The 123,312-nt window shown below is 45.1% G+C and overlaps 2 protein-coding genes across 2 annotated transcripts; both read left to right on the top strand.

Moving 5' to 3' along the window:
• The first annotated feature begins 17,161 nt into the window (after positions 1 to 17,161).
• Positions 17,162 to 51,359, top strand: LOC141109924 (uromodulin-like). Its single transcript, XM_073601178.1, has 8 exons — positions 17,162 to 17,207; positions 20,939 to 21,046; positions 30,348 to 30,562; positions 39,941 to 40,083; positions 43,985 to 44,224; positions 48,432 to 48,588; positions 50,077 to 50,149; positions 51,298 to 51,359. Exons 1-8 carry the CDS (start codon positions 17,162 to 17,164, stop codon positions 51,357 to 51,359), a joined length of 1,044 nt encoding a protein of 347 aa, XP_073457279.1.
• A 55-nt stretch (positions 51,360 to 51,414) lies between these two features.
• Positions 51,415 to 121,652, top strand: LOC141109923 (uncharacterized). Its single transcript, XM_073601176.1, has 18 exons — positions 51,415 to 51,571; positions 52,614 to 52,828; positions 70,010 to 70,164; positions 72,188 to 72,427; positions 75,483 to 75,639; positions 81,051 to 81,096; positions 81,585 to 81,689; positions 84,392 to 84,600; positions 90,559 to 90,713; positions 98,126 to 98,365; positions 99,416 to 99,572; positions 103,895 to 103,964; positions 106,010 to 106,042; positions 107,741 to 107,842; positions 109,921 to 110,135; positions 112,584 to 112,738; positions 116,674 to 116,913; positions 120,883 to 121,652. The coding sequence occupies exons 1-18, from the start codon at positions 51,415 to 51,417 to the stop codon at positions 121,073 to 121,075; spliced, it is 2,844 nt and encodes a 947-aa protein (XP_073457277.1). The 3' UTR covers positions 121,076 to 121,652.
• The last annotated feature ends 1,660 nt before the right edge of the window (positions 121,653 to 123,312 follow it).

Below are 123,312 nucleotides of genomic sequence, written 5' to 3'. Positions count from 1 at the left end.
AGGACTGGGACCATTCTTTTCCCCTACTTATACCTTTTTGACATTGTAGTTACTATTATATTGATATTTATATTTTTCTACAGACTTTTGAACGCATCTGCTCCTGATGAAATGGCCTTATCCACGAAACGCGCTGAGCACTAGGATGCTGCCATGCCTTAGTATGCATACCTGTAGTTCCATCTAGATTATATGGCCAATTATTTTATTATTTTTACCAATTTTACTATATGGAGCACTCTTACCTTGTCCACTGGTTATTGCAATGTGCTGTGCATCCACCTATTTATGTGTATAAACACCAAATACTGCTATGTACCAAGAAGAGAAAAAAAGATTGATCGCACACTTGAATCCAAAAGATGCTGTAGAAATTTCTTTATTGTCATGAGCCAGACAAAATTGCAATGATGATCAGTTGATGCATTTCACACGAAAAGAACTGTGTTTGCTATGTACCGCTTATCCATCTACCCTGTTTCCCTGAAAATAAGCCCTACCCTGAAAATAAGACCTACAAGGACTATAACTAGGGCTTATTTGGGGGGGGTTGGGCTTATATTGCAGCCATCACCGACAATCACGCTCGGTCTTATTTTCAGGGACACAGGGTATGTATATCTATGAATACTCATTACTACCATGTGCTGCTTAATTACCTATGTATATATATATATATGAATTGCTACTTTTGATGACTTGTACATACTGTATATGAAATAGTTTCACATATGCATTTTTACTGCAATGTGATATGATATATGTTTATGCTAATAAAAGTGTTACTATAATTCCTACCTAGTTTCCATCTTATGTCTCATATAAAGTCCCAAACTTTCTTCCTTTATTATAGATTACGGGATGGAGATACATGATGCATGTGTCTCATATAAAGTCGCACATTTCTCCCATTCCCCTTTCCTTTCATCAGTAATGCACAGACAGTGCTCTGGATGCCGTTGGTAAGAGGAGGCCTGTAATGCACAGTGCTCTGGATGCCGTTGGTAAGAGGAGGCCTGTAATGCACAGTGCTCTGGATGCCGGTGGTAGGAGGAGGATTGTAATGCACAGTGCTCTGGATGCCGGTGGTGGGAGGAGGCTTGTAATGCACAGTGCTCTGGATGCTGGTGGTAAGAGGAGGCCTGTAATGCACAGTGCTCTGGGTGCCGGTGGTAAGAGGAGGTCAGTAATGCACACAGTGCTCTGGATGCCGGTGGTAAGAGGAGGTCTGTAATGCACAGTGCTCTGGATGCTGGTGGTAAGAGGAGGTCTGTAATGCACAGTGCTCTGGATGCTGGTGGTAAGAAGAGGCCTGTAATGCACAGTGCTCTGGATGCTGGTGGTAAGAGGAGGTCTGTAATGCACAGTGCTCTGGATGCTGGTGGTAAGAGGAGGCCTGTAATGCACAGTGCTCTGGATGCTGGTGGTAAGAGGAGGTCTGTAATGCACAGTGCTCTGGATGCTGGTGGTAAGAGGAGGCCTGTAATGCACAGTGCTCTGGATGCCAGTGGTAAGAGGAGGTCTGAAATGCACACAGTGATCTGAATGCTGGTTCTAAGAGGATGTCTGTAATGCACACAGTGATCTGGATGCCAGTGGTAGAAGGAGGCCTGTAATGCACAGTGCTCTGGATGCTGGTGGTAAGAGGAGGTCTGTAATGCACACAGTGCTCTGGATGCCCATGGTAGGTGGAGGCCTGTAATGCACAGTGCTCTGGATGCCGGTGGTAGGAGGAGGCCTGTCATGCACAGTGCTCTGGATGCTGATGGTAAGAGGAGGTCTGTAATGCACACAGTGCTCTGGATGCCCATGGTAGGTGGAGGCCTGTAATGCACAGTGCTCTGGATGCCAGTGGTAGGAGGAGGCCTGTCATGCACAGTGCTCTGGATGCTGATGGTAAGAGGAGGTCTTTAATGCACACAGTACTCTGGATGATGGTCTGAGGGCAGGCCAGTAATGCACAGTTCTCTGCATGCTGGTGGTAAGAGGAGGCCTGTAATGCACACAGTGCTCTGGATGGTGGTCTGGGGGGAGGCCTGTAGTGTACACACTCACAGTGCTCTGCTCTGGATGCTAAAACTTGGAGCTCCGTGGAAGCCAGAAGTTTGTCATAGTTTTCGTCAGTGGATGAAAATGTGGTGTACTTTTAGTTTTAGTTTTTGTCACCGTAAAAAGGCCGCTGACGGAAATTTTGATGAAAATGTTTCAGTTGAGGAAATGAACACTGTGCTACGACTATGTCATCTAAAAATGCAGCTTTATGTAGGGCCATGGTTCTCAACCTCAGTCCTCAAGGACCCCCAACTGGCCATGTTTTGGGAACTTCTCTTAAATAAAATAGCTCTTATCAATACCATGTCATTGATATGGATTTAAAGCAGCTGTGCAAAGTAAAGGAAAACCTGAAGACTTGGCCCATTGGGGGTACTTGAGGACTGAGAACCACTGATATAGAGGACCTGTGCACCTCTATACCATGGTATACACAAATGGGGTGCACAGGCATCTAGAGCCAATGGTGGTGCTTAACATAAACACTATGTAACTATCAACTAATTTGCGACAAATGATAGGAAGCCAAGGTTAAATGCTGTGTATGAGTAGACGGACGGATATAACCAGGAGGATGTGTATAGATATCCGGGTGATGTGTAAGGCTGACTTATCTAGAGAGACTTTCAACATAAGTATATAGAAATAAAATGTTACATTTTATCTTCCTGCATTGCAGTCAGTGTTTCAAAAAGGGTGTCTGTAAGACTTTATGATTAAACATTGTCCACTCCAGCAATACAGTATATATTGTATATACTGTAGCTCCAGAGGGAGAGGGTGACCCCTAGTGGAAGAACTCAATATTTACCGTTAATGCAAGTAATTGGCCATACAAAGGGTGTAGGGGTCCAGGAACTGCACTGAGGGACATCTATTAATGTTAATTTTTTTTTTTTTTTTTAAAAGATCGCTTTTACAGGAGCAGTGATTTGAACTACTTAAGGACCGGGCCTATTTTTCAGACTTGGTGTTTACAAGTTAAAATAGTTTTTTTTTGCTAGAAAATTACTTTGAACCCCCAAACATTATATATATTTTTTCCAGACATCCTAGAGAATAAAATGGAGGTCGTTGCAATACTTTTTGTCACACCGTATTTGCGCAGCGGTCTTACAAGCGCACTTTTTCTGGAAAAAATACACTTTTTTTGGACAAAACACACATTTTTGATTTAAAAAATAAGACAACAGTAAAGTTAGCCAAATATTTTTTTTTATATTGAGAAAGATGATGTTACACCGAGTAAATTGATACCTAACATGTCATACTTAAAAATTGCACCCGCTCGTGGAATGGCGACAAACTTTGACCCTTAAAAATCTCCAGAGGCGAGGTTTAAAAATTTCTACAGGTTGCATGTTTTGAGTTACAGAAGAGGTCTAGGGCTAGAATTATTGCTCTCGCTCTAACAATGGCGGTGACACCTCACATGTGTGGTTTGAACTCCGTTTTCATATGCGAGCACGACTTACATATGCGTTTGCTTCTGCGCCCAAGCTCAGCGGGACGGGGAACTTAAAAAAAAAAATTCTTATTTATTTTACTTTTTATTTTTTATTTTTACACTGTCCTTTTAAAGAAATATGTTTGGGTCACTTTTATTCCTATTACAAGGAATGTAAACACCCCTTGTAATAGAAAAAAAGCATGACAGGTCCTCTTTAATGTGAGATCTGGGGGTCAAAAAGAGCTCAGATCTCATATTTACACTAAAATACAATAAAAAAAAAAAAAAATAAAAATAAAATAAATGTCTTTTTATTTAAAAAAAAAAAAATCCCCTTTAAGACCATTGGGTGGAAGTGATGTTTGATGTCGCTTTCGCCGTCCAATGGTATGGAGCCGAGTGGGGGCCATCTTTCCCATCTTTCCCATCTTTCCGCATCCTTCTCAGGGAGAATCCGGTAAGCGACGGAGACAACCGGAGCGCAGCGGGGGGGGGGCTCTCCTGCCCTTGATAAAACTGATCATGCGGCGAATCCGCCGCAGAGACCACTTTTATCTGAAAGTGGACCTCCCCTTCTTGAAGAGGATACCGGGGTTATGCTAGCTATCTGCTGCCATATTAATGGTATCCCACTTCAAACAGCCGACGTACAACAACGGTCCGCAAGTGGTTAAAGCGATTGTAAACCGCTGGACATTTTTTTTTTTACCCTGCAAGGTAATGTCATAATGTGCTAGTGTGCATCGCATACTAGCACGTTATGGTAAACTTATCCTTAAAGCGAAGCATTCCAGTGCCGAGATGTCAGAACTGCAGGCGCTCCCATCTTCGCCCGCCTTGCTTCTGGGGTCACGGCTGTGACTGGCTGGAGCCACGATTATGTCACTCCTGCGCATGCGCGTGGGAGCCGCCGTTTACGGCACAGGGCTCTGAAGGGACGCCACGTTTACGAAATGTGTACACCACCTATAGGTAAGTCTTATTATAGGCTTACCTATAGGTAAAAGCCAGAGATGGAAGTTTAGTTAAGTGCAACAATAAAAATGAAAAATTCCTTTAAATATAGTGCCTGGGGGGTCCCCTTAGTGTTCCTGTAAAGTGGCGCGTCTGTAGCATATATAGAACATGCTGGAGCAAATATCTAAAGAAAAAAAAAATGAATGAAAGGACATTTAAATTGCTGGAAATACAATACCATTGCCAGCAATAGAAAAATGTTTAAAAAAAACAGCATGCCCCCCCCCCCCCCCCCAGTTCATACCAGCCCCTTTGGGTCTGGTATTGCTTTTACCGGGAACCCCATGCCGAAAAAAAAGAAGAAAAATCCACACCAGACCCTTATCCAAGCACGCAGCCTGGCAGGCAAGGAAGGGGGGGGGGATAAGCAAGCGCCCCCCCCCCTCCTGAACCCTCAACAAGGGGGGTGGGTGTTTTAGGGCAGGGGGCCATGCGGATGGGGACAAGGGCCTCCTCCTGAAAACCCTGGGCTGTGGTTGTGGGGGTCTGCGGGTGGGGGGCTTATCGGAATCTGGAAGCCCCCTTTTAATAAGGGGGCCCCCCAGATCCTGGCCTTCCCACATGTGAATGAGTATGGGGTACATACTGTAGTACCCCTACCCATTCACCAAAAACATCAAAAAGTAATAAAAACACAGAGACGGTTTTTGACATTTCCTTTATTAAAATTTAAAAAATAAAAAAGTTTTCCCTGATGAAGATCCATCCTCAATCATGACGCCCGCCGCACCACCGAACCCCAAAAAAGAAGAAAAAAAACGTTCCACTGTGAACTAAGGCAAACTGCTGAATGCCTGGCTTGCCGTTTGCCAGTTTTTATATAGGTAAAGGCGGGGCCAACTGGCAATGTCACCTGGTGGTACGACCCCCTTGTGACATCACCGACCCAGCATGCACCGGTCAGTGACATCACAAGGGGTTAATTAGATTCTGTCTAAAAAAAAAAAAAAAAAAAAAAAATTGGCCCTAGTATATTAATTGTGAGTTATGGACCTTAGATTGTAAGCTCCTTGAGGGTAGGGACTGATGTGAATGTACAATGTATATGTAAAGCGCTGTGTAAATTGACGGCACTATATAAGTACCTAAAATAAATAAAAAATAAAATAAATAATATAAGAACTGTCTAACGGCAAGCCAGGCATTCAGCGATTTATCTTAGTTGACAGCGGAGCAATTTTTTTCGGGGCCGGCGGTGGCATTGATGATGGATCTACATTGGGGGAAACTGCTTTTTTTTTTTTTTTTAAAGGAATTGTCAAAATTGTCTGTGTTTTTTTTACGTTTTTACATTTTTTTTGTGATTTGGTAGGGGTACTACTCATTCACATGGGGGGGGGGCAGGATCTGAGCGCCCCCCAGATTCCAATAAGCCCTCTGCCCACAGACCTTCACAACCACAGCACAGGGTTGTGGGGATGAGGCCCTTGTCCCCATTAATATACTCAGAGAAGCAGTAGGTATACTTGGGGGGGGGGGGGGGGGGTGTCCCTTCCTATGATCTGTAGAGATATTTCCCCCGATTTCCCTTTTTTGGAGTTTGTAAGCAGTAGGGCAACTAAGTATCATTTTCTGTCAAAACCTCCGTGCATAAACCTTTACAAAAATATATGCATTGGTCAAAAAAGCCATTGATTGGGAGGGGGGGGGGGTGTAGAGCCAGTCCTCCTGTACCGGGCCCAGCCCCATCATTTAAGCAGAGGGGCCATGGGCAAAAAGGAGACTTTATAATTCTTTTTGGGGGGCAAGCAGAATAATCCCTAAAACCCTGCCCGTATCATTTTCTGTCAAATATTCGGAACTATCTGCCTTGGTCATTACAACATGGCGATGGGAAAACCAACCTGTACAAGACCGGCTACAACCCGCTACAGCTGAGGGTGGGTACAGGAGCTCAGAGCAGCAGAAGATAAAAAATAAATATAAAAATAACACAGAGCTTTAGGAATGGGCTGAAAGCAAAGTATGTTAAGAATGAGGTCTGACCAGAAGTCCTGATCTGGGGTTTCTCAGCCCCATTATGACACCTTCTAGATCTATATAGCTCAGCAGAAATAGAAACAGAATGCCATGGATGGGTGTGACCAATCATTTGACAAATGCACAAAATGAAATATTACCTACATTGGTGCTTCGAGCGCTACCGATACTTTTTTTCAAGTACTCGCCGATGCCGATTACTGATGCTTTTTTTTAATGTCATATGCAGCACTGATGATGTGTGCACTGTGTCAGTAGTTTTTATTTTTATTTCATTTTTTTTTTTACAATTTTATTTTTAACAATTTTTTTTAAAATTATTTTTACTTTTTTTTTTAACAATGCTTTACTTTATTTTGGAGGGGGAGGGGGGTGGATGGTGTCAGTGTGTTTTTTATTTTATTTTTTTATTATTTTTACAATTTAAAGTTTTCATTATTTATTCATTACAATTATTTTTTTTATATTATTATATATTTTTTTAATAATTTTTTTTTATTAGCCCTGTTGGGGGTTGGCTTTGGTGAGATATCAGGGGTGTTAACACACCCCTGATATCTCCCTTTTGAGACAGGGAAAGGGATTGAGGACGGAGATTCCCCAGTCCCTTTCTCTGCAGCCTCAGCTGCACTGAAATGAATGGACAGGAGAATTAAAGCGGGATTCCGTCCAAAAAAAAAAAAAATTTAAGTCAGCAGCTACTAACACTGTAGCTGCTGACTTTAAATAAGTACTTACCTGTCCTGGGTGCCCATGATGTCGGCCGCCCGAGGCAGACCCGTCCCTCGGCTCTCGGGTCCCGGCACCGCCATCCTAAGTAAGGGAAACAGGCAGTGGAGCCTGAGGCAGACCCGTCCCTCGGCTCTCGGGTCCCGGCACCGCCATCCTAAGTAAGGGAAACAGGCAGTGGAGCCTTGCGGCTTCACTGCCAGTTTCCAACTGCGCACGTGCGAGCGGCACGGCGCTCCGTTCTGTGAATGGCCCCGTGGTTTTCTGGGAACACACACAGTTCCCAGAAGACAACGGGGCCGCTCACTGAGGAGCAGAACACGCCGCGGAAGAGGAAGAGGCAGATTAGGAAGACTGCCTAGCAACAAGGGTTTAGGTAAGTTTAAAAAAAAATTTTTTTCAAATGTTTTTTTTTTATTTTTTTTTAGGATTTTTGGTGATTTTTTTTTTTCCAGGGTGGCCCTCCACTTTAAAAGAAAATCCCAAATTTTGGGTTGTCCCCAGAAAAGTAATGGGGACAGTAGTTCTGGTGACCTGGGGGGGGTCCCCAAGGAATTCCCTTAATTTGCATGGATCTCCTCTCACTTCCTGTTTGGCTATGGGACAGCAAGTGAAGGTAAATCTACACAATGGGGCAAAAAATGTTTAAAAAAAAAACCTGACAGGGGTCATAACCCTCCCTTACTCTATCCAAAATTAAAAATTAATTTTTGCCTATAGTTCTACTTTAAACATTAAAAATCATGCAGGTAAACAAAAAAACAAAAAAAAAAAACCTGAAAATGAACTAATGCAACCACCACATCTCTATATTAGTAAGCTGCAATATATTACATTGTTTCTTTTTTTTTTTTCTTTTTTTTTGAGGGGTGTTAAATACACTTTAACCTGTTGTGGATACTGGGCATGCTATACCCCCCCCCCAAAAAAAAAAATTTATTGAAATACACAAGGCATGCGTAGTTCACCCCATTCTTCTGCCCCTCTGCTGCCCTCTCCTTGTACTTGTTGGCAATTTCCTACCATCAAAATGACAGCCGGTGTTCTATCGATTTGTGCCCTCCGTTGAAAAGTGCCCGCGCATGTGCAGAACGGAAGGGCACTTAATCTGGAGTGACGTCACCATAGCGCATGCGCATATCGTAGGAGGATTTTTTTTTTTTTTATGTTCATGGCTCTGCCTCCCCCCTGACTGCACGTCCCCGGTGTAAACGCGGCCTAAACGGAAAAGCGTAAGAGAGACACTTGCAAAAAGATTCCAGCATGTTGATGTTCGGTTAATGGTTTCCAAGATTGGAGGGCAATATTAGAAATTGGCATTGTTAATAGATTCTGGGCGCTAAAAAAATCTCCAAAATCAAAAAAAAAAAAGTTTTAAACAAGGATGTAAAAAAGCTGAAAAAATGTACTTGTTGACATTTTCATACCAGTTATACCTTTGAGATGCCTCCAAGGAAAATACATCAAAATGTTGTCACGTTGATCTGTGACGGCTCGGGGCTGCCAGGGTGAGGCCCATTTCTTCACAAGATAGACGCATGGCATTCCATCAGGACCAATGAGCATATGCGTAGCTGAGTGATCGGTAATTGTACACAGAACCTCCACCACCTCACTCCATACGATAGAAACACTCAACCGACAACTAACCTTACACATGTGGAAGAACATCAGATTGTTGGAAGCCTCTTGCAGACCCGGGACATTTCCACACCACCATTTGTCGGTGAGTATAAAACTTTTATTCCAAATTCTAAGTCATTTACAACTCATGTTAGACAATAAGATTGAATTTGTTATCTTGTGAAGCAGACCATATGCCTTACGATCTGATTGTACAAATCTCCTTAATGGGAGGAAGTTTCATGAGAGGATAATGGAGGCTGCCATTGGTGACTCCATAACCGGCTGATCAAGCTGCCAAATTCCAACATGGTGGTTGTCAGTGACGGCCCAGTCCATACGGGGAGCAGGGGCGCCGCCCCCCTAATCCATGTGCCCGCCCCCTAATCTACATTCAGATCATCGGACGCATGGATTCCAATGTTTTTTATGTTTGCTTTTTTCCGAAGCACGCGATTAGAGCTGGAGGCTCTACTAGACTTCAAAAAGTGGCTTCAAAAAGCTTCAAAAAGGGGCCCACCCACCCGTCTTCCTGCATTCCGCTGCCCCACATCTCCCTGGATACAGCCTTGTCCTTCACTTCAGGGGTAAGTGCGGGGCTGGTGGGCGGACAAACCAGCGAGTGATGGGGGGGAGTTGTTGAGGGGAGTGACTGACCAACCAGGGGAAAAGGGGGGGGTGGTGGGTGGTTTGTCCCCCCCCCAAATGGAGCACCAGCCGCCACTGGTGGTTGTAAAGAAATTGATCAGCAGTTGGACTTCTTTACAACCACCTCGCCCTTCATTGGATCAGAATTTGGCCGGTCCCTGCTGAAAGGGCAGAATTTCGATCCATGTATGGCCAGCCTAAGTCTTTGGCTTTAATGTCACGGACTTTGGAACAAGTATAGTTGTAATAGAACTGTCAGGAGCCAGGGAGCGTCTCCGCTCGCCGGGCTCCGGTGCGCATGCGCACGGGACGAGCGCTTCGCCGCACACCCGTCCGCGGCCTGATGGTGCGGCGCGCGCGGGTGCACGGCGGTCCCCGTGTGCGCGCCGTAGCCCGTGCGGGTGCCCGGTAGCGCGTCACGCTGACGCGCTCGCCGGGCACGGGGGCTATATCTGACGGCTCCAGCACCCAGTCGGGTTGCTGGTTTGTCGTCAGCTCTCCCCTGCTTCCTTGTGCCTGTGTTCCCTAAAGCCTTATAGTCTGATCTGTGTACCGAATCTCTGCCTGATTAACCACTACTCTCCTGGATTGTCCCTAGTGCTTGCCTGATCTGTGTACCGAACCTCTGCCTGATTAACCACTACTCTCCTGGATTGTCCCTAGTGCTTGCCTGATCTGTGTACCGAACCTCTGCCTGATTAACCACTACTCTCCTGGATTGTCCCTAGTGCTTGCCTGCTCTGTGTACCGAACCTCTGCCTGATTAACCACTACTCTCTGCTGGACTACCCTGATCATACCTGCCTATTCCCTAACCTCTGCTTGTGTTTGCAGCCTTGCTCCCCCCTGGATCTCGGGGCACCCGCTTCCAGCCTCTGAACCTGCTATTCACCCGGAAGCCCGTGCCTCCGCGTGCCCCCAGCCTCCTGTACCCATTTCGGGGGTCTGGGTGCGCGTGGTCGTAAGGGCGAGCCGCTCTCGGCATCTCGGCCTCGGTAAGTACGTGTTTGTGACAGTACAAACCAGCCAGATGTCTGAGGCCGACAGAGCGCGCTCTCCTTTGGAGATCTTATGTCAGCAAGTATCTACCCTGGCGGACTCCGTACAAAAGCTGCAAGAAGGCTACACACAAGTTGATAACCGCCTGCAGCAGATCTCCGGGTTACTACCCTCCGCAGCCGCAGCTCCTGCACCCAGCAGTGGGGGTCCGCTTCCTCAAGCTCCGGCCAACCCCACTGTGGTTATGGCCCTTCCTGAGCCCAGGGTCCCTACACCTGAACGGTTCTCGGGAGATCGCAAGAAGTTTAGGGCTTTCAAAAACGCATGTTCCCTATACTTCGCTCTACAGCCAAGAACCTTCTCTTCAGAGATCGTCAAGGTGGGGTTTGCCATTTCCCTGCTTTCCGAGGAACCCCAGGCTTGGGCCCACAGCCTGATGGAACAGCGCAGCCCTGCCCTGAACACTATCGAAGCGTTCTTTGAGAGCATGACCCAGCTCTACGATGATCCGCAACGCATGGCCACCGCCGAAGCTATCTTGCACCATTTGTCCCAAGGAAGAAGACCTATTGAGGACTATACAGTAGAATTCCGTAAGTGGGCGGCCGACACCAACTGGAATGAGCCGGCCTTACGTTACCAGTACCGCCAAGGCCTATCTGAATTACTCAAAGACGAGTTAGCCAGGATGGAGACCCCTGCTTCCTTAGAGGAACTTATTCAAGCAGCTACAAAACTTGATCGGCGCCTTAGGGAGCGGCGCTCAGAACGGTTTCAGCAGCCTCGCCCTGCCTGGGCATCACCGCGACCTCACTCCACAGTATCCCAAACTTCACCTTCAGTTACTACCGCATCGGTCCCTGAGGTCGAACCAATGCAGCTCGGTTTGGTCCGAGGTCCCTTGACCTCCGAGGAGAAACAGCGCAGACGGCAGTCTAACCTTTGCCTCTACTGCGGAGGAACCGGGCACTTCCTGCGCAGCTGTCCGATCAGGCCCAGTAAGTTCCCTCAGTCAAACATATTGAACTTTCCTAACCATAACATCCCCAAGGCTTATGTGATGTTGTTTGTTTCTCTGCAGCTTCCGGAAAAGGAGACTCGCCTGCAGGCCATCGTTGATTCCGGGGCCTGCAGCTGTTTTATAGATTCCGCCTTGGCACACAGATTGAAGATCCCTCTACAGACCAAAGAGCAGGATCTACAAATACACCTGGCCGACGGATCCCTTCCTTGCTCAGGCCCCATTACCCAGGAGACCCAACCTATTTCAGTCGTCACGGACTCCGGCCACCGGGAGTTCTTACGGCTTGACCTAATTCGCTCACCAATCTTCCCCATCATACTCGGCCTACCATGGTTGCAAGCCCACGATCCGCTAATCAAATGGAGCACCAAGTCAGTATCATTCCCTTCTCAGTATTGCTCCCAACACTGCCTGCTTCCGGATTCCAAAGTTTGTGCCACAATGGCGGTACCGCCAAACAACCTCCAACACGTCCCCTCTGAATATCTCGAGTTTCAGGAGGTCTTCAGTAAACAAATGGCTGACCGCCTACCACCTCACAGGGCCTACGACTGTCCAATTGATCTTCTTCCTGGCTCTGAGATTCCATTTGGCCGGATATTCCCCCTTTCTGAAACCGAGCTGGAGGCTCTAAAGCAGTACATAGATGAAAATCTTGAGAAAGGTTTCATCCGCCCTTCATCTTCACCCGCTGGAGCAGGTATCTTTTTCGTGGGAAAAAAAGACGGTATTCTTAGACCCTGCGTAGACTATCGACAACTCAACAACATCACAATCAAGAATCGGTACCCGCTGCCACTCATTCCTGAGCTATTCCAAAGGTTTCGATCGGCCAAGGTGTTCTCCAAACTTGACCTCCGGGGGGCCTACAACCTCGTCAGGATCAGGGCTGGAGACGAATGGAAAACGGCCTTTAGATCCAGATTCGGTCACTTTGAATATTTGGTGATGCCATTCGGCCTCTGCAATGCTCCAGCCACCTTCCAACATCTGGTGAATGACATCTTCCGACAATATCTAGATGACTTCCTGGTGGTGTATCTGGACGACATCCTCATCTTCTCCCCTACGCTAGAGATGCACAGGAGACACGTTAAAACAGTTCTCGCTATTCTCTTGCAACACAAGCTATACCTAAAAGCCGAAAAGTGTGAGTTTGAGAGATCAACCATACAATTCTTGGGATTCATACTCTCCACCAATGGGGTTGCAATGGACCCTCAGAAGATTCAGGCAATTCAGGAGTGGCCAGCTCCATCAAATAAGAAAGCAGTACAGAGGTTTATCGGATTTGCTAATTTCTATCGGAAATTCATCGTGGGATTCTCTGCCATTGTGGCACCTATTACTCAACTAACTCGGCAGCATCATTCGTTCCAGTGGTCCGCAGCCGCTCAAGAGGCTTTTCTTAAGTTAAAAGAACTATTCAGTTCTGCTCCAATCCTTTGCCATCCTGACCCGACTCAACCCTTCGTACTGGAGGTCGATGCATCAGAAATCGCAACCGGAGCAATCCTTTCCCAGAGACAGGGACCAAAGGCCATCCTGCATCCAGTAGCTTTCGCTTCCCGGAAACTCAGTCCACCGGAACTTAATTACGACGTGGGTGACAGAGAGCTGCTGGCTATAAAGTTTGCTTTGGAGGAATGGAGGTATCTGCTGGAGGGGGCAGTCCATCCGGTGATGATCTTTACGGATCACAAAAACCTTGAGTACCTCAGAACAGCAAGACGATTAAAACCCCGCCAAGCCCGATGGGCCCTGTTCTTCTCTCGTTTTAATTTCCATATTGCATACAGACCTGGGGCAAAGAACGGGAAGGCTGATGCCCTTTCACGAATGTTTTCCGCAGACTCCCAAGTACCAACACCATGCACGATCCTCTCTCCTCAAAATTTTCTTGGATTAACCCAAGCAGACTTAATATCCTCCATCAAATCTTCATCAGACACATGTACGGAACCAGCTGTGCATTCCCTGAAAAAATATGAAGACCTTTTCTGGATCAAAGGAAAGATATTTGTACCACAGGTGACTCGGCCCCTAGCCCTTCAAATGTGTCATGATCACAAGATGGCAGGACACTTCGGGAACAAGAAGACGGCTGAGCTCCTTTCTCGTTCCTTTTGGTGGCCAGGATGGAGAAGGGACTGTAGGGAATATGTGGCGTCCTGTCTCCTATGCCAGAGAAGCAAGGGCCAGAACATCAAACCCTGGGGTTTGCTCAGACCTTTGCCCATTCCGGAACGACCTTGGGCTGACGTCTCCATGGACTTCATCGTTGACCTACCCAGCTCAGAGAATTTCTCCACCATCCTAGTTGTGGTCGACCGCCTTTCCAAAATGGCCCACTTTCTGCCCATGAGGGGTACTCCCTCTGCCGTGGAGACGGCCAACATTTTTCTAAAGGAGATCGTTAGGCTCCATGGGATACCAAGGAGCATCGTGTCAGACAGAGGCGTTCAGTTCACGTCCAAATTCTGGAGAGAACTGTGCAAGGCTTTGGGGATCAACATTTGCCTTTCTTCAGCTTATCACCCTCAGAGCAATGGTCAGACAGAGAGGACCAACCAGACGCTGGAGCAGTACCTCCGATGCTTTTGTTCGGGTTCTCAGGATGATTGGGCGAGCCTTCTCTCTTACGCGGAATTTGCGTACAATAATTCCATCCATGCCTCCACCAACCAGACTCCGTTCTGGACCAATTGTGGGTTCCATCCCACATCCTTTGCTAACAACATTCCAGAAACGGCAGTTCCTGCAGTCCAGGATAGGATAATCTCACTACAGTCCAATTTTCAAAGGATTCAAGATACATTACACAAGACCCAGGGGGACTATAAGAAACAGTACGACCGGGGCAGAAAGGCAAGTCCAAAATTTGACGTAGGAGACGAGGTCTGGCTGTCCACCATCAATCTGAAATTACCTCTGCCTTCTCGAAAGCTCGGGCCTAAGTTCATTGGGCCTTTTCAAATCAAGAGGATTATCAACCCTGTGGCGGTGGAATTGACACTTCCCAAAACATACCGGATTCACCCCGTTTTTCATGTGTCACTATTGAAGCCTGTGGTGCCCAGCCCTTTTCCAGGAAGAAAAGAACCTCCTCCTCCGCCAGTCAGAATTGATGGCGAGAATGAATTTGAAGTGGAATCCATTCTTGGTTGCAGGAAGAGGGGCAGGCAGTTACAGTACCTGATTCAATGGAAGGGGTACCCTCCCGAAGATAATTCTTGGGAACCCGCCAGGAACCTACACGCTCCACAGTTAATTCGAGCATTCCATCAAGATCATCCAGAACTAATGGCCAGCCTTGGCGTCCAGTGTCCGCCCTTAGAAGGGGGGCACTGTCAGGAGCCAGGGAGCGTCTCCGCTCGCCGGGCTCCGGTGCGCATGCGCACGGGACGAGCGCTTCGCCGCACACCCGTCCGCGGCCTGATGGTGCGGCGCGCGCGGGTGCACGGCGGTCCCCGTGTGCGCGCCGTAGCCCGTGCGGGTGCCCGGTAGCGCGTCACGCTGACGCGCTCGCCGGGCACGGGGGCTATATCTGACGGCTCCAGCACCCAGTCGGGTTGCTGGTTTGTCGTCAGCTCTCCCCTGCTTCCTTGTGCCTGTGTTCCCTAAAGCCTTATAGTCTGATCTGTGTACCGAATCTCTGCCTGATTAACCACTACTCTCCTGGATTGTCCCTAGTGCTTGCCTGCTCTGTGTACCGAACCTCTGCCTGATTAACCACTACCCTCCTGGATTGTCCCTAGTGCTTGCCTGCTCTGTGTACCGAACCTCTGCCTGATTAACCACTACCCTCCTGGATTGTCCCTAGTGCTTGCCTGCTCTGTGTACCGAACCTCTGCCTGATTAACCACTACTCTCCTGGATTGTCCCTAGTGCTTGCCTGATCTGTGTACCGAACCTCTGCCTGATTAACCACTACTCTCCTGGATTGTCCCTAGTGCTTGCCTGATCTGTGTACCGAACCTCTGCCTGATTAACCACTACTCTCCTGGATTGTCCCTAGTGCTTGCCTGCTCTGTGTACCGAACCTCTGCCTGATTAACCACTACTCTCTGCTGGACTACCCTGATCATACCTGCCTATTCCCTAACCTCTGCTTGTGTTTGCAGCCTTGCTCCCCCCTGGATCTCGGGGCACCCGCTTCCAGCCTCTGAACCTGCTATTCACCCGGAAGCCCGTGCCTCCGCGTGCCCCCAGCCTCCTGTACCCATTTCGGGGGTCTGGGTGCGCGTGGTCGTAAGGGCGAGCCGCTCTCGGCATCTCGGCCTCGGTAAGTACGTGTTTGTGACAAGAACAACCTACATAACTATGCAGTCTTTGAGTATCTAATCAGGAAATTGTTGGTAGATCTCATGGAGATTGAACAATCTGGTTGAAATGCGTGTGGTGAACTTGAAATTTACCAATGCCGTGTAATATAGATGGGACAGATTTTTTCGATCAACTCACTGACTCGATTCCCCCATCCACACACTTTTATACTCTGTGAGTGAGACTTCCCCTCCATCAGAATACATTGATCAGCATTGCAGGCTATAGCCTGGAGCACAGGGGAAAAATCCGACAGGGAGGTTCTACAGAAGTCAATCGGCATATCGACTTTTGTACAACCGACCTGTCCACACATGGATTGAAAGTCCATGCTGATCTAAGACAGATCCTTGTACTAGATATATACTGTGTATATATATATATATATATATATATATATATATATATATATATATATATATACATATATATAAATATATAGACGGTATCTCACAAAAGTGAGTACACCCCTCACATTTCTGTAAATCTTTTCTTCTATCTTTTCATGTGACAACACTGAAGAAATGACACTTGTCTACAATGTAAAGTAGTGAGTGTACAGCTTGTATAACAGTGTAAATTTGCTTTCCCCTCAAAATAACTCAACACACAGCCATTAATGTCTAAACCGCTGGCAACAAAAGTCAGTACACCCCTAAGTGAAAATCTCCAAATTGGGCCCAATTAGTCATTTTCCCTCCCGATGTCATGTGACTCGTTAGTGTTACAAGGTCTCAGGTGTGAATGGGGAGCCGGTGTGTTAAATTTGGTGTTATCGCTCTCACTCTCTCATACTGGTCACTGGAAGTACAACATGGCACCTCATGGCAAAGAACTCTCTGAGGATCTGAAAAAAAGAATTGTTGCTCTACATAAAGATGGCCTAGGCTATAAGAAGATTGCCAAGACCCTGAAACTGAGCTGCAGCACGGTGGCCAAGACCATACAGCGGTATAACAGGACAGGTTCCACTCAGAACAGGCCTCGCCATGGTCCACCAAAGAAGTTGAGGTCACGTGCTCAGCGTCATATCCAGAGGTTGTCTTTGGGAAATAGACGTATGAGTGCTGCCAGGTGGCCAAGACCATACAGCGTATATAGAAATAATGAGTATTGGAAAATATATAGATTGTTTCTAATGTATTTTATTTTTTATTTTTTTTATTTTGGCTTTACTGTATAACATGAATCAATATGAATGAATATATATATATAAAACAATAATTTAAATATCATGCAGATTTTTTTTTGTTACATTACATACAGAAATGAGTTGCTCATATAGGATGTATTTTCTAGGGTCCCTGATCACCATGAAGACAACACTACTGCTATCTGTACTGTGCGCTGTCATGGCGGGTGAGTGAAGTTTGTCTCCTTTTATCTTAAAATTTCACATGTGGAACAAAAATGTTATACTGTATTAGTTTTTTTATTTGGAGGCTTTTTTCTCTCATTTTAACCTGGCGATCCTGCCAGTAACACCCTTCCTGTGACAACATTCACTAAATAAATGAGCAGAGTTATCAACCTAGGACAACAAGTGTGTTAGGACCATGGCTGGGACAAAGGGGGGGGGGGGACAGAAGGGGCGCATGCCCCTGGCGCCAGCTCTACATCCAGGAGGGGGCACACTCGGACCATCAGCAGCCTCATTCTCCCAGCTTCTCACTGAGGTGAGTGACTGCAGTGTCACCCCTGTCACCAGGGCTTTTTTTTTTCTCCACAGTGTGAAGATACTCAGTACTGCCCCCCGCTGGCGCTAGTCCTGTGCTCCCCGATGGCTTCTGTCACTTGTAGTAAAGCGCCTTCAAGTGTCATATTCTGTATCACAAATGACAGCGCATGCTCAGTGAAGGAGGATCAGCTGCCAGGAAGCTGGGCTATCATCTGACAGAGCTGGGAGCGCTCTACAGGACGGGGTAAAAGCTGGGGGTGGGTGGTAGAGCTGTGTACTGAAGGGGGGGGGAGTCTGTGTACTGAAGGGGGGGTGGGTGGGAGGAGGGGGGAAGTCTGTGTACTGGAGGGGAGGAAGGAAGGGAGCTCTGTACTAAAGGGGGGTGAGCTTTGTGGTGAGGAAGGAGAGGTCAGGGTTGAGTGAGTAGCTCTGTATTGGGGTGGGAGAGGGGCTATGTAGTGGTGTTTTTCCAGTGACACCACTGACACAGGGGTAGGTCTTCCTTCCGGTGACACCACTGACACAGGGGTAGGTCTTCCTTCCAGTGACACCAGTGACTCTGGGACAAGTTTTCATTTCAGTGACACCACTGATGCAGGAACATTTTTTTCTTTTCGGTGATATCATCGACTTAGGGAAATTTGCTCCTTCCAGTGACACCACCAACTCAGGGACATCTTTTTCTCTCAGTGACACCACCGATACAGACTTTTTTTCTTCCAGTGACACCAATGACTCAGGGACATTTTTGTTCTCTTTTTGGTGACACCACCAACACAGGGACATTTTTTCCTTTCAGTGACACAACAGTTAAGGACATTTTTTTCATTTGAGTTACAACACCAAATCAGGGACATATTTCCTTCCAGTGACACCATCGACTCAAGGCCATTTAGTTCTTCCAGTGACACTGCCGACACATTTTTCCTTCCAGTAACACCACCGATGCAGAGACACCACCACTGACTCAGGGACATCTTTTTTCTGTCAGTGATACCACCACCACATATTTTCCTTCCAGTGACACCATCGACTCAGGGACATATTTTTCTTTTTGGTGACACCACCAACGCAAGGATATTTTTCATTTCAGTTACAACACCAAATCAGGGACATATTTCCTTCCAGTGACACCACTGACACAGAGACATTTTTCCTTTCAGTGACACCACTGACTCAAGGCCATTTTGTCGTTTCAGTGACACTGCCGACTTAGGGACATTTTTTCTTCCAGTAACACCACCGATGCAGAGATACCACCACTGACACAGGGACATGTTTTCCTTTCAGTGACACCACCGACTCAAGGCCATTTTGTCCTCCCAGTGACATTTTTCCTTCCAGTAACACCACCAATGCAGAGACACCACCACCAACTCAGGGACATCTTTTTTCTGTCAGTGATGCCACCAACACATAGACATATTTTCCCCTCAGTGACACCACCAACTCAGGGACATTTTTTCTTTTTGGTGACACCACCAACACAAGGACATTTTTCATTTCAGTTACAACACCAAATCAGGGACATATTTCCTTCCAGTGACACCATCGACTCAAGGCCATTTTGTCCTTCCAGTGACACTGCCGACTTAGGGACATTTTTTCTTCCAGTGACACCACCGATGCAGAGACACCACCAATGACTCAGGGACATTTTTTCTTTGAGTGACACAAGAGCTGTAGGGACAATTTTTAATAAAGGGACACCACCGAATCAGGGCCATTTTTCCTTCCAGTGACACCACCGACACAGGGAGATTTTTCCTGTCAAAGAAACCACCAACTCAGGGACATTTTTTTACTTCCAGTGACACCACTGACTCAAAACCATTTTGTCCTCCCAGTGACATTTTTCCTTCCAGTAACACCACCGATGCAGAGACACCACCACCAACTCAGGGACATCTTTTTCTGTCAGTGATACCACCAACACAGACATATTTTTCTCCCAGTGACACCACCAACTCAGGGACATTTTTTTATTTTTGGTGACACCACCAACGCAAGGACATTTTTCATTTCAGTTACAACACCAAATCAGGGACATATTTCCTTCTACTGACTGAAGGCTATTTTGTCCTTCCGGTGACACTGCCGACTTAGGGACATCTTTTTTCTTCCAGTGACACCACCGAACGAAAGACACCACCACTGACTCAGGGACATTTTCTTTTGAGTGATACAACAGCTGTAGGGACATTTTTCCTGTCACTGAAACCAACAACTCAGGGACATTTTTTTCCTTCCAGTGACACCACTGATGTAGAGATATTTATTTTTTCCAGTGACACCACCGACTTGAGGCCATTTAGTCCTTCTAGTGACACTGCCGACTGGAACATTTTTCTTTCCAGTGACACTACCGATGCAGAGACACCACCACCAACTCAGGAACATCTTTTTCTCTCAGTGACACAACCAACACATAGACGTTTTTTCCTCCCAGTGACACCACCGACTCCACTGGCCTTTTTCTTTTCTTCTTTGGTGACACCACCAACACAAGAACCTTTTTCATTTCAGTTACAACACCAAATCACCTGCCAGAGAAGTCCACCTATTGCAGCTTTTCTGTGATGGGGTGGGGACAACGCTGCATGAATTTTTTTTTTGGTGACACCACCAACACAAGGACATTTTTTACCACCGACTTAGGGTCATTTTTCCTTACAGTGACACCACTGATGTAGAGATATTTTTTTTGTCCAGTGACACCACCGACTCAAGGCCATTTAGTCCTTCTAGTGACACTTCCGACTGGAACATGTTTCCTTCCAGTGACACCACCGATGCAGAGACACCACCACCAATTCAGGGACATCTTTCTCTCGGTGACACTGCCAACACATAGACGTTTTTTCCTTCCAGTGACACCACCGACTCCACTGGCCTTTTTCTTTTCTTTTTGGTGACACCACCAACACAAGAACATTTTTCATTTCAGTTACAACACCAAATCACCTGCTAGAGAAGTCCACCTATTGCAGCTTCCTGTGATGGGGTGGGGACAACGCTGCATGAATTCAGAGCAGGGTTGTCACTCTCATGTAGGCCGTGTCTGCTTGCACCATAGTGGGAGGGGAAGATGTTGCAGGGGGTGTGGCTATTAGCCATATCTTTGCTGATTCATAAGCCTGTAGATTGTCAATCAGCAGTTGGTGACGGCCAGTGATGCTCAATGGTCTCTGGATTGGCAGCACTGGCTCTGTTGGTGAACCTCTCCTAAATGTGAGCTGCAGTGCCTGGGAGGGGGCACGTGTGAGACACAAATGACCGAGGATTTCAGGGAAGGTGAAGGAAGTTTTCTTTATATCGATGAGGCTCTGGTATTACATAATATCTGGATGTGAGATCTGTTTATACACAGGAGCCTTTATCTGTACTTTCATGTTTTTTTCTGTCTCTCCAGTGGCTGCGTCTCTGACCTGTGGAATGGAAACCTGTGCTACTGATGAGATTTGTAACAGTGCTGGTACTGCCTGCGAGTGCAATACAACTCTTTATTCATTCGTTGAAGGTATGGTATTTGTATCATTTTGTTCACACAAATAGAGCTTTATTTTGGTGGTATTTATTCACTACATGTCTTTGGTAAAAAAAAATCCTGTTAAGTGTATAATAATTGGTTTGTGTGATCACGGACATATGTGTGCAGATGATCATTGGGACATGTGATTTTACTGTTACATACACTATGTGGGGGCAGGTGTTTTTACTGTGTGGAGACGTGTGTGGGGATGTGTGTGTGTGGGGACATGTGTGGGGACGTGTGTGGGGACGTGTGTGGGGACATGTGTGTGTGTGGGGACGTGTGTGGGGACATGTGTGTGTGGGGACGTGTGTGTGTGGGGACGTGTGTGTGTGGGGACGTGTGTGTGTGGGGACGTGTGTGGGGACATGTGTGGGGACATGTGTGGGGACATGTGTGGGGACATGTGTGTGGGGACATGTGTGTGGGGACATGTGTGTGGGGACGTGTGTGGGGACGTGTGTGGGGACATGTGTGTGTGGGGACATGTGTGTGTGGGGACATGTGTGGGGACATGTGTGTGTGTGGGGACATGTGTGGGGACATGTGTGTGGGGACATGTGTGTGGGGACATGTGTGGGGACGTGTGTGGGGACGTGTGTGGGGACATGTGTGGGGACGTGTGTGGGGACGTGTGTGGGGACATGTGTGTGGGGACATGTGTGGGGAAATTTGTGGGGACGTGTGTGGGGATGTGTGTGTGGGGACATGTGTGTGGGGACGTGTGTGGGGACGTGTGTGGGGACATGTGTGTGGGGACATGTGTGTGGGGACGTGTGTGGGGACATGTGTGTGGGGACGTGTGTGGGGACGTGTGTGGGGACGTGTGTGTGTGGGGACATGTGTGGGGACGTGTGTGTGTGGGGACATGTGTGGGGACATGTGTGTGGGGACGTGTGTGGGGACGTGTGTGGGGACGTGTGTGGGGATGTGTGTGGGGATGTGTGTGGGGACGTGTGTGGGGACATGTGTGTGGGGACGTGTGTGGGGACGTGTGTGTGGGGACATGTGTGGGGACGTGTGTGTGGGGACGTGTGTGTGGGGACATGTGTGTGGGGACGTGTGTGGGGACATGTGTGTGGGGACGTGTGTGGCGATGTGTGTGGGGACATGTGTGGGGAAGTGTGTGGGCATGTGTGTAGGGACGTGTGTAGGGACGTGTGTGGGGACGTGTGTGGGGACGTGTGTGGGGACATGTGTGTGGGGACATGTGTGGGGACGTGTGTAGGGACGTGTGTGGGGACATGTGTGTGGGGACGTGTGTGGGGACATGTGTGTGGGGACGTGTGTGGGGACGTGTGTGTGGGGACGTGTGTGGGGACATGTGTGTGGGGACATGTGTGTGGGGACATGTGTGGGGACGTGTGTGGGGACATGTGTGTGGGGACATGTGTGTGGGGACGTGTGTGTGGGAACATGTGTGTGGGGACATGTGTGTGGGGACGTGTGTGTGGGGACGTGTGTGTGGGAACATGTGTGTGGGGACACGTGTGTGGGGACACGTGTGTGGGGACATGTGTGTGGGGACGTGTGTGTGGGGACGTGTGTGTGTGGACATGTGTGTGGGGACGTGTGTGTGGGAACATGTGTGTGGGGACGTGTGTGGAGACATGTGTGTGGGGACGTGTGTGTGGGGACGTGTGTGTGTGGACATGTGTGTGGGGACGTGTGTGTGGGAACATGTGTGTGGGGACGTGTGTGGAGACATGTGTGTGGACATGTGTGTGGGGACGTGTGTGTGGGAACATGTGTGTGGGGACGTGTGTGGGGACATGTGTGTGGGGACGTGTGTGGAGACATGTGTGGAGACATGTGTGGGGACATGTGTGTGGGGACGTGTGTGGGGACATGTGTGTGGGGACGTGTGTGGAGACATGTGTGTGGGGACGTGTGTGGGGACATGTGTGTGGGGACGTGTGTGGAGACATGTGTGGAGACATGTGTGGGGACATGTGTGTGGAGACATGTGTGTGGGGACGTGTGTGGGGACATGTGTGTGGGGACATGTGTGTGGGGACGTGTGTGGAGACATGTGTGTGGGGACGTGTGTGGGGACATGTGTGTGGGGACGTGTGTGGAGACATGTGTGGAGACATGTGTGGGGACATGTGTGTGGAGACATGTGTGTGGGGACGTGTGTGGGGACATGTGTGTGGGGACGTGTGTGGAGACATGTGTGGAGACATGTGTGGAGACATGTGTGTGGGGACGTGTGTGTGGGGACGTGTGTGTGGGAACATGTGTGTGGGGACGTGTGTGGGGACGTGTGTGGAGACATGTGTGGAGACATGTGTGGGGACATGTGTGTGGGGACGTGTGTGTGGGGACGTGTGTGTGGGAACATGTGTGTGGGGACGTGTGTGGGGACGTGTGTGGAGACATGTGTGGGGACATGTGTGTGGGGACGTGTGTGTGGGGACGTGTGTGTGGGAACATGTGTGTGGGGACATGTGTAGGGACGTGTGTGGGGACATGTGTGTGGAGACACTATTTTGGGGACATTGTGATTTTACATTGTGTGGGGACATGTGTGTGGGGACAGTGTTTTGGGGACATTGTGATTTTACATTGTGTGGGGACATTGGGCCAGTGATCAGTGTGTAAAAAGCTGTAAAAAACAGCTCATAATCACTGATCACCGGCCGGCCTCAGCGATCCGCTCTCCTCTCTTCACTGACAACTTCCGTGTGAGGAGAGGAGAGCCGATCGCCTAGCAACCGGCTCTCTATTTACATCACATGACAGCTAAGATTGGACACAGCCGTCATGTGATCAGGCGGGCCAATCACAGAGCCCTCCTGCCGATTGGAGATGTGCCGTGTCCGGGTGACACGGGCGCATTGGGATCGCCCCGCTGCACTGGCGCACGCGCGATCCCCCTCCTTCTGAGGGACGTTCCTGAATGTCCAATCAGAAGGAGGAAGCGCCCACCCAGCCGTAAATGTGCAGTGGCCGGATGGGAGGTGATTAAGGTGAAAAACATTGAGGGTTTACAACCCCTTTAAATGCACCACAATGAAGCGCCCCGCCGGTATGAATGAGCCCCCCCAGGGCTTGCCCCACATTTGAGCGGTGGATAGTACAGGTATAATCTAACTGTCTGCAGGCTGACTGTCGCATAAACATCCTCTAAGGCAGTGGTCATCAACCCCTGTCCTCAGGGCCCACTAACAGGCCAGGTTTGCAAGATAACTGAAATACATGACAGGTGATATCATTTGCTGCTCAGTGATTGCAGTATTCTAGTCTGTATCTCCCCCAAGGTAATACATAAAACCTGGCCTGTTAGTGGGTCCTGAGGACAGGGTTGATGACCACTGCTCTAAAGGACCTCTGTGTGCTTCCTATACCAGCCTTTCTCAACCGGGGTTCTGTAGAATGCCAGGGTTCCTCCAGAGGTTGCTTGAGGTTCCTGGAGCACAATCTGCCTCTCAGATAAGTTGCCACTAACTCCAATGATCTTTCCAGCAATCTTTAAGGGGAGTGTTTGGTTGACTGACCATCAATGTAAGGGACTCTTTTCTCCTGACCACCAATGTACTCTACCAAAGTAAGGGGGCATTGCACTGACCACCAATGTAAAGAAACATAACCATGATCATCAATGTAAGGGGGCACCACACTGGCTATTAACCACTTTCACCCCCTTAATGTCTAGGCCAATTTTCAGCGCTGTTGCTCTTTGAATGATAGTGTACTCATATGAAGTTTTTATCATTTTATTGGGACAGGTAGAGCTTTCTTTTGGTGTTATTTAATCACCACTGGGGTTTTATTTTTTGCTAAAAAAAACAAAAATTTAGAAAAAACAAAGCAAAACCCGCTTTTCTTAGTTAATGTTATAACATTTAGCAAATAAGTAATTTTTCCCAACAATGTATTGGTATTGGAACTTGGAGATTTTGATATATGCACCACCTCCTTTAAATATAACAAAAAATACCCAAAGAGCAATAAATAGAGTTTTGAGGTGCAAAGAAAGTTTCAATCGACATTGAATTAAATTAAATAGAAAATGTTTTTATTACATATGTAGCACCCTGCTCCTGACGGTTCAGCTGGGTTGTGTTAGTTTCCACTTGACCATGGGTGTCGCTGTGGCGACCCTTAAGAGTTGGAAATGCAACAGGCTGGATGCATTGGGTACCCTTTTACTCAGAAACATCCTGGTGGGAGTGGTTCACTCGCTGTGCATTCTGGGAAAGGGTATTTAAGGTACAGGCACCATTTTTTGGGGTCCTTCCTTCCTTTTTTTTATCGTGGTCCCTGACCTGAAGGCCCTCCTGGCCAAAAGGGGCCGGGGCAGTTCTGCTGCCTTGGGGCCGGCTGGCCTGAGGCGTTGCTACTACAGAAGTAGGCCCAGGAGCTCTGGGGCCTGCTGATCCAAAGGGTGGTCCTGTGCTGTCTTGCCTGTGGGGAGAAGCCTATCGGTTTGAGGAGACCAAGGGAGGACTTCTCTGGAGGTGACCGAGCAAAGTATGCTGGTATCTCGGGAGGAGCCTGCAAACTCAATCTAAGGATGCAACCTAGATCATCTACCTGAAAGTATCACCGGATCGGCTGAAAGAAACTGGTACTGTGCAGTTAAGCTTTAAACCTAGCAAAAGTTTGGTTACACCGTCCGGTGGCAGAGGACTTGTGTAACGATCGCAACGATTATTCTTTTTTTTTTTCCGTCAAGTCTGTGGCAGAGACTGTGTCCAAGCATTGCACCGGCTGCTAGGTCAGTGAGAGGGACCTATCCGGAGAATGCTATATCCAGTTGAGGGAACCGTTTGTCCTCTGGATAGAAGAAATACCCTGATCCGCAATACAAGGTACCTGAATCCCCCCTAACCCTCCATCCCTCTACCTAACGTTGAAGAATAAAAGAATGTCAAACATAAAGAAACGTAATGTTTAGTGCAGACATTATTGAATCTTTTCTTTTCTTTTCTTTTATGGGACTCCCCTGTGACAGACACAACAGTAAGCCCAATCTAAACCAGCAGCTCCTTCGAGGGTATGTGCTACACATAAATGCTATAATACTACTGAAAACACTAGGGCAAAGTCAGCCCTGTGGTCACAATACAAAAAGAACGGTTGCCTCTACATGTTTCACCACAAAGGTGGCTTCTTCTGGAGGTTTTGTAGGACCATTTTAATACAATTTCACCTTTAATAGTGATCACGGTTGCCAGATAATCCCCAAAACCCTCCAAAAAAGGCCCAATGGGGGATCTCTGTTATCCACCTATCCTGCTACCAGTGAGGCTTTAATACCTGTTCAAAAGGGTTAATCCCTTGGGATGGTTCAATTATTGTGTTGATCTCCCCGGCTTAACAGGTGTCTTACTGACACAGAACTAAGGGACAGGGGCAAGTTGAAGGAAGGGAAGTTCTCAGATCGCACAAGTTCTTCTGAAATTTGCCGTCGCTGTGTGAAGCTTGCATTAGAAAAAAGGATGTGAATATTGATCCATCAAATTTGTCAAGTCTTTACAGAGATAACAGGTTTAACTGTGGGGCAATTGTTTTCCCCTCACATTTTAGGGCACAGACATCCCCCATTGGGCCTTTTTGGAGGGTTTTGGGGATTATCTGGAACCGTGATCACTATTAAAGGTGAAATTGTATTAAAAAGGTCCTACAAAAGCTCCAGAAGAAGCCACCTTTGTGGTGAAACATGTAGAGGCAACCATTGTTTTGTATTGTGACCACAGGGCTGTCCTAGTGTTTTAAGTAGTATTATAGCATCTATGTAATAAATACATTTTCTATTTTTGGTTAATTCAATGTCGATTGAAACTTTCTTTGCACCTCAAAACTCCATTTATTGCTCTTTGGGTATTTCAAGTAATTTTTACCCTTCACTGATGTGTGCTGATGAGGCTGCACTGAGGGGCACTGATAGGCTGCACTGATGGGCACTGATAGGCTGCACTGATGAGGCTGCACTGATGGGCACTGATAGGCTGCACTGATGAGGCTGCACTGATGGGCACTGATAGGCTGCACTGATGAGGCTGCACTGATGGGCACTGATAGGCTGCACTGATGAGGCTGCACTGATGGGCACTGATAGGCTGCACTGATGGGCACTGATAGGCTGCACTGATGAGGCTGCACTGATGGGCACTGATAGGCTGCACTGATGGGCACTGATGAGGCTGCACTGATGAGGCTGCACTGATGGGCACTGATAGGCTGCACTGATGGGCACTGATAGGCTGCACTGATGAGGCTGCACTGATGGGCACTGATAGGCTGCACTGATGAGGCTGCACTGATGGGCACTGATAGGCTGCACTGATGAGGCTGCACTGATGGGCACTGATAGGCTGCACTGATGAGGCTGCACTGATGGGCACTGATAGGCTGCATTGATGAGGCTGAACTGATGGGCACTGATGAGGCTGCACTGATGGGCACTGATGAGGCTGCACTGATGAGGCTGAACTGATGGGCACTGATGAGGCTGCACTGATGGGCACTGATAGGCTGCACTGATGAGGCGGCACTGATGGGCACTGATGAGTAGACATGCGCACACTGAAATATTTTGTTTCGGAATTTCGGTTTTGTCCGAAAAATAAGTGCTGGTAAAGCTTTGTTTGTTTAAAAAAAATAAAATAAATAACAAACATGTCATACTTACCTCCACTGTGCAGTTAGTTTTGCACAGAGTGGCCCCAAACATCCTCTTCTGGGGTCCCTCGGTGGCTCTTGGGGCTCCTCCCCACATCAGATAACTCCCCAGGAGATGCGCTCTCTCGAGGGGGTTACCTTGCAGGTGCGCTCCCGAGTCCAACATTTGCGTCCATAGCCGCCGAATGTATGATTTGGCCCCGCCCCCTCGGCGCCCGCGTCACTGGATTTGATTGACAGCAGCATGGAGCCAATGGCTGCGCTACTATCAATCTATCCAATCAAGAGCGGAGAACCCCGGACAGAGGAAGAGCTCATACCCGCCAGATGAAGTTCCAGGGCTCAGGTAAGTAAGACGGCGGAGGGGGGGGGGGGGGCGGTCACTGCCAGGTGTTTTTTCACCTTAATGCATAGGATGCATTAAGGTGAAAAAACACAAAGGTTTACAACCCCTTTAAGGTCAAATCTGTCAATTGAAGGCTTATGGTTTCTGTCGGATGTTCTAAGAAGATTCGACGAAGCAGCTAAACTGTACGACGCCGCGATCGTACGGACCAGCTAAGATTGACTGTCTGAAATGATTCAGTGTGTCTCTCTCTGCTAGCAATCGGAAGTGAAAGTAAGTTGGCTGTACTTAAGTTCTAGTTATTTTACTGCTCCTCCTCTTTGGTTACAATCAGCCAATAACATTCTCATCATCATTTTACTTCCCCCCACCCATTCCAGGAGTGACCACTAACAGCTCTTTTACTATTGTCTCTGTAATGTCAAATCTTTTCTCTCTAAGTGGAAACTACACTGATCACCAATGTAAGGGGACACTACACTGATCACCAATGTAAGGGGCACTACACTGATCATCAATGTAAGGGGGCACTACACTGATCATCAATGTAAGGGACACTACACTGATCACCAATGTAAGGGGACACTACACTGATCACCAATGTAAGGGGGCACTACACTGATCATCAATGTAAGGGACACTACACTGATCACCAATGTAAGGGGACACTACACTGATCATCAATGTAAGGGGACACTACACTGATCACCAATGTAAGGGGACACTACACTGATCACCAATGTAAGGGAGCACTGCACTGATCACCAATGTAAGGGGCACTACACTGATCACCAATGTAAGGGGACACTACACTGATCACCAATGTAAGGGGACACTACACTGATCACCAATGTAAGGGAGCACTGCACTGATCACCAATGTAAGGGGCACTACACTGATCACCAATGTAAGGGGGCATTACACTGATCACCAATGTAAGGGAGCACTGCACTGATCACCAATGTAAGGGGCACTACACTGATCACCAATGTAAGGGGACACTACACTGATCACCAATGTAAGGGAGCACTGCACTGATCACCAATGTAAGGGGCACTACACTGATCACCAATGTAAGGGAGCACTGCACTGATCACCAATGTAAGGGGCACTACACTGATCACCAATGTAAGGGGGCATTACACTGATCATCAATGTAAGGGGGCATTACACTGATCATCAATGTAAGGGGGCACTACACTGATCATCAATGTAAGGGGGCACTACACTGATCATCAATGTAAGGGGGGCACTACACTGACCATCAATGTAAGGGGGCACTACACTGATCATCAATGTAAGGGGGCACTACACTGATCATCAATGTAAGGGGGGCACTACACTAACCATCAATGTAAGGGGGTACTACACTGACCACCAATGTAAGGGAGCACTACACTAACCATCAATGTAAGGGGGCACTACACTGATCATCAATGTAAGGGAGCACTACACTGATCATCAATGTAAGGGAGCACTACACTGATCACCAATGTAAGGGGGCACTACACTGATCATCAATGTAAGGGGGCACTACACTGATCATCAATGTAAGGGGGCACCACACTGATCATCAATGTAAGGGGGCACTACACTGGTCATCAATGTAAGGAGACACTACACTGACCATCAATGTAAGGGGGCACTACACTGATCATCAATGTAAGGGGGCACTACACTGATCATCAATGTAAGGGGGCTCTACACTGATCATCAATGTAAGGGGGCACTACACTGATCATCAATGTAAGGGGGCACTACACTGATCATCAATGTAAGGGGGCTCTACACTGATCATCAATGTAAGGGGGCACTACACTGATCATCAATGTAAGGGGGCACTACACTGGTCATCAATGTAAGGAGACACTACACTGACCATCAATGTAAGGGGGCACTACACTGATCATCAATGTAAGGGGGCACTACACTGATCATCAATGTAAGGGGGCACTACACTGATCATCAATGTAAGGGGGCTCTACACTGATCATCAATGTAAGGGGGCACTACACTGATCATCAATGTAAGGGGGCACTACACTGATCATCAATGTAAGGGGGCACTACACTGATCATCAATGTAAGGGGGCACGACACTGATCATCAACAGTCAATCTACTGTAATTAAACTGGAAGTTTAATTTGGTTTTAACTTTTTGACTCTATGGCAGCTTTCTCCCCAGTCCCTGGTCACTCTTGCCACCCTAAAGTGGGTATATATAGAAAACCCCTATGGTGTATAATGTACATCAAACACGTCAACGTCACCTTCTCATCTCAGAAATACTGAATGAATTTACTTATTTTTCAGGAAGCCTTCCATCTCCAAACAATACTTGCACTGGAGGAATTTTCAATATACAAGTGTCAAAATGTTGGTTGGAAGCAAACGGTTATAATACGTCCGATATAAGGCTGAACAGCACCAACTCCGAGTGTTGGGCAGTAAGGCAGATTGTGGATGGAATGTCGGAGATAATCATTTATCGTCCATTGATAACCTCTGACTGTAACACTGAAGCTGTGGTAAGTTCTCCTGATACAAGCTGACTATTTGTTATCCAAGAGAAGTAATAACAGATACATTAGAGTATGTATAGACAAAACATTGCCCTTTATTCTCTCTCTCTAAAGACAAGCAAGCCCATAGACTTCAATGTCTGAGAATCCTGGGAGTTGAAGTTTGAGATGGCAGCCATATAATTGTTACACTATAATGGTTACACTACAGATCCCAATAGGCACTTTGTTGTAGGAGGGGAGAGATGATTTTTTTTTAACTGCCATTCGAGGAATTAGAGGGAAAGCACCTGTCTGATTTTCTGCCTGCCAGCGGAAGACAATACCAGTGGAGATCTGAGTCTGAGACTGGTAGTGAGAAGACCTGGGAGTAGCGCAGCACTGGCCATATCACAGCACTTGCACCACTGACACAGGGAGACTAGAGAGTCCACTCACCCTCTGCTTCCAACTGCTGATCATCAGAGGCTGAATGGCACCAACTCCGAGTGTTTTGCAGTAAGGGAGGTTGTGGATGGAATATCGGAGATGACCCTTCATCATTCAGTGACAAGTTCTGTTTGTAACACTGAAGTTGTGGTAAGTTCTCTGAGTCCTGACACGGTCTGACTGTTTGTTAAGAGAAATAAAAACAGATACATTAAAGTATGTATTAAAGTCTGTATAGACACACATTATAAATTACAGTATACACTGTATGTATATTATATTTTAGGGTTTGAATCAGTGGTGGCTAGTTCTGTATACTTTGGGGTGGGCGTCAAACAAGACAGCCACCACCACCCCCCCCGGTCGCTCAGTCAAACCCCCAAAACCCCCTCCCCGGGTCACTTGCTTGTTCCCCCCACCGGCCCCGCACATCTAGATCGCAGGCAGCTATGGCTCCTTCCTGTGTCTCCTCCTCCTCGGTGGCTTCACCCTGCGTCTCCGACTTCCTCCTCGGCCGCTTCCCTCCTCCTTCCCTTGGCGGCCAATACGATTGCTTCTCCTCTCTGGCCAATCGGGTCTCATGACCTGCTTCCTGATTGGTCCAGGGGGAGAATCAGGAAGAAAATAGCGAATGATAATTCGCTATTGTCGCTTATTGTCACACAAGCCCACCCTTTTATGAAGCCAATTAGAGCCTCTGGCTCTAAACATGTGCTTCAAAAAAATAAAATAAAAACCCCTATTGGAATCCATGCGTCCGGCACCCTGCATGTAGATTAGGGCCGGGCGCATTGGATTAGGGCCCCTGCTCCCCGTATGGATGGGCCACCACTGGTTTGAATGGAATAGAGAAGGCTTAGAAAACCCTTCATGTTTTATTCTTGTCCCCAGAAGAGTGTTTTACCCTCTACATTTTTTTAAAAATGCCTTTTGCAAAAGAAATGACAAAACAGAACCTTTAGTTGCGTACCCTGAAAGAACACATTAAAGTAGTAATAAAGTCCTAGCTTTTTTTTTAACCTATTGCATTCCAAGCATTCATGAAAAAACTGCCCCTGTGCCTTTATAGCTCCCCCCCCCCCCCCCCGTCCTCAAACACTTAGTGGGGCAAGTCTCAGTCAGGGATTTTTTTTGAACAAATACTAAGATGTTGAATACAGAAGTTTAACTAAAGCATTAAGAAGATACAACAAGAAACTCTGCTCCACTCTGGAAAGACTGCAAGCAAACCATTTTGTAAATCATTTGATTTGATTGAAATCTGATTCCTACTCTTTCTATTATTATTATTATTATACAGGATTTATATAGCGCCAACGGTTTGCGCAGAGCTTTACACCATGAGGGCAGACCGTTCAGTTACAATACAATTAAATACAGGGAGGAATCAGAGGGCCCCGCTCGTTAGAACTTACAATCTAGAAGGGAGGGTCAAGTTATCCAAAAGGTAATAGCTGTGGGGGATGAGCTGATGGAGAAAATAAAAGTATAGTTGTTAGATGGAGGAAGGATAGGCTTCTCTGAAGAGAAGACTTTTCAGGAATCATCTAAAAGTAGACAGAGTAGGAGATAGTTGGACAGATTGGAGTAGGAAGTTTCATAGGATGGGAGGAGCTTGGGAAAAGTCCTGGAGGCGAGTATGGGAGGAGGTGACAAGGGAGCTAGAGAGCAGGAGGTCTTGGGAAGAACTGTGAGAACGATTAGGTTGGTATTTTGAGGCTAGGTTATTGATGTAGCTGGGGGCTGAGTTGTGGATGGCTTTGTAACTTATTGTTAGCATTTTGAATTTAATTAGTTGGGTGAGTGTAAGCCAATTGGAGGGATTGGCAAACAGGGGTAGCTGACTCGGAGTGGTTTGTAAGGTGGACGAGTCTGACAGCAGCATTCATGACGGACTGAAGTGGGGATAACCTATGTAAAGGTAAGCCAATGAGAAGGGAGTTGCAGTAGTCAAGCCAAAAGATGACCAGGGTGTGAATTATGAGCTTTGTGGTGACATTGGTTAGAAAGGGGCTCATTTTGGAGATGTTGCGGGGGTTGGGGCAGACAAGATTTTGACAGTGATTGAATGTGTGGGCGAAAGGATAGTTCCGAGTTCAGGATAACACCTAGCACCTTGGCATGGGGGGATGATAGTTGTGCTATCAATTTTGGCAGAGAAATCTAAGGAAGAGGCATGTGGGAGAGGAAATATTATGAGCTCGGTTTTGGATAGATTGAGTTTGAGGAAGTGGTGTGACATCCAGGCAGATATGTCTGTTAGTAAATTAATGATACGTGAGGAGACATTCGAGAGATATTTGGGTGTTGTCAGCATAAAGATAGTATTGGAAGCCATGGGAGGCTATTACCTGACTCAGGAGATGGAGAGTAGAAGAGGTCCAAGAATAAAACCTTGGGGGGGGGCCCCGACAGGGAAAGGGAGAGGAGAAGTGGAAGTAGAAGGGTAAGTAATGCTAAAGGTGCGGTTGTATAAGTAGGAAGAGAAGCAGCACAGAGTACAGTCACGAAGTAGAGTTTTTTGAGGAGGAGGGAGTGGTACACCATATTAAAGGCAGCAGAGAGGTCCAGGAGGAGAAGTACAGAATAGTGTCCATTAGATTTAGCTGTTAGCAGATCATTTGTGAGTTTTAGGAGAGCAGTATCTGGAGTGTTGAGGGTGAAATCTAGACTGAAAATGATCAAGGTGGTTATTCTAATTGAGGTGCTCACACGGTCGGTTTTAGACCAAATGCTTAAAGAAATAAAAGAGAAAAACCGCACTCAGAAAAAAAAAAATGAAATAAATATATCAAAAAAGTGATAATAGAAAACAGTCCAATGAGCAGCAGCTTATTGTGAGATATGCACAAAACAAAGTATGGAAAGGAGAAGCTTTAAGGTAGGTCCAAACAATTTCTTGTAAGTAAAAAATGTGTGATGGAATGACAGTTCAATTATGATTCAAAACAGACACCACAGTGAGCTTGATAAACAAAACGTGCCACCACCTTAAGGAAAACTCTGGCAAGAAAAAACAGGCAGATGGCTATAGCCCAGCCAAGGCCTTTGCTTGTATGGGAGATCGTCTGGCAAGCTTTGATTGGATAACTGTATGAATCCTCAAAACCCTCCAGGCGCCGTACGGCTCAGACAAGAAAGCTCAGTCCTCTGATCGGTTGAACTCAATCATTCCGGTCCGAGGTCCGCACAGATGCCTAAAGAGTTTGGATAAAAAGGAGAGCAAGGAGATGGGGCATAGGTTGTTAAGATTGGTGGGTTCCAGTGAGGGCTTTTTAAGTTTGGAGGGGGATTAGCGCATGTTTTAGAGAGTTGGGAAAGATGCCAGAAGAGAGGGAGAGATTGAAGGTGTGAGTTAGAGAGTGTAGAATAGAGTCAAAGGGTGAACGTAGCATTTGTGAGGGAACTGGGTCCAGGGGGCAGATGGTTAGGTGAACATTAGAAAAACGTTTAGTAACCTCGTCTATAGTGGCGGGGTTGAATGAGGGAAGTAATGATTGTACCTGTGGACATAAGGTGTTAAGTGGGGAAGGTATCTGTACAGCAGAGATCTTCTCATGAATTGTATCAATCTTATTTGTGATGTGACTGGTGATCTCCTGGGCAGTGAGTGAGTTAGTGGATGGAGGTATTAGAGGAAGAAGTAGAGAGTTAAAGTAGAGAAGAGTTGATGGACAGGATGATAGGTTGTTAATGAGAGTGAGAAAATAGGTCTGCTTGGCAGTGAGGAGGCAGCAATAGTATTTTTGGAGGGCAGATTTATATTGCTTGAAATCTTTCTGAGACTTAGTCTTCTACCTTCTGATATGCTTCCTCTACCCTTCCTTCTCACATTAGTCTCCTCTGTCCTCAAATTCTCATTAATACACCCCTTCTCTCTACTCCACATTTTATATATATCACCGTCACTCCTACCCTCTCCCTATTACCTCTTGCAAATGCTTAACCCACATGCTGACCCAAACACCGGGACAGTGAGGTATGTGCGGTCATATACATCTCGCTCCCTTTTTACTTTTCTTACCCTCCTTCTCCTAATCTCTGACACGTTTCCCCTAATCTTGGCCCTCCATTTTCTAACTGCAACACCTACAACCGACACCCTCCCTCCGCTGGCAACAGCACCAATCCACTCAATTTAATCTCCATCCCTCCTCTTCCAAAAACCCCTTCTCATGTGCACCCTGGAATGCCCGCTCTGTCTGTAACAAGCTCACCTCTGTGCATAACCTTTTTATCTCTGATTCCTTTAACATACTTGCTGTTACTGAAACCTGGCTTCAAGAACCTGACTCTGCTTCTCCTGCTGCTCTCTCCCATGGTGGTCTCCACTGGATTTACCCAGACCTAGTGGATGGAAAAAAGTTGAATTCCTTCTATCCCCCGGAACATATTTCAGGTCCTTCCTACACCGCTCTCTCTATCCCTCTGCTTTTTTGAGACTCACTGTATTCCCTGTTTCTCCAATTTCTCTGAGGATTGCAGTGGTTTATTGGCCTCCTGTGTCCACCGGTTTCCTTGATGACACCTCTGCCTGGTTACCTTATGTTCTCTCCTCTGAAATATCCACTTTAACATCCCTTTTAATATTAATAATCCGGCAACATCTCAACTTCTCAACTTAACCACATATTTTGACCTAACACAATGGACACACACTTCCATTGACTTGTACTGTATTGTACAAATGTTAAAACCATACAAAAGGACCATGCCATACAACACTGGGTTAACATAAAGCCATCCTATGAAGAATTGTACCACCTCAAATCTCAACGCGTTTCGATAGACATTATATCTTCTTTAAGAGCGTATGTTGATGAAATCCCAAAAGCCCAAATTGTTAAAAACAGGTGGTGTCTATAATTATTTAATTATTCAATTTTATCCTTTTATTTTCTATTCTTTTTATTTTATATTCTGTTCTATTCATCCGCCTCATAGGAATCATCTTATTTCACTTTTACACCTTACTGTATTTATTGCAATATGTTTCCATTTCAAATTCATTTTTAAATTCGTAAATCAAATATGTTTTAATTTAAATTCTGATAATTTGTTTTGTTATTTATTTCGGATTAGTTGAAATTCATTACTATTGTGATTTGGAAATTCAGATACATATGAATCTCCGAAAATTGAAAATGAAAATTTTGTTAAAATTTTGATTTGTAACGAAACAAACCCCACATATCTACATAGAACCAAGAGGTATCCGATTCAACACAAGGGACACCAGTAAGAGACCACCAAGCCCAGTGGTAGCTGGTGCTCAATATTTAGAGTTCTGCTTTAACAAAGCTGGAGACTTCCTTTTTGACTTGCCAGAGAATAGACACGTGCAGAACGGAAAAATGTGTTTCGTTTAATATCGGATATATTCTTTATGTTACTAATTTAGTTCAGTTTCAGAGTTTGTTTAGTTTTATTTTTTTATTTTCTAATGAATTCCAAATTTTTGAAACGATTCGATATCAGATCGGTCAAAAAAGGATCGACCAATTCAAATTCTGTGTGAAGAATAGCTGGTTGTTAAGTAGCGGGCAGGGAAGCCGGCCGCCACGTCCTTAACAAAACCGATGACTCATCAGCTGTCAGCAGGCTTCCCCACTGACAGCTGAAATGTAAAACAATGCCAGCAATAATAAATTCTGGAAAAAAAACAGACCCCTGATGTCTCACTTTTGAGACAGAGAAAGGAACTGAGGACAGATTCTTCAGTTCCTTTTTCTGCAGCCTCATCTGCAAGTGGCTGGGGATTTGGATTTTGCTACCACCACCCATATCCTGGCAAGCTAGGGCTGCTGCCTAAGCAGCCTTATGCTGGCGCTGGCCCTGTCCACGGTAGTGTCCTCTTCCCCCCCCCACACAGTAATGATCCCTGCCTCCTACACATCACCCCTCCCCACGGTAGTGTCTTCTGGCCCTCTGCCCCTTTCCCCTCACCCCCACAATAGTGCCCTCTGCCCCCATAGCAATGACCTCTGCTCCTTTGACATCACCCCCCTCACCACACACACACACACAATAGTGCTCTCTGCACCCCCCATCCCCATAGCAATGTTCCCGACTCCTTTGACATCCCACCCCCAACAATAGGGCCCTCTGCCCCCCATCCCCATAGCAATGTCCTCTGTTCCTTTTAAATTCCCCCACAAAATAGCGCCCTCTGCCCCCTTTACCTCACCCCCCCTTCCCACACACACACACATATACATACAGCAGTAATAAACAGCTTGCTTCTCCTACCTACATACAGTTGTGCTCATAAGTTTACGTACCCTGGTAGAATTTATGATTTCTTGGGCATTTTTCAGAGAATATGAATGATAACACAAAAGATTTTCTTTCACTCATGGTTAGTGTTTGGCTGAAGCCATTTATTATCAATCCATATAAAAACAGTGCAGCGCTGGACAAAAGTGAATGAATTATAAGCAAAGTAAATAACTACAGTGTACGTGAAATAATAATGAAAAATCAACACTACATACAATGGAATGGGTTTAAATTCTCAAACTAAAAAATGGTGAAAAAATATAGTGAAAAATAATTCAAAAACAATAGAAAAGTCCAAAAAGAATCCAAGCTTGATTGCATATACAAAGAGCCTGTTTAAAGAGTCCCTGTGTAGTATTCCAAGTGAGAAGTGCTTCCCATCACCAGGTGTAAGGAAATGGAGGCTTACCAGAAAGCTTGCGACCGCCCTTACTCAGGGGGATCAATACAGGCTTAGTAGATCACCGAAGAGGTCACAATGAGGTGTGTACTGATGGTCCTCGACTCTGCTTCCTCGTTTCCAGGAATATCTTTAGTGGTGGCTGCTAGCGTTCCAGTTAATCAAGTGACAAGGTAACTTGAAAACTCAGGCACTCCAGCAGGTAAACCGAATAGGAGAAAAAAGGGGAATTCTCATAGTGTAAATTGACAAAAAGGTTTATTTAAACGTTCCAAGTAAATGCCATGTACACGGCACAAATGCAAAGTAAAAAACAGCAAAGAACCAGTCATAGATAAAAAACCGCTATAGCGCCGTTTAAAATTGGATCGCGCATGCGCAATACGAGTTCACGTTGTGACCCATTGTGACCCATTTATTATCAATCAACTGTGTTTACTCTTTTTAAATCATAATGACAACAGAAACTACCCAAATGACCCTGATCAAAAGTTTACATACCCCAGTTCTTAATACCTTTAACATCAATGACAGCTTGAAGTCTTTTGTGGTATTTGTGGATGAGGCTCTTTATCTTCTCAGATGGTAAAGCTGCCCATTCCTCTTGGTAAAAAGCCTCCCGTTCCTGTAAATTCTTGGGCTGTCTTTCATGAACGGCACGTTTGAGATCTCCCCAGAGTGGCTCAATGATATTGAGGTCAGGAGACTGTGATGGCCACTCCAGAAACTTCACTTTATTCTGCTGTAGCCAATGACAGGTGGACTTGGCCTTATGTTTTGGGTCATTGTCATGTTGGAATGTCCAAGTACGTCCCATGCGCAGCTTCCTGGCTGATGAATTAAATGTTCCTCCAGTATTTTCTGATAACATACTGCATTCATCTTGCCATCAATTTTGACCAAATTTCCCTTTGCCTTTGTAGCTCACACATCCCCAAAACATCAGCGATCCACCTCTGTGTTTCACAGTAGGAATGGTGGACCTTTCATCATAGGCCTTGTTGACTCCTCTCCAAATGAAGTGTTTATGGTTGTGGCCAAAAAGCTCAATTTTGGTCTCATCACTCCGAATGACTTTGTGCCAGAAGGTTTGAGGGTTGTCTCTGTGCTGTTTGGTGTATTGTAAGGGGGATACTTTGTGACATTTGCGTAGTAATGGCTTTCTTCTGGCGACTCGACCATGCAGCCCATTTTTCTTCAAGTGCCTCCTTATTGTTCATCTTGAAACAGCCACACCACATGTTTTCAGAGAGTACTGTATTTCACCTGAAGTTATTTGTGGGGTTTTCTTTGCATCCCGAACAATTTTCCTGGCAGTTGTGGCTGAAATTTTAGTTGGTCTACCTGACCGTGGTTTGGTTTCTACAGAACCCCTCATTTTCCACTTCTTGATTAGAGTTTGAACACTGCTGATTGGCATTCTCAACTCCTTGGATATCTTTTTATATCCATTTCCTGTTTTATACAGTTCAACTACCTTTTTCCTGCAGATCCTTTGACAATTCTTTTGCTTTCCCCATGACTCAGAATCCAGAAACCTCAGTGCAGCACTTGGATGAAAGATGCAAGGGTCTGTCAGGAGTCCAGAAACTCATTGACCTTTTATACACACACACTAATTACAAGCAAACAGATCACAGGTGAGGATGGTTACCTTTAATAGCCATTCAAACCTCTTTGTGTCAACTTGTGTGCATGTTATCAGGCCAAAATCACCAGGGTATGTAAACCTTTTGATCAGGGTCATTTGGGTAGTTTCTGTTGTCATTATGATTTAAAAAGAGTAAACACAGTTGATTGATAATAAATGGCTTCAGCCAAACACTAACCACGAGTGAAAGAAAAGTAACACAAAAGCATTATTTTCACTCATGGTTAGTGTTTGGCTAAAGTGTTCGGGTTTGACTTGAAGAAAAAGTGGCAAGGCGCCGAAGTAGCGGGGGTCGGCAAAGCAGAGACTTGTTCCCGATTCACACCCGCCTGCGATCGACAGGTCGATTGGGATCGATGGGTTGCCGACCGCCGGTCTACAGAGTACATGATTATCTCTGGTGCCTGAGGGGATTAATAATTAATAGTGAAGAGAAGAGAATTACGAATTATGAAGATGTAATAAATCTGTAAGGAGGGAATATGATCCTGTAGGAGAACAGAGGTCTAGGAGGGAAGAGGGTTAAGAGGAATATAGAGATAGAGGGGGGTGTTTGACTGTTTTACTGTATGACAGTAAGTTTTCTATCCCTGATTATTGACGCATGTGCTTCCTTTCTCTACAGATAAATTCAACCCATGTCACATACACAAATCAGCTGTATATATTTGCCCAGACGGATCCAATCCAAATAACAAATGACACTGTCGTGAATGTTTCCTGCAGTTACCCGCTGAATTTGAATATCAATCGTAATCTGACACTTAAGTAATTATCATTACATAACTTTGGTCTTACACTTACACTACTGTGATGTGAATTATGTAGTGCTACTTTGGTGCAACTTTGGTTGGGTTTTCGATGTGGTTTGCATATTGTCTGGGGCAAAATCGCACCAAAGTAGGTGCACCATTGGAAGCAATGGTATTTGCTATTGTCATGTGATTCGGTGCAACCCAGTGTGAACCAGGCCTTATGATATTGGATTCCATCACTTACTCTTGTATGAGGTCCTTTAGAAAACCTTCAAGTATCTTCCCTACAGTAGAAGTTTACTGGTTGAAGACCATTATCACTTATTAAATATAGAGACCACATTGGCCTTGTGCCAGGTCCTAATAAATTAGAAACAAAACCCTAGATACAACTGAGCTCAACTCTCTGAGGACACACGGGTGTAAGCCATCTGGGCCAAGCGTTTTTTTTTCAAGTGACCCTTTCAATTCAGGAGGAAATCTCCGTGCAATAGAAGAGTTTTTATAAAGGTTCCTTCTGCCTCAGTGCTGCAGCCTTCATGAGCCTCTTTCGTATTCAAGGCTCCCGAGTGTGCACGAAACAAGGATTAGTAGGAGATCTTTATCCCAACTTACAAATAATACAGAATACTGAAAAACATAAAAATAGTTTTTTGCCGGTGGCAAGGAGATAAAAAGGATCTAGATGAGGAGGACTTGACACGTGCCCTGGAAACACTTCCCAGGACATCTCTCTCGCCCTCCCAAAGGCTATCTTAGCTTTGTATCATACATAGGGCTCATTATACCCCAGAAAACTTGACTTGGAATGGTCTCCAGATCTGAATGGGTTTGAAGAAACACTCTAGGCAGGATATCATACGAGGGTTCACTTGCTTTTAGAACATACTTGCACCCCATCACTATGCTTGGGGAAAATATATAACACCTTTATGTCCGCGATGCTCTCTATTTAATGGTTCTCTTATCCACATGCTCTGGTGATGTCCAAAGCTTCATCGTTACTGGGGAAAAAATATTTATAACCCTAAATTTATTATGCTCCATGAGATAACAGGGATGCCCAAACTTGCACTATTGGAAATAATACCTGATGGAGAGTTACCAGTAGAGATGCATACGATGTGGATAAGATCCCTATACATAAAGTTATTTTATAAAAATGGTCATCTGCTGATCCTCCAACCCATAAACAATGGGTTGAGAAACTTAACTATATACTTAAAAGAGAAAAAGTAACATATAAGCATAAAGGTCCACCCCAAAGGTTTGGTAAAATATAGTCATGCTGGATAAAACCTAGTAATGAATTATATGATGGTCTACCTAGTGGAGAGGAGTGAAGGTAGAGGAGATAGATGGGAGTAAGGAGCTGAGGTAGAAGGGTGAGGAGTAGAAGAGAAGAAATTAGTACGTAAAAGAAAGATAATTTGATGCTGCATAGAGGAAGTTGCCATAGTCTGATGATTGATATTAGGGGAGCTCAATTCGATGTGTAAAATGTATCCATGTTCCCATTATGTTCTGTTTATTATATGTTAAGTTATTTTAGTCCGAGAGGTGCAAGGTTTGTTTGGTTTGTGTGCTTTCTTATTTTTTGATACTTGGATTAATGGATTAATTTGACATATTATTTGTGTGTACGTTTAACCACTTGCCGACCGACGCACGCCGATATACGTCGGCACGATGGCAGCGGTGGGCAAATGGGCGTAGCTGTACGTCCCCTTTAATTGGCGGGGCTAGCAGGCGCGCGCCCGCCGCGTACAGCGTGACCGTGCCCGTGGTACCCGCAGACTTGGTACCTGCCGGTATGTCCCGGCGATCGTGTCACGAAGCCGCAGAACGGGGAGATGCCTATGTGAACAAGGCATTTCCCCGTTCTGCCTAGTGACATGACAGAGATCTACTGCTCCCTGTCATCGGGAACAGTGATCGCTGTCATGTCAGTGGTAGCCCATCCCCCCCACAGTTAGAATCACTCCCTAGGACACACTTAACCCCTTGATCGCCCCCTAGTGTTTAACCTCTTCCCTGCCAGTGACATTTACACAGTAATCAGTGCATTTTTATAGCACTGATCGCTGTATAAATGACAATGGTCCCAAAATAGTGTCAAAAGTGTCCAATGTGTCCGCCATAATGTCGCAGTCACGGTAAAAATCGCAGATCACCGCCATTACTAATACAAAAAAATTAATAATAAAAATGCCATAAAACTATCCCCTATTTTGTAGACGCTATAACTTTTGCGCAAACCAATCAATATACGCTTATTGCGATTTTTTTTTTACCCAAAATATGTAGAAGAATACGTATCGGCCTAAACTGAGGAGAAAATGTGTTTTTTTATATATATTTTTGGGTGATATTTATTATAGCAAAAAGTAAAAAATATAGCTTTTTTTTCGAAATCGTCGCTCTTTTTTTGGTTTATGGCGCAAAAAATAAAAACCGCAGAGGTGATCAAATACCACCAAAAGAAAGCTCTATTTGTGGGGAAAAAAAGGACATCAATTTTATTTGGGTACAACGTTGCACGACCGCGTAATTGTCAGTTAAAGCGACGCAGTGCCGAATCGCAAAAAAAGTGCTCTGGTCAGGAAGGGGGTAAAATCTTCCGGGGCTGAAGCGGTTAATAATAATTAAAAAAAAATGATTTGATTTAAAAAAAAAAAAAAAGGTTCCTGAGTGTCACTTGCCGTGCTGTGCGGTTCCTTCCTTCCACCCCCTATGTCTCTGCTGAGTCCTGTAGTGACATCGGGGGCAGAGGAAGGAGCCATGGCCTGTGCTGGCAGACTCAGGAATCCCACACTTCCGGAAGTGTAGAATACTGAAGAGTCAGATGGAGGCTGCAGCACAGGAACGGAGGAAAGGTAGGAGATATGGGCCGTCTGAGAGGTGAGTATAAAAACTCTTCCATTGCAGGGATGTCGCTTCTCAATTATTTTTACCCTGACATGGTCACTTACATTACTTTTATTTTGGCTGTTTCTTATACATATTTAAAATCTTTGTGGTGAATTTGAAATCCTCATTTTGTGTATCAACTTCACCTCCCCTACCAGCAGGGGCGTCGCTAGGGGGTGGCTTTTGGGGCTATAGCCCCGAATCTGGGGCCAATAGATCCGAGTCTCTGCAGGGGTCCCCAAAGGGGAGGGGAGGCTCTCTGGGGACCCTTATGTAAGTGGGGGGCTCTCTGGGGACCCTGATGCAAGGGAGAGGCTCTCTGGGACCCTGATTTAAGGGAGAGGCTCTCTGGGACCCTGATTTAAGGGGGAGGCTCTCTGGGGACCCTGATGCAAGGGAGAGGCTCTCTGGGACCCTAATGTAAGGGGGGCTCTCTGGGAACCCTTATGTAAATGGGGGGGCCCTCTGGGTACCCTGATGAAAGGGGGAGGCCCTTTGATGACTCTGATGTAAGGATGAGGTTCTCTGGGGACCCTGATGTAAGGGGGGCTCTCTGGGGACCCTGATGTAAGGGGGGCTCTCTGGGGACCCTGATGTAAGGGGGGCTCTCTGGGGACCCTGATGTAAGGGGGGCTCTCTGGGGACCCTGATGTAAGGGGGGGCTCTCTGGGGACCCTGATGTAAGTGGGGGGCTCTCTGGGGATATATATATACACACACACACGTATATTACTGTATATACATGTGTATGCCCGCCCAAGCATATGACTTTCTTTACTTTGCTGCTATGGGCTCTAGCCCCAGATCTTTTGTAGACCTAGCAACGCCCCTGCCCACCAGTATACACAGAGCTGAAGAAGAGATCTAATAGGTTTGCTCTTTCTTTATCCTCAGTGCAAATATCTCAGGTTCTGTGTACACTCTGTATAATAACATAGATGTATGACCACATACCTACAAGGGTTTCTAGGTAGGTGACCTTCTGTTATGTGTTTATTTTCCAGTCCCATAGTAATAAATAATCCTGCAGCAAATGGAAGTTATGCAGCTGTAATGATGGCCTATACAAATAGCCAATATACGACCCTTCTCTCCGACTCCGACCCCCTGACTGTGGAAGACACTATTTACCTTTCAGTGAGAGTACCAGATCTGGATGTGAAAACCTTTAAACTCAAAGTGGTGAACATTTATGCCTCTCCTACCAATTCAAGCGACCAAAAGTACTATCTTCTTCAGAACGGGTAAGTACACAATGCACTGGGTTAGGAGTTCTGTTTTGGTGATTTTGTTGTTTGTCTGTCTGCAATGTCCCTCTGTCCCTCATTCCTCCTCATTTGTCCCTCATTTTGGTCTGATCCATACAGTTGTATATAAAATGCACTTTTTATCTTTCAAAAAGTGTTTCCCAGCGCTAAACCTTTCATCTGATTTCTAAATTGCTGCATTTGTAAATATCAAAATCCAATATAAAGGAATAGTATTGGTTAAAAAAAAAAAAAAAAAAACACTTGTGGGTTTAACAGATGTTTTAATTTTTTTTGCATAATTTTCATTTAAGGGGGCTTGGCAGGGGGGTGTGTCCTATGCCTACATACTTTTGCTAATAGGTGTCCCTCATTATCATCTCAGAAAGTTGGGAGTTATGACTTATGTACCACTGTACGCTTATCAACTGCAGATCAGTGGTCCTTTATTTACCCAGCGCCACCTATAAATAGCACTGGGTATGTAGCCATCAGGCAGCCGATTGGCCGGCTTATCTCTGTGTACCCGGCTGTCATTAGATGGCTGGGTACCCAGAGACACTGGAACCAGCCAATCAGAGGGGTTGAGTACCATGTAATCTCTGTGATTGGTCATCACAGCGCTCACATGGTGTTATTTACACTGCTGATCCCTCCCCTTTCCCATACAACAGAGGAAGCAGAGAGATCAGTAGTACCTATGAATGGACACACAATGAATAGATCAGGGGCTGCAACTGCTGATCCATTCATTCTGTTGCACTGAAACAGGAATTTTTTTTTTCCCTTTCCTGCCCTTCCTCTCCAAACATATACTAGCTATAATGCTGTCTCCATGTGACCTGTAAAATAAACCCCTCACCTCCCTCTCCCGCCCATGTGAACATTAACCCCTTTATCTTTATCTATATACCACTGTATGCAACCAGTACATTAACCCCTTTACTTCATCTGTCTATGACCTGTATAGTGGTGGCTGGTGGTCAAAATTTGGGGGGGGGGGGGCAACCAGACCTGGCCACCTTACTCACACTAGCACCCTTCCCCCTGAGGCTCTCAATCGATCTAATTGAACTACACACTCCCCCCCACCCCATCCACCCCCGGCACTAGATAGGCCTCAATGCTCTGGCACTAACACCACGTGCGCCCGCACCCGCCCTTCGATCCATGGCCTTACCTTACTGCACAAGAGGTGCCTGGAGGACGAGGTGGCAACGCTCTGCTGAATCTGTAGAGCTCCTAGGAAAGACTGCTGCTGCCGGGGCCCTTGCTTCTCCTCCAGTGTCAAACAGGAGGCGGGTCCTAAGACCCGTCCTAAAACTCCTGGCCAATCGGGTCTCGGGACTGGCTTCCTAATTGGCTGGGAGGAAAAGCAGGAAGGCAATAGCAAAAAATAATTCACTATTGTAACACAAGTGGGTGGGCTCAGGGCGCAGTGCTCTGCGCCCCAAGCCTACCCTTTTTAAAGCCAATTAGAGCCTCTGGCTACAATCACGTGCTTCAAAAAAGAAAAACCCACATTGAAATCCATGCGTCCGGCGCCCTGCATGGAGACTAGTGGCGCATGGATTGGGAGGGCGGCGCCCCTACGCCCCTAATGGGCGGGCCTCCACTGACCTGTACATTAATGTCTCTGGTGCACCATCCTCAAGCTGCTTAACTCCTTCATGTTTCCTAATTTCCAAAAGAATTGTGGCAGAAAATTAGATCACTTTGGGGTATCTGCTTTCCGAGAAATGGTCATTTCTGGGGTTTTCATACTTTTCTGGCTTTTTCATTTTAACAGAAAGTGAGGGAAACTGTTTTTTTCTTTTTTTTTTTTTTTAATATATGGTCTTGTTTCTATTTTGTAGTAACAAATAAAAAAAAAAAACAGCACTTATTAAGCCAGGTAAAGCGTCCATATAAAAAGACCGGCCTAGGGGGAGGCACAACTAAAATCTCAGGGGGCACAGCCCACCCCACCCCACCACCCCTAGATCCAGCCATGGTGTCACCCCCCTCTGGCGGGTGTCACCCGGGTGTGGTCTACACCCCCATAGCAACGCCACTGAGTGCACACTGTTCTGCACTCCTGTGACCTATTTTCAGCTGACAGCGTGTAGGCGGGTGCAGTCTGTATTCCCCACTGCAGGTGGCGCTCATCCTCAGAGGCAATGCAGAAGTTAAGAGAAGCTGTGTTTCTCCATGATTTCCTCGGTCACTTGGGCAATGATCCGGTTGGATGCACATGCCCCATATGACCTCGGCGGCCATCTTAGGTCAGGCAGAGTCTATTTAAGACTCTGACCCCTGGATCTGGCATTTTTTATGCGAGTGGACATGTTAGGGACAGGTTCCCCATCCGACAGGAACAGTACCAGAGATAGAGAAAGGTTATAAGGGAGTCAGGAGAGAGCAGTACGTCTACCTCTTCAGGACGCTTTTCATTTGGGTCAGACCGACCAGGCCGCACATCGCTCCTCGTGGCAGATTCTAGACGTGCACTGCCGAAAAATTTGTTCATTTTTGTTTTCGTTTCATTCGTTTTTTGTTTTTTTTTTTTACGGGTCATTCGTTATGATCGCAATTTGAAAATTTGAAAAGTTGTAAATTTAAAAATCTGAAAATAAGAAAGAAAATTCCAAAACTAACTAACTAATAATAACTAACTATAAATTATAGGTATTGGACTTACCTTTCAAATTTGGCTGTTATTCGTTCAATTTAATTTTTGTTTCATTAGTTTTTATTTGTTTTTTTCATTTTCGGGTCATTCGTTATGATCGCAATTCATACATTTGTAAATTTGTAAATTCGTAAATTCGAAAATCTGAAAATAAGAAAGAAAATTTAAAAATTTGAAAGAACAATTAACTAACTAATAATAACTAACAATTCAATTATAGGTATTGGACTTTCCTTTCAAATTTTGCTGTTATTCGTTCAATTTCATTTTTGTTTCATTCGGTTTTTTTTTGTTTTTTGTTTTTTTGGGTCATTCGTTATGATCGCAATTCGTAAATTTGTAAATATGAAAATTCACAAATTTGAAAATTCGTAAATTCAAAAATTTGAATATTTGAAAATTCGTAAATTTGTAAATTTGAAAATTCGAAAATTCGTAAATGCGAAATACCGAAAATAAGAAAGAAAATTTGAAAATTCGAAAGAATAACTAACTAATAATAACTATTAAATTATATTGTAATTTCCTTTCAAATTTGGCTGTTAGTGAACATAATGAATACTAATTTATCCGAAATAATGAATGCCGCATCTAAACAAATGGAACAGAACGAATTAATAATAAATAATAATAATAATAATAAAAGGTTTTTATTATTATTGTTGTTATTTATTATTATTAATTCGTTACGTTCCATTTGTTTAAATGCGGCATTCGTTATTTCGGATAATTCGTAACTTCGGATAAATTCGTATTCTTTACGTTCACAAACAGCCAAATTTGAAAGGAAATTCCAATAGCTATCATTTATTAGTTAGTAATAGTTAAGTAATTATTAGGTAGTTATTTCAGATTTTTTAATTTTTGGGTTTTCGAATTTCCAAATCTCAGCATTTCCAAATTTTCGAATTTACGAATTTGAGAATTTACGAATCCTCACATTTACGAATTTGTGAATTTGTGGATTTTTCGAATATTCGAATTTACGAATATTTGAGAAAAATTTGTTAAACGGGCTTTCGTTAATTCGGATAATTCGAATTTGTCGAAATTCGTTTAAAAAAAACGAATTCGGAACGAAACTAATTGCACATGTCTAGCAGATGCTGTTGGCATCCCTGAGTCTCCTGTCCGTTGTCAATTCGCTGCATAGTTGTATGTAGCACCAGGGCGGGTGAGCTTCCCGCCAGGCCTGTTTGTGCTGTGGACCTAGTGTTTCAATACATTTTTTTTTCAAACCGGAACTCTGAGTGTGTACTGCCTGCCGCACCATGCTGCACCCACCCAACAACCGGGCTGTGCATTTTGTAAATTGATAAAAATAAATCATTAAAATATTTATTTTTTAAAGCATTCTTACTTTACAGCATTTCTTTACACCTGCCTAAAACTTTTGCACAGTACTGAATATTTAAAATACTGTATAATGAACACATGCCATGTATTGTTCAGCTCTAATAGTATGTTCCAGGATTGTGTTCTCATCTTTAGATTACAGTAACTGAAAACTAATGAAAGGTTTTCTGTATCCAGGTGCCCATCTAGCCAAATTTCTTCTGACCAGCTAACAGCGGACAGCAATGGAGTCGGCATTGAATCTCGGTTTGCTATGAAAGTCTTCCAGATTACCAATTCTAACGTAGTCTATCTCTTTGCCGATCTTAAACTCTGCACTACTGATTGTGCGAATGTAAGACTCACCATACACATAGAGGGTTTTCTGTAGACATGTGCGTTTAGTTTCGCTTCAAATTGAAATTTGGATGAATTCTTGTCTTTTTTGGAAATTCAGATGTTTCCGAATTTCCGAATTACAATAGCACTGAATTTAAATGAATCCGAAATAACGAAAAAAGAATTCAGGTGAAATTCGAATTCGAATTGATTCAAATATTTTTCGAATCAATTTCGAATAGTTTTCAAATTCAAATTTGAAATGTTTTTCGAATTCGAATCGTTTTCCAATTCTCCAAAGAGAGAATAAAATAGAATAGAAAATAAAGGAATAGAATAGAAAATAATATAACTGAAAATAAATGAATATAATATAATAGAGTAAAACAGAACAAAATAGAAAATATAATTTCGAATCAATTTCGAATAGCTTTCAAATTCAAATTTGAAATGTTTTTCGAATTCGAATTGTTTTCCAATTTTCCAAAAGAGAATAAAATAGAATAGAAAATAAAGGAATAGAATAGAAAAGAATATAACAGAAAATAAAAGAATATAATATAATAGAGTAAATCAGAACAAAATAGAAAAATATCATCGGCGCATGCGCAATGAAGAAAGTGCCATTTCTAAAGGGCCCGCAGGAGTGACGTCACACGACCCCGGCCAGTCACAGAGCTGGAGTCCACGGCCCCACGGAAGGAAGAGGGGTATAGATGGACGTTGCCAACAGTGGGGACATCAGGGGCATCGCAGGCTTCGTTTGCAGTTAAGTGTGCGATGCATACTAGCCCATTGTGCTTTTACTTTGCAGAGAACAAAAGAGGAAGTAAAACCTATCAAGGTTTACTTCTTCTTTACCCGCTTTAGACCCAGAAGATTTGGCTGCTGAATGACCAGAGCATTTTTTGCGATACGGCACTGCCTCGCTTTAACTGACAATTGCGCGGTCGTGCGACATTGCACCCAAACAAAATTGACGTCCTTTTTTTCCCACAAATAGAGCTTTCTTTTGGTGGTATTTGATCACCTCTGGTTTTTATTTTTTGCGCTATAAACAAAAAAAGAGCAACAATTTTGAAAAAAAACACAATATTTTGTACTTTTTGCTATAAAAAATATCCTCATTTTTTTTAAAAAAAAGCAAATGTTTTCCTCAGTTTAGGCCGATACTTCTACATATTTTTGGTAATAAAAATAAGCGTGTTTGCGCACCAATGATCTCCCGGAAAGGGAGAGAGAGAGGCGGAGCCACCTACACTGCCAGGAGGTGCAAGAGTCATGCCGGGTAGGGAAGATGCAAAGAAGCTTTTGGGAGTGATGGAAGAACCTGGTGTGCCCGCATTCTCCACCGTTTCCATTGTCAGGATAACACAGATAGAGGAACATGAAGGGGACGTTGTGACTTTAGCATAGCTGGGGTGTTTCTTGGATACGATTTGCAGTTCATTCATCCATTTCACTTGTCTGGAATTTCTGTTGAATTACTTTTATTTCCTTACAGACCTGCGGCTTTCAATTCAGGTCACTGATCATCCAGCCAGTTACAGGAAACACTGGAACCTTTTTGGATGCATGTAAGTCATCTCTTGGTCACAGTTTTGTTACAGTAATTTTCTGTGTTTCTTCAGTCACATTTATTAAATCCCAACTCCAGACAAAACATTTTTTGTTTTTTGTTTTGGATAATGTAGGGAAAGGGTTAAAGCGTCTGTCCAGTATTAACTGCTGTCTTTGTTCCCTTTTGAGGAGATTTTCCCTCACTTCCTGTTCTGTCTGACACCTCTCACCTGACCTGGTATTAAGAAGAAACATCCCAGAGGGGACAAAGCAATACAAATCTGCAGAGGTTCTAACCCTTCACCGTTCTAATAAAATATGGCTTTCAGTTGGCGGCTGGTGGTATGGTGGGAGGGGGGTGGCAAACCATGCACCCACAGCCACCCCCCCAGTCAGTCAGTCACAAGCCCTGCACTTACCCCATCTAGGTCGGGGGCAGCCCTCCTCCGGAAAGGCGGGTGGCGGCTTCCCCTTCCTCTCCTCCTCCTCGGCATCACGGCTGCTTCCGCCTAGGTGGCCCATAGGTTCGCCTCTCCTTTTCGGCCAATCGGGTGATGGGTTTCAGGACCCCCTTCCTGATTGGCTGGGAGCAGAATCAGGAAGGCAATAGCGAATATTCATTCGCTATTGTCACACAGGTGGGTGTGCTCTGCGCCCCAAGCCCACTCTTTTTTTAAGCCAATTAGAGCCTCCAGATCTAGTCACGTGCTTCTAAAAAGAAAAACCCCATTGGAATCCATGTGTCCGATCCCCCGCATGTAGATTAGGGGCCGGACGCATTGATCAGGGGGGCGGCGCCCCTGCGCCCTGCATTAAAGGCCGCCACTAATGTCTTTATTGTTCCATGTGCCCCGTATGTTTACCAGACCAATAAGGCAGCAAGTTGCCCATTGTTAGGGATTATTGTCAGGGATTACAAACACAGGTATACATGTATGTCATGTTGTGGGCAGCGCTTTAACTGTGCCCCTGGTACTGTGACCGAGCTGTTACCGACAGCTGATGGTTGATTACCAATGATTAGGAGGTAGGGTGGGCTCCTGGTGACATCAGCTCTGTGAAGCCACAATCAGAGTGCCCCATGATCTGAAGACCCTCCTAATGGCCTTGGGCACCACGACCCATTTGAAGCATTTTATTATTCTGTGTCTCGTATATTTAACAGGCCAAACAGGCAGCAAATTGTTCATTATTGAGGATTATTGTCAAGGATTAAAAACACTTTAACTTCTACGGTGATCACTACACAATTATTTCACCCTACAGAGAATGTGAATATTATATGAGATATCCAGAAGAATGGACTTTATTGTGTTTTTCTGTCTCTATAGTGGCGGCACCTGCATCCTGTGAAAGTGATTCCTGTGCTGTTGATGAGTATTGTGACAATAGTACTACTACCTGCAAGTGCAATACAACGCTCTATACATTTACACCAGGTATGATATGATATAATACAATGGTCAGGATGGATCTCTTTTACCATTTAAAACCAATAATTGAATTTTCCCATAAACTATATGATGTGCATGTAACACACATCAATGTAAGGGGGCACTACACTGATCATCAATGTAAGGGGGCCACTACACTGATCATCAATGTAAGGGGGCATTACATTGATCATCAATGTAAGGGGGCACTACACTGACCACCAATGTAAGGGGGCACTACACTGATCATCAATGTAAGGGGCACTACACTGACCACCAATGTAAGGGGGCACTACACTGATCACCAATGTAAGGGGGCACTACACTGACCATCAATGTAAGGGGGCACTACACTGATCATCAATGTAAGGGGGCACTACACTGATCATCAATGTAAGGGGGCACTACACTGATCACCAATGTAAGGGGGCACTACACTGATCATCAATGTAAGGGGGCACTACACTGATCATCAATGTAAGGGGGTACTACACTGATCATCAATGTTAGGGGCACTACACTGATCATCAATGTAAGGGGGCACTACACTGATCATCAATGTAAGGGGGCACTACACTGATCATCAATGTAAGGGGGCACTACACTGATCATCAATGTAAGGGGGCACTACACTGATCATCAATGTAAGGGGGTACTACACTGATCATCAATGTTAGGGGCACTACACTGATCATCAATGTAAGGGGGCACTACACTGATCATCAATGTACGAGGCACTACACTGACCACCAAGGAGGGTGTCAAGGAGAACTACACTGACCATCAATGAAAGGAGGCACTACACTTACCACCATTGAAAGGGAGGACTACATTGACCACAAATGTAAGGGAGACTACATTCATTACCAACAGTCAATGTTCTGTATGTAAACTGGAAGTTTAATTGGGATTTATCTATTTGACTCTATGGCAGCTTTGTTCCTAGTTCCTGGTCACTCTTGCCATCCTATAGTGTAAAATGTAAATGAAGCACATCACTGTCACCTTCTCTTGTCAGAAATGCTGAATGAATTTACTCTTTTTTCAGGAAGCTCTCCACCTGTAAATCTTACTTGTACTGGAGCATATTTCAATATACAAGTGTCAAAATGTTGGTTGGAAGCACATGGTTATAATACATCCGATATAAGGCTGAACAGCGACGCCACCAATTGTTGGGCAGTAAGAGAGGTTGTAGGTGGAACATCGGAGATGACCATTCACCGTCCATTGATAACCTCCGACTGTAACACTGAAGCTGAGGTAAGTTCTCCTGACACCGTCTGACTGTTTGTTATACAAGAGAAGTAATAACAGATACATTAGAGTATGTATAGGCAAAACATTGCCCTTTATTCTTCTCTCTCTCTACTGAGATACTGAAGTTGTTCTACACCATCCTTCTCCGGCCAGCAGGGGGAGAGCTAAAGACAAGCAAGCCCATAGACTTCTATGCAAAATGCAGAGAATCCTGGGAAGTTTGAGATGGCAGCCATATAATGGCTACACTACGGATTCCAATAGGCACTTTTCTTCCAAGTGCATAACTTTACATTTATCAACATTAAACCTCATCTGCCACATAGTCGCCCAATTAAACAGCGCATTGAGGTCGGCTTGTGAGTTGGAGACATCCTGTAAGGGCGTTAATCCACTGCATAGTTCGGTGTCATCTGCAAAGACTGAAATGGTACTTTTGATCCCAGATCCAATATCATTTATAAAGATATTAAAAGATATGATTTTTTGCCTGCCAGCAGAAGACCATACCAGCGGAGAGTTTGAGACACAGAGCAGCACTGGCCATATCACAGCACTTGCACCACTGACACAGGGAGACTAGAGCGTCAACTCACTCTCTGCTTCCAACTGAATACCATCAGAGGTTTTTGGGGAGTGACCGAGGAGGCCCCCCTTCTACAGTGAGAGGTCACTGCAGCATCCCGGGGACTGGTGAAAGGGCTATTTGCCCATTGTTGATACTGCTAGCAGGGACTGAGCCACTGGGAGCAGGACACCAAGTGTACCTAATCCTTACCGCATCCATTCTGTGCCCTATACCACCCCTATTCCACATTATATCGAACCTTTACCACATCTGAAGTAATCTACCTTGCACCTGTGCAGAGACTATGCCATACCTATACTGCATGTAGGCTACCTGGATATGTGGTTTCAATTCTCTTCAAGAACCGCAAAGATAGCCGGCAGAAGAATATCGCAAAGGACTGCCCTTCATGTAATAAATATTCTGTAAGCCTCCCTTTGGGTCCCTGCCCCTTCCACTGCCATCCTTTTTTTCTTTTGGACAGTACATACCCATGTAGCACCCTCCCAGATAGGTGCTAAGATTAGCTAGATTAGTTTCTGGCTCACTAAATTCAGTGGAGCTGGGTGTTCTGATAGGTAAGTGTAGCTTGCCTCACTGCATCCAGTGTGCCTGTAATTATTGTGTCAGGGAAATTTAGTACTGCTGACTGTAGCCTGTGTAGCTGATTAATTAGGTCAGTTCAGTGTTCTCAGCTGCTTCTAGTCTATTTACCCACTCTGCTTTCCAGAGAGCTGGTAGAACTCTCTGGAACATAGGTGTGGAGCTATGTAGATGGCAGGAAAAAAAAGGATTGTTGCCTGGATCAACCAATGAATTAATTATATGAATGGTCGTTTTAACGGGTAAGTATCAGACAATCATGTAGGCAAAAGTCTACATGCAGTTCCAGATGCCCTATATATCATATAACAAAAGACAAAAGAGAAAGAGTTCTCTTAAAGAGGATCAGCAAGGAACACTGATGTTGATACAAACCAGCTTTATTATTACCTAATAATATACCAAATTTAAATACAAAAGAAAGTGAAGAAAACAGCAATTTAGACTGACGGTTACCACAAACCAATTAAAATAGGACAACGTTGTCACAAGGGGTGATTAAAAACATATGGGAGCCGCGGCTTCACATCCACTCATACACAACATGCACATCTCTAAATTGTTGATAGGGTATAATGAGCTAAAGAATATAATGAAAAATTAATAATACTGCCCTATTAAAGTAACAATTATATGTAGCAATTGGCAAAAAAAATATATTGCAAAGTCCTGTATAGTAGGGGCGGATCATATATCAATAGCAGAGATGTAGGTGGATGGACGGTCTGGCTATAAATAAAGTATACTGTGGTTCAACATAGGTAAATCGATCTCATGAGAAGTTAGCGATGCCCAAATATTGCACAAACATTGTATGTATAGCAGCTGTTAGATAGCAAATCAGATCATGTCCCGGTTCCAGCAGGTAGATATAAATTGTGCAGTTCAAACAGCAGGGTATATGTCCATGGAGACAAGTGTAGGAGGTGCAAACAATACTGACATACGTTTTATAAAGATGCTGAATGAAATGGAAAGATCTCACCAGCCTCAGTAGCTCCGTCGCCAGGTTTGCAGTAAGTCCTCAGTCCTCAGTTCCTAGGTCTCTACATGGATCAGTGCCGCTGTGATAAGCAAATAGATGCCAAGATGAAGGAACCGTTTGTTTGTTGGTGAAGCCGCCGTGGGGCGGGTGTTTCAGTATAGAGAGATGTTAATGGAGGAGACAAGCATCAGCTGTTGAGTTGTGCAGGGATAGGCCGGATCGAATAATACAGGTCGAATTGCCAGATCGAATTGCCAGGTCGAATAGCGCGCGGCTCCCGGTGACGTGCTGACGATACACCGCTGACGCGTTTCACCAGCCAATGGACGCTGGTTTCCTCAGAGCGAGGAGGGGTCAATGGTGAAGGGCTTAAATAGATATTGAGGGATGCAGTTCCTATTTCTATCCACTAGATGTCACCATCCAGACCACTCACATGAAAGACATTCAGCAAAAGGAAAAAACGTGCATATCAAGCACAAAAATATAACTAATGGGGATATCGATTGAAAGAGGCTGTAATGTAGTGACTTAAAGAGATTGGCAATAGAAAGAGTGAAGAAGTTGATTATTTATGGTGATAGCCATATTGAAAATTTATCCTAGCATTTTACGGACAAGGTATTATTTCTCTAGGAAGGGTTGAAAACTACATTCTGTATTTAACCCCTTAGGGGCTAAAGAGTCTAAATAGTACGTCCACATTTTCTCCTTTTGAAGGAGAATAGTGTCAAAGTCCCCTCTTCTAGGGGGTAGATTCAGCACATAGATCCCTTTAACTTTGAGGCCCTTTGGATTACTGTCATGGAATTTGGCAAAATGTACTGGGATAGGTCGATCGTCTTCTTTATTCTTTTTCTTATTCCTAATACCACTGATGTGCTCACCAATCCGGGTTCGGAGTTGGCGTTTAGTCTTTCCTATGTAGTTTTTATTGCAAGGGCACGTGAGCATATATATGACACGTGTCGTTGAGCAATTGATAAATTGTTTAATTTGATAATGCCTACCTCCTCTCGGGTTGGCGAACTCATCAGTGTGATCCACATATTTGCATGTTACAATGTCCACATGCATGCATGCCGAAGGGGGGTTTTCTTTCAGTAAGCCAGTTTTTATTGATGGTTCTGGTGTATTCTGAATGGACTAGAAAATCGCCCAAGTTCTGTGCCCTTTTGGCTGTAAGTAATGGTTTGGGGCTAATTAAATCTGTAATTAGGGGTGCTGATTTAAGGATGTGCCAATGTTTGTTAAGAATCTCTTGGACTTTTGTCCATTGTGCACCAAACCTAGTGATGATTCTTGGGAAATCATTTTCTAATTTTTCAAGTCCTTGAGTGTTTTTCTGTGTGATTAGGAGATCCTCACGTTTCCTTTCTAGTGCATTATTTTTAGCTTTTTTAAGGCAATTGTGTGAGTATCCTCTTTTTCTGAACCTGTTGTACATCTCATGTGCTTCAGATAGAAATTGTTCTTCCTCTGAACAATTTCTCCTGATCCTTAAAAATTGTCCCGTTGGTATTCCTTTTATTAGGGACTTCGGATGATGCCTCTGTGCCAAGAGGAGGGTGTTGGCTGCTGTTTCCTTTCGGAACGTACTAGTTGCTATCCGATCTCCGCATCTAGTGATTTTTAAGTCAAGGAAGGAGAGGGCATCAGCAGAATAGGAATAAGTTAAATGAATATTCCTTTCGTTAGTATTAAGTTGGGACATAAATTCCTCAAGTTGTTCCGCTGTGCCCTCCCAAACCATGAGTATATCATCGATGTACCTTGACCACAAAGTACAGTGGTCAAGGTACATCGAGGATTTATAAACCTCCTCCTCCTCCCAGAGGCCAAGGTGGAGACACGCGTATGAAGGGGCCCAGGGGGCACCCATACTAGTGCCTCTCACCTGTTGGTAAAATCTCCCAAGAAATTGAAAAGAATTGTTACTTAGCATGAACTCTAGTATATCAATAATGAACTCATTATGGGCTCCCAGTAGGGGGAAATGGATGTCCAAAAAGGTTTTTGTCGCTTGGATACCCCAGTGGTGGGGGATCGATGTATATAAGCTTTCGACATCTATTCCCACCAAAAGTGCGTTTGGTGACAAGGAGAAATGAGATAGTATAGAGAGTATGTCTCTGCTATCACGGACGAAAGACCGTAGTTTTGTTACCATGTCTTTGATCATCGAGTCCACAAATTTGCCAGTTCTCTCAAGGGGACCATTGATAGCTGAAACAATTGGCCTTCCAGGAGGGTTTGTGAATGATTTATGTAACTTCGGGATTATGTAGAAGGTTGGGATAGTGATGTCATCAGCTCGGAGATAAAGGTATTCCTTTTTAGTAAGTAGATCGGCTTCCATAGCTAGTTTTAACTTGGTGTTAAGAGTGTCTATCAGGGCTGGGAATGGGGTATTAGTTAGTTTTTTATAAGTAGATGTATCATTTAATAATCTAAAAGCTTCATCCTCATAGAGTTTTTCACTAAGTAGGACCACATTACCACCCTTATCACTTCTTTTTATCACCAAGTTTGGGGCCTCCTGTAATTCTTTTAGTGCTTTTCTCTCAGAGCTGGTTAGGTTACTTGATCCCAGCCATTCCCAGTTGATCCTACCGAGATCAAGTTTAACCTGATCTAGGAATAGTTGAAGCCATTTGTGCTTGGATAAGGCTGGCATTTTTGTGGACTTGATCCTCAAATTAGATTTCCTCCTGATTGGGTAGCTATTTTCAGTTTCAGAGTCGCTATCAGCGTTTTCCTCTAATAAAGAAATTAAGTTATTGATAGCCTCATTTTCATCCTTGTCAAAATTGGAATTAGAGGTAGATTTATTGTTGAAATCACTTTGGTGCCACAGTCTAAAGAGAACCTTTCTAAGGAATAAATTTATGTCCTTAAACACTTCGAATTCATTCATGGGCGCAGTGGGGGAGAAGGATAGTCCTTTTTGAAGGAGTTTTACTATGTAGATGGCAGTATGAATATTTCTGCAGCCCTGGCCAATCCCAATGAGCAAGGCCTGGAAGGCATACTGGGAGTCTGTATAAATTCTCTGAGCACACTGACTTTTGAGTCTTTTCCTAGAGAGGATTGGTCCACTGGGAAAGAACCTGGGCAAATTTCCAGAGTCTCCTTCGGGAGTAAGCGCTACATATGGGGGCTCGGTTCTGCATTTTTCCTACAGATATCGCAGTGGTTGCTACCAGTTTGGGAAAAGACTGTCAATGTTGTTGCTGGTGTTTTGTGGATTGCGGAGAGGCAATCAGTATGAAGCAGATAAGTGTCACATTCGGGAATGTCTGCTCTACAGTGGGAACAGCTGCCAGTGCAGGAGTATTTCCAAGAGGAGACAGTGAAAGAGTTAACTCGGGGTACGGGAGCGAGAGCGCAGGTGAGGTCTGTCTAGGGATAGGCAGAGTCACTGCCAGTGTGTGTGCTACAAGGGAAAATGTCTGCTTTGCAGCAGAGACTGTTGCCAGTGCAGAATCATTTTCGGTTAGCAGTGGTGAAGGAGTTACATAGTTACATAGTCAGGTTGAAAAAAGACGCAAGTCCATCTAGTTCAACCATAAAAATAAATAAGATAAAAAATAATATCATACAATCCCATATACTCAATCCTATACCCACAGTTGATCCAGAGGAAGGCGAAAAACCCCAGCAAAGTATAATCCAATTTGCTACAGCAGGGGAAAAAATTCCTTCCTGATCCCTGAGAGGCAATCGGATATACCCTGGATCAACTTTACCTATAAATGTCAGTACCCAGTTATATTATGTATATTTAGGAAAGAATTCAGGACTTTCTTAAAGCAATGGAGGGAGTCTATTCCACATTTTCACAGCTCTTACTACGAAGAAACCTTTCCATATTTGGAGATGAAATCTCTTTTCCTCTAGGCATAAAGAGTGCCCCCTTGTCCTCTGTGTTGACTGTAAAGTGAATAATTCAACTCCAAGTTTACTATATGGACCCCTTATGTATTTATACATGTTGATCATATCCACCCTTAATTTCCTCTTCTCAAGAGTGAATAGATTCAGTTCCTCTCATCTTTCCTCATAGCTGAGTTCCTCCATGCCTCTTATCAGTTTGGTTGCCCTTTTCTGCACTTTTTCCAGTTCCCTGATATCCTTTTTGAGAACTGGAGCCCGAAACTGAACTGCATATTCCAGATGAGATCTTACTAATGATTTGAACAGGGGCAAAATGATATCTCTTTCTCTCTCTGGAGTCCATACCTCTATATATACAAGAAAGAACTTTGCTCACTTTGGAAACCGCAGCTTGGCATTGCATGTTATTATTGAGCAGTGGCGTCAGGGGTGGGGGCTGACGGGGGCTGGAGCCCCGAGTGTGCCCCCAAAAAGCCCCAGGTCTCAAAATCCCTAAATGCATTATTAGCCCCGAGCCGCGGCAACAGGGAATGATCTCCCGCCAGCACAACTGAGTGACGTACAAAAAGACCCGCCCATCATAGGCGCTGCCGGGAATGACACTGCGGCCGCGCTGGGCACTGGGAGATGCCCGCTGAGCCGCTCGCTCTGTGTAAATGGGCGGGCGGCTCTACTTTCCTGGCTCTGGCTGCCTGGTGCCTGCAAGGCTGTCTGAGTGGTGGTGAATGCCGGGGCCCAGGATGAGTGTACTCACACACTACAGGTAAGACTGAGCACTGAGCAGCAACAATCTGTGTATGTCAGATAGGTCAGTCATGTATGTCAGGTAGGTCAGACATGTATGTCAGTCAGGTCAGTCATGTATGTCAGTGTATGTCAGGTAGGTCAGTGTATGTTTCAGGTAGGTCAGTGTTTGTGTCAGGTAGGTCAGTGCATGTGTCAGACAGGTCAGTGTACATCAGGTAGATCAGTGTTAAGCAAGTGAGCCTATCACCCTCCCTGAGTCCGCCCCCGACCACCCCACCTCACTCCCACCCCCCACTTTACCTCCAGGCTGAAGCCCTTGGTCTTTTTCCCACCTAGCAACACCCCTGTTATTGAGCTTATGATCTACCAAAACCCCCAGATCTTTCTCCACTATGGATTCCCCCAGTTGTACTCCCCCTAGTATGTATGATGCATATTCTTCGCTCCCAAGTGCATAACTTTACATTTATCAACATTAAACCTCATCTGCCACATAGTCACCCAATTAAACAATGCATTGAGGTCGGCTTGTGAGTTGGAGACATCCTGTAAGGGAGTTAATCCACTGCATAGTTCGGTGTCATCTGCAAAGACTGAAATGGTACTTTTGATCCCAGACCCTATATCATTTATAAAGATATTAAAAAGTAAGGGTCCCAACACTGAACCTTGGGGTACACCACTGATAACCTTAGACCATTCAGAGTAAGAATCATTAACCACTACTCTCTGAATTATGTCTTTTAGGCAGTTTTCTATCCATTTACAAACTGATATTTCCAAGCCTGTAGACTTTACCTTACACGTGAGCCGTGTGTGCGGAACTGTATCGAACACTTTTGCAAAATCCAAGTATACCACGTCCACAGCTACCCCTCTGTCCAAGTATACCACGTCCACAGCTACCCCTCTGTCCAAGTATACCACGTCCACAGCCACCCCTCTGTCCAAGGTTTTACTTACCTCTTCATAAAAGAGTTAACTCAGGGGGCTGCAATAAGAGCAATGCCTGTTTGGTGACAAGTGAAGCTGCCACCATTGTGTGTGTTACTGCAGATGCTTCCTGCTTTACAGTAGAGACTGTTAAGGATGGAGTTCCTCTAAGTAATGACGGTGAAGGAGTTAATGTGAGGCACGAGAAAGTGAGTGCTGGAAGAGTCTGCCCAACAGGTGGAGCATTCTCCAGTGTGCCAGCCAGCAGGCAGGGCTGCTGCCCAGGTTTGGAGAATCCAAAAATTGGAGAGAGGCTTATACATCACATCTGGTTGTAGCTGAGAGGAAGCTATGTGGAGAGAGCACCAAGATGGCACATGCAAGGGAAAGAGAACTGAGCATCAGCACCAGAGTTGCTGCAGACAGTGCCAAGTAGCCAGATAGGCTGGCAGAGCTGCAGAGCAGGGTGCTAATGCATACAGGAGTATTATTAGTGCCTCCGGGGCTGTCTGCCATTTTGCAGCAGAAAGGACAAGTAGTATATTGTGCTGGTATGTGGCAAATGCCAGCAGGTCACAGTCAAATTGCGCACCTGGGGTTGGTGTGGCCATTGCGAGGAGATGTTATTGAGGTTACTGCCCAGCAATCGTGAACCCTATATCCTGCTTGTCAACTGGAAGATGAGTTACAGTACAGAGATGCTAACTTCAGAGATCCCACTTCTAAAGCCTTTAGGAATGACAGGGGTATGATGGAGTTACCATTGGGGCCTGGGACCAGTGATGTTTACCCAGACCACAGTCTGTTAAACCCTCAAAACTCGCATTTCCACCATACAAGGGATACAGTCAGCAGGCGATGGCAAGTAGCCCATCACCAGTGCAGCTACCAAGGCGAAAGACCAGATGGCTGTGATGAGGATCTCGGAGATCTATAGAATTCATAGGTCGGAGTACACAAGTTCCTCAGGTGAGGAGTGTCCAGGGGTATTCGCCCCGGAGTCACCAAGGTTTGAAAATATGTATGGGTCCATAAAGGATTGAGGACTGGGAGTCAGTGGCAGGAACTGTGTGAGAGTGTGAGCTGAGCTAGGAGAGGGCTAAGGCAATATGCTGAAGGACTCGGCCTCAGTGAAGAGTATTCGGAAAGGAGAGCTGACGTATTCCCACCACACACTATGACTCGTGTCTGGGCAAAAGATAAGGCCTACAGCCACCTCATTAAGAGATAAAAAAAAAAGTCCATTCATCCTACCAGGACAGGGTGACCCAGATGAGCAGCCAAGGTTCTCCCACTCTTAGGGCATTGTACAACGGCGCATAGCTTTGGAAAATGGATACGATTTCCCTGATGAGATCATGGAGGAAGTAGAAACCAGGAAGGAGAAGTATGGGACTTTATGTACATACCCAGACCATACAGGAACCAGACTTATCCCCATTTGTGGCTGCGATTTCAGACCATAAAGAAGAATTGGAGCCTGGGGAGGTCCATCCACAAAGATAAGGTTGTTGTAAAGAAAGCAGGTTGCAGGGACCAGGAGTGGTCCATTAACATCTGGGGACCTAAATGGTACAAGTCCCCAATCTGGAGTTCTACCATTGAGAGGAAAAAAGAGGGGAATTCCTTTGCACCATTGCTGTTGTTGCAGGATGGCTTTCATTCAGTAGGTTGAACTTTTGCAACTACCGTTTTTTTCTACCAGTTATTGCAGTTGATGCTGAATGTTTCTTTGTGTGTCAACAACAACACTTAAAGGGGACAATCTCCTTAGTTCTCAAAAACCCCTTCCCTACTATCCTTGCAAATTAAGGAGAAGGGTGCTTCAGGTCCTGTGTGGATGCGCAGCTGAAGTTAAGTCCAAGTGAGTTGTAAGCTCTTCTGAGCAGGGCCCTCTTAATCTTCTTGTATTTTATTGTATTATAACTGTATTGTCTCCCTTTTATATTGTAAAGCGCTGCGTAAACTGTTGGCGCTATATAAATCCTGTATAATAATAATAATAAAGTGAATTACTGTCATGGCAAAGGGCAGTTGCTTACTAAAGTTCTACACAAGTGCAGAGCAGAAAAAAAAAATTCTGCAAAAGCTTCTCTAGTCCAGTTTTCAAGTTCAAGTGTTAATCTGAACTGCGACTTAAAGGGGCAATCCCCTAGTTGAGGGGTAATTTGGCTCATGCTTGGATATGCAATGCTAAAGTGGGTTTCAATTACTGCTCTATATTCGAGAACTGGAGTTGTTGCTCCTGATTCTGCAAAGGTGGCAGCACTGCAAGTGTCAGTTCAGCTGAACTTGACATCTTTTACTTGGGTTGATGGACTTTGGCTAGCAGAGCCAGAACCCAAAACATTCCTGAAGGGCTGTTCTACTTTTGCAACATGTTACTAAAAGTCTCAGGCTAGGGAGCAATATTTTATAGCAAGTTATGTTGCTTGCAGATACCTAGATAGATTAGGCTAGTTAGGATGTCTGTTTGTGCTTTGTTTTCCAGGGCTCTGGAGGACTCTTTGTGACAAGGTGTAGCCAACTGTACATACGTTGACCATTTGCAGCAAAATTATGACAAGTGTTCTTTTGTGCCCAGAAGGGGGCTAGCAGTGTGTTAAGGGCAATAGGTGGCATAGTTTGCTGAGAGTAGGATGTGGAATTACCTGAATGTACAAACAGTTAAAATTGTGGCGCAAACAAATGCTAATGCACCATCCACATGATTTAGCCTCTACACCCTAGATCAGGGATATGCAATTAGCGGACCTCCAGCTGTTGGAAAACTACAAGTCCCATCATGCCTCTGCCTCTGGGTGTCATGCTTGTGGCTGTCAGAGTCTTGCTATGCCTCATGGGACTTGTAGTTCTGCAACAGCTGGAGGTCCGCTAATTGCAAATCCCTGCCCTAGATAAATGTGAAGATACACTTCTGTAGCATAGGTAGTTCATAAAATACTCATTAAGGGGTTCATAACAATCCCATAGGAAGGGTGTCAGTAGGCACCAGAGGCATAACTAGAACCTTCAGGGCCTTAGTACAAGAAAGCATAAAGGGCCCCCTGGCCCCAAACTGGGACCCTTTACTCTCATTGTGGGACCCTTTATTATGGTCCCACAATGAACCACCTTCCTGCTATCTTGGGGTCCCCCCATAGTGGCGTTACACCATAGCCCAGTGTGAACTTTGCGACCCTGGTAGTTTTGCCACTGGTGTCAGTAGTTTTCTTTATTTTTTCTGTTTTATTTTTTACTTTTTTTATCATTTAAAAAAAAATTACATTAATGTTTTTTTTTACATATTTTTTAGGACCCCCGTGAGCTGAGCGGCCAGCCCTTCCTTCTCAAAGCTGGCCGCTCAGCTGTCGGCTAATTGCCAGCTCCTTTCTCTCCACAGTGACTCCACTGTTGATGATATCCTGCTCCTCAGTCCTGCCTACTTAAGCCGTCCAGCCCAGATGATCTCTGCCTTCACCTTGGTCACATCTCTAGAGACTATCTCCTGTGTTCCTGTTAAACACTTGCTTGGCTGACATTCCTTCTGGCTCCAGATCCTGCTTGCTGTTCTACTCCGCTCATCTCTGGCTCCCTGACATTTTGGCTTGTCTGACTATCCGTTCCGGTTCCTGAACTCTGGCTATTTTTTGACTATGTTTGCTCTGTTTACCATTTTTAATTTTTATTAAACAAGTGAGATTTAACTGTACTTCTGTCTCAGTCTGATTCATGGTTTCTGACAGTAGGCGAAGGCCATGAATTCAGAAGATGCAGTCAATTCACTTGTTGGTAATATTTTTTCGAAATTGGATGAGCAGGATCACCGCATGGATCAGTTTGCCATGGGGTTACAAACACTCCTAAGTCGCACGGCTCACCTGGAATATCTCACTGTGGCTACTCCAGTACAACCTATGTTTCAGGCCGTCCCTGCTGCTGCTCCAGTCTCTGTGCAGGCACCCGCCTTGAGTATTACCTCTATAAGAAGTATGTCTGGTTTAGCTCCTCTTCCCCAACGATTTGGGGATGATCCAGTCCAATGCAGAGGGTTTCTCAACCAGGTGGAGAATTACTTTGAGATGCTGCCCCAGGCGTTTCCCATGGACAGAAGCAAAGTAGGTTTCATGATATCTTTGCTTTCTGAGAGAGCCTTGGCCTGGGCAAACCCTCTATGGGACATACAAAAACCTGTTGTCTTGAGTTACCCTGAGTTTGGCTTCTTTTAAAAGGGTATTTGACGTTCCCACACGCTCCACTTCTGCTGCTAAGTGCATCATGTCCATCAAACAGAGTATGAAAACTGTTGCTGAATACGCCATTATATTCCATACTCTGGCAGCAGAGGTTGCATGGAACAATGAGACCCTTCTCTCATGGTCTCTCGGATACCATCAAGGATGAGATAGCAGCCCGAGATATACCCGAGCTGGAGAACATTGATCACGTTTGCCATCCTCATTGACTCCAGACTCAGAGAGAGACTATCTTTTAAGGAGCACTTGCGGAAGCCTCCTGTACATTTGTCTCCGAACTTTGCAGTCCCACCCTTGTCTCCCCCACCTCCCATGCCTCCTGGTACCGAGTCGGTCTGTGAAGATGAACCCATGCACTCTGGCTTCACACGTCTCTGTGGATGAGAGAACCCTTAGGAGGAGGGAGAGATTGTGTCTTTATTGTGGCCAGGCAGGTCACTTTTTAAAGTCTTGTCCTACCCGTCCAGGGAACGCCCGAACCTTGAGGTCCTGTCACGGACAGACCTTAGGTAGCGTTGTTTCGTCCCCAGTTATCCAGAAGGATAAGCCCCTGGTTTCGGTTACCCTTTCTTGGGCTGAGTCGGCTGAGTCGTCCGTCGAGATGCAGGCTCCAATCGACTCTGGGGCTGCAGGCCTGTTCATTGATGCTGTCTTTGTATTAAAGCACTCGATTCCACTGCAGCTGCGTGCCACTTCACTTGCCATTGAGGCTCTTGACGGGAGACCTCTACAGCCTACCCATGCGACTTATAAGACTGTTCTGTTGTCCATGGCTGTAGGGGCTCTTTACCATGTGATAATCAAATTCCAAGTTATTTCCTAACCTAAGTTTCCGCTGGTTATTGGTTATCCTTGGTTACAGAGGCACAACCCCTCTTTTGATTGGCTCCATGCTGAGGTTCTCTCCTGGTCGCCACAATGCAGTAAGTTATGCTTCCAGAAGGTAGCCTAGGTCCTGTGCACCTTTTCACACTCCTCCCTGCTGGAGGAATACTGCGATTTTAGCAATGTCTTTGACGAAGGTCAAGCCGGTAGTTTGCCTCCACACCGATCATATGTGTAGCACTAACTCTCGGTGGAGCTGCTGATTTAAAGTGGGCTGTTACCTTCACTTCTTGATACCTCTGTTTCACCGGCACCGGGTCTAGGGTCCCGTTGAATTTACCTCTGGACGATGTAGACACCAACACTTGAGTAGATTTTTCAATGCTTTAATGAACAAATAATAAAGGAAGTAGCAGGAAAGAGGCAGAAGGAAAGTTGCAGGGAAGCTCAAATACCTTTCCTTAGTATTCTTTAGAACATTCTCTGGAATTGAACACCCGTGGTTGAATGGTTGAATGCACTCCCCTTGTGGGACTCCATCTTTTCCCGCCTGGATAGGCCTCTCTCACACTTGCCTAGCAGCCAGTACGCAGCACGAACAAAAGTCTCTGCCACAGACTTGTTTGGAATAAAACCCGTACGATCCTCTGCCACAGGATGTATTGGTTTGTGATGAATGTCAGACATAGTACTTGAACCTTTAAGCCAACCCGGCAGTACTATGCAGTAAGATTACTTCAGGATATGTCCTCCAACCGAGTCACCAGGCCCCTCTCCAGACCAGCACTCTGCATGATCCTTCCATGACGGGTCCTCCCCTGGGATCTTCTCGGTTGTCCAGCTTCTTCACTCAGGATAGACAGCCCAGGACCATTCCTCTGCTGCTGTGGTAGGCCCCAGACAGGCTTCTGGGCCCACCCACACGCCGCAGCGACGTGGGCCTCTGGAACGGAGGACCACAAGGTGGTACTCTTAACGCATACCTGTCGGCCAGGAGGGCCAGCAGGTGGCTGAAGAACGAACCCCTAAACATGGCATCTGTCCCATAAATACCCTCTCCCAGAATGCAACTCTCCGGGACAGAGGAGCACTCATACGCTTCAACATGTTGCTTTTCCAACACCAGCCCATGGTGACAACGACACCCACCAGCACAGTGTGGAACTCCATGCAACTCAGCCAAGCTGGAACAGAGGCAAATCTAACTTCCTCTAACAAGTAACCCACAAGATTTACCTATCAGCGGTAGATTAAAAAATCTACCAGCGCTACATATGATTGTGCAATTGACCTTCAACCTGGTGCCATGGCCTCTCGTGGCCGGGTTTACCCTTTGTCGGTCTTGGAGGATAGAGACATGGAGGAGTATGTTGCAGACGTACTTTCTCGAGGTTTCATCCGCAAATCCTCCTGCTGGTGCTGGTTTCTTCTTTGTGAAGAAGAAGAGCGGTGAACTGAGACCTTGTACTGATTATAGGGGTCTCAATCGTTTCACGATTAAGAATGCCTATCCGATTCCGTTGATTACGGAATTATTTGATTGCCTCACGGGAGCAACGGTTCTCACAAAGCTTGATTTGAGAGGGGCATACAATCTTGTGAGGATTAAAGAGGGCGACGAGTGGAAAACTGCGTTTAATACCAGAACAGGCCATTATGAGTACCCCGTAATGCCTTTTGGCCTTTGTAACACCCCGGCAGTTTTCCAGGAATTTATTAACAATGTCCTCTGAGATTTGTTGCAGTTATGTGTGGTGGTTTATCTCGATGATATCCTCATATTTTCCAAGTCCCTGGAGAGCCACCACACAGATGTCTGTCATGTGCTGCAGAAACTAAGAGAGAACAATCTCTATTGTAAATTGGAGAAGTGTGAGTTCCATCGTGAACAGGTTAAATTCCTGGGCTATGTAATTTCCACTGCTGGTTTTTCGATGGACCCAGAGAAACTTACAGCAGTCCTACAGTGGCCCCCACCCATGGGTTTACGTCCTCTGCAGCGTTTTCTTGGCTTTGCCAACTATTATCAGGAGTTTATTCGTAACTTCTCATCTCTGGTCAAGCCCCTGACTGATATGACCAGAAAGGACGGTAACCCACAGAGTTGGTCTCCGTAGTCCATTAAGAGACTCAAGGCTGCCTTTGTTTCTGCTCCTATGTTGGCACATCCTGATCCTACGTTACCTTTTATCCTTGAGGTTGATGCTTGGGGTGGACGGGAGGAAGGGCATGTGTTAATGGAGACCCTATCTACTCGTCAGCTGTCTGTGATTGACAGGTAGATCACCGCGGAACCCCTGGGGACTTCTTGCGGAACCCTAGGGTTTCGCAGAACCCCGGTTGAGAAACACTGATTATAAATAGAGAGCAGAGCATTGGGAATATTCATAGAGGACCCCTAGAGGTGATTCCACACCATTACGCCATCTCTGAAAGATATCATCATATGCTGGTTTTAAGCATATCTAAGATGAGATGCCAGAGAGCACAGAGGTGACACGGGAAGAAAGAGATTAATTCGCCCCATATTTTGGACTTTCTCAATCAATGGTGAAAGGATGGATTATTCTAAGGACTTTTCATTGTAGAAATGTATATTCTCTATGATCACTCTTTGTCTATGTGTGTAATATTTGGTGTCCATCCTTGAGACACATGTTGTTTATGCACTTTTATCACTTTAATTGTCAATAAGGATATACATCCCTGAAGTTATACATTCTCCAGGTGGACTTGTAGTTGTCCATCCCTGAGACACACGACTATAATATTTTTTCCTTTTCTAGCACTGGAATCACTTTATTGCAATTTTAATAGGATATCTATCACTTGAGTATTTATACATTTAGCAACATGACTATTATGTCTTTTCTCGTGTGAGAACACATTCCCAATCTTTGAGGCATGTGGTTATATATAATTTTGACACAGGTATTATTTGATGTATTATTTGACAGCGCAACACTACTTCTTTTGCACTTAAAGTGTTTGTGAACCCATTTGTATAAGTCTATGCCAAACCCTCTATTAGAGGCTGGCATAGCACCCTATGAATGTCATTTTAAAAAACGAGCAATGTAAATACCGATTTTCAGCTGTCTTCAGGCCGGTCACATGACTCGTGGACGCTTTCCAGCTCCGATGGATTGCTTCTGCAGGAGGACCCGTGATCTCCCTCTGACACCATCATGTGGCCGTTCGGCTCCTCCCACAGAAGCCCTGTGTCGTAGCTGTAAAGTGGGCGCGAGTCACGTGATCATCCTGAATACAGCTGAAAATCGGTATTTACACTGCTCGTTTTTTTTTTTTAAATGATTTACACAGTCTGGTATGCTAGCCTCTAATAGTAGGGGTGGCAGTGACAATTGTAGTTTTTTTTTTTTTTTTTTCAATAATAGCGGCGGGGGGCGGGGCTGAGCGGAGACAGACAGAGAGAGGGAGATGACAGGCAGGAAGGAGGGGGCGAGGGGGGAGAGAGGAGAGCAGAGCAGGTCAGCGTATGATGGAGGGACGCACACTGACCACGGTGGTCATGGCTCAGCAGCCATGATTTTCGTGGTCAATATAGAGAGGGCACAAAGGAAGTGGCAGGTTCAGGGAGGTTTTTTTTTACAGAAAAGGGGCAGATTACACAGCACAAGCCCTGTGCTGTTTAATCTGCTTTAAGGGACCAGGATATGAATTTTTTTTTTTTTTGGGTTAACAAACACTTACATTCATTAGCCACAGATACGCTATTCAGTGGGAGAAGCTGTCATTTACACATATATATTTCCTACTTCACTTATACATAGTGGTGACTTGGGAGTAATACACATTATTGCTCAATAGATTACATAGAGAATCCACAAGTGACGCTTTGCATGGCTGCCACTATGGACCGTCCAGGTGGGTGGGAAGGTAGGTGGTATAAATATAGCAAACAGTTGGAATTGGCGCAATGGTTGTTAGTACTTGTCCCTATGACCATCTATATATAACTAGGAATGCGATGCAAGGTCTAGAAAAGAAAGTCACGTGCAGTTAGTCCATCCGTACATGGGGTCTTTAGGGCTCAGTACTGTCTGTAGCTCAGGCCAAGCCTCTGGAAGAGGAGCAGAAGCAATCTCCAGGACCATGTAAAAGAAGAAAAGTGCAGAAGAACTTCTAAATGCAGACTGATTATCCAATTTATTTAGCAGTAATTAAGAGAGCAACTCGCATTTGAGTAGGTAAAAACAGTGTTGTCCTATAGACGGTGGACTATTCAAACATGCCTGTTTCTACCTACTCAAATGTGAGTCGCTCTCTTAGTTTCTGCCAAATACATTTTATAATCAGTCTGCACTTTTTCTACTTTTACATGGTGGTAGAAATATGTCTAATGGCTTATGTGCTTCTTCTCTCTACAGATGAATGCAACCCATGTCATATACACAAATCAGCTGTATATTTTTGCCAAGACGGATCCAATCCAAACACAAAATGACGCTGTCATGAATATTTCCTGCACTTACCCGCTGAATATGGAAGTCAGTCTTAATGTGACTCTGCACCCAATACTCGGGTAATTATTATCACATAATGTCGGTTTTTCAGAAATCCGTGCTGACTATCCTTATGATATTAGATTCCATCACATACTCTTGTATGAGGTCCTTTAGCAAACATATCAAGTATCACCCCGAGTTTAAATTCTAAATAATTAATGTTCTGTACTTGAGTGAAGACCTTAAACCCTTCTTAAAGTGTTACTAAACCCACAACAGTGAAATCAGTCTGCATATGCAGTAAAGCATGCTTGTTATACTCACTGTGGAACCTAAGGGGTTAATCCTCTGCAATGTGTAAAAAAGGCTGTTTGATCCTGTCTTCTCTGAACCTCCCGTTCTTCCACTGACTTCAAAACAGGTCCAGATAAGACAGTGTTACTGGAGTCAGGCTGCACATGCTCAGTTTGGTGTATATTGCTAGAGTGTGTTTGTTTTTTTTTCTTGGGAAAGTGCATGTGATCAGCACAGGGCCAATCAGCACTGTCCAGACAGAGGGTCAGGGGTCGTGCAGCCTCATAGGACAGTCAGAGGAGAATGAAAACTCCTCTTACAAGCTTTAACCAGACAGTGATAAAAGTCACAAGACTGCTACATACTGCTGATGAGAAAAGGTATTTAGCAGTTTATATTTACTAAACTGAATGCATTTCCATGTTCTGTGTACTGTGGGAGAGCAGATATAGTGACTACAGGCTCCTGGGGAGAGCGGATATAGTGAATGCAGAGTCCGGGCGAGACCAGATATAGTGACTGCAGGCTCCTGGGAAGAGCAGATATAATGACTACAGGCTCCTGGGGAGACCAGATATAGTGAATGCAGGCTCCTGGAGAGACCAGATATAGTGACTGCAGGCTCCTGAGGGGACCAGACATAGTGACTGCAGGCTCTTGGGGAGACCAGATATAGTGAATGCAGGTTCCTGGGGAGACCAGATATAGTGAATGTAGGCTCCTGGGGAGACCAGATATAATGAATGTAGGCTCCTGGGGAGACCAGATATAATGAATGCAGGCTCCTGGGGAGAGCACATATAGTGAATGCAGGCTCCTGGGGAGAGCAGATATAGTGAATGCAGGCTCCTGGGGAGATCAGATATAGTGACTGCAGGCTCCTGGAGAGACCAGATATAGTGAATGCAGAGTCCTGGGTAGAGCAGATATAGTGAATGCAGAGTCCTGGGTAGAGCAGATATAGTGAATGCAGAGTCCTGGGGAGACCAGATATAGTGAATGCAGAGTCCTGGGGAGACCAGATATAGTGAATGCAGGTTCCTGGGGAGATCAGATATAGTGAATGCAGAGTCCTGGGGAGATCAGATATAGTGAATGCAGAGTCCTGGGGAGACCAGATATAGTGAATGCAGAGTCCTGGGGAGACCAGATATAGTGAATGCAGGTTCCTGGGGAGATCAGATATAGTGAATGCAGAGTCCTGGGGAGACCAGATATAGTGAATGCAGAGTCCTGGGGAGACCAGATATAGTGAATGCAGGTTCCTGGGGAGATCAGATATAGTGAATGCAGAGTCCTGGGTAGAGCAGATATAGTGAATGCAGGGTCCTGGGGAGATCAGATATAGGGAATGCAGGGTCCTGGGGAGATCAGATATAGGGAATGCAGGCTCCTGGGTAGAGCAGATATAGTGAATGCAGACTCGTGCCTCCTCCCTTCCTTCCATGCTGCAGCCTTCATGAGATTCTTTGATATTCAATGAGCCTGAGTGTCAGTCTGGTGGCGGCTGCAGCACAGGAACGGAGGAAAGGTAGGAGATATGGGCCGTCTGAGAGGTGACTATGAAAACTCTTCCATTGCAGGGATGTCGCTTCTAAATTTTCTTCACCTAATTACTTTTATTTGTCAGCGTCACCTCCCCCACCAGTATACACAGAGCAGAAGATCTAATAGGTTTGCTCTTCCTTTATCCTCAGTGCAAATATCTCAGTTCTGTGTACACTCTGTATAATGACATAGATCCATGGCCACATACCTACATTGGTTGCTAGGTAGGTAACCTTCTGTTGTGTGTTTATTTTCCAGGACCACAGTAATAAATAACTTTACAGGAAATGCAAGTTATGTAGCTGTAATGATGGCCTTTAAAGACAACACATATACGATCCCTCTCTCAGACTCCGACACCCTGACAGTGGAAGATAATGTCTACATCTCAGTGTCTGTACCAGGCCTGGATGCCAACACCTTCAATCTCAGTGTGCTGAATATTTATGCCTCTCCTACCAATGCAAGCTCCATCCAGTACAATCTTCTTCAGGACGGGTAAGTACACAGTACACTGGGTAGCAATTCTGTTTATTCTTTGTACACTTTGACTACAGAAATAATTCACTAAGGCCCCAATCACGCTTGGGCGATGTTTCCCAGTTTGTAAGGTTCATATCTGTGTGACTTAAAGTCGCAGCGACTTTAACCACTTCCCATCCCTTGTATTGTAATATGACGGCCGCAAGGTGGCTCTGCCATCCCGGGCGGGCGTCATATGACATCCTCGGCCTCCCGGCGCTCTTGGGGGCACGTGCCGCGTTACTTGGGAGACGATGCGTGTGCCTAGCGGCTGCGATGTCCACCGGGCACCTGTGATTGCTGGTCACAGAGCAGGGACGTGGATCTGTGGGTGTAAACACAAATCCACATCCCGTCAGAGGAGAGGAGAACGATCGTGTGTTCCTAGTATATGGGAACACTGATCGGTCACCTCCACCAGTCAGTCCCCTCCCCCCACAGTTAGAATCACTCCCTAGGGAACACAGTTAACCCCTTGATCGCCCCCTACTGTTAACCCCTTCCCGGCCAGTGACATTTATACAGTAATCAATGCATATTTATAGCACTGATCGTTGTATAATTGTCAATGGTCCCAAAATAGTGTCAAAAGTGTCCGATCTGTCCACCGCAATGTCGCAGTCTTGACAAAAATCGCAGATTGCCGCCATTACTAGTAAAAAAATTAAAATCATAAAAATGCCATAAATCAAAAACCTATCTTGTAGGAGCTATAACTTTTCCACAAACCAATCAATATACATGTATTGCGATTTTTTTTTGCCAAAAATATGTAGAAGAATATATATCGGACTAAACTGAGGAAGACTTTTTTTTTTTTTTTAAATTAGGATATTTATTGTAGCAAACAGTAAAAAATATTGTTTTTTTTTCCAAATTATTGGTCTTTTTTTTTTTTATAGCGCAAAAAATAAAAACCACGGAGGTGATCAAATACCACCAAAAGAAAGCTCTATTTGTTGGGAAAAAAATGATAAAAATGTCATATGTGTACAGTGTTGCATGACTGCGCAATTGTCATTCAAAATGTTACAGCGCTGAAAGCTGAAAATTGGCCTGGGCAGGAAGGGGGTGAAAATGCCTGGTATTGAAGTGGTTAAAGTAGTTCCTGCACTACTTTGGTCCAACTTTCATGCACCTTGAGGGTCATAGACTTCAATGTATTTATGAAAAAGAAAAAGAAAAAACTCCCAAGGGCTTATGCGCAGCTTACAAGAAATAAATATACTTGTTATGTATAAAAATATGCTTTATTCTTCCAATGAATATAAAAGTCACTAAAAGCTCTGGTATACATAAAAATTTGCATAATGGATGTCCAAAATGACACGAATATTGAACAATACACAAAAAAAAAAAAAAAAAAATATATATATATATATATATATATATATATATATATTCACATATGTGGGAATCGACTTTCACCACTCAGTCATATCCTGCAGCTGTCCAGTGTGTTGTGTCCGCATGTGTCTCACAGTCGGTTCCCACATCATATGGGTGCTAGGCATGTGCAATTTGTTTCGTTCCGAATTTGTTTTTTAACGAATTTCGACAAATTCGTTAATTCGGGAATATTCGAATTAACGAAAACTTAACGAATTTTTTCCGAATATTCGTAAATTCGATAAAATTGAACATTCGTAAATTCAGGCATTCGTACATTTGTACGTTCGCAATTTACGAATATACATTCGTACATTAGTAAATTAGTGAATTCGTAAATTTGTAAATTGGAAAATTCAGAAATCTGAAATAATAGTTAACTAATAATAATTTAACTATTAGTAATTACTAGTAACTTTTAAATTATAGGTATTGTAATTTCCTTTCAAATTTGGCTGTTAGTGAACGTAACACATACAAATTTATCCGAAGTTATGAATGATCCGAAAAAACGGAATGGAACGTAATGAATTAATAATAATAAATAACAATAATAACAACGTTTTATTATTATTATTTATTATTAATTTGTTCCGTTCCATTTGTTTAGATGCAGCATTCGTTTTGGATAATTCGTAACTTCGGATAAATTCGTATTTGTAACGTTCACTGACAGTCAAATTTGAAAGGAAATTACAATACCTATAATTTAATACTTCGTTACTATTTCAGATTTTTGAATTTTCAGGTTTTTGGATTTTCAAACTTCGAATTTACAAATTTCCGAATTTTCTAATTTACAAATGTACGATTTTACGAATTTACGAATGTACAAATGTAAAAATGTACGAATGTACGAATGTAGGAATGTTCGAATTTACGAATGTACGAATGAACGCATTTACGAATTTACAAATGAACGAATTTACGAATCGCGATCATAACGAATGACCCAAGAAACGAAAAAAAAAAAATAAACTAATGAAACAAAAACGAAAATGAACAAATTTTTTGGCTGTGCACATGTCTAATGGGTGCTACAACAGTGAGGAACTTGTGACATTATTAATCTTGTAACGAACATATAATCTGCTGGTCATTGCATGACACGATTTCCACAAGCAAAGGCAAATATTGGATAGATAAATACATCTCTACTGGGACCCACATATAGTCAAATAAGGCCAAATTGCACTCCTTGCCCACTCCCTTGATGGCTGACCATTGTGAGAACATCCTGGTTAGGGATGAGCCAAACACCCCCCCCCCCCCCCGGTTCGGTTCGCACCAGAACATACCGAACAGGCATAAAATTAGGCAGAACACACGAACACCGTTAAAGTCTATGGGACACGAACGTGAATAATCAAAAGTGCTCATTTTAAAGGCTTATATACATGGTATGTGTGTGTGTGTGTGTGTAAAATGAACAAAACTAATGCAGGTTATGTATTGTTCGCCTAAAACATTTGTATATATATATATATATATATATATATAATGGATGTGTGCGACGTACTGTTCGGCTATAAGATCATGAACACAGCCCATATATTGTTCACCTCTAATAGTATGTACCAGAATTGTGTTCTAATCTTTAGATTACAGGAACTGAAAACTGATAAAAGATTTCTGTATTCAGGTGCCCAGCTAGCGATGTATCTGCTGACCAGCTAACAGTGCTTGCCAATGGAAATGGCACTGAATCTCGGTTTCCTATGAAAGTCTTCCAGATTGCCAGTTCTTACACCGTCTATCTCTATGCCGAACTTAGACTCTGCACTAATAATTGTACCACGGTAAGGCTGAACATACACATAGAGGGTGTTTTGTGATTTCTGTGCCTGACGAAGCAGTCAGGGATCATTTTGCCATATTGGCAGTCATCTGCCCAATCGGCCCACTGGTCCCCCCAAAGCCCCAGGCATTTCTTGTCCTGGGTGAGCTGCCACTAGCCTGAGGGTGCCAGTTCTGCTGGTTAGGAAAATCATTTTTAAAAAAAGTTATGATTTTTAAAGGGGTATAGACTCTACAGTCCCAATTTCCCTTTCCGCCTTAGAGTTTCTTATTCCTCACCTGTCCATTAATAGGTGGCAGGAAGCAGGCATTCAATGGGCGGAAGACCTATACCAAGGGACACGCCTCAAATCCATGGTAGACCTAAAAAATGAGTTCCATGTCTCCCCTAAAGACTTTTTTACATATATACAGTACGTGTGTCCACATTTTTGAAAGCCAATCCCAAACCTTCTTTGGCCTTAAGTTCTTAACATGCCACCATTACAAAACCAGAGGTATTTCTTTCTGCTCTATCCTATTCTTCAAGGTAAAGAGATCTTCTCCAAGACGCCCCTATGGCCAAGTGGAAGTCGGACCTTCATTATAATTTCTCTGATGACCAATGGAAAACAGCTGATCGTTATTCCCATACTGTTACCTATTGTGTCAATCACTGGGAACTGTCTCAAAAGGTTTTATCCCGTTGGTACCTAACTCCATACCGTTTAGTGAAGTTCTCTCCTGAGAATTCCTCTCTTTGCTGGAGAGGCTGTGGGTACACTTGTACTCTCCCATACATACCTTGGGACTGTAAGGGCCTAACTAGCTACTGGAACAGGAAGTCTTCCAGCTTATATCCCAAGTCACAGGGGTTTTTACCAAACCAGATCCAGCGTTGGCCCTACTTCACCTAAACATTGAATACTTCCCCATACGCCTTCGCAACATCACAGTAATTATTCTCGTGTTCGCCAGGACACTCATCACAAGACTCTGGAGGTCTGCTCAAGCTCCCAATGTGTCAGAGTTTGTTGCTCTTGTAAACCTAATTTGCAACTATGAAAAGGGTATAGCTCCATGTCCAAATTCATTCGCATGTGGAGCCCATGGCTCTTAATGACATCTTCTACTACCGTTTGATGTACTTAATTAGTTTGGTATAAATGCCGATCAATATTACACAGTTTATTTTGACCATTCATGGTGTGCTATATTTCATGCACTAATTGGTTTGTTGTTAACTTGTTGCGATGTGTCCCTTACTCTTTGTACAACATGTATGGCATTATAATCCTATAAACATCTATTGTTGAAAAAAAAAAAGGGGAATATAAAGCACTGCCCACATCCCTAGTAACTAAACTGTATAGACACCAACCCCTCTAGTGGGATTTTTCAGGGCAAAAAATTTCAACATGGTTTAAAAGTTTCATTAATATACTTTATTTACATATATATAAAAAGATAACATTTATCCACAATAAGATATAAAATACCAATGTGGTTGGAAATAGTGTTGTTATTGGGTTTACAGAAATAACCACATTCATCTGTCAGAGGACTCATATAGACAGAAGAGAGACCCAACGCGTTTTGAAAACAAAAAGATTCTTCTTCAGGGGTAAGTGGTTATAATACAAGGCTTTTCTTGTAAGCACACACATAACTTGTGGGAAACCACGTCATTTTAACCAGACCGGAAGGTTTTCTCCCTTAATGACCAGGCCATTTTTTGCGATATGCCACTGCGTTACTTACCCGACAATTGCACGGTCATTTGATGCTGTACCCAAATAAAATTGATGTCCTTTTTTTACCACAAATAGAGCTTTCTTTTGGTGGTATTTGATCGCCTCTGCGGTTTTAATTTTTTGCGCTATAGACAAAAAAAAAAAAACGACAATTTTGAAAAAAACCCCACAATATTTTTTACTTTCTGGTATAAAACATCCAATAAAAAATGTAAAAACTCTAATTTCTTCATCAGTTTAGGCCAATATGTATTCTGCTACATATTTTTGGTAAAATATATTGATTGGTTTGCGCAAAAGTTATAGCGTTTACAAACTAAGGGATATATTTATGGAATTTTTATTTTTTTATTTTTATTTATTTCTTTTTTACTGGTAATGGTGTCAATCAGTGACTTTTAGCGGGACTGCGACATTGCGGCGGACAAAACAGACACCTAACTGACACGTTTGACACTTTTTGGGGACCAGATACAGTGATCAGTGCTAAAAAAAAAATGCCCTGTCACAGTACTAACAACACTGTCAGGGAAGGGGTTAACACCAGGGGCGATCAAAGGGTAAATGTGTTTTCCATGGGAGTGCTTTCTAACTGTGGGGGGAAGTGTATTGACTGGGGGTAAACAGAGATCCGTGTTTCTGCTTAGCAGAGGCGCAAGATCTCCATTTTCCCCACTGTCAGAACGGCGATCTGCCTTGTTTAAATAGGAAGACGGCCGTTCTGCCTCTCCTCAGAATGATCGGCGGGTCCCGGCAGGCATCGCGTCCACTGCTCCCGCTGTGTCCAATCACAACGTGAGCGGGTCGCCGGCGGCGTGCGTGCCCCAGATTACGTACAGGTACGTGATTATGCGCAGGAAGGCCACCCTGCCACAGAATATCTGCGTGGGGCGGTATTAAAGCGATTAAAATTATGTTTTGTTTTTTTTTAAATGATGCGATTTCCCACAAGTTATGTGTGTGCTTGCAACGAAAGCCTTGTATTATAACCACTTATCCCTGAAGAAGAAACTTTTTGTTTTCGAAATGCATTGGGTCACTCTTCTGCCTATATGAGTCCTCTGACAGATGAATGTGGTTTTTTCTGTAAACCCAAAAACATTATTTCCAGCTGCATTGGTATTTTATTGTACACGAATGTTCTCTTTTTATATATATACGTATGTAAATAAAGTATATTATAGAAACTTTTAAAGCATGTCAAAATGTATGCCCTGAAAAATCCCACTAGGTGTTGGTGTCTATATAGTTTAGTGAAGTGTGTATAACAAACCCTCCTTCCTCCTGATAACCAGACCTCAGATCTCAGTAACCTGGTGCCAACAATTTATACAGTGCTTTCCAGTGGCGGCCTGTCATTTAGGGGCACACGAGCGCCGCCCCCTCTATCCACGGCCACCAACCCGTCCACCTTCTAGCGATGCGGCGATACGATGCTCTTTTCATCGCCGCGGCCACCCCCTATTCATGTGTCTGGCACCTTTCAGGAAGCCGGGCGCCTGAATTACAGCGGCAGGGGTGTTTTTTTTTTAAGAACCTGATTAGAGCCATAGGCTCTAATAGGCTTCAAAATAGGGTGGGCTTGTGGCGCAGAGCATTGCGCTATGAGCCCACGAAGGTGTTTCAACAGCGAATGAATATTCACTGTTGCAACACTAATCCTCCTCCTTGCCAATCCGGAAGCGGGTCTGATACCCGTCACCAGATTGGCTGAAAGAACAGGCGATCCTATTGGATGCCTAGGAGTAGGGGAGGAGACGCACGGCCGAAGCGAGGTGGAGGGAGGAGGAGAAGACACAGGATGCCCTGATTCCTGCCGCTCCTTGATGTCCGCCACTGCCTGATGCCCGCCATTCCTCGATGTCCATTGCTGCCCGATGCCCGCCGCCCAGATGGCGTAAGATCCGACTGGCAGACAGCGAGCGCAGGTGGGGGGGCCACTGACAGGGCTTCCATCTTCACCCAGTCTGTCTTCCGGGTTCTCGGACTCTGGCCATCTGATGGGCTGAGCCACGATGGTGTCACTCCTACGCATGTGCATGGGAGCCCCAGGCACAGAGCTCTGAAGGAATGGCACGGGTATTCGCCGGTGACGTCACAATCTGTTGCTCACTGGAATATCTCCTAAATGGTGCACGTTGAGGAGATATTCATTTTACCTACAGGTAAGCCTTATTATAAGCTTACCTGTAGGTAAAAATGGCACAAAAGAGTTTATTACCACTTTAATTTAAGGAATGATGGAAGAGCTGCTTTACGCTTGGTGGTGTGAATTTTTTTTGTCAGTTCATAAACACCTCCAAACATCTTCATAATCTTAATAAACAGACACTGACCTGTTCAGGGATCCAGCGCTGTCCTCACCAGGGCCGGTTTCTTCCCCAGTCTTCGATCCCTGACAACAGCATGTTAACTGTGGGCAGCTGGCTATGACTCCTTGCGGCTTCACAGCCGGCTGCCCTCTGCAGTGTGAATGGTCCCGCAACCTTCTGGGGCCCGTGACTTGTCCCAGGAGGTTTCAGGGAGGTAGGGGGAGAGGTCTTCCACTGGGGTTGCCTAGGAAGTAGGAGTTGGTACCTGTCAAAACTAGGTACTTGCTCCCCCCACAAAACAAAGTTCCAAATATGGCAAAGGAGGGGGGTGGGGGGAGAGAGAAGAGTGGAACTTCTTCTTTTGGGTGAAGTTCTGCTTCTGCTTAAATATGCCAGTTTCCCTGAAAGCTGAATTAATGGCCAACTCCACACAAAAGTGGTGAGTCTAAATCAAGGGTCTTCAAACTATGGCCCTCCAGTTGTTCAAGAACTACAATTCCCATCATGCCTAGCCATGTCTGTGAATGTCAGAGTTTTACAATGCCTCATGGGATGTGTAGTTCCGCAACAGCTGGAGGGCCGTAGTTTGAGGATCCCTGGTCTAAATCATATGTTGGCTTCTGACACTGAGATACCACCACCAGAATTCACACTTCTTCCGATCTTCTGTAGCCATAACATAGACTAGGGATGAGCTTGGGTTTGGCCCAAAACCTCTCATCCCTAACCAAGACAATTAATGGTGTCATGCTCAAGCCTAACAAAGACAAATGATGGTGTCATGTCCATCCCTAATATACCCAATCAATGGTGTCATGTTGCCCTGATACAATGTAGAATAAATAGGTCATTGGGGAATATGGCTTAGAGAGACTGAAACCAACATGGAGGGGAAATGCAAACTATTCCTGGGAAGTTTCACCATTGGAGTGATGAAAGAACCTGGTGTGCCCGCATTCTCCACTGTTTCCATTGTGGGAATAACACAGATAGAGGAACATGAAGTGGACTTCTAAAAAAGACAATTGATGGTGCCATGCTCATCCCTAACAAAGACAGTTGATGGTGCTATGGTCATCCCTAGCATAGACTATTAATGGTGTTATGCTGCCCTGATGCAATGTAGAATAATTAGGTCATCGGGGAATTAGGGGGAAATGCAAACTATTACAAGGAAGTCTCACCATTGGAGTGATGAAAGAACCTGGTGCGCCGCATTCTCCACTGTTTCCATTGTGGGGCTAATACAGTTAAAGGAACATGAAGTGGTCGGTGTGACTTTAGTATATCTGTGATGTTCTTTGGATACAATTTGAAGTTCCTTTATTGATTTCACTTGTCTGTTGCATTACTTTGGTTTCCTTACAGACCTGCAGCCCTCAATCCAGATCTCAGATTATCCAGCCAATTGCAGGTAAGTCATCTCATGGTCACAGTTTGTTACAGTAATTTTCTGTGTTCCTTCAGTCACATATATTAAAACCCAACTCCAGACAAAACATTTTTTATTTCTTTTGTTTTGGATAATGTAAAAAAAAGGTTAAGGCTTCTGTCAAGATTTAAATGCTGTCTTTGTTCCCTTTAGGGGGGATTTTCCCTCCTCTTCCTGTTCTGTCTGTCCCCTGACCAGGAAGTAAGGAGAGACATACCAATAAAAGACCTGCAGAGGTTCTAACCCTTCACCGTTCTAATAAAAATTGTCTTTGTTGCTCCATGTGTCCCATATAGTTAAGAGACCAAACAGGCAGCAAATTGCCCATTGTTGGGGATTATTGTCAGGGATTACAAATTGTTTAACTTCTACGGTGATCACTACACAATTATTTCAGCCTACAGAGAATGTGAATATTGTATTAAAAATCTAGAAGAATGGACTTTAATGTCTTTTTTCTATCTCTCCAGTGGCTGGGTCTGCATTCTGTGGAAGTGATTCCTGTGCTGGGGATGAGTATTGTGACAATAATACTGTCTGCCAGTGCAATACAACTCTCTATCCATTCATACGAGGTATGGTATGCTATAATACAATGGTCAGAGTGCCACCTAAAACCAAATATTGAATTTTCCCATAAACCATATGAAGAGCATGTAACATATGTAAGGGGGTACTACACTTACCATCAATGTAAGGGGACACTACACTGATCATCAATGTAAGGGGACACTACACTGATCACCAATGTAAGGGGGCACTACACTGACCATCAATGTAAGGGGACACTACACTGATCATCAATGTAAGGGGACACTACACTGATCACCAATGTAAGGGGGCACTACACTGACCATCAATGTAAGGGGGCACTACACTGACCACCAATGTAAGGGGGCACTACACTGACCACCAATGTAAGAGGGCACTACACTGATCATCAATGTAAGGGGGCACTACACTGATCATCAATGTAAGGGGACACTACACTGATCATCAATGTAAGGGGGCACTACACTGATCATCAATGTAAGGGGCACTACACTGATCATCAATGTAAGGGGCACTACACTGATCATCAATGTAAGAGGGCACTACACTGATCATCAATGTAAGGGGGCACTACACTGATCATCAATGTAAGGGGGCACTACACTGATCATCAATGTAAGGGGGCACTACACTGATCATCAATGTAAGGGGGCACTACACTGATCATCAATGTAAGGGGGCACTACACTGATCATCAATGTAAGGGGGCACTACACTGACCATCAATATAAGGGGGCACTACACTGACCATCAATGTAAGGGGGCACTACACTGATCATCAATGTAAGGGGGCACTACACTGATCATCAATGTAAGGGGGCACTACACTGATCATCAATGTAAGGGGACACTACACTGATCATCAATGTAAGGGGACACTACACTGATTACTAATGTAAGGGACACTACACTGACCATCAATGTAAGGGGGCACTACACTGATCATCAATGTAAGGGACACTACACTGATCATCAATGTAAGGGGGCACTACACTGATCATCAATGTAAGGGGGCACTACACTGATCATCAATGTAAGGGGCACTACACTGATAATCAATGTAAGGGGCACTACACTGATCATCAATGTAAGGGGGCACTACTCTTACCATCAATGTAAGGGGGCACTACACTGACCATCAATGTGAGGGAGAACTACAATGATAATCAATGTAAGGGGGCATTACATGGACCACCAAAGGGGCACTTCACTTATGTCACCTATATATACCTATATATGTATACCTATGTTAGAGGGCACTACACTGACCACTGATGAAAAACTACTACACTGATCATCAATGTAAGGAGTCACTGCACTGACCATCAATGTAAGAGGGGGACTACATTGACTACCAACAGTCAATGAACTGTATATAAATTGGAAATTCAATTGGGATTTAACTCTTTGACTCTATGGCAGCTTTCTCCCCAGTCCCTGGTCACTCTTGCCACCCTAAAGTAGGTATATAGAAAACCCCTATAGCGTAAAATGTACATCAATCACGTCATCGTCATCCTTATCATTTTAGAAATGCTGAATGAATTCACTTTTTTTTCAGTAAGCCTTCCATGTCCATATTTTACTTGTTCTGGAGCAAATATACACGTGTCAAAATGTTGGTTGGAAGCAAACGGTTATGATACACCCAATATCTTGCTGAACAGCACCCGTTATAATTGTTGGGCAGAAAGAGAAGGTTGCTAAGTAAGGCTGTCTATGTCTGGACTAGGTGTGTGTGGTTGGCATTTAGGATGTGCAGTCTTGCTCACCACTTCCTGGAAGGTGGCTATCCTGGTCCCAATGGCTTGGCGATCAGCAGATTTCCATCAATCAGGCCCTAGATCCTCACACAGGCTCTCACCTCAGATCCTGAAGACACAGCAACTTTCTCCCTCAACATAGTCTCTAAAAAACAACTCAGGCAGCTCGTGTGCAGGTCTGCCCCCTCTCCCTGATATGGGGGAACGGGACAGGAACAGGCCCTCTTAACTCCTTTCTAATAACAGTAAGGTATTCAACAAACATATAACATCCCACAATAATTTGGTAAGTTAAAGTGGTCACCACATGAATCTCATCTCCAAGAGATGATCAGACAGACAGAAACAATAGAACAATCAGAAGGACCTACATAACATTGAACACATAACCAACCCCACCTCAGACTATCCAGCAAAACAGTCTATGAGACACTCCTACAATATTCCAGCAGTCTGAAAAGGTGGAATTCATTTATCTTCATAAATTTTTTAAGGGATATTGTTGATAAATATTTATGTCCTGAGTGAAGGAACCTCTCCAACCCAGTCTGCAGGAGGGCCACCATATTCCCTCTGACTATTAACCTGTACAGGATTAATATTACATCTTTCTATCATCTCCAGATGGGAAGCTTTATTGTCCCTATTCAGAGAAGTAATCCAAGCCTCGCTCTCAGCATCCATGAAGGGTTTGTCCATCATTAGAGAATGATCTTCTCTCTCCATGGGCCATAATCAGTGAGTTAGGAGGCTTGCCCCTAGTCCTCTCCAAAAGCCCCTGTCCTGGTTGGGTCCGTCACGCCCACAGCCCACCCGATGTTTGATTTAGACTGGCGGGGCTGACTCATAGCTGGCAGCATTCGGCTATAACAGAAAACCCCTATAGTGTATAATGTACATCAAGCACGTCACCGTCACCGTCTCATCTCAGAAATGCTGAATGAATTTACTCTTTTTTTCAGGAAGCCTTCCATCTCCAAATCTTACTTGTACTGGAGCAAAGTTCAATATACAAGTGTCAAAATGTTGGTTGGAAGCAAACAGTTACAATACGTCCGATATAAGGCTGAACAGCACCGAGTATTTTGCAGCAAGGGAGGTTGTGGCTGGAACATCGGAGATGACCATTTATCGTCCATTGATAACCTCTGACTATAACACTGAAGTTATGGTAAGTTCCCCTGACATGAAACAATATCAATTTCATAATTTTATTAAAAAAAAAACATATTAAAATTATTTATATTAAAACCAGCACATATAAGTCACGAGGTCGCAATACAAACGTTGGTTGCCTCTACATGTTTCGCCATACTCATGGCTTCTTCTGGAGCTTTTGTAAGACCTTATATACAATATCACCCAAACGTAAGTATGACTCCAGAGGGCTGGCAAGGCCCTCTAGGTGGTCTGGCAGAGTATCAGTGTGTCACAGAGGGGATAAACCCCTGTTAAACAAAACCCTGTTTCGATAAGAGGTCAGGAAATCAAAAGGCTGGTAGGCGTATCACTGCTGATATGTACTTCAAATAATGGTGTTAAACTTAAGAGGGACTATGCCATCTAAATAATTCCTTCATCAAAAGTAACCAGATTGCTATCCTCTATACCAAGAAGATACCATTAGAACAGGGAAGAGCCAAATAAATAATCATTCCCAAGGAATAACCCTTTAAACTAGAGAATAAAATCCTGCAGGTATCAGGAACGGTCGTTCACCCTGTCTGCACAGTGGGAGCATGCGCATGCGACACCACAGAACACACAAGAGGAGAGGGAGGAGGAGGATTCCGGCAGTTTTGGAGGCATTGAAGCAGAGGAAGACATAAGTCAAACCTTAATAGATGGTTTTCAGTCCCCAGAAACCGTGGAAATAGTACGTGGCTAGGAGGAAGCAGTTCCAGAAACTGTAATCCTCAGTGACCCTGGGGACTCTGCTTCTCATGCCTCTGGAAACTTGCGGTGCCTGGGCTTCCTTATCCTTCAATGCCTGGGAAAGGACCCTGTCATCAAGAAGAAGGCTCAATAATGGTTGGCAATGCTCCTTGACCACTGTTACAAGGGGAAAATCTCAGAGCCCATCCTGTCCTCGCAGAGGGAGCACAGGATGAAATATCTCGAGGACACCTTAAAGAGGAGTTTGTGTAACACCTTTCCGGACTCTGATAGGTTACAGTCTCATGGAAAAAGTAGTTTTCAGCATTGGGTTTTTATTGGTTGTACATGTAGGTTTCAGAGGTAAGGGACACAAGGACAACAAGGTCAACAAACAGCCAAATGAAACATTATGTGCAGCGCACACATAATGGCAGGCATGAGTGGTAAAACAAGGAAACAGCAATTATACCATACATTATAAAGAATATCAAACAACTGGAGGAAATATCATTTGGATCCATGGGCTCCACGTCTGATTGAATTTGTAGAGGGATCCCGTTCTAAGGGCTATACCTTTTTCAAAAACTATAGGTCAACTTCACAAGAGAAACAAGCTCAGATACATTGGGTGCTTGTACGGAGCTCCAGACTCTGGTGATAAGCGTCTTAGCTGCCAAGAGAATAAGTATTATATTATTGCAGAAATGTTCGGGGAAGCGTTCGATATCGAGGTGTAGTAGAGATAGTGCTGGGTCAGGTTTGGTAAGTATTCCAATGATTTGGGAAATTAGCTGGAAGACTTTGTTCCAGATGCTGATTAGACCCTTGCAATACCAGAGTATGTGTGTGAGAGTACCAGATTGTCCGCAACTTCTCTAGCAAAGTGATGAGTTCTTAGGAGAGAACTTCGCTAAGCGATATAGAGTTAAGTACCAACGGGATTGAATCTTTTGGGATTATTCCCAGTGGTTGATGCAATGAGTGAAACTCTGGGAGTAGCGAATAGCTATTTTCCGTGGATCATCATTGAAGGTTTGGCCAAGGTCAGATTCCCACTGGGCCATAGGGGGAGTTTTGGAAAATATCCCTTTGCATTGGAGAATTGAGTAGAGCAGTGATATACATTTAGTATTTGGAGTGTGACTCGTGAGGAACTTCCAAGCTGAATGATGCAGGTGTATGGGGTGCTTAGGATTAGCTTTCAGAAATGTGGACACCTGTTAAGTAAAGAAATCTTTTGGGGAGATATTATATGTGTCTATTAAGTCTCCCATGGATTTGAGATGCGACCCCTGGTAAAGGTCTTCTACCCAGTGAATGCCCGCTTCCTTCCACTGTTTTGTGGATATGTGAGGGATGAGGAATTCTAGAGCGGAGAGGGGAGTGAGGACTGTAGAGTCTAGGGTGTTATCAGCCTTGCGGCGGGTAAAGGCATTCCAAGCTAGAAGTGCTGATTTTATTGTGGCAGGGAAGGGAGTTATATCAATATGTTTCCACATGTCAGCTAAGAGGGCAACATTAAGGTCAGATGCATGCAATAGGTATGATTCAATATCCACCCATAAGTTGTCCGGGGCAGTAAAGAACCATTGTTTCAGTTGGGACATTTGCGTGGCAACCCAATAGTCTGGTATATCTACAGTAGTGAAAATAAAGATTTGATCCCTTGCAGATTTTATGAATTCGCCCACTTACAAAGAAATGAAGGGTCTATAATTTTTATCATAGGTGTATTTTATATGATAGAAACAGAATATCAACCAAAAATCCAGAAAAAAACACGACACAAATGTTATAAATTGAGTTCCAGTTCAGTGAGTAAACTAAGTATTTAATCCCCAAGAAAAACATGACTTAGTAGTTGGTGGAGAAACCCTTGTTGGCAAGCACAGAGGTCAGACGTTTCTTGTAGGTGGTGACCAGGTTTTCACACATCTCAGGAGGGATTTTGGTCCACTCTTCTTTACAGATCTTCTCTAAATCCATAAGGTTTCATGGCTGTTGCTTGGCAACTCGAAGTTTCAGCTCTATCCGTACATTTTCTATAGGATTAAGGTCTGGTGACTGACTAGGCCACTCCATGACCTTAATATGCTTCTTCTTGAGCCACTCCTTTGTTGCCTTGGTGGTATGTTTTGGGTCATTGTCATGCTGAAAGACCCATCCATGACCCATCTTCAGTGTTCTGGCTGAGGGAAGAAGGTTCTTATCCAGGATTTTACAATACATGGCCCTGTTCATTGGCCTCTCAATGTGGCAAAGTCAGTCTGTACCTTTTAGCAGGGAAACAGCCCCAAAGCATAATGTTTCCACCTTCGTGCTTGACTGTAGGGATGCGAAAGAGACACCAGAATTTATCCAAAAAAATCTCTAATCTTGTTCCGAGTGCCCAAAATTGTGTCCTCATCATAGAGACTGGCTCCTCAAACTGTTGTTTACAAAATAAAGAAAGCTTGCAGTGAAAATCAATTTAAAGTGGTTGTAAACCCTGTTACCCCACTTGTACCTACAGGTAAGCCTATAATAAGGTTTACCTGTAGGTACCGTGAATAGCCCCTAAACTTGCACAGTTTAGGAGCTATTCAGTGTGTAGCACCCTGGAGTTTAGGCAGGGACGCTCCTCACAAATTAACTTGCCAGGAGTAGTTATCCTGGGTGATTGTTAGAGATTTATTGATTTCTCCCTAAGATTGGCCTTGTTGCACTTTTCTCTTCTACCTCTAGGTGGCCGGGTACTTGGTGGTACTAGATATGAGAAGGGCAACCCAAGGTCCGGGTATGGGTATATGGGGTATCTCAGCCAATATGCAGGGGTTTTCTTGAATCCCTTGGCCTGCTGGGAGAACCTATATATTCAGGTGTAGTCAGGTAATCGGTGTACTGTGCCACCTGGACGGCTGTCTGGGTGGACGTGTGTCTTATTGCCTGGGCTGCTAGGCCGGAGATTGGTCCTATCCCGGGCACATCTCACTGCTAGGCTGCTAAGACAGTTCTGTCGGCTGGAGAACCTGTCAGTGGTCGGAGGTAGAGGGGAAGCTGTCGCCACTAAGGGACTATCTGCCTTATTACCAGGGACCACAGTGAGTAACTAAAGCAAGTACCGGAGCAGAATTCTCACCAACCGGGGACAGTGAAGAGTTGGGAAACTTCAGTTGGAATCAAGCCAGGGACCCAGCCAGCGGAGGTGATGCAGAACAGCCTTGTGTGTCAAGCCAGGGACCAAGCAGGCGAGCGTGGGTGAAGCTTATGAGGTATCTAGAGTGCCAAGCTAGGGACCCAGCAGAGAAGCGGGGGTGACGCTTGAGTAAGATACCACCTTGAAGATTGGAGGAGCTCAAGGGATTCAGTGATAGCCAATCAGTGGGTCTAGTTAGAGACAGTGCGTTGGAGAACTACAAGGAGCGATTGTAGTGAAAGTATAGGAACTGTTAAGTCTTGTGTTTGGAACTGTTAAAGACTGTTGCCATAGGAGACAGCATTCCTGTACATGTAGATGTGGCGTCTTGCTGGATGCCTTTCCCTGCATTGCTGTCCTCCTATTGAAGTCTCGGAGTCTGCCAATTAATCTTATAACTACCTAAGGGTGTCCTGGCCCTAACCCTCTCTCTCTCCCAAAAATACAAAAAGGACTGTTAAAAGAAATAGAACCTCGTTTGCATCCAAGAAGTGTCTGGCTCCCAATAAATTTAACCCTCTTACACCGACTATGTCTCACAACCCACCACTTACAGAAGGATGTCAGCTATTCCTGGCCCGATAGGTTCTCATCAGACCAAAGGAGGCCTAGGACCTTGCTACAACAGTATGTGCCGACGTCATCAGTAGCCGTGCCGTGACCGAGCAGGAGTGACGTCATTGTGGCTCCGGCCAATCACAGCGATGGAGCCCACAAACCCGGAACTAACTCTGGGAGACATGTCGCCAGTCACAGCGGTGTGCAGGGACCGCTGCAACAGCTTTGATGTAAGGTAAGTATTTCATAATGAGCTAGTATTCGATGCATACGATCTCATTATGCCTTTGTCTTGCAGGTTTTTTTTTCAGAGTTTACAACCACTTTAAATGTCATTTTTTTCCTTTATATGTCAGTTTTGCTGCAGCAGGTTCTATACATGCTAAGATGCACCACTTTACAGGCAGACCAAGGGGACATCAGACACTATATTTAAAGGAATCTTTTATTTTTATTGGTTCACTTTAACCATCATTAAAATCACTGCTCCTTTAAAAACGATCTTTTTTTAAAAAAAAGTTTTGCATTGAAACATGTCCCCCAGGGCAGTATCCGGGCCCCCATGCCCTTTATAACTTGCTTATAAGCCTTCAAAATGGGCACTTTTGATTTTTCAAGCTCGGGTGCCATAGACTTTAATAGGGTTCGTGGTTCGGGTCTGAACTTTTGAGATGTTTGAGGGTTCTGGCTCAAACTGAACTGGGGGGTGTTCGGCCCAACTGTATTTACCACATCTGAACCACATCTACCTTGCATCTGTGCCGAGACTATACCATACCTCTGCTGCATGCAGGCAAACTGGGGCTGTCATTAAGTGCACCAACTCTCTTAAAGGGCCCCAAAGATAGCCAACAGAAGAATATCTCAAAGGACTGCCCTTCCTGTAATAATTATTCAACAAGCATCCCTTTGTTCCCCTGCCCCTTCCACTGCCATCCTCTTTTTCTTTTGGACGGTGCGTACCCAGTCAGTCTAGAGCTAGCATCACAGCCATTAATGCGCTCTGGCAGTATAGTTACAGCACTCGGTAGATTTAACTTTACTACTTGCTACTGTTTATGCTGATCTGGATGCCAAATGTCATCTAATGTCAAGTCCTTACTGTTAATCACTTTGTATGCTGAATTGTGGTATTACCATTGTTAATCCATTTTATGCTTGCCTACTTACCAACCATATTGGGTCAGGTTTGGTAAGTACTCCAGTGATTTGGGAAAGTGATGAGTTGTTAGGCAAGTAGGTTTAATGCATAAATATATATTTTTTTAAACACAAGCAAAAATGAAGCTGAATATTGCAGCAAAAGTTGCTTTTTTATTTTATTTTTGATGGGCTATTCATATATATCTGTTAGCTTTTGGCTGGAGATTTCCTTTTTAACAAAGCTGGAGACTTCCTTTTTGACCTCACAGGGAATACACTGACTTTAATAGTAACTGTTTGGTAATGTACAGATTACTGTATGGAGGTAAGTTTTCTGATCCTGTCTAATGACTCCTGTGCTTCCTCTCTCTACAGGTAAATTCAACCCATGTCATATACACAAATCAGCTGTATATTTTTGCCCAGACGTTTCCAATTACAACACGAAATGATATTGTCATGGATATTTCCTGCTCTTACCTGCTGAATGTGAATGTCGCTCTTAATGTGACACTGCACCCAATATTCGGGTAATTACTATTATATAATATTGGTCTTTTAGAAATCCATGCTGGCTATCTCTTATGACAGGGGTCTTCAAACTTTCTAAAACAAAGGGGCAGTTTATTGTCCTTCAGACTTTAGAGGGCCAGACTGTGACCAGTGGGAGTGGGAATTTTCCTGGCATCAGTGGGAGTAAACATCGCCACATTTGTTATTAGGGGAGGAATAGTGCCCCATCGTTGGTATCACTGGGAGGAATAGTTCCCCAGCATTGGTATCAGTGGGAGGAATAGTGTCCCATCATTGGTATCAGTGGGAAGAATAGTGTCTCATCATTGGTATCAGTGGGAGGAATAGTGTCCCATCATTGGTATCAGCGGGAGGAATAGTGTCCCATCATTGTATCAGTGGGAGGAATAGTGCCCCATCATTGGTATCAGTGGGAGGAATAGTGTCCCATCATTGTATCAGTGGGAGGAATAGTGCCCCATCATTGGTATCAGTGGGAGGAATAGTGTCCCAGTGGGAGGAATAGTGTCCCATCAATGGTATCAGCGGGAGGAATAGTGTCCCATCATTGGTATCAGTGGGAGGAATAGTGTCCCATCATTGGTATCAGCGGGAGGAATAGTGTCCCATCATTGGTATCAGTGGGAGGAATAGTGCCCCATCATTGGTATCAGTGGGAGGAATAGTGTCCCAGTGGGAGGAATAGTGTCCCATCAATGGTATCAGCGGGAGGAATAGTGTCCCATCATTGGTATCAGTGGGAGGAATAGTGTCCCATAATTGGCATCAGTGGGAGAAATAGTTTCCTGATTTTAACTTGTAAACAACACATTTTTGGTAGATAATCAAACTTTGTCACCCACATGAGGAGGTGACCTGCAATGTCTGTCAGCGGCCTCCTTGTAACAATCCTGAGCCACCTTCAGAATATCAATAAATTTTTCCCGAATCTCCTATAATGTAGTTAGTCTATTGGTAACAGCAGCAATCGGGGTTGAGATGGGGAAATCGAGAATAAAAACTGGATGATATGATTCCTCACACCTGTACTCTCTCAGCCCCCCTCACACCTGTATGCTCTCAGTCCCCTCACACCTGTACTCTCTCAGCCCCCCTCACACCTGTACTCTCTCAGCCCCCCTCACATGTGTATATATGAGACACACACATACACATGTACACAGACACACATACACAAGTACACAGACACATATATACAAGTACACAGACACACATAAACATGTACACAGACACACACACGTACACAGACACACACACATGTACACAGACACACACACGCATGTACACAGGCATGCACATGTACACATACACATACACACATGTACACAGACACACACACATGTACATAGACACACACACACATGTACACATACACACACACACACAACCCCCCCACTTGTAGAACAGCCCTTACTTGTTAGGTGGTGTTGCTTGTCCCAGCTCTTGTGCAGGACACACGAGGGGTGCAGATGCAGGAATTTACCAGAGGAGGCAGCAAAGAGCCCGATGTCAGCTCAATGATACTCACGCACATTCCGAAAGCCAGTGCAGCCACCGAGTTCTCCTGCACCCTCCCCTGCCTTTTTCAATCCACCGACAGACAGCCGGGCCCTTCTAGATGCTTGGGCCCCTTACTAGTGTAAGTCTGTACCCCCCTGATGGCGGCCCTGCCCGCCGGACTGCCTGTGCCCGCTAAGCCTGACTCCCTTGCCCCACTGATACTTCTATTTGTCTTGCTCTGACAGGGCCGAAGGTGAACCTGGGTCCCCTGGGCAGTTGCCAGGGGTGCCCGCTCAGTAAGATGGCCCTGGAGCTATGTTTAGAGTTCTTATAGGCAAACTTTGCCGTAGGAAGATGGTCCACCCAGTCATCCTACAAATAACTGACAAAACATAGAAGGTACTGCTCCAATGTTTCATTGGTCCTCTCAGTCTGACCATTAGATTGAGGATGAAAAGCAAAAAGACAGATTCATTGTTACACCATGTAATTTAGACTTCCCGAACCATCAGCTCCACAGTTTGTTCAGCACAGGGTAATTCCTTGACTGTTATAAAATGAGCCATCTTAGTGAGACGGTCAACAACTACTAAGATAGTGGTCATTTATTTTGAGGGAGGTAAATTGACTACAAAGTCCATAGAAACTGACCCCCATGGTCTTGACGGGAGTGGCTGGAACAACTCCAAAGGAGAAGGGTGTCTTATTAGGTGCACAGGCCAGGCAGGAGGTTACATAGCTTTTGACATCTTCCTTGTAACCAATCCACTAAGGAATGTGAAAAAAGCCCCCCTCACAGTCATGAACTAACCTGAGGGCTTCAAGCCACCTCTGAAGGGAGTCTATTCCACATTTTCACAGCTCCTACTGTGAGGAAACCTTTCTGTATTTGGAGATAAAATTTATTTTTCTCTAAGTGTAAAAAGTGCCCTCTTGTCCTCTATGATGACCTTAAGGTGAATAGCTCAACACCAAGATCACTATATGGACCCCTTATGTATTTATGCAGGTTGATCACATCCCCCCTTAATCCCTCTTCTCATTCAGCGTTTCCTCCCTGGAGTGGCATAACCTAGGACTCAAAATGCCCATATCTGATTCTAAAGGTGTTTTTCTATTCGTCTTCTTGACAAATGCGGATGAGGTTATATGCCCCCTATAAGTCTAGTTTTGTAAAGACTTTGGCTGAGTGGAGTCTTTCCAACATTTCAGAGATTAAAGGAAGTGGATAACGATTTTTAATAGTGATTTTATGCACGTCCCTGTAGTCGATGGACGCAAGGTGGAATCTTTCTTTTTAACAAAGAACAGGTCTGCCTCTGCAGGAGAAATAGAGGGTCTAATGAAGCCCTTCTCTAAATTATCATCAAGCCGCTCCCTGAGCACCTTTAATTCAGGTTCTGACAGATTGAAAAGGCGACCAAAAGGGTATTTCTGCCCCTGGGACAGTTCAATGGGACAATCATATGGGCAATGAGGAGGTAATTGACCAGCATTCTTCTTATGACAGACATCCTGGAACTCATGATATTGTGGAGTCAGGTTGTTATATGACTGAATTTTAACCACATCCACTTGTGACCCCTTGATCAGTGGAGAACTTGTTTGACAAAGTTCCTTATAGTATTTCTTGCAATGGGGGAATGTAAAATTTATAGTCCATGCTCCCCAGTTGATGGAGGGATTGTGAGTGGAGAACCAAGGAATGCCCCAAATGAAAGGGAATTTAGGTAACGTGATCAGCTGACAGCTGATGGTCTCACGATGGTCAGCCTCAAACTGGAGTACCAGAGGAACCGTTTTATGGGTAATAGGTCCTGAAAATAAAGGTGAACCATCAACTGTCTCCATATCAATCGGAGCAGATGTATTTCTTGCTGAAAATGATTGCTGTGGGCAAATTCTATGTCCATAATGTTCCCCCCCAGCCCCGGAGTCCAGCATAGCAGAGCAAGGGATTTCAATGCCCTCAGAGATAAGTTTAATAGGGATGACAAAATGACATAGTAAAGAATTTGCTTTATTTTCTTCGGGAATCAATGGGGAGATAGACTGGGTAATGGAGTTTATTTGTTCAGGTACAATCATATCAATCGCAGCCATTGTTCTTCTAACTATGTTAGAACAATTAACTGTGTAATGACCAGAGTCCTCACAATATAGACATAAGTTTTCTGAACTTGTTCTGTATCTCTCCTGAATGGAAAGGGATCTCTTAATAGAATCAACCTGCAAAGGCTCGGGAGTTTTAGAACCTGGAAAAACTTTTGAATCCTGCTGAACAAATGGACTAGCAGAGAAGCCCATGCCACCATTACTTCCAAACATTCCCAACCTCTCCTTCCTCCTTTCTGTAAGTCTCTGATCAATTCGGATACATAATTGGATGAAGGCCTCTAGATCTTTAGAAGTCTTTACTCTGGCAAGCTCATCCTTTACCTGTTCAGAAAGCCCTTGACGGAACTGACTTTTTTGTACTGCAGGATTCCAAGTAGTATCTGCGGCCCAACCTCTGAATTCAGCTGTGTACTCAGCGACAGAGCGTTTATCCTGCCGCAGACTATGCAACTTTGGTTCGGCAATAGCACAGCAGTTGGGATAATCAAAAACCTGATTCATTGTGGCCAAGAAAGTCTCAAGATTATTCAAAGTGGCACTGTCTTTTTCTATATAAGGGGAGGCCCAAACTAGAGCTTCCCCAGTCAGAAGTCAGATAATAAACATTACCTTCCCTTTCTTAGAAGGAAATGCAGCAGGGTGCATTTGGAAGTATATACGACACTAATTAAGGAAACCCCTGTAATGGCGGTGGTCTCCGTTAAACTTAGATGGTTTAGGCAGGCCCGGATTTACTCCCTTTGCCGCCCCAAGGCCAGGTCCTTCAATGCTGCCCCTCCCCACCCACACACACACACATACACCATTCTCATCCTTTATCGATGACTGCTACAATAGATCAATTAAAAACATATCTCCACACACGATAACACTGAAAGTAACTGGCTTTAATTGACTCTCGTGACTTGTCTCTTCTCCTCACGTCATGAGTCACGTCACTGGTCAGTCTCAGAGACCCCCGCTCCCAGCAGCGCAGTCGGCGCAGAGGAGGGTAATGCTCTGCTGCCACTGTGCCTATCAAACGCTGCCACTGTGCCCATCAAACGCTGCCACTGTACCATCAAACGCTGCCACTGTGCCCTCAAATGCTGCCATTGTGCCAAACGCTGCCACTGTACCCATTAAACGCTGCCACTGTACCCATTAAACGCTGCCACTGTGCCCTCAAACGCTGCCACTGTGCCATCAAATGCTGCCACTGTGCCCATTAAACTCTGCCAGTGTGCCCATCAAATGCTGCCAGTGTGCCATCAAATGCTGCCAGTGTGCCCATCATATGCTGCCAGTGTGCCAATCAAATGCAGCCAGTGTGCCCATTAAATTTTAAAACTTTCTAATTTTCCAGTTCTAGACATGGGGTACGGGAGCCAGGGGAGGAGAAAGAAGGCCTACCTTATCCTCCTGGCCAGCTCAGCTCCGAATCTGATCAATTCCTCCACACTGCTGCTGCTAGTTTCACTTGACCCCACTCCACGCCATGGTCAGACTCCTCCTACCGAGGCCTCTGTTCCTCCGAGTCCGATCACGCTTGCTTGCAGGCAGCATAGCAAGGGGCGGGGCCAGAGCGTCAGTGGAGCTCAAGGCCCCGCCCACCCACAGCCCGCTCCTTGATCAAATAAAAAGCAGCACTGGCACTGCGTGTGCATACTGCTCATGCCAGCTGTCTGATGACTGTCTGTGACAGACAGTGGGGATTTTCAGCGCCGATTTGCGGGCAGCGCATGCGGCACCGCCCCTGCACCACTGCCGCCCCGAGGCCTGGCCTCGGTGGCCTTGTGGGAAATCCGGCCCTGGGTTTAGGCTGAGACATATGTGTGTTAGTATCATCTCCATCCAGCAGTAGTCTCTGCAGAGTATGGATTTTCTCCTGCTCTTTTTCCACCTCATTTTCTAGTTTGGCAACTATTTCTTGGTAGGTAACACCAAATTCCTGCAGCTCAGCAATTTGTTGCCTAAGAGGAATCACAACGTTTGCTATAGTGGCCTCCATGTTTGGGCTAGATTATTCTGTCACGATCAGGGGTCAGGCTTAAAGACTAGTTGCTATAGCAGTAGTGGGACTACCACTGACAATCAGGATAGATACACAGGCAGTCACCCTGGCAGATGATGCAGGCTCACCTAAGGTGCGGAGTCTAAGTACTAACTGGTGTTCATCAGAACTCCTGATGGTGGAGATGAATTTTGCTGCATGTTAGTACCAGGTTGTGGTCCTCAGGATTGCCCCACCAGGAGATGAGCAAGCCCGGGTCTAGTAGCAGATAAGTAGGTAAGGATAAAACACAACTACAGTCAGTAAACAAGTCAAAGCTCAGTAACGAGTAGTAGCAGGTAGGGATCAGGCAGAAGCGTAGTTAAGGAACAAGCAAGGGTCAATAACGAATGGTAACAAAATATGGATGGCAACAGGGAAGACAAGAGCTCTGCCCCCCCACTCCAAACCACCCTGTCCCCATGTTAATGGGTACAAGGGCCTCTGCCCGACAACCCTGGGGTGTGGTTGTTGGAGTCTGTGGGCAGGGGGCTTATCAGAATCTGGAAGCCCCCTTTAACAACGATTCATTTACATATGGGGGGGCCAGGATGTGGGGCCCCCCAATGTTGAGTGCATGTGGCCTGGTATGGTTCAGGAGGGGGGTGCTTGCACGCCCCCCCCTTTCCTGGCCTGCCAGACTGCATGCTTGGATAAGGGTCTGGTATGGATTTTGGGGGGGGATCCACACCATTTTTTTTCTTAATTTTGGTATGATGGCTGTTTTTTTTCTTTCTATTGCCAGCTAATTTGGCAATGTTTTTTCTTCTTTCCGCTGTCAACAGGGAAGCCCGCTGACAGCTGATGACTCATTCGTTGTTAAAGTGATTGTAAAGGCTAGTTTCTTTTCCTATAAAAATAACAAACATGTTATACTTACCTGCTCTGTTGCAGTGGATTTGCACAGAGAAGCCCAGATCCTCCTCTTTTTGGGTCCCTCTTGGCTGCTCCTGGGCCCTCCCTCCTGTTCAGCGCCCTCACAGCAAGCAGCTTGCTGTGGGGGCACCCGAGCCGAGTCACAGCTCCCTGTGTCCATTCAGACCTGGAGCCCCGACCCGGCCCCTGCCCCCCTCTCCCCTGTTTGGCAAGCTGACTTTGATTGACAGCAGCGGGAGCCAATGGCGCCTCTGCTGTGTCTCAGCCAATCAGGAAGGAGACTCTCGGAAGGCTGATACATTTGTGGACATCACTGGACAGAGATGGACCTCAGGTAAGTATTAGGGCTTGCTGAGGGGGGCTACTGCACACAGAAGGCTTTTTATCTTAATGCATAGAATGCACCTTCTGCATTTACAACCCCTTTAAGGAGGTGGCAGCCAGCTTCCGAGTGCACAGAAAATTTGGGTGTTTGGCAAACACCTGAATGGGCAATGTTCAGGCCAGACTTATGCTCGACCCAAACCGTTCGCCCATCCCTAGAGGTGAGTATGAAAACTCTTCCATTGCTGGGATGTTGCTTCTCAATTCCTTTCACCCCGACAAGATCACCTAAATTACTTTTATTTTGTCTGTTTCTTATACATATTCATTTGAAACCTTTGTGGTGCATTGGAAATCCTCATTTTGTATATCAGCGTCGCCTCCCCCACCAGTATACACAGAGCTGAAGAAGAGATCTAATAGGTTTGCCTTTTCTTTATCCTCAGTGCAAATATCTCAGGTTCTGTGTACACTCTCTGTATAATAACATAGATGTATGGCCACATACCTACAAGGGTTTCTAGGTAGGTAACCTTCTGTTGTGTGTTTATTTTCCAGTCCCATAGTAATAAACGGCCCTACAGCAGATGGAAGTTATTCGGTCTACATGGTGACCTATAAAGAAAACCAATTTATTACCCAGCTCTCAGATTCCGATATCCTCACTGTAGAAGATACTATCTACATTTCAGTGATCATACCATATCTGGATACTAACACCTTACATTTGAAAGTGCTGAATATTTATGCCTCTCCTACCGATCCAAGCTCCATCAAGTACTATCTTCTTCAGGACGGGTAAGTACACAGTACACTGGGTAGCAATTCTGCGTGTTCTTTGTACACTTTGACTCTAAAAATAATTCACTAAATGCACAGAACAATATATCACCTTACCCACTTATGTACCACTGTACACTTATCAATGGCAGACTGGCAGCCTTTTATTTACTCAGTGTCATTATAAGTGGCACTGAGTAAATAGCTATCAGGGGGCCGATCATTAGAGATACTGTACACAGCCGATCCAAGGGACTGGGTACCATGTGATCCCTATGACTGATCATCACATCGATCACAAGGGCGCCACCCCCTATCAATGCATCAGGCCTCCTTATCTACATGTGGGGCGTCGGACGCATGGATTCCAATGGGGTTTTTTTTTTTTCTCTTTTTTTTTTTAAGCACATGATTAGAGCCTGAGGCTCTAATTGGCTTAAAAAAAAGGGTGGGCTCGGGGCACAGAGCACTGTGCCCCGAGCCCACCCAGTTGTGTGACAATAGCGAATTAATATTTGCTAATGTCTTTCCTGATTCTCCTCCCGGTCAATCGGGACCAACTTCCTGTTCAGCCGGGAGGAGAAGGAACAGCCCCGAAACGAGGTCTCCATGGACTGCTCACCCGCAGCCACATACAGCACTCCGGCTTGGACAGTGGAGGAGGAGGGGAGATCACAGTGTCATCCCGAGTGGACTCATCACCTGCCTCCTAAAGTAAGGAAAGGAGGCCCTCCGCCTTCCTGTCCGTCTGTCTCCTGCCCGGGGGGGAGGGGTTGTTGGTGCTGGTGATCGCCACCTTCATCATGTCCGTCTCCCACTGGGGGAGGGGAATGGGTGGTTGGTGGTGCTGGCTTCATGTCCGTCTCCCGAGGAGGGGGTAATGCCGTCCCCCCTCCCCCCCATGTTTGCTGCCCCCCAAAATTTTGGGCACCAGCTGCCACAGATATGTGTATATATATATAATGAACACAGCCCATATATTGTTCAGCTGTAATAGTATGTACCAGTATTGTGTTCTAACCTTTAGATTACAGTAACTGAAAACTGACAACAGGTTTCTGTATTCAGGTGCCCAGCTAACGATGTATCTGGTGACCAGCTAACAGTGGGAAGCAATGGAAATGGCACTGAATCTCGGTTTGCTATGAAAGTCTTCAAGATTACCAATTATGACAGCGTCTATCTCTATGCCGAGCTTGTACTCTGCACTAATAATTGTAACTCGGTAAGACTCAACATTCACATAGAGGACGTTCTGTGATTTCTGTGCCTGAAGAAGCAGTCGGGGATTCTTTAGCCATATTGCTAATCAGTCAGCTGCCCAATTGGCCCACTGGTTCATGAAGCCCTCAAAGCTCCAGGCATTTTCCTTGTACTGGATGAGCTTCCATTAGCCTGAGGGTAGAAGGTTTAGGGTTAGGAAAAGCATTTATTTAAAACTGTAGTGAAGTATGTATAACAATCTCAAAGACCTCAGATCTCAGCAACCTGGTGCCAACAATATATGCAGTGCTGTCCATACTGTTCATTTACAGCAGTCCCCACCCTCAGGGAACTCACAATCTAGGGTCCCTATCTCCAGGGCCGTCTTTACTATTGATTGGGCCCTGGGCAAAAAAAATTCTTGCCCCCCCCCCCCCCATGCAAATTGTCTCTCCACCCCAACATTCTAAAAAACAAAACACACACGTAAACTTATGTATTGTATTGTAACTGTACTGTCTGCCCTCATGTTGTAAAGCGCTGCACAAACTGTTGACACCATATAAATCCTGTATAATAATAATAATAATGATGGGGGGAAGAGATAGAGAAGTCCAGGATTATGGGTGGGGGGGGAGATACGGGAGTCCAGGATGATTGGGGGGGAGAGATGGGGGAGTTCAAGATGATGGCGGGAAGGGGGAGATAGGAGTCCAGGATGACACACGGGGATTGGGGGTGTGTACTTTGAGGTGTTTGTATCATGCAGGGCACAGAAAAAAATCAGCACAAGGGGCAGTACTTGCATATCCCCCTCCCTCCCGCAAAGTTACCATCTATTGGTCACCTCTGTACCCCCTCACCACCTCTGTTCCCCCGTCCACCTGTGTTCACCTCTGTACCCCCCATGTCCACCTTTGTACCCCTTCCACCTCTGTACCCCCCATGTTCATCTCTGTACCCCCCCCATGTCCACCTCTGTACCCCTTCCACCTCTGTACCCCCCATGTCCATCTCTGTACCCCTTCCACCTCTGTACCCCCCATGTCCATCTCTGTACCCCTTCCATCTCTGTACCCCCCCATGTCCATCTCTGTACCCCTTCCACCTCTGTACCCCCCCGTCCACCTCTGTACATCCCCATGTCCACCTTTGTACTCCCGTCCACCTCTGGGTTCATCTCTGTATCCCCCCCATGTCCACCTCTATACCCCCCCATGTCCATCTTTGTACCCCCGTCCACCTATGTTCACCTCTGTCCCCCCTCATGTCCACCTCTGTACCCCCTCATGTCCACCTCTGTTCCCCCGTCCACCTGTGTTCACCTCTGTACCCCCCATGTTCACCTTTGTACCCCTTCCACCTCTGTACCCCCATGTTCATCTCTGTAACCCCCCCATGTCCACCTCTGTACCCCTTCCACCTCTGTATCCCCCATGTCCACCTCTGTACCCCTTCCACCTCTGTACCCCCCATGTCCATCTCTGTACCCCTTCCACCTCTGTACCCCCCCCGTCCACCTCTGTACATCCCCATGTCCACCTTTGTACTCCCGTCCACCTCTGGGTTCATCTCTGTATCCCCCCCATGTCCACCTCTGTACCCCCCATGTCCACCTCTGTACCCCCCATGTCCATCTTTGTACCCCCGTCCACCTATGTTCACCTCTGTACCCCCTCATGTCCACCTCTGTACCCCCCACCACCTCTGTTCCCCCATCCACCTGTGTTCACCTCTGTACCCCCCATGTCCACCTCTGTACCCCTTCCACCTCTGTACCCCTTCCACCTCTGTACTCCCCATGTCCATCTCTGTACCCCTTCCATCTCTGTACCCCCCATGTCCATCTCTGTACCCCTTCCACCTCTGTACCCCCCATGTCCATCTCTGTACCCCTTCCACCTCTGTACCCCCCATGTCCATCTCTGTACCCCTTCCATCTCTGTACCCCCCATGTCCACCTCTGTACCCCCCATTACCATCTATGTACCCCCCATGTCCACCCCTCACTTCTGTACCCCCCCCCCATGTCCACCTCTGTGCCAGCAATTCTCTGCAGTCTGCACATATGGATCCCCTGCCCCTTCTCTCCATGTTGTTCTTTCTTACCTGGTCACACGGCGGTGCAACACAGTCTCCACCTATCAGACCCAGCACACAGCCAGAAAACTTCACTCGGCTGTGTGCTACACAGGTCTGCCAGGCGGGAGTGGGGGCGGGAGGAACACAGAGTGCCGCTCTCGCTCTGTCATTGACTCTGGTGCGCAGCTCCTGACAGAGGGAGAAGCGGGACGAGCGGGCTCAAACACATGAAGCCCGCAGCTGTCCCGCTCTCCTGTATAATTAATTTAGCCGCTTGGGAGAGCAGGGGGGATCGGCTCCCCCCGCTACTCCGCAAAAACTGCGGGCAGCGCAGGGCTTAAGTGGCAGCTGCTTTGGGCCCCACAGCAATGACAGGGCCCAGGGCAACTGCCCCTTTTGCCCTGCGTTAAAGACGGCCCTGCCTATCTCACATACATGCACACAAACTAGGGCTAATTTAGACAGGAGGCAATTATTCTACAATCATGCAGAGGCGTTGCTAGGGGGTGGCTTTTGGGGCTATAGCCCCGAAGCTGGGGCCCATAGCCCCGAGTCTCTGCAGGGGTCACCAAGGGGAGGGGAGGTTCTCTGGGGACCCTGATATAAGTGGGGGCTCTCTGGGGACCCTGATGCAAGGAGGAGGATCTCTGGGGACCCTGATTTTAAGGGGGAGGCTCTCTGGGGACTCTGATTTAAGAGGGAGGCTCTCTGTGGACCCTAATGTAAGGGGGGCTCTCTGGGAACCCTGATGTAAGTGGGGGCCTCTCTGGGGACTCTGATATAAGGAGGAGGCTCTCTGGGGACCCTGATGTAAGGAGGAGGCTCTCTGGGGACCCTGATGTAAGGGGGGCTCTCTGTGGACCCTGATGTAAGTGGGGGGGCTCTCTGGGGATATACATACACACACACACGTATATTACTGTATATACATGTGTATGCCCGCCCAAGCATATGACTTTCTTTACTATGCTGCTATGGGCTCTAGCCCCAGATCTTTTGTAGACCTAGCAACGCCCCTGCCATCATGTAATTGGAGGAAACAAACACATGCAGAACATATAAACTCCATGCACATAGTGTCCTAGTTGGGATTCAAATTGAGGGTCCCAGTGGCACAAGGCAAGAGTGCTAATCATCAAGCCGCTGTGCTGTCCCAATTACCACTTTCTACTATTTGCACAGCCTTACTAGGATGCTTGGAAGTTTTTATGGACTAGAAAATAAATAAACATACACACCACCAAGCTTAAAGATGCCAGCTTCACTCCTGATCTTCTACTGTTTTCACAAACCAAGCAAGCAGAACATTGCTGTGTGTAATGAGCATGAAAGCTGAATTAATAGCCAACTCCACACAAAACTGGGGAGTAAAATCATATGCTGGCTTCTGATAGTATGATACCACCACCAGAATTCACAGTTCTGCCCATCTGCTGCAGCCATAAAATAGAATAGGGATGAGCTTGGGTTCGGCCCAAATCTAATCTCATGCCTGACAAAGACAATTGTTGGTGTCATGCTGCCCCCATACAATGTAGAATAAATAGGTCATTGGGGAATATGACTTAAGCCTCGTACACACAATATGATTATTGGCAGGGGATTGTCTGTTGACAGACTGTTGTCCTAAAATCTTACCGTTATTACACTCCTTTTGACAATTGTTTTCCAATTTTCCACCAACAAATGTTGGATGATATGCTAGTAAATTTTCGGCGGACAACGGTTTGACGTCAGATTTTCTGATGGTCAGTACACAAATCCGTCACACAAAAGTCGAAAGTACAAACACGCATGCCTGGATTTATTGCTCACCAAACACGAAATTAGCAGAAGGGGCCCAAAGGGTGGGACTCAAGAGCTGAAATTCCTCGTAGTACGTCACTACGTTCGTGTTTGTGGCACGACAATTGTGTACCGTTAGTATACAAGACAAGATCCTGGAACACGCTCTTTTGACAAAAATCAGATGCTCGGTTGGCCAACAATCGTACCGTGTGTACGAGGCTTTACAGAGACTGAAACCAATGTGGAGGGGAAATGCAAATTATTCCAGGGAAGTCTCACCATTGGAGTGATGAAAGAACCTGGTGTGCCCGCATTCTCCACTGTTTCCATTGTGGGGAATAAAACAGATAGAAGAACATGAAGTGGATGTTGTGACTTTAGCATAGCTGGGGTGTTTCTTGGATACAATTTGCCGTTATTTCATCAATTTCACTTGTCTGGAATTTCTGTTGAATTACTTTTATTTCCTTACAGACCTGCAGCTCTCAGTCCATAACAATTTCCCAGTCAATTGCAGGAAACATTAGAACCTTTATGAATGCAGGTAAGTCATCTCATGTTCACAGTTTTGTTACAGTAATGTTTTGTGTTCCTTCAGTCATATATGTGGGAAAAGGTTAAAACTTCAAAGTAATACAATTTGCAGAGGTTCTAACCCTTCACTGTTCTAAAAAAATATGTCTTTTTTGCTCCACGTGTCATACTTAGCCCTAAAGCAGGTGGTCAGACACTACAGCTGGCTTCTGTGTTCTTCACCTATAGCAGCCCCCTTTGCCATAAGGCAAGCAGGCCTACCAGTATTCGGTTGCCTGCAGGACTTATACTCAATGCTATAGTGCCTGGCCACCACGCCGGGGCAGGCGCGGACTGAGCAAAGCAACCAGGTACTTGTTGTTGGCAGACAGGCAGAGTGGTTCAATGACAGTCCAGGTAAAAGGCAGGCGTGGTTCAGAATACACAGGGTCAAATCCGTAGTCAAAAGGCAGGCTGTCAGACTTTCACGTACCTGACTGACGAACCCGATATAGCAGGGGAAGGCCTCCCTTACGTATCTGGTTCCCAGCCCCTGGTAGTGTAAACAGAAGGCACGGGAGCACAGAGTGGTATAAGAGCCTGGCGGGTGACTTGCGGAGTTAAGGCCCAAGATCCTGGTGCAAGCAGATTGGAGGTACTTGGTAAGCTGGAGCACAGTTGCAGAGCAGGAGCAAAGTAGGCAGGTCCGGTCACAGGCAGAGTTGGCAGCAGGCGGTCAGCACAGTACAAGGGAGCAGGCAGGTTCAAAGTCCAGGTCACAGGCAGGATCGGCAGCAGGCGGTCAGCGTGGTACAAGGGAGCAGGCAGGTTCAAAGTCAAAGGCAAGCCGGGGTCAGATGCAGGCAGATAGCAGGGGAGAATCTGATAGACAAGCCGGGTAACAGGGAGATCAAACTTTCAGACAGGCAAACAGGAAGCACTGGAACTGGGAGCTGCAGATCGGACAGCACCGAGCAAAGTGCACCAACACACTAAATAGGGCGATTGGCGCCAAACACCGTGCGCAAGTGCGCCAACGCGCGCACCGGCGCGAACCGGCGCACACCAGAATGCCTGACATTAACTCTGTTCTGGGATCTTCTCTGACACAGGCAGAGTTCAGAAAGTAGTCGGTATCCAATCCAAGGTCAATAACAAGGGAATCCAAACAGCAGAGCAGGGCAGAAAAAAAACAGAGGACTTGCATGTATTACAAACGCAATATCTCAAGCATGAGACCGCAGGCTAGGCTGCCTTGAATCAGGTTTAGTCTCCACCCAGAGACTGGCCACATCAATCACCTTGCACTGTGATGCACTTTACCCAAAACCAGAATGCTGGAATGAGACCAGCAGCTGTCAAAAAACGTTTTACATGCTCTTGATATCCCGTATATTTAACAGACCAAAAAGGGAGCAAATTGTCCATTGTTAGGGTTTTGTCAGAGCTGGGCTCCTGATATTTATGAGCAGCTCTTTTCTGTTAGTGCACAGAAGCTTCTGAGCTGTCGGTTAATTACCAGCCACTCATTGTTTCCACAGTGACTCACCTGGTTACCATTACCTACCTCATTAGTCCAGCCTACAGCCAGCTGCTTTTGGCTATTTAAAAAGCTTTGCTCATTTTCTTCCTGCCCTTGCGTGGTCTATGATCTCCAGTGTATTCCTGCTTGTGTTCCTGTGTAAGACTTGGCCTGGCTGACTTCTCTTTCGATACCTGTTCCTGTTTTTTGCTCCTTACTACGCTGACTTCTGGCTTCCTAACCCCAGCTCATCTGATTACCCACTCTGGCATCCAAACCATGGCTTCTGTTTTTGACTAGGTTCCTCAACTGTGTTATTTTTTGCCATTTCATTAAAGGTGTGGTTTTAACTGCATTTTCTGCCTCCACCTGGTTTATGGTTCCTGACGGGTTTGTTGTCAGGGATTACAAACATTTTAACTTCCACGGTGAACACAACACAATTATTTCGGCCCACAGTGAATGTGAATATCATACGATATATATATCCAGAAGAATGAGTATCAGTCCAGTTGAGGTCTCCAATTAACAGATATGTTTTTCTTTATTTCCAGCTGATTACTATTACAATGAAAATTCTGCTAACGGTAAGTAAACTCTTACATGGAGAATTTTAATGGTTTAAAGTGGAGTAGCTAAACATGTTCAACCCCTTTACAGCAACAATACTCTTGTTGCTGTAAAGGGGCAGGGTGGGTGGACCTTAACGTTCCTTAACATGGACCTTAACTGCCATCTTGTTGTGGAGGGCACTTTGCTTGTGCCCCCAGGAACTGTGACTGCGCTGTAACCGAAAGCTCACGTTCAATTACCATTAATTAAGAGGTAGGTGACATTAGGAGGTAGGTGACATCAGCGTCATACAGCCAATCACAGTGCCGCATGATCTGGAGACCTTCCTACAGGCCTTGGGCATCAGGACCCATTTAAAGTATTTTATTGTTCTGTGTGTCCCGTATATTTTACAGACCGAAAAAGACAGCAAATTGTACATTGTTAGCAGAAGCGTAGCCTGAAGTTTGTGGGCAAAAGATGACCTGGGGTCCTCCACTACCACCCGCCGCTTCCACCTCATGCCAAGATACACTCACTGCATGCCAGTACTATTTACACAAGGATGCCCTTTGACTATATGGTGGTTGTTTCACCGTCTCTCTTCTCTCTCTCTTTTGCTGCCAGCTGCATGTGCACACAAGGTGGGTTCTGCCAGGTGAAAGGCCTGCATGTAAAAGAGGAAACTCAGAGGGTCCGGCTGGGGTCGGTGGGCCCTCTGGCTTCCAGATTCACATACAAGCCCAAACCTCTTTCATCCAACAGCTCAGAGCCTGACCTGCCTGCCCCCACCTTGTGTGCTTGTGCACGGTTGAGCAGGGCTGAGCAGGGAGGGGCTGTACTGAGCTGGGTGAGGAAGACTGAGCAGAGAGAACACCGCTAAGGGAAAGAGTTTGCCCTGTCGTCCTGCGTAGGTGAAACCGGAAACTCACAGGGTTAGGCATTGGCCTGGACGTGCCCCTTCCTGGCCAGCTTTACTGAATTACCTACACAGGGTAACATGACAAGCTCTTTTCCCCAGTGACACAGTATAAAGCCTAATGTGACAGGGGGTCCACACAGGCCCATGGAGCATGGGCAGGGTCACCACTGAGACCCCTGTGATCCCTTAGGTTCTGCCCATGATTGTTAGTGTTTACAAATGCTTAAATTTTTGTGGTGAACACTATCTAATTATTTCAGTCTACAGTGAATGTGAATATTGTATGAGATATCCAGAAAAATTTACCTTAAAGGGGTTGTAAACCTTTGTGTCTTTTCACCTTAATGCATCCTATGCATTAAGGTGAAAAAACACCTGGCAGTGACCGGCCCCCCAGCCCCCCCATTTTACTTACCTGAGCCTTGGAGCTTCATCCGGCAGGGACGCGCTCTTCCTCTGCCCAGGGTTCTCGGCTCTTGATTGGATACATTGGCTCCCACTGCTGTCAATCAAATCCAATGACGCGGTCACTGGGGGGGGCGGGGCCGAGTCATACATTCAGCAGCTATGGATGCCGAATGATGGACTCGGAAGCGCGCCCGTAAGGTAACCCCCCGGGAGAGCGCTTCTCCTAGGTTATCTGATGTGGGGAGGAGCCGCGAGAGCCGCCGAGGAACCCCAGAAGACGGTGTTTGGGGCCACTCTGTGCAAAACGAGCTGCACAGTGGAGGTAAGTATGACATGTTTGTTATTTTCTTTTTTAAAAAAAATAAGCTTTACAATCACTTTAATGTCTTTTCTATCTCTCCAGTGGCTGTGTCTGTACCCTGTGGAAGTGATTCCTGTGCTAATGATGAGTATTGTGACAATAATACTACCTGCCAGTGCGATACAACTCTCTATACAAACACAGGTATGGTATGCTATAATACTATGGTCATAATGGACTGTGTGCCATTTAAAACCAAAAACTGCATTTTCCCATAAACCATATGAAGTTCATGTAACACATATCAATGTAAGGGGGCACTACACTGACCATCAATGTACTGATCACTAGTGTAAGGGGACGGGGCTACATTGACCACAAGCAGTCAATGGAAGTTTAATTTGGCTTTAACTCTTTGACTCTAAGGCAGCTTTTTTCTCAGTCCCTGGTCATTTTTGCCACCTTAAAGTGGGTGTATATAATGTAGCGCTTACCCCCACAGAAGCTGCTGGTGATGATGGGTCCTCTGTTCTGCCACAACTCTCTTAACTGCTCCCCACTGACACACCTGGTTATATACTAAAGCTGTTTACACCTGTGAGCTTAAGGGTTAACAGGCTACAACTTTAGGAATGTATAGGAATAAGGCCACAAACAGCTGGCGCTTTGAGGTTAAGATTGGTAGGCTTTTGGTGGGGCTCTTCTGTAGGTGGTGAATTGTCCCTTGAAGAGTGAGGTTGGATAATAGGAAATAGGTTTGTAAGTAAGCCAGTCTCTATTTGGACTTATTGTGTGTGGCTGGCATTCAAGATATACAGTTCAACTCAGCTCTCAGCTCACCACTTCCTGACAGTTGACTAATCTGGTCCCAATTGCTTCAGAATCAGCAGATTCCCATTGATCAGATCAGTGCCGTTGCTATGGGGGTGCGGGGGGCAGGCAGCACCGGGTGACACCCGCCAGGGGGGTGACACCATGGCCGCCACCTGCTACTACACTGTATTATAATTGTATTGCTTGCACTTGTGAAGCGGTGCGAGCAGGGCAACAAGCCATGCAGGGGAGTGAGGCTGCCTATAACACTACCCCGTCAGGTTAACCTGTCACTCGGTCCCTCTGGGATCTCCAATATCTCCTGAGGCAGGAGTTGGTGGGCAGAGCTGGAGGTATGGCTGCCTCCTCCACTCCTCCCACAAACTCCTTCACTATGGCTGATCCCGCAGCTGATGGAGATAGAGGTGAGGACTCAGTAGCCCCACCGGGTCTTCATCTCCAGGCATCATGCTGTAAGTTACTGCACAGTGCACACTATCCCTGCACAGTCCTAACCTGCCCTATGCCCCCCCCAACCTGCCCTATGCCCCCCCAACCTGCCCTATGCCCCCCCAACCTGTCCTATGCCACCGCAACCTGCTGTATGCCACCCCAACCTGCCCTATGCCACCCCAGTCTGCCCTATACTATCATTTACAAGGACTGTTTGGGGGTGTGCCCCGTGACCATGCGCTGCCTGCAGGGCACTGGGCAGGATAGATGGGGGGGTGACACCATGTTTTGCCGCACCAGGTGACACCAACCCTAGTGATGCCACTGGATCATATCCTGAAGACACAGCAACTCTTTCTCTCAACTCAGTCTCTGAAGGCAGCTCCAGCAGCTCTGCTGTAGGTCCAACTGACCCTCACGACAGATGTGTCCCCATCACTCTCCCCCTTGGACTGCCCCAGCTCTGGGCAGATTTGCCAGGGAAAACGCTGAAACTCTCCTCCTACCAGATGTAGGGATTCATAGGAATTACAGTCCACAGCCTTCCAGCCTTCATTAACAAGCATTGTCCAGTGCCCCTTTAGGAACTACAATTCCCGTTATCCACAGCTCCTGCACAGTGAGTCCTATCTTATTGTTCCATTGGCTCTTCTTCTCCTACCCACTGATAGGATCTGATTCTGCTCTGTAAGGGGGGGGGGAGAAGAGTACGTGGGAAATTACACTGAGCCTACTCTTGTCATACAGATCCCGCAGCCTGCAGCCATTCGCTCGGTCGAATAGTGGTGGTAATGGGGGGGGGGGGGGCCAAGTGGGTGGGGGGCACAGAGCCGGCTCAAACACCCATAGCCCATCTGATGTTTTTATTAGACTGGTGTGTGTGTGGGGGGGCAAGCGGGCAGACACATTGCCGGCAGCCCTCGGCTACAATAGAAAACCCCTATAGAGTATAATGTACATCAAGCACATCACCTTCTCATCTCAGAAATTCTGAATGAATTTATTCTTTTTTTCAGGAAGCCTTCCATTTGTAAATCTTACTTGCACTGGAGAAAAGTTCAATATACAAGTGTCAAAATGTTGGTTGGAAGCAAACGGTTATAATACATCCAATATGAGGCTGAGCAACGCCAACTCCGAGTGTTGGGCAGTAAGGCAGATTGTGGATGGAACATCGGAGATGACCCTTCATCGTCCATTGATAACCTCCGACTGTAACACTGAAGCTGTGGTAAGTTCTATTTGTTATATAAGAGAAATAAAACCAGAAACATTAAAGTCTGTATAGACAAAAAAAATTATATTTTAGGATTTGAATTGAATAGAGAAAGTTTAGAACCCTTGTCATGTTTTTTATTTTTTGTTGTATTGATCCCCAGAAGAGTGTTTTACCCTCTATGTATTTTTTCTTCAATTTTGTAAGAAAAGAAATAACAAAACAGATACTTTGTGTTACATGCCTCAGGCTCGGCAGACCACATTAAAGCAATAATAAAGCCGAAGTGTTTTGCATTCATGAAAAAAAATACCCCAACCCTCCCCATCCTCAAACACTAAACTGGTGTCCCTTGTCACTTCCGATGGGTCCTCCAAGTCTGAACCATTCCCTGAACTTCCTGGTTGTAGAGGAGATAGTGAAAAAAAAAAGATTGGCTTCTGCAGCTGAATGAGAGGAGGAATCAGGGGTGTGGCTGCTGGGCACTTTGTGTGTAAATGGATGCACACAGCCCCAGCTTAGAGGGCACATACATGGGTGCCTTATTAACAGCCAGCTAGTTAGAGGAGACACCAGTTCATAGGAGCTGAACTCCAGGCAGATATAAAAGACACAAATAACATTAATTTTGGTCTATATTACCAAAAGTATTGGGACACCTGCCTTTACACACACATGACCTTTAATGGCATCCCAGTCTTAGTCCGGAGGGTTCAATACTGAGTTGGCCCACCCTTTGCAGCTATAACAGCTTCAACTCTTCTGGGAAGGCCGTCCACAAGGTTTAGGAGTGTTTCTATGGGAATGTTTGACCATTCTTCCAGAAGAGCATTTGTGAGGTCAGGCACTGATGTTGGATGAGAAGGGCCTGACTCCCAGTCTCCGCTCTAATTCATCCCAAAGGTGTTCTATCAGATTGAGGATAGGGCTCTGTGCAGGCCAGTCAAGTTCCTCCACCCCAAACTCGCTCATCCATGTCTTTATGGACCTTGCTTTGTGCACTGGTTCAAATAATTTGGTGGAGGGGGGATTATGGTGTGGGGGGAGGGGGGATTATGGTGTGGGGGGAGGGGGGATTATGGTGTGGGGGGGAGGGGGGATTATGGTGTCGGGGTTGTTTTTCAGGGGGTTGGGATTGGCCCCTTAGTTCCAGTGAAGGGAACTCTTAAGGCGTCAGCATACCAAGACATTTTGGACAATTTCGTGCTCCCAACTTTGTGGGAACAGTTTGGGGACGGCCCCTTCATGTTCCAACATGACTGTGCACCAGTGCACAAAGAAAGGTCCATAAAGAAATGGGTGAGCGAGTTTGGGATGGAGGAACTTGACTGGCCTGCACAGAGCCCTGACTTCAACCCCATAGAACACTTTGGGGATGAATTAGAGCGGAGACTAGGAGTCAGGCCTTCTCGTCCAACATCAGTGCCTGACCTCACAAATGCTCTTCTGGAAGAATGGTCAAACATTCCCATAGACACCCTCCTAAACCTTGTGGACGGCCTTCCCAGAAGAGTTGAAGCTGTTATAGCTGTAAAGGGCGGAGCCAACTCAATATTGAACCCTACGGACTAAGACTGGGATGCCATTAAAGTTCATGTGTGTGTAAAGGCAGGTGTCCCAATACTTTTGGTAATATAGTGTGTGTGTATATATATATATATATATATATATATATATATATATATATATATATATATATATATATATATATACACACACACACAGTTGTCGGAAATTCCGACAGCAAATGTCCGATGGAGCATACACACGGGCAGAATTTCTGTCAACAAGCTCACATCGAACATTTCCCATTGTAGAATACGATCGTGTGTACGAGGCATTACAGTCGAGGTCATCAGAGCTCAGGCTGGGAGAAGGAGGATCATCACAAGGAGCCTGTTAGTTCATGTGCTATACTAGTATGTGCTGACAAGAAGCATGTTGATAGGAGGAGAGAGTGACAAAAAGATGAGTTCATTGGTCCTCTGCTTCTAGGTCTAGGATGACCTAGACCAGTGATGGCGAACCTTGGCACCCCAGATGTTTTGGAACTACATTTCCCATGATGCTCCACTACACTGCAGAGTGCATGAGCATCATGGGAAATGTAGTTATGGGGTGCCAAGGTTCGCCATCACTGGTCTAGACTCAGAGGAAGTAGGGTGAATACTGCTGAACACCAAACTGAAGACATCTATTGGTAAAAAGTACTGCCGGAGTAATATCTTGAATGAAGCTAAATCTTGCAGCAAAAGTTGTTTTTTATTATACTGTATCTTTGGATGAACTATTCATAGTATCTAGTTGGTTTTGGCCGGAGTTCTGCCTTAACAAAGCTGGAGACTTCCTTTATTGACTGGTCAGGGAATACACTGACATTAATAGTAACTGTTTGTTAATGTGCAGATTACTGTATGGTGGTAAGTTTTCTAATACTGACTTCTGTGCTTCGTCTCTCTACAGGTGAATTCATCCCATGTCACATACACAAATCAGCTGTATATTTTTGGCAAGACGGATCCAATCCGAACACAAAATGACGCCGTCATGAATATATCCTGCTCTTTCCCGCTGCATATGAATGTGAAATCTAATGTGACTCTGCACCCATTACCCGAGTAATTATTATTACATAATGTCGGTCTTTCAGGAATCCATGCTGACTAACTCTAATGCCCCGTACACACGGTCGGATTTTCCGACGGAAAATGTGTGATAGGACCTTGTTGTCGGAAATTCCGACCGTGTGTGGGCTCCATCACACATTTTCCATCGGATTTTCCGACACACAAAGTTTGAGAGCAGGATATAAAATTTTCCGACAACAAAATCCGTTGTCGGAAATTCCGATCGTGTGTACACAAATCCGACGCACAAAGTGCCACGCATGCTCAGAATAAATAAAGAGACGAAAGCTATTGGCTACTGCCCCGTTTATAGTCCCGACGTACGTGTTTTACGTCACCGCGTTCAGAACGATCGGATTTTCCGACAACTTTGTGTGACCGTGTGTATGTAAGACAAGTTTGAGCCAACATCCGTCGGAAAAAATCCTAGGATTTTGTTGTCGGAATGTCCGAACAAAGTCCGACCGTGTGTACAGGGCATTATGATATTGGATTCCATCACATACTCCTATAGGAGGTCCTTTAGCAAACACCTTCCCTGCAATAGAAGCTTAAATGAGAGGTCTGCACTTACTGGTTGAAGAACGTAAACCCTTCCTAAATATAGACACCACACTGGCCTTGTGCCAGGTCTTAATAAATTACAAACAAAACCTTAGATATAACTGAGCTCAACTCCCCTAGGATACATGGGTGTAAGACATAGGCATTTGCGATACGTTTTGTTACGAATCAAATTGCAGATGAAATTTTCATTATTTGGAGATTTGGATGTATGGGAAATTCTGAATCACAATAGTAACACAATTTGAAATAAATTATAACAAAACAAAATGATCCGAATTTGAAAAAGAATTTGAATTTAAATATAAAATTAAAATTAGAAATGGAAACATATTGCAATAAGTACAGAATAATGTGGTGATTCCTATTTAGTCTGCTTAATAGAATAGAATGGACCAGAACAGAAAATAAAAGAATTTAATAGATAAGGAAAGGAAAGGATAAAAACGTACATAGCCTTCTTCCAAAATTATAATTTTGAATCGATTTGAAAATAATGAATATACAAAACAAATTGGAATATAGCAAGCAAATTTCGAAAAAAATTTTTTCTAACATAATGATAATGACAAAACAAATTTATTAACCTAACGAATGAACCCGAAACAAAACAAAACTTTCCATTGTGCACATCAGATCGGGAGGAAATGTCCCGGCAATAGAAGAGTTTCTTTTTTATAACCCGTGTCTCCTCCCTTCCTTCTGCTTCTGTGTGAATCGAAATTCAGATGAAATTTTCATTATTTGGAGATTCCGATGTATGGGAAATTAAGAATCATAATAGTGGCGAATTTAAATGGATTCAAAATAAGTTATAACAAAACAAATTATCCGAATTCGAAAATTAATTTAAATTTGAAATGGAAACATTTTGCAATAAGTACAGTGCGGTATAAAAGTGAAAAGGGTTATGATTCCTACTTAGGCTGCTTTATAGAATAGCATAGAACAGAATAGGAACTCAAGAAATATAGTAGATTAGGAAAGGAAGGGAAGGGAAAGGAAAGGAAGGGAAGGGGAAGGAGAAGGAGAAGGGAAAGGGAAGGGAAGGGAAGGGAAAGGAAAGGGAAGGGAAGGGAAGGAAGGGAGGGAGGGGAAGGGAAGGGAAGGTAGAGAGGGAGGGGAAGGGAAGGGAAGGGAAGGAAGGGAGGGAGGGGAAGGGAAGGGTAGGGAAAGGGAAGGGAAAGGAAAGGGAAGGGAAGGAAGGGAGGGAGGGAGGGGAAGGGAAGGGAAGGTAGAGAGGGAGGGGAAGGGAAGGGAAGGGAAGGAAGGGAGGGAGGGAGGGGAAGGGAAGGGAAGGGAAGGGAAGGGAAGGGAAGGAGAAGGAAGGAAGGAAAGAGAAGGGAAGAAGGAAGAGAAGGGAAGGAAAGGAAAGGAGATGATAGGAAAGGAAATGAAAGGAAGAAAAAGGAAAGGACAGGGAAGGGAAGGGATAAAACGCACATAGCCTTCTTCCAAAATAAAATTTTGAATCAGTTTGAAAATAACGTATCTACAAAACAAATCAGATTGCAGCAAGCAAATTCCAAAAACAAATCTTTCTAACATAATGAATATGACGAAACAAAATTATTAACTTAAAAAATGAACCCAAAACAAAATTTTCCATTGTGCACATCTCTAGTTAGCCATTTGAATTGAAAATGAAATTGAAAATGAATTTAAATATGAAATGGAAACATTTTGCAATAGATACAGTGTGGTATAAAAGTGAAATAAGGTGATTATTCCTACTTAGGCTGGTGAATAGAATAGAATAGAATAGAATAGAACAGAGTAGAAAATAAAATAATATAATATATTGGAAAAGAAAAGAAAGGGAAGAGGAAAAAGAAAGGGAATGGAAAGGAAAGACGCCCATAGCCTTCTTCCAAAATTCAGAATTTTGAATTGATTTGAAAATAAAGAATATACAAAACAAATCAGAATACAGCAAGCAAATTCTGAAAACAAATCTTTCTAACACAATGAATATGACGAAACAAAATGATTAACTTAACGAATGAACCCGAAACAAAACAACATTTTCTGCTGCACATCTCTAGTTAGCCATTTGAATTTAAATTTGAAATAGAAACATTTTTCAATAAGTACAGTGCGGTATAAAAGTGAAATTAGGTGATGATTCTTATTTAGAGGAAAGGAAAGGAAAGGAAAGGGAAAGGGAAAAGGAAAGGGAAAGGGAAAGGGAAAGGGAAAGGGAAGGCGCCCATAGCCTTCTGACAAATTTGGAATCAATTTCAAAATAATGAATATACAAAACAAATCTGAATTTAGCCAGCAAATCCCGAAAGGAAATCTTTCTAACATAATGAAAATGACGAAACAAAATTATTAATTTAAAAAATGAACCTGAAACAAAACAAAACAAGTTTCCATTGTGCACATCTCTATAAGCTATCTGGACCAAGTGTTTCCAAGTGATCCTGGCAGATCGGGAAGAAATGTCTCTGCAATAGAAGAGTTTTTATGTCCCGTGTCTCCTCCCTTCCTTCTGCTGCAGCCTTCAGAAGATAGATATTCGCTCCTGAGTGTCACCTGTCATGCTGTGCGGTTCCTTCCTTCCACCCCCTATGTCTCTGCTGAGTCCTGTAGTGACATCGGGGTCAGGTGAAGGAACCATGGCCTGTGCTGGTAGATACAGGAATCCCACACTTCTGGAAGTGTAGAATACTGAAGAGTCTGGTGGAGGCTGCAGCACAGGAACGGAGGAAAGGTAGGAGATATGGGCCATCTGAGAGGTGAGTATGAAAACTCTTCCATTGCAGGGATGTTGCTTCACTATTATTTTTTTCCCTGACATGGTCACTTACATGTTTTTTTTAAATTTCAGGTACTTGTATAGCGCCAGCAATTTACGCAGCACCTTACATATACCGGTACATTGTACATTCACATCAGTCCCTACCCTCGAGGAGCTTACAATCTAAGGTCCCTAACACACATTCATACATATAGTAGGGCCAATTTTTAGACAGGATCCGATTAACCTAGTAGCATGTTTTTAGAGTGTGGAAGGAAACCCATGCAGGCACAGGGAGAACAGGGAGAACATGCAAACTCCAGGCAGATGGTGTCGTGGTCGGGATTCGAACCAGCAACCCTTTTTGCTGCTAGGTGAAAATGCTAACCACTACACCACTGTGCTGCCCATATGTCTGTTTCTTATACATATTCATTTTGTATATCAGCTTCACCTATACACAGAGCAGAAGAAGAGATCTAATAGGATTTGCTCGTTCTTTATCCTCAGTGCAAATATTTCAGTTCTGTGTACACTCTGTATAATACCATAGATGCATGGCCACATACCTGCAAGGGTTTCTAGGTAGGTAACCTTCTGTTGTGTGTTTATTTTCCAGGACCACAGTAATAAACGTCCCTACAGGAGATGCAAGTTATACAGCCGTAATGATGGCCTATAAAGAGAGCACATATACGACCCCTCTCTCAGAAGATGACCCCCTGACTGTGGAAGATATTATTTACCTTTCAGTGAGAGTACCAGATCTGGATGTGAACACCTTTAAACTCAAAGTGGTGAATATTTATGCCTCTCCTACAAATTCAAGCGACCAAAAGTACTATCTTCTTCAGAACGGGTAAGTACACAGTGCACTGGGTTAGGAGTTCTGTGCGTTATTTTTACACTTTGACTACAAAAATAATTCACTGAATGCCCAGAACAATATCTCACCTGAACCACCTATGTACCACCGTACGTTTATTAATGGATTGGCCCTTTATTTACCCAGCGCCATTTATAAACAACACTTGGTATATAGCCATCGGGGGGCCTATTAGCTGGGTGATTGGTGTACCCAGCTGTCACTGTATCTAGGGGGTACATACCATATAATCCCTATGATTGGTCATCACAGCGATCACATGATGTTCTTTACAGTGCTGATCCCTCCCCTCCGCCTCACAACAACAAGGAGAAGGAGAGAGATCAGTACTTAGGAATGGGTACACAATGAATGGATCAGGGGCTGTAGCTGCTGATCCATTCATTCTGTGGCAGTGACACAGGGATCTTTTTATAACCCTTTCCTGATGCCCTCCTCTCCTACACATAATAACTACAATGATATATCCATGTGACTTGTAAAATGAACCCCTCACCTCCATGTTTTTTTTCATTTCCCAAAAAAAATTGTGGCAAAAAATGAAATTGCCCTGGGGTGTCCCTTTCCAAGAAAGGGTCATTGGTGGGGGGTTTTCATACTTTTCTGGCTTTTTCATTTTAACAGAAAGCAAGGGAAACTATTTTTTTTAAATGTTTGGTCTTCTTTCAATTATGTAGAAAAAAAAAATAAAAAACCTCAGTGCTCATACAATAGTACAAAAAGAAAGTTCTATTTGTCTAAAAAAAACTAATTTGAGTACAGCATGGCATGATGGAGTAATTGTCAGTCAAACTACAACAATGCTGAAAATAAAAAAAATGGCCTAGTAATGAAGGTTGGTACTCAGGTGGGTAAGAGGTAGGTTGCTGAAGTGTTGGCATGAAGTTCTGAATGCATCTGGACAAGCCAACTTGAACTCCTGCAGTCCATCTTTACAGCCCAACTCAAGACAACTTTTTCCCCCCATTTTGGATGGAGTGGGGAAGGGTTAGAACCCCTGTAATTGGTCTGAGGCGCTTTTGACTTGCTGATCCATGCTTGTGACACCAGGACTAGAATTGAGGAGATGGTGTCATCTAAAAAGTAGGGCACAGACAGCAATAAAAACCAGGGAAGATGTTCTCACTCCTTACCACATTGCTTGCTGTCTATGTCTTCATTGGAGAGATCTTTCATCATTTCATGTCCCTGTATTTGTGTGTCACCCGGACAGGAAGTGAGGGGAAATATTTTCTCAAACAGCAATACAAGCCTTGAGAAGGGATTAGGTATGGAAGGAGGAAAGTGACACAAAGCCAACCTATTTCAGGGGTGTTAGGGAGTTCGCCCTATTAGGGCTTCAGGAACTTGGGTATATGCAGAGGTGCTGGACTAGATAGGGTGACCATTTGTGAAAAACTCAACAATCTTTGTATGTGGTGTAGCATTAACTCTCGGTAGAGCTGCTGGTTTAAAGCAGGCTTGTTACCTTCACTCTCAATACCTCTGTTTCACCGGCACCGGGTCTAGGGTTCCGTTGAGTTTACCTCTGGACGATATAAGCACCAAACACTTGAGTAGGTTTTCCAATGCTTTAAGGAACAAATAAAGGAAGTAGCAGGAAATAGGTGGAAGGAAAGCTGCAGGGAAGCTCAAATACCTTTCCTTAGTATTCTTCAGAACATTCTTTGGAATTGAACACTTGTAGTTGAATGCGCTCCCCTTGTGGGATTCAATCTTTGCCCGCCTGGATAGACCTCTCTCACTTGTCTAGCAGCCAGTATGCAGCACGAACTAAAGTCTCTGCCACAGACTTGTTTGGGATAAAACCCGTGCGATCCTCTGCCTCAGAATGTATTAGTTTGCGATGAATGTCAGACACAGTACTTGGACCTTTAAGCCAACCCGGCAGTACTATGCAGTAGGATTACTTCAGGATACGTCCTCCAACCGAGTCACCAGGCCCCTCTCCAGACCAGCACTCTGCATGATCCTTCCATGATGGGTCCTCCCCTGGGATCTCCTCGGTTGTCCAGCTTCTTCTCTCAGGATAGACAGCTCAGGACCATTCCTCTGCTGCTGTGGTAGGCCCCAGACAGGCTTCTGGCCCCACCCACACGCCGCAGCGACGTGGGCCTTCAGAACGGAGGACCACAAGGTGGTACTCTTAACACATACCTGTCGGCCAGGAGGGCCAGCAGGTGGCTGAAAAACGAACCCTAGAACATGGCGTCTGTCCCATAAATACCCTCTCCCAGAATGCAACTCGGAAGACCACCTCCACCGAGTTGTCTCCGGGACAGAGGAGCACTCTTACACTTCAACACGTTGCTTTTCCAACACTGGCCCATGGCGACAACGACACCCACCGGCACAGTGTGGAACTACACGCAACGTCAGCCAAGCTGGAACAGAGGCAAATATAACTTCCTATAATAACTGACCCACTAGATTTACCTATCAGTGGTAGATTAAAATCTACCAGCGCTACAGTGGCTTTCCCAGTTGCTTTAGACAGCAAGCAATACATACCTAACAGGGGTTCTAACCCTGACCCACATTGTATTTGTAATTATAAAAAAGGTTAGAACTACAGAGATCCCAAAATGATACAACATTTTAATGCAAGGCTGGAGTCACACCTTGGTATTTCTGCTTGATATATTTTCCATTGAAGGGCCTATTAAAGGAGAAGTATGGCCACAGCCATTGGCCCTACTTCTCCTAGGGATTACAGAAGTGCACACAGTGGCATCACTAGGGTTGGTGTAACCTGGTGCAGTAGAATATGGTGCCCCCCCAAAGGGTGGAGGGCCGGGAAAGGGGGCCCCCTTGATTAAAGGGGGCTTCCAGATTTTGATATGCCCCCCCGCCCCCAGACCCCGACAACCACTGTCCAGGGTTGTTGGGAAGAGGCCCTTGTCCCCATCAGCATGGTGACAAGGTGCCTGGGGGTAGGGGGCACAGAGCCCCAAAGCACCCATCCCCCATGTTGAGGGCATGTGGCCTGGTATGGTCCAGGAAGGGGGGGGGCCCGCTCGCTCGTCCCCCCCGTATCCTGACCTGCCGGGCTGCATTCTCGGATAAGGGTCTGGTATGGATTGTGGGGGGGACCCCCACACCGGTTTTTTGACGTTGGGGTTCCCCCTCAAAATCCATACCAGACTGAAGGGCCTGGTAAGGTCTTGGAGGGAGAACTCTATGCTGTTTTTTTTTTTTAATTATTTTTGATGTGGGTTTCCCCTTCAAGAACCTCAGAGCACAAGTCGCATGCCAAAGTCGGATCAGTTAAGACGATGATCCGACTATGATCTGTCTTCAGTGATATTCAATGACTGAAGTAGGATCAAAGTCAGACTAAAGTAGTGCAGGAACCTTTTTCAAAGTCGGACCGACTTGTCTCAGACCAGTTAAGATGGCCCCCATAGGGAAACACTCATTTATACACGTCATGTGACATGTGCTCCCAATGTCCAAACGTTTGTCGTAGCAGTGTGAACCGGGCCTAAAGGTACAGGGACACACTGAACACCCAGCACATAGCACCTTGGCTGCAAAGGTGTCAGTGTGTTACCTGACCTATATCAAGCATACAAATAGTGAGCCGCTGCCCCCCATCTATAACTGGCCTACAACAAGGAGCATTGGAGGGCAACAAATGACAGAAAACAGCCAAGGAAAAATCCAAACTCTACTTACTGACCAGCTTTTTCCTTGGATTTTTCCTTGGCTGTTGGTTGAGCTTCCCCACCAGGCCTGTTTGTGCTGTTGACCTAGTGTTTTAATACAACGTTCTTTGCAAATTGGAACTCTGCCTAAAACTTTTGCATAGTACTGTATATTTAAAATACTGTATAATGAACACATGCCATGTATTGTTCACCTCTAATAGTATGTACCAGTATTGTGTTCTAATCTTTAAATTACAGTAACTGAAAACTGATGAAAGGTTTCTGTATCCAGGTGTCCAGGTAGCGATGTACCTGCTGACCAGCTAACAGTGGACAGCAATGGAGTCGGCATTGAATCTCGGTTTGCTATGAAAGTCTTCCGGATTACCAGTTCTAGCACCGTCTATCTCTATGCCGATCTTGCACTCTGCACTACTGATTGTAACACGGTAAGACTCAACATACACATAGAGGGTGTTCTATGATTTCTGTACTGTACATGAAAGGGCAGCCAGGGCTTCTTTAGCTCTATGGGCAAACAGTCAGATGCCCAATTTGCCCACTGGTCCAAGTGGCCCCCCCAAGCCCCAGGCATTTTCTTGCTCTGGATGAGATTCCATTAGCCTGAGGGTGGCAGGTTTGGGGGTTAAGAGAAGCATTTATTCTGATATATGTTGACTCTATTCAGGAAGGCAGTTGCCACCATCCCTATTCATATAGTTTGGTTTGAAAAAAAAAAATAACAAAATAACTGTTTATGTAAAAAAAAAAATGTATTACAAAATCTCTAAAATAACACAGACACTTAAGGACTGGATTTGCCCCCTTAATGACGAGGCCGTTTTTTTGCGATACGGCACTGCGTAGTTTTTGACTGACAATTGCGGGAACGTGCAACTTTGTACCCGTACAAAATTGGCATCCTTTTTTTCACACAAATAGAACTTTCTTTTGGTGGTATTTAATCACCGCTGGTTTTTTTTGCACTATAAATCAAAAAAGACTGAAAATTCGATAAAAAAAAAAAAAAATTCTTTGTTTCTGTTAAAATTTATTGCAGAGTATTGGTAGAGTATTGGTAGCGTATTGGCAAGTATTGGCAGAGTATTGGCGAGTATTGGTAGAGTATTGGTGAGTATTGGTGAGTATTGGCAGAGTATTGGCGAGTATTGGCGAGTATTGGTAGCGTATTGGCAAGTATTGACAGAGTATTGGTAGAGTATTGGTAGAGTATTGGTGAGTATTGGCAGAGTATTGGCAGAGTATTGGTAGAGTATTGGCGAGTATTGGCAAGTATTGGCATAGTATTGGCAAGTATTGGTAGAGTATTGGCGAGTATCGGCGAGTATTGGCGAGTATCGGCGAGTATCGGCAGAGTATTGGCAGAGTATTGGCGAGTATTGGCAGAGTATTGGTGAGTATTGGCGAGTATTGGCAGAGTAATGCAGTTTTGCAGATTATTTACATTGAGCAGCGCTGTGGGCACTAAACATCCAGCCCACAGCGCTGCTGCAATCTCTCCCCCTCTCCCCTCGCACTGTACCGATCGGTACACAGAGGGGAGGGAGGACCCAGCGTCATGACGTGACGCCGGTTTGTTTACATGTGATCGCTCCATCATTTGACGGAACGATCACGTGGTAAACGGCCGCGATCAGAGGCTATTTACCGTGAACTGGCGGTCACGGATGCAACATTCTGGACGTCCACTCAGAACTAGCCGACCACGCTGTAGCCATCTTTCGGCTATGGCCCCGTCGGCAAGTGGTTAATTGGTCTGCGCAAAAGTTATTGCGTCTACAAAATAAGGGATAGCTTTATGGCATTTTTATTATTATTTTTTTTTACTAGTAATGATCTAGTAAAATTGGTGCGATTTTTAGTGGGACTGCGACATTGCGGACAGATGGGACACTTTTGATACTTTTCTTTGGGACCAGTGACATTTATACAGCGATCATTACTATAAAAATGCACTGATTACTGTGTAAATGTCACTGGCAGTGAAGGGGTTAACACTAGGGAGCCATCAAGGGGTTAACTGTGTTCCCTGGGAGGTGTTTCTAACTGTGGGGGGGGGGGGGGGGGACTGATTGGAGGAGAGAAATAACTGTTCCTAATTACTGGGAGCAGCAGATCTGTCTTTCCTCCCCTGACAGAACGGGGATCTGTCTGTGTACATTGACAGATCCCCGTTCTGGCTCTCTTTGGAGCGATCACGAAAGGCCAGTGAACATCGCCGGCAAACCATTCTTTTTGGTTGCCGTCAAAATCCCAGAAGAGGAAAAGCATTTCTTTCAAACTTTAGTGAAGTATGTATAAGAATCCCTCCTTCCTCCTGATAACCAGACCTCAGATCTCAGTCAGCTGCCCAATTGGCCCACTGGTTCATGAAGCCCTCAAAGCCCCAGGCATTTTCCTTGTACTGGATGAGCTTCCATTAGCCCGAGGGTGGAAGGTTTAGGGTTAGGAAAAGCATTTATTGAAAACTTTAGTGAAGTATGTATAACAATCTCAAAGACCTCAGATCTCAGCAACCTGGTGCCAACAATATATGCAGTGCTGTCCATACTGTTCATTTACAGCAGTCCCTGCCCTCAAGGAGCTGACACAATCTAAGGTCCCTATCTCACATACACACATTAATACTAGGGCCAATTTAGACAGGAGCCATATTTTCCACCATCATGTCATTGGAGGTAACAAACACAAGCAGAACATG

Source organism: Aquarana catesbeiana, linkage group LG10 (assembly GCF_042186555.1).
Source record: "Aquarana catesbeiana isolate 2022-GZ linkage group LG10, ASM4218655v1, whole genome shotgun sequence".
Lineage (NCBI taxonomy): Eukaryota > Metazoa > Chordata > Amphibia > Anura > Ranidae > Aquarana > Aquarana catesbeiana.
The sequence above is the reverse complement of the archived record's forward strand: the minus strand, read 5'-3'. Positions and strand labels throughout refer to the sequence as shown.

What these genes read in the sequence shown, in the direction of transcription:
- LOC141109924 (XM_073601178.1), top strand. Translation starts at nt 17,162, where the DNA reads ATGAAGACAACACTACTGCTATCTGTACTGTGCGCTGTCATGGCGG. An exon ending in ACTGTAACACTGAAGCTGTG is followed by an intron (nt 30,563 to 39,940) that starts GTAAGTTCTCCT and finishes CTTTCTCTACAG; the next exon opens with ATAAATTCAACCCATGTCAC. An exon ending in TACTATCTTCTTCAGAACGG is followed by an intron (nt 44,225 to 48,431) that starts GTAAGTACACAA and finishes TTCTGTATCCAG; the next exon opens with GTGCCCATCTAGCCAAATTT.
- LOC141109923 (XM_073601176.1), top strand. Translation starts at nt 51,415, where the DNA reads ATGAGATATCCAGAAGAATGGACTTTATTGTGTTTTTCTGTCTCTATA. An exon ending in TAGAACCTTTATGAATGCAG is followed by an intron (nt 103,965 to 106,009) that starts GTAAGTCATCTC and finishes CTTTATTTCCAG; the next exon opens with CTGATTACTATTACAATGAA. An exon ending in ACTCTGCACCCATTACCCGA is followed by an intron (nt 112,739 to 116,673) that starts GTAATTATTATT and finishes TTTATTTTCCAG; the next exon opens with GACCACAGTAATAAACGTCC.